General features: G+C 37.5%; 2 long non-coding RNA genes across 2 annotated transcripts in view; one reads left to right on the top strand and one right to left on the bottom strand.

The window, feature by feature from the left end:
* LOC126466641 (uncharacterized) overlaps positions 1 to 896 on the bottom strand; it is a 39039-nt gene extending 38143 nt beyond the window's left edge. Inside the window, exon 1 of the long non-coding RNA XR_007585986.1 lies at positions 861 to 896. This is a non-coding gene — a long non-coding RNA (uncharacterized LOC126466641). The remainder of the gene's footprint in view (positions 1 to 860) is intronic.
* A 29284-nt stretch (positions 897 to 30180) lies between these two features.
* LOC126466630 (uncharacterized) lies at positions 30181 to 124333 on the top strand. The gene is made up of 13 exons (XR_007585985.1): positions 30181 to 32770; positions 41390 to 41613; positions 45962 to 46691; positions 51389 to 51985; positions 54145 to 55775; positions 60104 to 61297; positions 67791 to 82372; positions 86685 to 88143; positions 90301 to 91580; positions 93743 to 94432; positions 105569 to 113334; positions 117656 to 117956; positions 120094 to 124333. It is a non-coding gene; the product is annotated as an uncharacterized LOC126466630 (long non-coding RNA).
* The last annotated feature ends 19846 nt before the right edge of the window (positions 124334 to 144179 follow it).

Here is a 144179-nt window from a genome sequence, read left to right as displayed (position 1 = left end):
AAATATCACTTCATAATTGTGGACAAGGATCAAATGCATCTGGCTCTATCCATATACAACAAAACTTTTTAAATCTCCTTCTCCATTTGAGCTATACATTTGGAGCAAACTACCAAGTAACATGCATCTTATCCAAAAACACTCTTCATTGAAAAGAAGACTAATGCTGCTTATTACTTTCAGCATAGCTTTCCTCTTGGCAGATGCCAGCTGTCTTCCTTCTGTCAAGCAGTGAATCAGAATTTCTGTCCCATTGTCACTGTTATCCGCAGGCCTACTTTCATTATTCTTATCTATTTCTAATTTCTTTCTTACAACAAATTTCCTAACTTTCCCCTGTTATTTCTCATTCTTGGACCTGTCAACTATTTCTTCAAATTTGATTCCTTCTGTACACTGTCACGCATTTCTGTTATGAGCCATTACTTATGTTTAACAGGATGTAATGAGGATGTAATGTAGATAAGACTGGTGTAAGTGAAATATCATACATTAACAAACACATTACTATTATTATTATTATTATTATTAATAACATTTTATTTAATATATAAAGGATCTCTGGTTAAAGGCTGAGATAACATATGTAAACATTTTCATTATATAACTGCAAAAAGTCATTAGCCTGAATTCCAAATAAGCTTGTGATCATACAGTTGAAGCAGCATGCTCGGAGGGGACATGACTTTGCTGTTACTGGCACATGTAAATTGAGGACTTGAAGAACAACCAGCAATGAATATCACTAAAATAAATATTTGAAAGAAAATAGGTAGTAAAAAATACTGAGGAAGAACAAGTGCACATAAATTGTTCAAAAATATACAACGAACTACAACAGTCATGAATAGAAACATTACTGTTAGAGCCAGCTGCCCACTCTGAATGTCCTGGGGATGAGCCTCAAAGAGACATTATACTCTAATAGCTGTGTTACTTCAGAACAGAGATTCCAATTAAGTACAGACTGGTACTCTGTGCTTGCCATTGCTGGATGTATAGAAAAACAAGAATTTCTTATGACAGTGATACTGCAAGATAGTTGAGGGCCATCTATTTGGCATCTGGCCACAGCAACACTCAGCAGCAGCACCAGCTATCTGGCACAAGCATTGAAGACCACAGTTTGGATCCCAATAGGGAGCTCTGGACATGGTACTGTAATCTATCAGCAAGCACCTCAGCTGTGCATGTGCAACTTTCAAACTAGGCTTCCACAGACACTGTCACATTGCAGACACTGGTAACTCCTATTTGCCAGCAATAAAAAAAAAAGCCAGAACTTGTCAGTGTCTAACAGCTGCCTCAAAGAAGTATTGTGTGATATACAAAACATGATTCAGTGGCAGAACCAAGAGACACGTAGACAAGAACCTATATGCCTGTTGCATCATGAGGAATTGCCATAGACATATGTTAACAACTCATCAGGAGAAATGTTGCATATGAAGCTGGTTGTGCAGAGATTATAGTTAATGTCCTTCAGACGTAACCTGTGTTCTCACAGAACTGTGAAGTACATAGTAACCACAGGTGGTAAAACTAACAGATGATAAATACACTAACACTAAATAAAAAACCAATGAATACCCTAAAAATTCTAAAAGTCATACATAATAAATTAAGACCTGAACTAAAACTGATAGTACAATGTAACATTTCATCTTTTATGACCGATACATTTAGCCATACAGTGAAAAATGAGTAAGAAGAAATCTTAATGAAATATTTGTAACTGTCATGCTAGAATGGAAAGATACAAAATGTGATGTTCACGAAAAATATAGAAATTGGTAGTGGTAGTACATGCACTCTCTGGGAGATTTGTGGAACTTGGTGGTTGTGTATACAGTCAGAATATTAAGTTCATATTCACAGATCATAGCATGTTCTACATATTGAATAATGAGTTGTTATTTCTTCCATTCATTTTTATATTTCATGCAGGTTTTTTCGTTGTAGAAGTTCATGCAATACAGTAAGAAACATCCATAACTTGCTAGCAAGGCAGCAAATAAAGTCTGATGGAAAAGCATGGGAAGAGAAGAGTTCAAGCATCCATAATACAAGAAAGAGGAATTATGAAATGAATATTTTAGAAGATAAAAAGGGTGTACCAAAAGAATCATGCAATTTTTAAAAAAATCATACCTACCAGTATTATGTTATTTGAGATATGAGCGTGAACAACATATTGTTGGAAAGAGCAAATTCATGAGTTTTACATGATTCCCACTAGGTAGCAGCAGTGTGTGCCCATTTCAGTTCTAGTAAAAATGGTGTCGGGATAACAGAAAGCATTTTGTGTTCTACGTTTTGCACAGTGTGGGTCAGTAATAACTGTTCAGCGTGACTTTCGTACTAGTTGTGGCTTGGATCCTCTTACAGCACACAGCATTAGATGAGGGCGTGAACAGTTCTGAGAAACAGGTTGTTAGTGTAAAGGCAAATCACTGGGTCATCCCTGAGTGTCAGACACACACATCGCATGCATCTGCCATAGTTTCACAAGGAATCTACAGATATCCATTTGCTGTGGTGCAGATCGACAGCTCAACATGTCTCCGATGCCTATCTGGTATGAGTTGTGTCCGTGTTTACACATGAAACAGTACATAGTTCAGCTACTGCAAACTCTTCATGAAAGTGACAAACAACAACATGCCGAGTTCTGTAAATTTGTTCTTGGCTAGGTGGAGGATAACAGTTTTCTTCCACGCTTAATGTTTAGTGAAGAGGCAACATTACATTTAAATGGAAGGGTGAACTGTCATAATGTGAGAATATGGGGTACAGAACAACTACATGAAGTTGTACAACATGAGAGGAACTCTCCAAAATTTAAGGTGTTTTGTGCAGTTTCACAGAAAAAGGCGTATGGTCCATTTTCTCTGCTGAGAAAACTGTCACAGGAACCACATATTTTGATATGCTTGATAACTTTCTTTACTCACAGTTGGAGACTGATTTGAATGACTTCATTATCAAGCAGGATGGGGCACTGACACACTGGCATCTGGAAGCACTGGAATTTTTAAATCAAAGGATTACTGAACAATGGGCTGGTCAGACTGGACCAAATGATTCAGACTTACATTATTGTCCTCCAAAGTCACCAGGCCAAACTGAACATGACTATTTCTTGCAGGGGTTTGTAAAAGACTCTGTTTATGTGCCTCCATTATCAACAGCAATGAATGAACTGAGACAGCACTTAACAGCACCTGTGAAAGCTGTAACTCAAGGCATACTCACTGCAGTGTAGGAACAATTTGAATGCTACACCGACATATGCCATGCATCTCAAGGGGGGGATACTGAACACTTATGAAAAGGTATGACAAAAACTTTTTAAGTTTCCTGTTCATCAAAACACAAAATTCATTATATATGTTTATTAGCTTCAGAAATATAGATGTGCCAAATCAGATGATTCTTTTTGATACACGCTTTAGTACATCAATAACAGACTTATGGAAAAGAAAGAAAGAATAGAGAAAGTTCAACTCAGCATCAAAAATAACCTATGGGGCATGAGTATATGACAGATGAAGAAGAACATGGAAAGAGGAAAGCAACATGTGATGGAAATGAAATGCACAAACAAAACTCCTATGAGTAAGTCCTGCTTCTTACTCATATGGAGATCTGGAAGAGTAACAATTGCCTCCACTATCATTATGGGGCACTGCTGCCTTCCTTCTGCTATGATAAAAAATTCAGCAGTGATTTAACCACACCAATGTGGCACAGAGACACTGCAGTAGGACTATAAAAGAAGTTGGCTACCTCTTACTGTTCAACTTTCAAATAATGAACATCTTCACATTCAGCAACTAGAAATTTAATGTAATATGCAATGCAATTTTAAATGTAAAGTTGATAACCAAACACCTTATAGAGGCCTCTTCAGGGACCTGAGGATTCTTACAATTACATGCCAATATACATACTACATAATGGGAATATAGAGGGAATTTAGAATGAACTTAGCAGTATCTGAAACAGAAACAATTTCCATTTAGGCTACTCATACCTCCCTAGGATTCAGAATGGAATTTTATATTCTGGTACAAAAACATACACTGGGCTTCTGATGGACACCAGACAGGAAACAGAAAATCCCTAAATACTTAAAAAGAAAGTAAAAGAATACCTCATTAGCTGCTGGTTCTATAATTTATCAGAAAACTTCAAATTAATTCCACATGCCTCTAACATTTGTATTAGACAGAATCTGACTTTGCCAATCTATAGGAAGCGTATAGTGGTCTGTACAAAGTTGCATAAACGCTTTGCTTAAAGTGCCAGATGAAAGCAGCAGCTGAATAGTCTTTTATCTAGTACTTTATGCATATTAAGTTTATTGTAGCAAGAACAGACATGAGTTGAGAAACATAGTGCTTTATGGAGCCAACATAACATACAATGAAGTACAGATTGCGCATACCAATGAACACATCGAGTGCACAACAGTAATACAGGTTACACGATAGGCTGATTGCTCATTTGCAATCACTTAAATAATACTGTTTCCTTGGTTGCCCACCAGAGCACACCAGGGGGCTGACCATGGTGGCCTCTATGAGCTGGCCTGTGAACTGTGTGGACACATGATCTCTGAAATCATGTGCGCCTTGAGTGAAGGTTGCATATTAAGTTTGTTGTAGCAAGAACAGACATGATTTGAGAAACATAGTACTTTATGGAGCCAACATAACATACAATGAAGTACAGATTGCGCATAGCAATGAACACATCGAGTGGACAACAGTAATACAGGTTACACGATAGGCTGATTGCTCATTTGCAACCACTTAAATAATACTGTTTCCTTGGCTGCCCACCAGAGCACACCAGGGGGCTGACCAAGGTGGCCTCTATGAGCTGGCCTGTGAACTGTGTGGACACGTGATCTCTGAAATCATGTGTGCCTTGAGTGAGGGTACATCAAAGTTATCCAGAAGTAATTACCATAATTATCAGTTTGAGCGGTTCCGCACTATTCACTGTTAGTCGTTAGTGTACTTCACAGAAGAAGCCAGAAATGGTTGCTTTGGCCCATTAATGTATAACATGATTACTTTCATATCCCTGGGGGCTCTCTTTGATGATGGTATCAATGGAACATAATTATGAGTGAAAGAATCAATGAGTGAAAAATTGGTGTTGGATGTACATATTTGTTTGATACACCTATGAATATTTTAGACTACTGGTACTTTAACTACATGGTGCATAAAATTGTTAATATGTAAAACTGCTGTAATATCACAATGTTAAAAACAAAACCCATACATAGCATGACAATGTATGTATGTATATTTGTATGTATGTATGTATATACATAGGTCTATGTATGAATCTTCCATTCACAAATCAACACGGATTTAGAAAGCATCACTTGTGCAAAACTCAGCTTGTTCTTTCCCATGCAATATCCTACAAATCATGGATGGACGGCAACAGACAGATTCTGTGTTTGTAGATTTCCATAAATCATTTGATGGATGTCCCAATTCAGACTGTTGTGAAGGTCTGGGCATATGGTTTAGGTTCCCAGATATGTGATTGTCTCAAGCACTTTTTAACTAACAGAACCCAGTACAGGCTCCTTAATGGTGAGTTTTCATCAGAGACAAGAGTTTCACTAGCAGTGTCAGGAGCCGAGAAAGCGTATGTCGTGCTTGAAATGCACTCACATCAGTCAGTCATAACAGTGCAACGACACTTCAGGACGAAGTTCAACAAAGATCCACCAACTGCTAACTCTATTCGGCGATGGTATGTGCAGTTTAAAGCTTCTGGATGCCTCTGTAAGGGGAAATCAACGGGTCGGCCTGCAGTGAGCAAAGAAACAGTTGAACGCGTGCGGGCAAGTTTCACGCTTAGGCCACGGAAGTCGACGAATAAAGCAAGCAGGGAGCTAAACGTACCACAGCCGACGATTTGGAAAATGTTACGGACAAGGCTAAAGCAGAAGCCTTACCGTTTACAGTTGCTACAAGCCCTGACACCCGATGACAAAGTCAAACGCTTTGAATTTTCGGCACGGTTGCAACAGCTGATGGAAGAGGATGCGTTCAGTGCGAAACTTGTTTTCAGTGATGAAGCAACATTTTTTCTTAATGGTGAAGTGAACAGACACAATGTGCGAATCTGGTCAGTGGAGAATCCTCACGCATTCGTGCAGCAAATTCGTGATTCACCAAAAGTTAACGTGTTTTGTGCAATCTCACGGTTTAAAGTTTATGGCCCCTTTTTCTTCTGCGAAAAAAACATTACAGGACACGTGTATCTGGACATGCTGGAAAATTGGCTCATGCCACAACTGGAGACCGACAGCGCCGACTTCATCTTTCAACAGGATGGTGCTCCACCGCACTTCCATTATGATGTTCGGCATTTCTTAAACAGGAGATTGGAAAACCGATGAATCGGTCGTGGTGGAGATCATGATCAGCAATTCATGTCATGGCCTCCACACTCTCCCGACTTAACCCCATGCGATTTCTTTCTTTGGGGTTATGTGAAAGATTCAGTGTTTAAACCTCCTCTACCAAGAAACTTGCCAGAACTGCGAGCTCGCATCAACGATGCTTTCGAACTCATTGATGGGGACATGCTGCACCGAGTGTGGGAGGAACATGGTTATCAGCTTGATGTCTGCCGAATCACTAAAGGGGCGCATATAGAACATTTGTGAATGCCTAAAAAACTTTTTGAGTTTTTGTATGTGTGTGCAAAGCATTGTGAAAATATCTCAAATAATAAAGTTATTGTAGAGCTGTGAAATCGCTTCAATCATTTGTAATAACCCTGTATTTTAATTCCCTATACACATAAATGACCTGACAGTCAGGGTGAGCAGCAATTTGTGGCTGTTTGTTGACGATGCTGTGGTATACAAGAGGGTGTTATGGTTGAATGACTGTAGGGGTATGAATGGTAGCTTGCTCTAAATGTAGAAAAATGCAGATAAGTGAGAAACTCAGTCTTGTAACATTCAAATACAGCATTAGTAGCGTGCAGCTTGACACAGTCACTTCAATTAAATATATAGGCCTAATGTTGCAAATTGAAGCAGAATGAGCACATCAGATTGGTAGCAGGGAAGGCAAATGGTTGACTTCATTTTATGGTGAGGATTTTGGGAAATCGTAGCTCATCCATAAAGTAAGCAGTACATAGAATGCTACTGCAACTCATTCTTGAGTACTGTTTGAGTGCTTCAGATCCTCACCAGGTTGAATTAAAGGGAGACATTGAAGCAGGTCAGAAGCAGACTGCTAGATTTATTACTGGTACGTTCATGCAAGTATTATTGAGATGCTTTATGACCTCAAATGGGAATCCTGGATGGGAGGCAATACTCTTTCTCCAAGGCACTATTGGGGAAATTTAGAGAACGGGAATCTGAGGCTGACTACAGAACAGTTCTACTGCTATCAACGTACATTTCACATAAGGATTATGAAAATAAGATGCAAGAAACCAGGGCTCATATGAAGACTTACAGACAGTCATTTTCCCCCCATTCTATTTGTAAGTGAAACAGGAGAGAGAATGACTAGTAATTGTACAAAGTACCCTCTGCCATGCCCCATCTGGTGTTTTGTGGATTATTTGTGCAGACGTAGATGTAGGTGTACGTTTCACATCTCCTCTTAAGCCACAGGGCTGATTTCAACCAAACTTGGTACACATGTCACTGATTGTCTTGAAAGAATTGCTATAGGGGCACGCTATCAAATGAGTGGGGGTCAAAAAACAATGTAGCACATGAAGCATGCATTTTCATATTTTATTAATCCAATATTAATGAATGAGAATGTTTCATGACTTGCAACAAACATTACATATAATTTCAAATCCTTAAAAAACTTTTTCTCAGTGATAACTTCCTCAAAATAATGAAAATAAAATAAAAAATGTATTGATTACTACATTTACACTCTTCATGCAGTAAAACTGCCAGATGAGGCATAAATTTCTAATTTATTAGTTGTTTACTACTAACATGGCACATTTTGAAGACAGTATTCTCATATACTATTGAGTGTATTAACAAAATCATATCGTTATATGACACATAGGCCAGAAAAAATGACGTCAAATACTGAGATGAATGAAAAACTGCCACATCATGTATAGGTTTTAATTTATTACCTCATTACTACTAACTCTATTCACAACACATTTTGTGGGCAGCAGACACATATACCACAGGATGTACCTGCAAAATTATATCATTCTGTGACACAGAGTTCAGCTGATATGAAGGCATAAACATTGAGTCACATGAAAATGTAACTGCAGAGGGGAATTCACTAGAGATACGGGTGAAATATTTGTACAAATATGTGTGAAATATTTTAGGTATTTGTAAAATATATTTGAAGTGGCATATGTGGGCAAAGCCACATGTAAAAATCTCATCCTAAACCCCAGGCACAATTTCAGTCACATTTGGTACACATATTAATTACAGTCTGCAAAAAAATCTGTAGGGATAAGAACCACCAGCGTCTTACTGGGGTGGAGATGATAATGTGGAGAGAGAAAGGGGGAGAAGGAGATGGACAGAAAGAGTGGGGGAAGGAGGAGGTTGATACAGGGAAGGGGAGACGAAGAGATGAACAAAGAGAGGAGAGGGGCGAATGGACAGAGAGAAGGGATATGAGGAGAAGGACAGAGAAAGGAAAGAGGAGGAGATGAACAGAGACAGAGGGGATGAAGGGATGGGCAGAGAGAGGTGAAGAAGGAGATGGAGAAAGAGAGACGGAGGAGGGGATGTTATTTGGAGGGGGAGGTGGTAGTGGACACAGGCAGAGTGAGGAGAAGGGCAGAGAGAAGGTTAGGAGGAAATGAAAAGAGAGTGGGTCGGAGGTGGACAGACAGGGCGAAAGGAGGAGATGGACAGAGAAGGGTGGGGGAAAGGAAGGAGATGGATTAATAGAAAACTGGAATAAATACAGACCCACTGGATCAATAGAAAACTGGAATAAATTCTAACCCACTCAATGCCAGGTACACATATTAGTTAGTCTCATAAAAAACAATCACAGCAGGAAATGAAGCTTCAGTATAGTTAGTGAGAGTTGACCCACGACATCTGGCAATGCTGTTGCCAGCTCTGACCTGTGATGTGCAAATGGCTGCTGCGGAAAACAATGATAAAAATAAAGTTCCAACATTAATGAGATGCTCAGGCCTGTTGAAGGAGCGGTTGCCAATGGGGCTGCAGCCCTCCACCCAAACTACAACTGCTTCTTCCTGCGCTAAAGAAAGGTCCTTTCAGCATGGCTTTCAGACTTCAAAGTGTCGAAAATTTTCTCTCTTTTGTAGTAAAAAGCTGCTCCTATTTGAATACAACATTGTCTCAAAATTTAGTTTGTCTAAAATCTTAAATCTCCTAAAGTTTACACACACACACACACACACACACACACACACACACACACACACACACACACACACACACATGCACACACCATATGGTGCTCCAGTAGATATATAAAAACATACATCTGTTTGAATGCAACGTTCCATCAAAATATTAAAGCAGTTATTGAAGAACTTTCAGAGATTAATGATATTGTTAAGATGAACATTTACAGTTTTATTTGCACATACTGATGGAAGGATGGAAGGAAGAAAATCACCTGTGTGCTTTTGAAAGGAAACATTCTGGAATCTGCCTTAAGTAGTTTTGAGAAGCTATAGAAAAATTAAATGTGGATGGTCCGACGTGGCATTGAACTCCTCCTGAAAGAAAGTGCACTCTTACCTTTGCAGAACATCTTTTGATGACCATATTGTCGTAATATTAGTTTGAATATACAAATGTATGGTCATCTGCTTTGTTCAAGAAGCATTTTATAAGTCAGATTTCAATTATGAATATGAAAGTAGATTTAATCTGTCAATTACATTGCCTCTTTGCGTTTTAAACCAGATGTGCAGTGGGACTGATTAGTGCTATGCAGTTCTGAGATACAATCAAAGAGTTTAACAATTCAAATGTGAAAAGGAGAGCCTAGATTGCACTGAACCCAACGTCGGCTTTGAGAGAGGCTTTTCTGCGCTTAGTGCATCACGTCATTGTTGCCGCTGTGATGTCGATCATGTTCACACAAAAATGTGCAGATATGCTGGTAGCTGAAGGTTTGTTGTTCCAAACTGTAGGAAGCAGTGATTGGCAGACAAAATTTGTCAAGTGACTAACAATCTCGCAGCTGCAATAGAAAAATAACAACGAAATAGTGTAGAAGTGCAGTTGTTAGCAAATATGCACCCACTGCGTATGGCTCATACGTAAGCAATTGTCGAAATTTCAGTATGCTACCGAGCTGATAGTGACGGAGAGACATCTATTAGGCCAAGCGAGCAGGAATAATTTTTCAGATGGCGTATCACATTATACAAGTGAATAACAGCACGTGCGAGGACGGTCAAAGAATCGGCCGCTAAGAAGCAAAATTAACAGCTGCAAATCATCGGCCGAGTGGGTCACGCCTACACCTTTGCACGTTGATACAAAGTTGAAAGGTTATAGAAATTGCCAATTAAAGAGACACTAAACCGATAACTGGAAATCTCTGAAACATTGACGGCACATTGTGCGGAACCGTAACTTCTGGAAAGAAAATACAAACAGGTTATTACTATCTTTTTGTTAAACATAACAATTATATCCAAATAAAAGTAATACATTTACTGACAAATCAGTTACCATATTAAATAACGTTATGTGCACAATATGTTGAAACACAGTTATTTCAGGGTAAGTTGAAAATTATTACTGATCCAAGTTGCCATATCTACCCATGACTGTAATACAATGGAACAGATCCTTGAGGCAAAATTAAATTAAGTCTCAAGAAAATTTTTTTCGAAAATCGAGAGCTACCTGCACAGCACTCTTACTTGTTGCAAAATGTCCAAGGAACAGTTTTCTGAGGGAATGTTATCTTCTATTTCTTCACCATCATGTCGCCTTACAAACTAATGCTTTTATAAAGATTCCACAAAAATAGAGTAGGGGTTTGTGGCGAGAGCGGCAAAAGCACTTTCTACAGTTTCCTGAAAACTGTATAGTCCATAATGGAAAATTTGTTTGAGGTAAGGAGCATAAAATTTCTTTTTGCACAAGCCCTTACCATAATATGTTGCCGGCCGAAGTGGCCGTGCGGTTCTGGGCGCTGCGGTCTGGAACCGCGAGACCGCTACGGTCGCAGGTTTGAATCCTGCCTCGGGCATGGATATACGTGATGTCCTTAGGTTAGTTAGTTTTAACTAGTTCTAAGTTCTAGGGGACTGATGACATCAGAAGTTGAGTCCAATAGTGCTCAGAGCAATTTGAACAATTTTGAACCATAATATGTTCTGATAAACTAAATGCCTCGTCAACAACAAACAACCGTGGCATTGGTGTTACCTATGTGTCATCTGGTAAATAACTTCTATCAGGAATGTTTAAACAGTTTTGTGATGATCGTTCACCAAATATTCATTGATTTTAAATATTTGTGAATCCCTATAATTTCCATACACTCCTGTATCATTCACTGAAAAACAAAAATTATGGTTCACAGTCACCATCTCACTGAACAATATTGCTTGTAATTAAAAGAAAGACCCATCCAGTGCAATGGTATCTTGTACATACTCAGTATCTTGTAATATAGTTGTGAGAAACCAGTGCAACCCACCTAATTTTCCACGAACGTCGATGTCTCGAAAAAAAGGAAAAAATTTCATGTAATAACGAAGGACTGTTGGAAGTGGTAGGAAGGAAAGCCAAGAGTTAGTCGACGACGACACCCATTTTATGTTACCTTTAATCCCCTCTGTCAATAGACTGAAAATTCCAGAATTTACAAGCTTTATGTGATGTTGAGAATGAAGCCCGGCAGGTAGCATCACGAAACGAACACACACTAATTCAGAATCATGAATATATACCCGTTTGTCACAGCCCACACTCCAATGGAATTTCATAGTACTTGAAGCAATGAAAAAAGCAACCTATGTAACAAATTTCCAATAAAGTCTTACTTTTTAAGACTGACATTGTTTTTTTCATGAATCTGCGTACCTTAAGGTATCTCTGATGCCGAACGACATTCTGATATGTAGTATGAGATGAAAAATAGCGTGTTATGTATCAAAGCTGTCGCCCGGCGTTGCAGCGCAAGACTAGCTAAAACTTCAGTATCAATTTTTACGTAAACTGTCGATCGAACTACAAATCGGCAATGAGCATGAACTAGCATCGCCCGAGTTCACTGCACAGAAATCGGGTAATTAATAAAGTGTAGTTGGCCGACCGAAAAAAAATCTTCATACGCACCTAGCCTGACAAGCGAAGAAGAAAAATGGTCGGCGATAGTAAATCGTTCATTCCGACATCGGAGAACTTATTCTTACAACATTAGGTTGCTTTTCATTTTCACCAACTATTTTAAAACCATTACAGTTTTGTCATACTGGCATCAAGTGGTAGTTCTTGTTCATGAAAATCTTCAACCCACAAATGGAACTTCCACCCAATGCTCACAAGACGAAATCGAGATAATTCTTGGTCAGATCAGAAATACCAGCCGCCAGGTCATTATTACACACTTGATAACACTAACTAGCAACATAGAACACATACTGGTATGCATATAAATGACAGGCATTCCATTCAGTTCAAACAGGCAACATATATTCTCCATGAGAATCGAATTAATTTTTTTCAAAGGAGCGATTTTTCATTCAGAAATTTAGATTATTATGTCTAGCAACATGACGGCATTTTACAAACAGGTGACTAAGACCTTTCTTCAACAAGCAAAGTGATGACGTCAGCGTTTGAAATAATGCAAAACCAATAAACAATGTCCTGAAGGTCACGGTCCTTAGCAGTACTATATGTGCTGATGAATTTATTACTATTACCTTCGTTGGATAGCTCAAATACAGCAAAACAAACGCATTCATCTGTAATCCATAATATCTAATTAGTGTAAGAAGCCGGTGAAATTTGCAGACCGTACATCTATTCTTTGTGTGAAAGACCTTTGGTTTAATTTTATGTGGTTAGCAGCAGAATCTTCATGAAGCGAAAATTATTGTGTACAGAATATTTCTCACTAAATAAAGCAAAGAACGTCGTAACTTAATGTATCATTCTGGATAAATCTTTTGCTCCGACAGCAGCTTTCATCTTTCATTGATATCAAGTGCGTTATTTGGGAAATTTGCTGTAGATTTTATTGACATGTTTCGTGTAATAATATTTTGTCATAAAATCTGTAGTTGATTTCGTTTATCTCGTCAGTAGAAACACTTTCCACTTCCATTTACAGGCAAATACTTTGCAAACATATGAAATCTACAAATGATATTGATACGTGAAATGCTTTTGTTCTCAGGGAATAGTTATGAGCTGTATCGTAATGAAATAGGAAAGGCAGAAAAAAAATCTGAAAGTACAGTCTTTCGCTCGGATTGCGTCGATCATTAATTGCATGTATTGTTGCAATTAGCCTACGCTGTGCTATTCGTATTGACTACTTGTAGGGGCTTCCTGCTTACATGCCAGCTCAGCTACGTCAATGCGTCACCAGTGCGGTGGATGGGTGGGGTTGGCGCTTGGAGGGGGGGTAGAAAGTTCTGGTAGCCTGGCTGTATTGAGCGTTGGAAATTTCCACTGACTCCTGCAGTCTATAAATAGGAGGAGCCAGGCGACGTCGTTCTCATTCAGCGGAGGACGTCGGAGCTGTGGCGGCAAGCGGAGAGAGGGCCGGCTCGTCGTTGGATATCGCCGTGTAGAACTTGAGTATACGTAGTGGTTAAGCAACATTCAGTAATATTTCGAACGTCCTTTAAGGAGAATTCAGTCCTGTTTTTCAGTGAGATGTCTGACAGTTTAATTTGTGAGAAAATGTCTTGCGGTTGGAGATTTACTAGTATTTGCCCTAATACATTCATTCCAACCAGTATCTACAATGTGACAGCTATGTGACTAGATTTGTTTCTCGAAATAAGTTTTAACTGTGTTGAAAGGTCATAACTGAGAAATGTATTTGCTTCGTTTTTTAACTATAGTTACGGCAAGACCGAGGTGACACATGGAAATATATCGCCCTGTTAACTTGCTTCCGTTCATAGAAAAATCGATTGGAGCATAAGAGAGATTTTTTACTCCTTTCTTGGGATTCATATCCAGCTGGTACCTTGGTCTTGTGCGTGCGATTGTTCGCGCGTTGTTGCGTGTAATTTCTCTCAAATACTCGCAGGTCACTGTTTACTATAGGTCGTAATTCTTGATATTAGCATTTTGTTCCTTCTGTCTTTTAGTGCCAGTTTGTGGAGATATTGCTTTGGCTCTATCTTTGTGATAGTTCAACTACTTTTCAAACTGGCTTTCAGTAAGGTGGAATGCTGCTTCAAGCTACGATTTACAGTACTTACAGTATTTTTTTTTAGAAGTAAAATTTTAACTATAATCAATAATTTATCAAATTTGTTATTGGAAAAGTGCACAATGAACACGTTTGATTCAAATTCAGGTGATGTGTGGCGAGGTGGATGTCGGTGTTAGTCCTCTGGTGGGTTGATGCTGTCGTAGGCCATCTTCACAGAACAGCAGGAAACAGCACAACAGGAGAACAGCAATCGATTGAAAAGTGTTAAGTAAAAGTTAATTTAGTTTCAGAATTGCCGTTTTTTTTCTAGTATTACCTGGAGCATTTGAGTTTTTAAACTTGAAAAACTGAAGTAAAAAATTATCTATTTTATAGTCTGAAAGATTTGTAGTAAGAGGGATAGATAGTTGCTTCAAGTTTAAATATTGTTTTGAGAAAAGATACGATTCTTTTATTTCCTGTATGAAAGGCTTAGTCGTTTTGAATTCCCACAAATATTATAAGTTTTTCAGTATATTGATTGATAGTGGGCCAAGTGTAAAAGTAAATTATTTAGCTATTTAAATAACAGTTGGTGGCCCTGTGGGAATCATAAAGTCAGAATGATTGATTTTCAATGTGCACAAAGTGAGCTATGGTTTGAGTTGCCGTTTAGTGTGAACACGTCAGTGGTAGTTGTTGAATTCATGGTTAAAGAATAGCAAATTTATTTTCTGAGATTACCGAGAATAGTGACTGCTGCAAAAGTTTTAGCCTATTGGCTGGCTTTAGTGCCAAGGCACAGATATCTATTTTTGTAGATGTGTATGTTGGCTGTTGTAACATATTTCTGGAATAGTAAAGAATGGTTTCATGGAGGGTATAGGCGGTTCACACTAAATATGTATAATTTCCTCCACTGGCTCACTTAAGATGCTTACTTTTTTTTCCAGTATATTCAAAGACAAAAGTTTTTCGACATTTTTTACTTTCAGTAGCATGTTACAGGTGCCTTATCTTTGTCACGACGTAAGACCGTATTTGCTGTTAGCTGTTTCTGCCGGTCAGATGAACAAGCGCCTCCCTGAACTACTCATGCAGTTTTGGGATATGTCTATTTCGTCATGTGAAGAGCAGTGGTTATTCTGTTGATAGACATGTTTATAATCATTTAGTTTCTTTATGGAGTGAGGTGACAAACTCTTTTTTGCATATTTCCGTGCCTGCCGTGTTCCTGCTGTGTTAAATATTGTGCTGAATGTGATGTTCTCTAGTGGCACATTTTATCTGCCTTGTTTGAATTTGATAACTGGTGACATTGTCCGGTAAAAGTAGCTGTTCAGGAAGTGGTACATGTTCTTGAAATTCTGCGTAGTGCTAATCATTATCCATTTCTTATCTTGTTTTATATTTTGAATCTGTTCATATAGAACTCTTACATTGGACATATCGTACTGCCTTGGATGTATTATTTATCATTTTACTATATTCACACAAGTAAAGAAAAAAAAAAAAAATACTTTTGCTGTTACGATAACCGAAATGTTGCGTGAGTTTTGTGACATGGTATTTTATTAGTGTTTCATTTTTGATGCGTGAATTTTTAGATTTCCATTTTGTTGGTTGCTAGAGTGATTTGTATTAGTATTACGGAAGAATAATAAATTGTTTCTGTGGATCTGTTTCGATTTACAGATAAAATCCTATAGGTAGATATTGAGTTTTATTTCTACGTGTGTTATTATTAGTTCCTGGTCTTAGTCATAAGTGATTTGTGAGCTCTTGTTGACTCTCAATTCAAACCAGTCTATCATTAGGAGTATTGATTGTAACGATCTCCTCTGAAACTGAGAATATTTTATGAATAGTGGTATAAGCCTATTACATAATGGTAAACCCACTCTTAAGAAGAGTGAGATGATATTGCTGTAAGTCAGCTACAGGTATGGTACTGACAAAACTCCCGGATTAATTCTCTGGGTTAGCTGAATTAACTGCTGGTTTTGTGTAGTGATTTTTTAAAAATTTATTTATCAAAAAAATGGTAAAAATGCACACTTACTGTTCTCCTGTCTTAAGTTGCTTGAAACACATTTTGAAAGTAGTTTGGCATCTAAAAGGGAGAATTGTCTCAATATATAATTTTTGTGTGAGGAATGTGACTTGTACAATGCTTCCTTGTATTTAATCCACATACCTTGATGTGGTTGATTAATGGAAGTATTATCACATGCATTATTAGTGGTTTATTCTTTGGTATGACACAAGACTTTGACTTAATTGAGAACTGGATTTTGCTTGTAAGTCTGTCAAATGCTTTCTTTTGCAAACTTTGAATGTATGCATACGTTATCTTATAAGTTATTCTTAGGGATGAGGCTTGTGTAAATTAGTTATACCTGTTTTGCCCATTGCTTATTGGCTCGTGCTGTAAACCTATTTCAGGGATTGTGTAGATATTTGCAATGTCTTATGTTTTCCAAAAAGTAATCAAGATTTATGATGTGGTCTCTCAGGATCACAGTACCCATGATTTCACAAGAGTATTTTGAACCAGGATAAAGTATGATTCACCCATCAAAGGCTGCATAATAGCAATTACATCTCAGGATGTGAAATGGTATAATATGTTTAATTCCAGTTTATGAAAGTGGCGTAAGTTGGTAGTCAATGTGGTAGGTAGCCTACTGTTTTGGCATGATTCACATTCTTTTTTATGATGATGAATTTAGGAGAAGCAATGGTAGTTTGTTTCAAACTTGAATGAGGGCTTTGTATTGCACACAAGAATTGTTTACATAATTATTGTAGACTTTACATGGGTGTTATGTAGTTCCTGCACTAATAGTTTAAGAAAAATTGGTTGAGTATTGGTCTAAAAAATTGAAAAGTCTACTTGAACTATGAGCTGGCAGCCTATTGTTTCTCCGTCATTATTTCTCTAACTGTAAGAGTAACTTGAGAACTTTATTAGATGGAAGGGTATAAGATGCTGGTGGGGTTGCTGTAATGTGTTAAACAGCAACACTGCTGCACACACCTAGATGACATGTTGGTCTCTTTTGATGACTGTGATGTTTCACTGATGTGAACAGAGAACTTATACTATCACATTGCATGCCATTAGTATTAGTGGATGCCCATTGGGATAAATGAGCCTAGAGTAGACTTGTAATAACAGATTGCTGTGCATCCCTGCATAATGGCAACTTTTTAAATCTTCCAAGCATATACCATAAGCTTTCCCACTGGAGCAAACTGTAATGCCTCATCTAAAGAACAGAGAGCGTGGATTTAAAAGAGTTAGAAACTTGTGCATATTGGGCTATAGCCTGTGTTTGGATTTGCATGGATTTGTGTGTGCTGAGGTAGTGTATAATTTCCTGATAGTGTTAATCTAGAACTACTTTGGTTAAGAAACATTTCTGTCTTACTGAGTTTGCACCCATTGCTTAAGAATGCCTAATTATGGTTGCTATTTGAAATGTTTTTATTGTAACGTAAATTCGTAAAATGTTAACGGTAAAGACATCTTACTGAATCGTAAGAAGCTCGTAATCCAATCTGTTCTTTTATTTACTTTCCTTGCCAATTATTTTTCCCCTTGGTAAGACATCTTTCTTCATTCTGATAAACAGTGAGTTCATTAGTTATGTTTAGTGTACAAAATTTTTACACCTGTGATGTGTAACAGATATCAGTATTGGAAAACTGTTTATGTAGATGTGTATGAATATCACTTTTTAGCGGTCATTGTCTGATATTTCCCAGAGACTGCAAAACCAATGTGGGAGTGCTAATGAAAAATTCACGAGTTAAAACAAACCCATTTGGGTTAATGGGTAAATTACGTAAATTATGTATAATTACATAGTAATCGTAGGAGCTAGTAAAATAGTGTGTTCATACTTACTAACACAGAATAAGTGACAATGGACCTTTGTGTTGGAAATGAAAAGAGAACATGGCATGTCAAAGTGGTAAAATAACATTGTTGTTGCATGGGTAGTTTTATTTTAATTTTATAAAATCATGGGAAATCTTAGGCTAGTTTTATAAAATCATGGAAAATCTTAGGCCTGTTATTGGCTTTAGAAAATAATTGATCATGGGGTCTTCACTTTATAGGATAGCAGTGAGTATAGCTTTCAGTTTTGATAAAGGTTTGTGAATCTAGTGAATGACCTGTGGCAGGTATTGCAGATGACAATCACATCTGTACAGTTGCCATACCAGCCTGATTGGCTGACATGTAAACAGATGAACCAATGCAGAGTGAAAATGAACAGTAAGAGACTATTAGGTTTGAACCATAAGAGACTATAAGGTTCAAACCAAAAGTTTCACCCCATTTACCTTAGAAACAGTTGGTTTCTTGTTGAAATGCTTGCAATAAATGATACACAGGAAGTCATTTCATACATAAATAAGGTGAATGAGGTGTTAATGCTATATTAGATGTCTCAGTTTATACTAGCTCTGAACTTGGGACATGAAAATAAATTGCTGCTTATATACATACATAGCAAGGAATAAAAAGAGCCTCAATATTCAAGGACTAACATCTTAATAGACCATATAGCATAGCTGAAGCATTTGTTGTGGGAGCACCAAATGGCTCTGAGCACTATGGGACTCAACATCTGAGGTCATCAGTCCCCTAGAACCTAGAACTACTTAAACCTAACTAACCTAAGGACATCGCACATGCCCAAGCTCGAGGCAGGATTCAAAGCTGTGACCATAGCGGTCACGCAGTTCCAAACGAAGTGCCTCGAACCGCTTGGCCACACCGGCTGGCTTGTGGGAGCACCCATAAATACATTGCAGTGTTTGGTCTCCAGTTTGAATGTACTGAGTGACTGGTGTTTCTATTCTTTAATTACATTGAACTTCGTATGATCCAATAATGTGGTGCTTAACACAACTTAGCAATGAAGTACATTAAAATGTTGGACCCACAAACATATTGTCAATGCATGATGAAGGAATACTTTCATATTAAAATTTTCTCTGTTGTTATTTTTCTGGTACTGTCATTTGTGCTCCAGAGCAAACATAATAGAGTTGTAAGTTTTAAGGTGCACCATTTTGAGTCAACAAGATGATGCGATGGTGCAAAGTGTGTGCTAAACACTTAATGGTGCTCTATTTAGATCTTTGTTTTTTCTTAGATGGGAGATGGTACATAACATGTTGTCAGTGGAGTAGCTGATGTATGAGAAGTATGTATCCTGAAAACTATTAGTTACTGAGTTAGAAATTTGACTAGAGTAGTAATTGGTAGGTGCTGTGGAAGGTTCTGTCATTTCTTGCAGTCTTAGAGCGGCTTAACTTGCCAGCATTTTATACTTATATCTGACCATTTTAACATCGAGATTTAAATGATCCGTGGATGTACATTGACGGTTGAGGAGCTTCATTCCATGGCTACAAATAGCAGTAGGCCTATAATTTTGATACAGAAACAGAATTTTTCCCTGTAGAGTGATTGCAAGTGTCGTAGTGTCTGCTATTCACAAAGCTTGCTTCTATTGAGCATAGTGCCAGCTTACATTAAAAGAACAAGATTCTTTAGTATCAATAGATTCTTTGCCATATTTTTTGCATGGTTCAGGTGGACGAACATGCTTGTATTAATACGATATTCACATCCTTTCATGTTTGATTTACTTCAGTGATTATTATTGGTGTGGGAGGATGGGGGGAGGGGAGGGGGTAGTCCCTGTGGCAAACCTTCCTGTTGACCACACTTACACATCTTGCATCTCACTTTAACTTCATATGAGCTGCTAATTTACATTGCAAGGCTAACCACTAGGCATAACTCTGGTTACCATGAGCTAATTTAGATTACGACAAAGATCAGAAAGAAAATTGTTCTAAGGATTGTTGATTAAATAAGTTGAATGAGAAGCTATTCTGGTCATAAGCAAAACACCACGTGATCAGTATTGGTCTGTTGGTGGTTTACTTTGCCCTTAATGTTAGTGCCCTTGTAGTTAACACAAGTATATAATTCCACTGTCTGTTTATTTTTCTTAGTTTTGAATGACAACAGATGTGTGTTTTATAAATGTTGATTGTATTGTGTTGCATTAATGCACCAGAGTTCTGTAGAGTAAGCATTTGAAATAACTGCTGCATTGGTCAGATAACGTAAGTTGTTGAATTCTATTTAATTGATATTTCTTAATATTTAATACAGTGTTGTGGATACTTGGCATTGGTGAAAACTGCCTGCCCTTAGGATGTTTACTAATAGCTGGAGTGCACCGGAGATTCTGTGGAGCTTATTACTCTCTCTCTCTCTCTCTCTCTCTCTCTCTCTCTCTCTCTCTCTCGTTTGCTTAGGGGTGTGTGAATATTACTTCTCAGCAGTCATTGTCCTGATATTTCTCATAGACTGCAAAAACAGTGTGGAAATGCTAATGAATAATATGTGAATTAGTGCATACCCATTTGGGTCAGTGAGAGTGTTAAGCAAGTTATTTATTAATAAGTTGTATATGAAGGAGCTAATAAGTAGTGAGTGCATATTTAGTAATTCGGAAAGAGGGACAATGTACCACGTGTGTTTGAAATGAAAAGCGAATGTGGCATGTTTGATGTTAATTTTGTAAATTTACAGAAAACCTTAGGCCTATTATGGACTTTAGGAAGTAACTGATCATGGGATGTTGTATTAAGGTGACGAGACTTGACTTCGGATGCCAGTAATTCCAATGCTGAGTAAAGTTTTCAGTTTTGATAAACTTTGTGAGTCCAGCAAATGAACTGTGGCAGGTATAATATAGCCACATCTGTTAACAGATCCTTTGCCATTCTAATTGGCTGACAACAGTGCAGTCATGATTGACTTTAGAATCAGTCTTTGCACAGTAAGAGAATACAAGGTTCAGACCCCAAACATTTCAGTGCCTCCAAAGCCTTTCTTAATTTTTAGTGACATTTTTCCCTTGACCATTAAAAGGCAGGTGTTCCACTTTTTTGTCTCTGTATGACCTTGGAATTGTAAAATTCATGCAAATGGAAAATTAAAAAGAAGTTTTACCCTGCTTTTCTTAGAGACAATTTGTTTCTTGATGAAATACTTGCAATAGACGACAAAGTCATTTCGTAATTAAATACATTGAATAAGGTATTAATGTTATGTCATCAATTTAATTTATATTGGCTCTAAACTTGTGATATGAAAATTACTGCTAAGTGTGCATAAACAGAAAGGAATAAAAAACCTCATTATTAAAGTAATAAACTCTTACAAGACCATATAGCATAGCTGAAACATTTGTAGTGGGAGACCCTATAAATATATTACAATGTTGGGTCTCTTTCATGAATGATTGAGTGATGGGTGTTTTTTATTTAGTTTCATTGAACTTCGGTAGATCCAATAATGTGGTGCTTAACACAGGTTAGCAACAATTTGCACTAAAATGCTGGACCCATCAACATATTGTCAGTGTATGCTAAAGGAACACTTTAACATTGAAATTTTCCCAACTGTGTGTTTATGGAATGGAATTATTTGATATTTTCTGGCACTGTCATTTGTGCTTCAGAGCAAACATAATTGAGTTATGAAAAAAGTAAGGTGCACCATTTTGAGCCAACAAGATGATCTGAGGATGCTGTGTGTGCACTAAACACTCAGTGGTACTTTACTTACATCTTTGTTTTTTCTTACATGGAAGATGGTACACTAAGTATTGTCAGTGGAGTAACTTCCTCAGATGGGAGGAGGATATATTGGAGTAGCTGATGTATGAGAAATATGTATCCTGAAAATTATTAGTTACTGAATTAGAAATTTAGCTGGAGTAGAAATTGGCAGGTGCTGTGGCACTCATTTTTTTTGTCTGCATTAATTTAGAATAGATGATGAGGTTCTTTGATGTAGGTCTAGTAAAGGTTGGATGAGGAAATACTTGAAAGGTAGCAGTGGAAGCTTCTGTCATTTCTTGTGACCTTAAAACCCAAACTCCTCCCGAACAGGCCATGAAGGCCCAATAGCACTGACCGGCCCCCGTGTCATCCTCAGCCCACAAGTGTCACTGGATGCGGATATGGAGTGGCATGTGGTAAGCACAGTGCTCTCCAGGCTGTATGTCAGATTCTGAGACCGCTGTGATCTTAAAAACCAGCTTATTTTACTTGAATCTGAGGGTTTTAACATTGAGATTTAAATCATCTGTGGAAGTACAGTGACAGTTGAGGAGCTTCATTGCATGGCTACAGCAGCAGTAGGTCTATTTAACTTTGATGCAGAAACAGAATTTTTGCATTTAGTGTGATTGCAAATGTCATAGTGTCACATATTCACAAAGCCTGTTTTTATTGAGAACATTGCCAGCTTACGTTAAAAGAACAAGGTTCGTCGGTATCAGTAGATTCTGTACATGAACTAAACATTCAACAATTATACCGAACTTCTGTAGCTTTTCATATTTTTTGCATGGATTCAGGTGGATGAACATGCTTTTCATATTTTTTGCATGGATTCAGGTGGATGAACATGTTTGTATTAATACAATGGTATTCGTAACCTTTCATATGCGATTCCCTAAACGGTTTCAATTCTCAGTGGATTGTTGGGTGTTGGAGAGGGAGGCCTGGGGGAGGGCAAAGCTGTGGCCCCCAGCCTTGTGGGAAACCTTTGTGATTGCCCCCACTTTGGCAGCTTTCTTGTCAGTTTCACATCCTGTGAGTTCCTACTTTTCCAGCACAGGGCTAACCACTAGACTGAATTCTGGTTACCATGGGGTTTTTTTGATTGTGAGAAATTCAGAATTCCATTTTACAGATGAAAAAAAATTGCACTAATGCTTAAGTTTGTAAAATAATTCGAATGAGAAGCTAGTCGTAAGTTGTATGAGGCAGTATTCACAAGTAATGCTTGGAGCACAAGATTATAGAAAAACACCATGTGCTCAGTACCGGGCTGGTAATGATTCACTTTGCTCTAAGCTCCCTTGCAGTACAAAAGTACATTATGATCTACCATCGGATTATTTTCTTCATTTCGGATGACACCAGATGTGTGTTTTATAAATGTTAGTTGCACTGGAGTCAAGTCAGAACCTTTCAGCCCCAAAAATATGACAAACAATAATGCAAATATCCCCCTTCTTTCAATGATAAACGACTAACAAAACTCTGTGAAGAGCGGCATAACAGTTTTGATGGAGTTTTATTTCTCCAAATACAGCTGTGTGTGTATTTTTTCTGCACCTATAGGCAGTTTTAAGATTGTCTCATAATGCATTAATAATCTGTGGAAGCTGTAGACTGGGTCCAAAAATTTATTAATAAACTGTTAGTGCTCATCTTTGTAGTGAAAAGACATCATTATAGCCTGCTCAACCATGAGTCTAAATAGCAGTCACTCTCAAATTTGCCACCCTATAGCTGAAAATCTGAAGAGGAAATAATTCTTCAATTTGTATTAGTAATAACATTAAACATACCCATCGCGTCTTCTTAAATCTATATAAATTGGGAATTTATATTTTGTTTTCGTAATGTTGCACAAAGCAAATTCACTTTATTGGGTGATCAGAAGCCCTTTGGAGCCTACTAATTGAATTTTAATGTTGCGGATTGTAAATGTCGGCAGTTTTAAAGCTGATTGGAACAAAAGCAGCAAAAACGCTCTGTATACTGATGCACTTATTTGCATCATCCTATACCATATAAACTAGTGTAGTGTAGTGTAGTGTAGTTGCGATGGATCGTTTTCATTTTTAATTTGGTCCCATATGACTATGCAGTGAACAGCCTGTGTACTTGTAGCATAGAAGAAGTTAACTTATTTAGTCTGTTATAATTTAAAACAATCTATTAGCAAATACGATAGTACTGTGTACATTTATTTCTGGATGTATATTGAGATCTTAAAATTACCTAAATAACTCGGGTGACTTCAGCACAGACATACAAATCATATGGTGCTGCTAGTAGTGAGTATAGGAGAGTTAAGTCATCAAATTGATGAAAGAGTATATATGACTCAGTCTGATTCCCTATGCTGTCTGCATTGCATTATTAGGTGAAATTATGAACTCTGCAGTAGTGAGAAATTTTGCAGTTGGTTTCCATTTGGTAATTTATACTAAAATGATTTTAACTTGTTTTTACATGGAAATTGTAGAAACAGCTTTTGGACACCATATGTCAGCTATTACTGTTTTTACATGGAAATTGTAGAAACGGCTTTTGGACACCATATGTCAGCTATTACTAAGTAGTTTGTACATAAGGCACTTTCTCTGAAATTAGGTGATCTGTATTAGGAAAAATGAATTGTGGACTTTGTTTCCCCATTGCTATCTAATTTATAAGAATACAGTTGAAGTGCTTCACCAAGTGAAATGTGGTGCCAGATGAGGCAATATAAGGTGATTATGTGTTGTCGTTTGGGAATGAAGGTATGGTGCCAGATGAGGCAAGGCAATATAAGTTGATATTGTGAAAAACAATGCACCCTTTCTTTGGTATGTAAAGTGGATGAAGAAACAGTATTGTACATCGACCCCCTAACAATTAGAATTTTCCAAGAAGTGGTGTGGAGAATGAGACTTGACCCAATTTAATTATGTTGCTTTAAAGTATGTGTCCAAATGACGGAGATACCTTGTGTGTGGTCAGTTTTAAATTGGAGGTGGAGTTATCTGAGTGTATAAATAACTTGCTCAGATCATGGAATTAATGAAGTAAGTTATTAGTGGTATGTATTGTTATGAGATAGGAAAAGTACTGATGGATTAGTAGATTGCATGAATCCTGAGGAAAGTCCAGTAATGTGCTAAGTAGATCTCATGGAGGTAATAAAGCACAAATTTCAGAATGTGGTAAAAAATTGAGCATGAGATAATTTCAAGTGAAGTTAGAGAGGTGGCTGAGTAAAACTGATTAATTTGAATAGGTGACTTAGTTTGGATGTGAAGAATGGTGCAAAGGTCTATGATAACCCAGAGAAAATGTAGAAAAATAGGTAATGGGATGTGGTAATGAACAACAGTGATGAAGTGAGAGAGACATATTTGCCAATTGATTTTTCAGGTGAGTACACTGTGAAATAATTTCCCCTGTATGTGTTGTACCTTTAGCGCAGGTAAATATGTAAGCCTGATTTAGTAGTGAATGAATGAAATGGAAGGATGATTGTTGATAGAGATGACAGAGTAATGTGTCTGAATGAAAACTACCCATTTAAGCCTATATACAGATTAATGAATAGAAGCCCATTAAAATATTGTGCTGAGAAAAGAGAATGAGGCAATTTGGAAGGTCTATTGAGAAAGAGAAGTCTACAAGAATCAATTTGGGAAATGCTGGAGTGTATGAAGTCCATATATGTAACAAACAGTGGAAAGTGAGACATGATATTATGGCCCTTATAGAGAATGGTTCTAGTTTTGTAATAGAAAAATTGACTATAGGTAGTTAATAAAGTGTGGTGTAGAATTGCATATAATGAGATCTTTGCATGGTCATTGGTATAGTAATAGATGTTACCATTCCAATACATGTCTTATATGGGTCTGATGATCTGTTTTGGTATGGCTTTGTGAAAGACAGTTTGCTCTTAGAGGTGTGAAATGGATGTAGGAAGGTGTTGTAGGTACAGTCCCCTATCATTAGTTACATAAGAAGTGACCCATTGGAGAATGGTGATTCGTGTGAGGTTATGGTCAAGTTAGTTCATATGTGCATGATATGGAGGTGGAGGTTGAGATGGTGTATGGATTCAAGTAAAACTAGAGAAGTGAGTGAGGTAAAGTGCATGATTGGCCATAGAGGTGAATATGTATTATCCCTGAGAGAAAAGTAGCCTTTGCAGTTGCTAGAGAGAATTATGAATAGAAGCCCTGTTTTGTTTTTTCCCTTTTGTTGAGGAAAACAGGGTAACGGAATTTAAAGTGCATATAGGGAGGAAATTGAGAAAAATTCGATGTTGGTTTAAGACCATATTATATGTGCTGTGTGTAGAATGATTTCCAAACAGCAATGGCTGATATGGGTGTATAGGTTTGTTCTTAATATGTTTGAAATGTAGCTGATATGTATAAATTGAAATACCGAAAGGAGAGTATTTTCCGAGAATGGAGGTTAAAGTGGATGATGTGGGGATTCGAGTTAATATAGTCTATACATGTAAGAAAAACCAACTAGTGAGTTGTAAATGTTAGAGCCCGGTTGTAAAATTTGATTTTGAGAGTTAGATTATTGAATTTTAGGAGCATTGTACGAATCAAATGATGAGAGTAAGATTTACATGGTGTTCAAAGATCAGCTCGCAGATACAGTGAGAAAAGGAAAGTACTTTGTTGTAGTATATGTAAGGCGTACAGAAAGTGTAATTGGTGGCCCTTTCCATTGAGGTACTGATGCTCATTGTTGTATGGAATGAGATGCCCCCACGTAAATCAAACATTATAGAATTTATGTTAATTTACGATGTGTGTCGAAATGATGTAAATACCTGATGTGAGGTGAAATTTAAGATGGAGAGTGCGTGCGTGAGGATGTAAACCCTTGCCCGAGCCTTAGAACCACTTATTTCAGTTTAGTATAGTGAAGAATATTGATTCTAAGGAACTATATATATATATATATATATATATATATATATATATATATATATATATATATATATGTGACTGGATAGGTAATTTTATTGCTATCCCTGTTAGGAAAATGAGTTCTACTGGTGTTGGAAATGGGTGATATTGAGACTGTAGGTGATGAAGATGTGAAGCTTGATGTTGGTAATGAGAGTAGCTTTCTGGAATGGGATTGTGTTAGTATTAAAATTTGTATACATTATAAACGGTCCATTTGTACAGAGGTTATTACCTATTGTGAAGTGACGACTTGTAAATAAAGAAACACTTGCGTGAAACTTGGTTATTGAAAACATTGTAAGGAAGGTTTATATTGTGTCTGCTTATTTTGTTTGTTATGGCTTAGTGTACGGCAATTTACCCTTTGAGATGTGTAATGGAGGCAGAATAGTGTAGGATGTACAATCCCTTAATACTTAGAGTATGTGAAAAAAGGTATAGTGGTGACATGTAATATGTGTGAGAGAGTGTGGACGAACTCGTTGGTATGTGCATGTGTGTGTGTGTGTGTGTGTGTGTGTGTGTGTGTGTGTGTGTGAGACTTGACAAAATGATTGGCCATAGAGGTGAATATCTATTGTCCCAGAGAGTAAAATATCCTTTGCAATCGGTAATTATTCACTTTGGTTCAGGTAGCGAGGATGAGAGAATTTAGAGGGAGTATAGAAAGGAAAAAAGAGAAAAATTGGATGTTAGTTTGATTGTTATGCAAATATTATTTGTTCCCCGTGTAGATAGATCCCCTAAGAATTATGATGGTTGATAAGGGTTTATAGGTTTATTCTCAAAGTGTTTGAAATGTAGCTGATGTGCATGAGTTGAAAATCCCGTAAAAAGAGTATTTGGCAGGAAATGGAGTTTAAAGTGTGTAAGGTGGAGATTCCCGTTGCCCAAGCAATTCTGAATCCATAGATGTCCCTTTGTGTGAGCTGGTAGCATGCTGGAGATAAGAATGTAAATGATGGAGTAGGTATTTGTGCAGTTGACACACTATGTATGGCAAAGTAGGAGGAGACATTAGTTGAGCTGAAACGGTGGGAGATTTATAATATTTGATTGCGAGTTAATCGTTAGTGCCCTGTGAAAAGACGGAGGTCTAACTGAAGGTAGTATATCTAAGAGTAGAGTGAGTGATTATGTGTTGATAAGGCAGTGTGAGTACAATGTTTAAAAGAGAGATTGGTTAGAAGGCATAGGTTTAAGTAAAGTGAGAATGAGTCCCAAGAGTTCTTAGAGGTGAATGAACATATGTGTAGTTGGAGTGTATAGATGTAAAAAAATATGACTAGCAAGTTGGTAATGTTTGAGACCTGTTATAAAATTTGATCGTGAGAGTTGCATTATTGAGTTTTAGGAATTTTGTATGAGCAAGGTGATGAGAGTAATACTTGTGACTATTTAAATTAGGAAGAGAGTAGAAGGTGTTCGAAGACCACATTGCGGATGCAGAGAGAAAAGGAAAGTCTGTTGTTGTAGTGAAAGTTGCAGTATATGTAAGGTGTACAGAAAGTGTAATTGATGGCCCTTCCCATTGAGGTATACATGCTGATTGTTGTTTGGAACGAGAAGCTCCCACGTAAAGCCAACATTATAGAAAGTATGTTAATTTACGATGTGTGTCGCATTGATGTAGATACCTGATGTGAGGTGAAATTTAGGATGGAGGTGTGTATGTGTGAGGACGTGGCCCTTTCCCAAGCCATAGAATTAATTATTTCAGTTATGTGTGGTGGAGAATAATGATAGTGAGGAAGTATTTATGTGTGATGGGATAAGAAGTTTTATTGGTACCCTTATTTGGCAAATGAGTTGTACTGATGTTGAGAACAGGAAATGTTAAAAATGTAGATGATGAAGGTGAAACTTGATGTTGGTAATGGAGAGTCGCTTTGTGGAGTGTGATTGTGTTACTATTAAAATTTGTAGTAGTTCTACAGAGTCCACTTGTGGAGAGGTTATTAGCTATTGTGAAGTGAAATACAGTGAAGACTAGTAAATAAAGAGACACTTGAGCGACCCTTGGTTATTGATAACATTGTAAAGAAGGTTTATATTGTGTCTGGTTATTTTGTTTGTTGTGGCTTAGTGTAAAAGAATTTACCCTTTGACATGTGTTATGGAGGTAGAAAGGTGTAGGAAGTACAGTCCCATAATATTTCGAATACGAGAGGAAATGATATAGTGGAGACATGTAACGTGTGAGAGAGTGTGTATGAAGTAGTTGGTATGTGGGTGATGTGGAGGTTTATGAAATTGGAGTAATGTGGTAATTAGAAATGATGAAGGTACTGAAGTAGTGATGTTCTAGTTTTCGAAAGAATGGAGTAACCGATGGTGTATGGTTTGAAGTAGAGTTAAAAACGTGAGTAAGGTGAAGTTGATGTTAAATTTTGTATAGGTGTTGCAATACAAGGTTGGAGAATGGTGCAGAGAAGGTAAAAAAAGGTTGTGTCTGTGTAGAGGTTAATGTTTAGATGAGGAAATGAAACATTACCCCAGAGAAAATGTAAAAAAGTTAGGAATGAGGTGTGGTAGTGAAGAGGTGTGATGAAGTGAAGTCGAATTGCTGAGTTTGATGGTGAATGGTTTGTGAACTAATGTTGCCCCTGTCCGTCCTGCCTACAAGATTAGAGTTTGGACAGTTAGTGATACGGTGATCTAGTAGTGTGTGTGACTGGACGAAATGATAATCCATTGAGGTGAATATGTATTGTCCCAGAGAGTATAATATCCTTTGAAGTTGGTAGAGAGATGTACGAATAGAAGACCAATCAAATAATAATTCACTTTGGATAAGGTAGAGAGGATGAGGGAATTGAAGGCTAGTGTAGAAAGTAGAAAAGAGACAAAATGCATGTTGGTTTGATTGTTATGAAAGAAATTTTGTTCCCCCTGTAGAATGATCCCCTAAAAATTAGGATAGTTGATAAGGGTTTATAGGTTTATTCTCAAAATATTTAGAATGTAGGTGATGTGTATGAGCTGAAAACACTGAAAAGAGAGTATTTTGTGAGAATGGAGTTTATATGGTATGAGGTGGAGATTCCCTTGCCGAGGCAATTGTTAATCCTTGGATGTCCCTTGTGTGAGCTGGTAGCAAGTTGAAGATATGAATGTAAATGAAAAAGTAGGTATTGGTGCAGTTGTCACGCTATGTATGGCAGAGTAGGAGGAGACCTGAGTTGAGCAGAAATGTGGATGATTTATAATAATTGTTTGCGAGTTAATCGTAGGTGCCCTGTGAAAAGAGGGAAGCCTGACTGAAGGTAGTATATCCAAGAGTAGAGTGAGTGATGATGTGTTGATAAAGGCAATGTGGGTACAATGTTTAAAAGAGAGATTGGAAGAAGGCATAGGTTTAAGTAAAGTGAGAAAGAGTCCCAAGAGTTCTTAGAGGTGAATGAACAAAGGTGTGGTTGGAGTGTATAGATGTAAGAGACAATGACTAGCAAGTTGATGATGTTTGAGACCTGTTATGAAATTTGATCATGAGAGTTGCACTATTGAGTTTTTGGAGATTTGTATGAGCCGGATGATGAGAGTAAGACCCGTGACTGTTTAAATTAGGAAGAGAGTAGAAGGTGTTTGAAGACCCTATTGCAGATGCAGAGCGAGAAGTAAAGTGTTGTTATAGTGACAGTTGCTGTATATGTAAGGAGTACAGAAAGTGTAATTGATGGCCCTTCCCATTGAGGCATACATGTTGATTGTTGTTTGGAACGAGAAGCTCCCACGTAAATCCAACATTATAGAAATTATGTTAATTTACGATGTGTGTCGAAATGATGTAGATACCTGATGTGAGGTGAAATTTAGAATGGAGGCGTGTGTGTGTGGGGACGTAGCTCTTTCCCAATCCATAGACCTAATTATTTCAGTAATGTGTGGTGGAGAACAATGATAGTGAGGATGTATTTGTGTGTGACGGGATAAAAAGTTTTATTGGTACCCCTATTTGGCAAATGAGTTGTACTGATGTTGAGAACAGGAAATGTTAAAAATGTTTGATGATGAAGGTGAAACTTGATGAAGGTAATGGAGAGTCGCTTTGTGGAGTGTGATTGTGTTACTATTAAAATTTGTAGAAGTTCTAAAGAGTCCACTTGTGGAGAGGTTATTAGCTATTGTGAAGTGAAATACAGTGAAGACTAGTAAATAAAGAGACACTTGAGCGACCCTTGGTTATTGATGAGATTGTAAAGAAGGTTTATATTGTGTCCGGTTATTTTGTTTGTTGTGGCTTAGTGTAAAAGAATTTACCCTTTGACATGTGTTATGGAGGTAGAAAGGTGTAGGAAGTACAGTCCCTTAATATTTCGAATACGAGAGGAAATGAAATGATATAGTGGAGACATGTAACGTGTGATAGAGTGTGTATGAAGTAGTTGGTATGTGCGTGATGTGGAGGTTTATGAAATTGGAGTAATGTGGTAATTAGAAATGATGAAGGTACTGAAGTAGTGATGTTCTAGTTTTCGAAAGAATGGAGTAACCGATGGTGTATGGTTTGAAGTAGAGTTAAAAATGTGAGTAAGGTGAAGTTGATGTTAAATTTTGTATAGGTGTTGCAATACAAGGTTGGAGAATGGTGCAGAGAAGGTAAAAAAAGGTTGTGTCTGTGTAGAGGTTAATGTTTAGCAGAGGAAATGAAACATTACCCCAGAGAAAATGTAAAAAAGTTAGGAATGAGGTGTGGTAGTGAAGAGGTGTGATGAAGTGAAGTCGAATTGCTGAGTTTGGTGGTGAATGGTTTGTGAACTAATGTTGCCCCTGTCCGTCCTGCCTACAAGATTAGAGTTTGGACAGTTAGTGATACGGTGATCTAGTAGTGTGTGTGACTCGACGAAATGATAATCCATTGAGGTGAATATGTATTGTCCCAGAGAGTATAATATCCTTTGAAGTTGGTAGAGAGATGTACGAATAGAAGACCAATCAAATAATAATTCACTTTGGATAAGGTAGCGAGGATGAGGGAATTGAAGGCTAGTGTAGAAAGTAGAAAAGAGACAAAATGCATGTTGGTTTGATTGTTATGAAAGAAATTTTGTTCCCCCTGTAGAATGATCCCCTAAAAATTAGGATAGTTGATAAGGGTTTATAGGTTTATTCTCAAAATATTTAGAATGTAGGTGATGTGTATGAGCTGAATACACTGAAAAGAGAGTATTTTGTGAGAATGGAGTTTATATGGTATGAGGTGGAGATTCCCTTGCCGAGGCAATTGTTAATCCTTGGATGTCCCTTGTGGGAGCTGGTAGCAAGTTGAAGATATGAATATAAATGAAAAAGTAGGTATTGGTGCAGTTGTCACGCTATGTATGGCAGAGTAGGAGGAGACCTGAGTTGAGCAGAAATGTGGATGATTTATAGTAATTGTTTGCGAGTTAATCGTAGGTGCCCTGTGAAAAGAGGGAAGCCTGACTGAAGGTAGTATATCCAAGAGTAGAGTGAGTGATGGTGTGTTGATAAAGGCAATGTGGGTACAATGTTTAAAAGAGAGATTGGAAGAAGGCATAGGTTTAAGTAAAGTGAGAAAGAGTCCCAAGAGTTCTTAGAGGTGAATGAACAAAGGTGTGGTTGGAGTGTATAGATGTAAGAGACAATGACTAGCAAGTTGATGATGTTTGAGACCTGTTATGAAATTTGATCATGAGAGTTGCACTATTGAGTTTTTGGAGATTTGTATGAGCCGGATGATGAGAGTAAGACCCGTGACTGTTTAAATTAGGAAGAGAGTAGAAGGTGTTTGAAGACCCTATTGCAGATGCAGAGCGAAAAGTAAAGTGTTGTTATAGTGACAGTTGCTGTATATGTAAGGAGTACAGAAAGTGTAATTGATGGCCCTTCCCATTGAGGTATACATGCTGATTGTTGTTTGGAACGAGAAGTTCCCACGTAAATCCAACATTATAGAAATTATGTTAATTTACGATGTGTGTCGAAATGATGTAGATACCTGATGTGAGGTGAAATTTAGGATGGAGGCGTGTGTGTGTGGGAACGTAGCTCTTTCCCAATCCATAGACCTAATTATTTCAGTAATGTGTGGTGGAGAACAATGATAGTGAGGATGTATTTGTGTGTGACGGGATAAAAAGTTTTATTGGTACCCCTATTTGGCAAATGAGTTGTACTGATGTTGAGAACAGGAAATGTTAAAAATGTTTGATGATGAAGGTGAAACTTGATGAAGGTAATGGAGAGTCGCTTTGTGGAGTGTGATTGTGTTACTATTAAAATTTGTAGAAGTTCTAAAGAGTCCACTTGTGGAGAGGTTATTAGCTATTGTGAAGTGAAATACAGTGAAGACTAGTAAATAAAGAGACACTTGAGCGACCCTTGGTTATTGATGAGATTGTAAAGAAGGTTTATATTGTGTCCGGTTATTTTGTTTGTTGTGGCTTAGTGTAAAAGAATTTACCCTTTGACATGTGTTATGGAGGTAGAAAGGTGTAGGAAGTACAGTCCCTTAATATTTCGAATACGAGAGGAAATGAAATGATATAGTGGAGACATGTAACGTGTGATAGAGTGTGTATGAAGTAGTTGGTATGTGCGTGATGTGGAGGTTTATGAAATTGGAGTAATGTGGTAATTAGAAATGATGAAGGTACTGAAGTAGTGATGTTCTAGTTTTCGAAAGAATGGAGTAACCGATGGTGTATGGTTTGAAGTAGAGTTAAAAATGTGAGTAAGGTGAAGTTGATGTTAAATTTTGTATAGGTGTTGCAATACAAGGTTGGAGAATGGTGCAGAGAAGGTAAAAAAAGGTTGTGTCTGTGTAGAGGTTAATGTTTAGCAGAGGAAATGAAACATTACCCCAGAGAAAATGTAAAAAAGTTAGGAATGAGGTGTGGTAGTGAAGAGGTGTGATGAAGTGAAGTCGAATTGCTGAGTTTGGTGGTGAATGCTTTGTGAACTAATGTTGCCCCTGTCCGTCCTGCCTACAAGATTAGAGTTTGGACAGTTAGTGATACGGTGATCTAGTAGTGTGTGTGACTCGACGAAATGATAATCCATTGAGGTGAATATGTATTGTCCCAGAGAGTATAATATCCTTTGAAGTTGGTAGAGAGATGTACGAATAGAAGACCAATCAAATAATAATTCACTTTGGATAAGGTAGCGAGGATGAGGGAATTGAAGGCTAGTGTAGAAAGTAGAAAAGAGACAAAATGCATGTTGGTTTGATTGTTATGAAAGAAATTTTGTTCCCCCTGTAGAATGATCCCCTAAAAATTAGGATAGTTGATAAGGGTTTATAGGTTTATTCTCAAAATATTTAGAATGTAGGTGATGTGTATGAGCTGAATACACTGAAAAGAGAGTATTTTGTGAGAATGGAGTTTATATGGTATGAGGTGGAGATTCCCTTGCCGAGGCAATTGTTAATCCTTGGATGTCCCTTGTGGGAGCTGGTAGCAAGTTGAAGATATGAATGTAAATGAAAAAGTAGGTATTGGTGCAGTTGTCACGCTATGTATGGCAGAGTAGGAGGAGACCTGAGTTGAGCAGAAATGTGGATGATTTATAGTAATTGTTTGCGAGTTAATCGTAGGTGCCCTGTGAAAAGAGGGAAGCCTGACTGAAGGTAGTATATCCAAGAGTAGAGTGAGTGATGGTGTGTTGATAAAGGCAATGTGGGTACAATGTTTAAAAGAGAGATTGGAAGAAGGCATAGGTTTAAGTAAAGTGAGAAAGAGTCCCAAGAGTTCTTAGAGGTGAATGAACAAAGGTGTGGTTGGAGTGTATAGATGTAAGAGACAATGACTAGCAAGTTGATGATGTTTGAGACCTGTTATGAAATTTGATCATGAGAGTTGCACTATTGAGTTTTTGGAGATTTGTATGAGCCGGATGATGAGAGTAAGACCCGTGACTGTTTAAATTAGGAAGAGAGTAGAAGGTGTTTGAAGACCCTATTGCAGATGCAGAGCGAAAAGTAAAGTGTTGTTATAGTGACAGTTGCTGTATATGTAAGGAGTACAGAAAGTGTAATTGATGGCCCTTCCCATTGAGGTATACATGCTGATTGTTGTTTGGAACGAGAAGTTCCCACGTAAATCCAACATTATAGAAATTATGTTAATTTACGATGTGTGTCGAAATGATGTAGATACCTGATGTGAGGTGAAATTTAGGATGGAGGCGTGTGTGTGTGGGGACGTAGCTCTTTCCCAATCCATAGACCTAATTATTTCAGTAATGTGTGGTGGAGAACAATGATAGTGAGGATGTATTTGTGTGTGACGGGATAAAAAGTTTTATTGGTACCCCTATTTGGCAAATGAGTTGTACTGATGTTGAGAACAGGAAATGTTAAAAATGTTTGATGATGAAGGTGAAACTTGATGAAGGTAATGGAGAGTCGCTTTGTGGAGTGTGATTGTGTTACTATTAAAATTTGTAGAAGTTCTAAAGAGTCCACTTGTGGAGAGGTTATTAGCTATTGTGAAGTGAAATACAGTGAAGACTAGTAAATAAAGAGACACTTGAGCGACCCTTGGTTATTGATGAGATTGTAAAGAAGGTTTATATTGTGTCCGGTTATTTTGTTTGTTGTGGCTTAGTGTAAAAGAATTTACCCTTTGACATGTGTTATGGAGGTAGAAAGGTGTAGGAAGTACTGTCCCTTAATATTTCGAATACGAGAGGAAATGATATAGTGGAGACATGTAACGTGTGAGAGAGTGTGTATGAAGTAGTTGGTATGTGCGTGACGTGGAGCTTTATGAAATTGGAGTAATGTGGTAATTAGAAATGATGAAGGTACTGAAGTAGTGATGTTCTAGTTTTTGAAAGAATGGAGTAACCGATGGTGTATGGTTTGAAGTAGAGTTAAAAACGTGAGTAAGGTGAAGTTGATGTTAAATTTTGTATAGGTGTTGCAATACAAGGTTGGAGAATGGTGCAGAGAAGGTAAAAAAAGGTTGTGTCTGTGTAGAGGTTAATTTTTAGATGAGGAAATGAAACATTACCCCAGAGAAAATGTAAAAAAGTTAGGAATGAGGTGTGGTAGTGAAGAGGTGTGATGAAGTGAAGTCGAATTGCTGAGTTTGGTGGTGAATGGTTTGTGAACTAATGTTGCCCCTGTCCGTCCTGCCTACAAGATTAGAGTTTGGACAGTTAGTGATACGGTGATCTAGTAGTGTGTGTGACTCGACGAAATGATAATCCATTGAGGTGAATACGTATTGTCCCAGAGAGTATAATATCCTTTGAAGTTGGTAGAGAGATGTACGAATAGAAGACCAATCAAATAATAATTCACTTTGGATAAGGTAGCGAGGATGAGGGAATTGAAGGCTAGTGTAGAAAGTAGAAAAGAGACAAAATGCATGTTGGTTTGATTGTTATGAAAGAAATTTTGTTCCCCCTGTAGAATGATCCCCTAAAAATTAGGATAGTTGATAAGGGTTTATAGGTTTATTCTCAAAATATTTAGAATGTAGGTAATGTGTATGAGCTGAAAACACTGAAAAGAGAGTATTTTGTGAGAATGGAGTTTATGTGGTATGAGGTGGAGATTCCCTTGCCGAGGCAATTGTTAATCCTTGGATGTCCCTTGTGTGAGCTGGTAGCAAGTTGAAGATATGAATGTAAATGAAAAAGTAGGTATTGGTGCAGTTGTCACGCTATGTATGGCAGAGTAGGAGGAGACCTGAGTTGAGCAGAAATGTGGATGATTTATAATAATTGTTTGCGAGTTAATCGTAGGTGCCCTGTGAAAAGAGGGAAGCCAGACTGAAGATAGTATATCCAAGAGTAGAGTGAGTGATGATGTGTTGATAAAGGCAATGTGGGTACAATGTTTAAAAGAGAGATTGGAAGAAGGCATAGATTTAAGTAAAGTGAGAAAGAGTCCCAAGAAATCTTAGAGGTGAATGAACAAAGGTGTGGTTGGAGTGTATAGATGTAAGAAACAATGACTAGCAAGTTGATGATGTTTGAGACCTGTTATGAAATTTGATCATGAGAGTTGCATTATTGAGTTTTTGGAGATTTGTATGAGCCGGATGATGAGGGTAAGACCCGTGACTGTTTAAATTAGGAAGAGAGTAGAAGGTGTTTGAAGACCCTATTGCAGATACAGAGTGAAAAGTAAAGTGTTGTTATAGTGACAGTTGCAGTATATGTAGGGTGTACAGAAAGTCTAATTGATGGCCCTTCCCATTGAGGTATACATTCTGATTGTTGTTTGGAACGAGAAGCTCCCACGTAAATCCAACATTATAGAAATTATGTTAATTTACGATGTGTGTCGAAATGATGTAGATACCTGATGTGAGGTGAAATTTAGGATGGAGGCGTGTGTGTGTGAGGACGTGGCCCTTTCCCAAGCCATAGAATTCATTATTTCAGTTATGTGTGGTGGAGAATAATGATAGTGAGGAAGTATTTATGTGTGACGGGATAGGAAGTATTATTGGTAACCCTATTTGGCAAATGAGTTGTACTGATGTTGAGAACAGGAAATGTTAAAAATGTATATGATGAAGGTGAAACTTGATGTTGGTAATGGAGAGTCGCTTTGTGGAAAATTTGTAGAAGTTCTAAAGAGTCCACTTGTGGAGAGGTTATTAGCTATTGTGAAGTGAAATACAGTGAAGACTAGTAAACAAAATGACACTTGAGCGACCCTTGGTTATTGATAAGGTTGTAAAGAAGGTTTATATTGTGTCTGGTTATTTGTTTGTTGTGGCTTAGTGTAAAAGAATTTACCCTTTGACATGTGTTATGGAGGTAGAAAGGTGTAGGAAGTACAGTCCCTTAATATTTCGAATACGAGAGGAAATGATATAGTGGAGACATGTAACGTGTGAGAGAGTGTGTATGAAGTAGTTGGTATGTGCGTGATGTGGAGGTTTATGAAATTGGAGTAATGTGGTAATTAGAAATGATGAAGGTAATGAAGTAGTGATGTTCTAGTTTTCGAAAGAATGGAGTAACTGATGGTGTATGGTTTGAAGTAGAGTTAAAAACCTGAGTAAGGTGAAGTTGATGTTAAATTTTGTATAGGTGTTATAATACAAGGTTGGAGAATGGTGCAGAGAAGGTAAAAAAAGGTTGTGTCTGTGTAGAGGTTAATGTTTAGATGAGGAAGTAAAACATTACCCCAGAGAAAATGTAAAAAAGTTAGGAATGAGGTGTGGTAGTGAAGAGGTGTGAGGAAGTGAAGTCGAAGTGCTGAGTTTGGTGATGAATGCTTTGTGAACTAATGTTGCTCCTGTCCGTTCTGCCTACAAGATTAGAGTTTGGACAGTTAGTGATACGGTGATGTAGTAGTGTGTGTGACTTGACGAAATGATAATCCATAGAGGTGAATATGTATTGTCCCAAAGAGTATAATATCCTTTGAAGTTGGTAGAGAGATGTACGAATAGAAGACCAATAAAATAATAATTCACTTTGGATAAGGTAGCGAGGATGAGGGAATTGAAAGCGAGTGTAGAAAGTAAAAAAGAGACAAAATGCATGTTGGTTTGATTGTTATGAAAGAAATTTTGTTCCCCCTGTAGATTGATCCCCTAAAAATTAGGATAGTTGATAAGGGTTTATAGGTTTATTCTCAAAATATTTAGAATGTAGGTGATGTGTATGAGCTGAAAACACTGAAAAGAGAGTATTTTGTGAGAATGGAGTTTATATGGTATGAGGTGGAGATTCCCTTGCCGAGGCAATTGTTAATCCTTGGATGTCCCTTGTGTGAGCTGGTAGCAAGTTGAAGATATGAATGTAAATGAAAAAGTAGGTATTGGTGCAGTTGTCACGCTATGTATGGCAGAGTAGGAGGAGACCTGAGTTGAGCAGAAATGTGGATGATTTATAATAATTGTTTGCGAGTTAATCGTAGGTGCCCTGTGAAAAGAGGGAAGCCAGACTGAAGATAGTATATCCAAGAGTAGAGTGAGTGATGATGTGTTGATAAAGGCAATGTGGGTACAATGTTTAAAAGAGGGATTGGAAGAAGGCATAGATTTAAGTAAAGGGAGAAAGAGTCCCAAGAAATCTTAGAGGTGAATGAACAAAGGTGTGGTTGGAGTGTATAGATGTAAGAAACAGTGACTAGCAAGTTGATGATGTTTGAGACCTGTTATGAAATTTGATCATGAGAGTTGCATTATTGAGTTTTTGGAGTTTTGTATGAGTGAGATGTTGAGAGTAAGACCTGTGACTGTTTAAATTAGGAAGAGAGTAGAAGGTGTTTGAAGACCCTATTGCAGACGCAGAGCGAAAAGTAAAGTGTTGTTATAGTGAAAGTTGCAGTATATGTAAGGTGTACAGAAAGTGTAATTGATGACCCTTCCCATTGAGGTATACATGCTGATTGTTGTTTGGAACGAGAAGTTCCCACGTAAATCCAACATTATAGAAATTATGTTAATTTACGATGTGTGTCGAAATGATGTAGATACCTGATGTGAGGTGAAATTTAGGATGGAGGCGTGTGTGTGTGGGGACGTAGCTCTTTCCCAATCCATAGACCTAATTATTTCAGTAATGTGTGGTGGAGAACAATGATAGTGAGGATGTATTTGTGTGTGACGGGTTAAAAAGTTTTATTGGTACCCCTATTTGGCAAATGAGTTGTACTGATGTTGAGAACAGGAAATGTTAAAAATGTTTGATGATGAAGGTGAAACTTGATGAAGGTAATGGAGAGTCGCTTTGTGGAGTGTGATTGTGTTACTATTAAAATTTGTAGAAGTTCTAAAGAGTCCACTTGTGGAGAGGTTATTAGCTATTGTGAAGTGAAATACAGTGAAGACTAGTAAATAAAGAGACACTTGAGCGACCCTTGGTTATTGATAACATTGTAAAAAAGGTTTATATTGTGTCTGGTTATTTTGTTTGTTGTGGCTTAGTGTAAAAGAATTTACCCTTTGACATGTGTTATGGAGGTAGAAAGGTGTAGGAAGTACTGTCCCTTAATATTTCGAATACGAGAGGAAATGATATAGTGGAGACATGTAACGTGTGAGAGAGTGTGTATGAAGTAGTTGGTATGTGCGTGATGTGGAGCTTTATGAAATTGGAGTAATGTGATAATTAGAAATGATGAAGGTACTGAAGTAGTGATGTTCTAGTTTTTGAAAGAATGGAGTAACCGATGGTGTATGGTTTGAAGTAGAGTTAAAAACGTGAGTAAGGTGAAGTTGATGTTAAATTTTGTATAGGTGTTGCAATACAAGGTTGGAGAATGGTGCAGAGAAGGTAAAAAAAGGTTGTGTCTGTGTAGAGGTTAATTTTTAGATGAGGAAATGAAACATTACCCCAGAGAAAATGTAAAAAAGTTAGGAATGAGGTGTGGTAGTGAAGAGGTGTGATGAAGTGAAGTCGAATTGCTGAGTTTGGTGGTGAATGGTTTGTGAACTAATGTTGCCCCTGTCCGTCCTGCCTACAAGATTAGAGTTTGGACAGTTAGTGATACGGTGATCTAGTAGTGTGTGTGACTCGACGAAATGATAATCCATTGAGGTGAATACGTACTGTCCCATAGAGTATAATATCCTTTGAAGTTGGTAGAGAGATGTACGAATAGAAGACCAATCAAATAATAATTCACTTTGGATAAGGTAGCGAGGATGAGGGAATTGAAGGCTAGTGTAGAAAGTAGAAAAGAGACAAAATGCATGTTGGTTTGATTGTTATGAAAGAAATTTTGTTCCCCCTGTAGAATGATCCCCTAAAAATTAGGATAGTTGATAAGGGTTTATAGGTTTATTCTCAAAATATTTAGAATGTAGGTAATGTGTATGAGCTGAAAACACTGAAAAGAGAGTATTTTGTGAGAATGGAGTTTATGTGGTATGAGGTGGAGATTCCCTTGCCGAGGCAATTGTTAATCCTTGGATGTCCCTTGTGTGAGCTGGTAGCAAGTTGAAGATATGAATGTAAATGAAAAAGTAGGTATTGGTGCAGTTGTCACGCTATGTATGGCAGAGTAGGAGGAGACCTGAGTTGAGCAGAAATGTGGATGATTTATAATAATTGTTTGCGAGTTAATCGTAGGTGCCCTGTGAAAAGAGGGAAGCCAGACTGAAGATAGTATATCCAAGAGTAGAGTGAGTGATGATGTGTTGATAAAGGCAATGTGGGTACAATGTTTAAAAGAGAGATTGGAAGAAGGCATAGATTTAAGTAAAGTGAGAAAGAGTCCCAAGAAATCTTAGAGGTGAATGAACAAAGGTGTGGTTGGAGTGTATAGATGTAAGAAACAATGACTAGCAAGTTGATGATGTTTGAGACCTGTTATGAAATTTGATCATGAGAGTTGCATTATTGAGTTTTTGGAGATTTGTATGAGCCGGATGATGAGGGTAAGACCCGTGACTGTTTAAATTAGGAAGAGAGTAGAAGGTGTTTGAAGACCCTATTGCAGATACAGAGTGAAAAGTAAAGTGTTGTTATAGTGACAGTTGCAGTATATGTAGGGTGTACAGAAAGTGTAATTGATGGCCCTTCCCATTGAGGTATACATTCTGATTGTTGTTTGGAACGAGAAGCTCCCACGTAAATCCAACATTATAGAAATTATGTTAATTTACGATGTGTGTCGAAATGATGTAGATACCTGATGTGAGGTGAAATTTAGGATGGAGGCGTGTGTGTGTGAGGACGTGGCCCTTTCCCAATCCATAGAATTCATTATTTCAGTTATGTGTGGTGGAGAATAATGATAGTGAGGAAGTATTTATGTGTGACGGGATAGGAAGTATTATTGGTAACCCTATTTGGCAAATGAGTTGTACTGATGTTGAGAACAGGAAATGTTAAAAATGTATATGATGAAGGTGAAACTTGATGTTGGTAATGGAGAGTCGCTTTGTGGAAAATTTGTAGAAGTTCTAAAGAGTCCACTTGTGGAGAGGTTATTAGCTATTGTGAAGTGAAATACAGTGAAGACTAGTAAACAAAATGACACTTGAGCGACCCTTGGTTATTGATAAGGTTGTAAAGAAGGTTTATATTGTGTCTGGTTATTTGTTTGTTGTGGCTTAGTGTAAAAGAATTTACCCTTTGACATGTGTTATGGAGGTAGAAAGGTGTAGGAAGTACAGTCCCTTAATATTTCGAATACGAGAGGAAATGATATAGTGGAGACATGTAACGTGTGAGAGAGTGTGTATGAAGTAGTTGGTATGTGCGTGATGTGGAGGTTTATGAAATTGGAGTAATGTGGTAATTAGAAATGATGAAGGTAATGAAGTAGTGATGTTCTAGTTTTCGAAAGAATGGAGTAACTGATGGTGTATGGTTTGAAGTAGAGTTAAAAACCTGAGTAAGGTGAAGTTGATGTTAAATTTTGTATAGGTGTTATAATACAAGGTTGGAGAATGGTGCAGAGAAGGTAAATAAAGGTTGTGTCTGTGTAGAGGTTAATGTTTAGATGAGGAAGTAAAACATTACCCCAGAGAAAAGGTAAAAAAGTTAGGAATGAGGTGTGGTAGTGAAGAGGTGTGAGGAAGTGAAGTCGAAGTGCTGAGTTTGGTGATGAATGCTTTGTGAACTAATGTTGCTCCTGTCCGTTCTGCCTACAAGATTAGAGTTTGGACAGTTAGTGATACGGTGATGTAGTAGTGTGTGTGACTTGACGAAATGATAATCCATAGAGGTGAATATGTATTGTCCCAAAGAGTATAATATCCTTTGAAGTTGGTAGAGAGATGTACGAATAGAAGACCAATAAAATAATAATTCACTTTGGATAAGGTAGCGAGGATGAGGGAATTGAAAGCGAGTGTAGAAAGTAAAAAAGAGACAAAATGCATGTTGGTTTGATTGTTATGAAAGAAATTTTGTTCCCCCTGTAGATTGAACCCCTAAATATTAGGATAGTTGATAAGGGTTTATAGGTTTATTCTCAAAATATTTAGAATGTAGGTGATGTGTATGAGCTGAAAACACTGAAAAGAGAGTATTTTGTGAGAATGGAGTTTATATGGTATGAGGTGGAGATTCCCTTGCCGAGGCAATTGTTAATCCTTGGATGTCCCTTGTGTGAGCTGGTAGCAAGTTGAAGATATGAATGTAAATGAAAAAGTAGGTATTGGTGCAGTTGTCACGCTATGTATGGCAGAGTAGGAGGAGACCTGAGTTGAGCAGAAATGTGGATGATTTATAATAATTGTTTGCGAGTTAATCGTAGGTGCCCTGTGAAAAGAGGGAAGCCAGACTGAAGATAGTATATCCAAGAGTAGAGTGAGTGATGATGTGTTGATAAAGGCAATGTGGGTACAATGTTTAAAAGAGGGATTGGAAGAAGGCATAGATTTAAGTAAAGTGAGAAAGAGTCCCAAGAAATCTTAGAGGTGAATGAACAAAGGTGTGGTTGGAGTGTATAGATGTAAGAAACAGTGACTAGCAAGTTGATGATGTTTGAGACCTGTTATGAAATTTGATCATGAGAGTTGCATTATTGAGTTTTTGGAGTTTTGTATGAGTGAGATGATGAGAGTAAGACCTGTGACTGTTTAAATTAGGAAGAGAGTAGAAGGTGTTTGAAGACCCTATTGCAGACGCAGAGCGAAAAGTAAAGTGTTGTTATAGTGAAAGTTGCAGTATATGTAAGGTGTACAGAAAGTGTAATTGATGACCCTTCCCATTGAGGTATACATGCTGATTGTTGTTTGGAACGAGAAGTTCCCACGTAAATCCAACATTATAGAAATTATGTTAATTTACGATGTGTGTCGAAATGATGTAGATACCTGATGTGAGGTGAAATTTAGGATGGAGGCGTGTGTGTGTGGGGACGTAGCTCTTTCCCAATCCATAGACCTAATTATTTCAGTAATGTGTGGTGGAGAACAATGATAGTGAGGATGTATTTGTGTGTGACGGGATAAAAAGTTTTATTGGTACCCCTATTTGGCAAATGAGTTGTACTGATGTTGAGAACAGGAAATGTTAAAAATGTTTGATGATGAAGGGGAAACTTGATGTAGGTAATGGAGAGTCGCATGTTTGATGATGAAGGTGAAACTTGATGAAGGTAATGGAGAGTCGCTTTGTGGAGTGTGATTGTGTTACTATTAAAATTTGTAGAAGTTCTAAAGAGTCCACTTGTGGAGAGGTTATTAGCTATTGTGAAGTGAAATACAGTGAAGACTAGTAAATAAAGAGACACTTGAGCGACCCTTGGTTATTGATGAGATTGTAAAGAAGGTTTATGTTGTGTCTGGTTATTTTGTTTGTTGTGGCTTAGTGTAAAAGAATTTACCCTTTGACATGTGTTATGGAGGTAGAAAGGTGTAGGAAGTACAGTCCCTTAATATTTCGAATACGAGAGGAAATGAAATGATATAGTGGAGACATGTAACGTGTGAGAGAGTGTGTATGAAGTAGTTGGTATGTGCGTGACGTGGAGGTTTATGAAATTGGAGTAATGTGGTAATTAGAAATGATGAAGGTACTGAAGTAGTGATGTTCTAGTTTTCGAAAGAATGGAGTAACCGATGGTGTATGGTTTGAAGTAGAGTTAAAAACGTGAGTAAGTTGAAGTTGATGTTAAATTTTGTATAGGTGTTGCAATACAAGGTTGGAGAATGGTGCAGAGAAGGTAAAAAAAGGTTGTGTCTGTGTAGAGGTTAATGTTTAGATGAGGAAATGAAACATTACCCCAGAGAAAATGTAAAAAAGTTAGGAATGAGGTGTGGTAGTGAAGAGGTGTGATGAAGTGAAGTTGAATTGCTGAGTTTGGTGGTGAATGGTTTGTGAACTAATGTTGCCCCTGTCCGTCCTGCCTACAAGATTAGAGTTTGGACAGTTAGTGATACGGTGATCTAGTAGTGTGTGTGACTCGACGAAATGATAATCCATTGAGGTGAATATGTATTGTCCCAGAGAGTATAATATCCTTTGAAGTTGGTAGAGAGATGTACGAATAGAAGACCAATCAAATAATAATTCACTTTGGATAAGGTAGCGAGGATGAGGGAATTGAAGGCTAGTGTAGAAAGTAGAAAAGAGACAAAATGCATGTTGGTTTGATTGTTATGAAAGAAATTTTGTTCCCCCTGTAGAATGATCCCCTAAAAATTAGGATAGTTGATAAGGGTTTATAGGTTTATTCTCAAAATATTTAGAATGTAGCTGATGTGTATGAGCTGAAAACACTGAAAAGAGAGTATTTTGTGAGAATGGAGTTTATATGGTATGAGGTGGAGATTCCCTTGCCGAGGCAATTGTTAATCCTTGGATGTCCCTTGTGTGAGCTGGTAGCAAGTTGAAGATATGAATGTAAATGAAAAAGTAGGTATTGGTGCAGTTGTCACGCTATGTATGGCAGAGTAGGAGGAGACCTGAGTTGAGCAGAAATGTGGATGATTTATAATAATTGTTTGCGAGTTAATCGTAGGTGCCCTGTGAAAAGAGGGAAGCCAGACTGAAGATAGTATATCCAAGAGTAGAGTGAGTGATGATGTGTTGATAAAGGCAATGTGGGTACAATGTTTAAAAGAGGGATTGGAAGAAGGCATAGATTTAAGTAAAGTGAGAAAGAGTTCCAAGAAATCTTAGAGGTGAATGAACAAAGGTGTGGTTGGAGTGTATAGATGTAAGAAACAGTGACTAGCAAGTTGATGATGTTTGAGACCTGTTATGAAATTTGATCATGAGCGTTGCATTATTGAGTTTTTGGAGATTTGTATGAGCCGGATGATGAGAGTAAGACCCGTGACTGTTTAAATTAGGAAGAGAGTAGAAGGTGTTTGAAGACCCTATTGCAGATACAGAGTGAAAAGTAAAGTGTTGTTATAGTGACAGTTGCAGTATATGTAAGGTGTAATGAAAGTGTAATTGATGGCCCTTCCCATTGAGGTATACATGCTGATTGTTGTTTGGAACGAGAAGCTCCCACGTAAATCCAAAATTATAGAAATTATGTTAATTTACGATGTGTGTCGAAATGATGTAGATACCTGATGTGAGGTGAAATTTAGGATGGAGGCGTGTGTGTGTGGGGACGTAGCTCTTTCCCAATCCATAGACCTAATTATTTCAGTAATGTGTGGTGGAGAACAATGATAGTGAGGATGTATTTGTGTGTGACGGGATAAAAAGTTTTATTGGTACCCCTATTTGGCAAATGAGTTGTACTGATGTTGAGAACAGGAAATGTTAAAAATGTTTGATGATGAAGGTGAAACTTGATGAAGGTAATGGAGAGTCGCTTTGTGGAGTGTGATTGTGTTACTATTAAAATTTGTAGAAGTTCTAAAGAGTCCACTTGTGGAGAGGTTATTAGCTATTGTGAAGTGAAATACAGTGAAGACTAGTAAATAAAGAGACACTTGAGCGACCCTTGGTTATTGATGAGATTGTAAAGAAGGTTTATATTGTGTCTGGTTATTTTGTTTGTTGTGGCTTAGTGTAAAAGAATTTACCCTTTGACATGTGTTATGGAGGTAGAAAGGTGTAGGAAGTACAGTCCCTTAATATTTCGAATACGAGAGGAAATGATATGATATAGTGGAGACATGTAACGTGTGAGAGAGTGTGTATGAAGTAGTTGGTATGTGCGTGACGTGGAGGTTTATGAAATTGGAGTAATGTGGTAATTAGAAATGGTGAAGGTACTGAAGTAGTGATGTTCTAGTTTTTGAAAGAATGGAGTAACCGATGGTGTATGGTTTGAAGTAGAGTTAAAAACGTGAGTAAGGTGAAGTTGGTGTTAAATTTTGTATAGGTGTTGCAATACAAGGTTGGAGAATGGTGCAGAGAAGGTAAAAAAAGGTTGTGTCTGTGTAGAGGTTAATGTTTAGATGAGGAAATGAAACATTACCCCAGAGAAAATGTAAAAGAGTTAGGAATGAGGTGTGGTAGTGAAGAGGTGTGATGAAGTGATGTCGAATTGCTGAGTTTGGTGGTGAATGGTTTGTGAACTAATGTTGCCCCTGTCCGTCCTGCCTACAAGATTAGAGTTTGGACAGTTAGTGATACGGTGATGTAGTAGTGTGTGTGACTCGACGAAATGATAATCCATTGAGGTGAATATGTATTGTCCCAGAGAGTATAATATCCTTTGAAGTTGGTAGAGAGATGTACGAATAGAAGACCAATCAAATAATAATTCACTTTGGATAAGGTAGCGAGGATGAGGGAATTGAAGGCTAGTGTAGAAAGTAGAAAAGAGACAAAATGCATGTTGGTTTGATTCTTATGAAAGAAATTTTGTTCCTCTGTAGAATGATCCCCTAAAAATTAGGATAGTTGATAAGGGTTTATAGGTTTATTCTCAAAATATTTAGAATGTAGGTGATGTGTATGAGCTGAAAACACTGAAAAGAGAGTATTTTGTGAGAATGGAGTTTATATGGTATGAGGTGGAGATTCCCTTGCCGAGGCAATTGTTAATCCTTGGATGTCCCTTGTGTGAGCTGGTAGCAAGTTGAAGATATGAATGTAAATGAAAAAGTAGGTATTGGTGCAGTTGTCACGCTATGTATGGCAGAGTAGGAGGAGACCTGAGTTGAGCAGAAATGTGGATGATTTATAATAATTGTTTGCGAGTTAATCGTAGGTGCCCTGTGAAAAGAGGGAAGCCAGACTGAAGATAGTATATCCAAGAGTAGAGTGAGTGATGATGTGTTGATAAAGGCAATGTGGGTACAGTGTTTAAAAGAGAGATTGGAAGAAGGCATAGATTTAAGTAAAGTGAGAAAGAGTCCCAAGAAATCTTAGAGGTGAATGAACAAAGGTGTGGTTGGAGTGTATAGATGTAAGAAACAATGACTAGCAAGTTGATGATGTTTGAGACCTGTTATGAAATTTGATCATGAGAGTTGCATTATTGAGTTTTTGGAGATTTGTATGAGCCGGATGATGAGAGTAAGACCCGTGACTGTTTAAATTAGGAAGAGAGTAGAAGGTGTTTGAAGACCCTATTGCAGATACAGAGTGAAAAGTAAAGTGTTGTTATAGTGACAGTTGCAGTATATGTAGGGTGTACAGAAAGTGTAATTGATGGCCCTTCCCATTGAGGTATACATTCTGATTGTTGTTTGGAACGAGAAGCTCCCACGTAAATCCAACATTATAGAAATTATGTTAATTTACGATGTGTGTCGAAATGATGTAGATACCTGATGTGAGGTGAAATTTAGGATGGAGGCGTGTGTGTGTTTGAGGACGTAGTTCTTTCCCAATCCATAGAATTAATTATTTCAGTAATGTGTGGTGGAGAATAATGATAGTGAGGATGTATTTGTGTGTGACAGGATAAGAAGTTTTATTGGTACCCCTATTTGGCAAATGCATTGTACTGATGTTGAGAACAGGAAATGTTAAAAATGTAGATGATGAAGGTGAAACTTGATGTTGGTAATGGAGGGTCGCTTTGTGGAGTGTGATTGTGTTACCATTAAAATTTGTAGAAGTTGTAAAGAGTCCACTTGTGGAGAGGTTATTAGCTATTGCGAAGTGAAATACAGTGAAGACTAGTAAACAAAGAGACACTTGAACAACCCTTGGTTATTGATAGGATTGTAAAGAAGGTTTATATTGTGTCTGGTTATTTTGTTTGTTGTGGCTTAGTGTAAAAGAATGTACCCTTTGACATGTGTTATGGAGGTAGAAAGGTGTAGGAAGTACAGTCCCTTAACATTTCGAATAAAAAGAGACACTTGAACAACCCTTGGTTATTGATAAGATTGTAAAGAAGGTTTATATTGTGTCTGGTTATTTTGTTTGTTGTGGCTTAGTGTAAAAGAATGTACCCTTTGACATGTGTTATGGAGGTAGAAAGGTGTAGGAAGTACAGTCCCTTAACATTTCGAATACGAGATGAAATGATATAGTGGAGACATGTAACATGTGAGACAGTGTGTATGAAGTAGTTGGTATGTGCGTGATGTGGAGGTTTATGAAATTGGAGTAATGTGGTAATTAGAAATGATGATGGTACTGAAGTAGTGATGTTCTAGTTTTCGAAAGAATGGAGTAATCGATGGTGTATGGTTTGAAGTAGAGTTAAAAACCTGAGTAAGGTGAAATTGATGTTAAATTTTGTATACGTGTTATAATACAAGGTTGTAGAATGGTGCAGAGAAGGTAAAGAAAGGTTGTGTCAGTGTATAGGTTAATGTGTAGATGAGGAAGTAATACAGTACCCCACAGAAAATGTAAAATAGTTAGGAATGAGGTGTGGTAGTGAAGAGGTGTGATGAAGTGAAGTCAAATTGCTGTGTTTGGTAGTGAATGGTTTGTGAACTACCTGAGTAAGGTGAAGTTGATGTTAAATTTTGTAAAGGTGTTATAATACAAGGTTGTAGAATGGTACAGAAAAGGTAAAAAAAGGTTGTGTCAGTGTAGAGGTTAATGTGTAGATGAGGAAATAAAACAGTACCCCAGAGAAAATGTAAAATTGTTAGGAATGAGGTGTGGTAGTGAAGAGGTGTTATGAAGTGAAGTCGAATTGCTGTGTTTGGTGGTGAATGGTTTGTGAACTAATGTTGCCCCTGTACATCCTGCCTACAAGATTTGAGTTTGGACAGTTAGTGATACCGTGATCTAGTAGTGTGTGTGACTTGTTGAAATGATAATCCATAGAGGTGAATATGTATTGTCCGAGAGAGTAAAATATCCTTTGAAGTTGGTAGAGAGATGTACGAATAGAAGACCAATCAAATAATAATTCGCTTTGGATGAGGAAGCGAGGATGAGGGAATTGAAAGCGAGTGTAGAACGTAGAAAAGAGAAAAAATGGATGTTGGTTTGATTGTTATGAAACAAGTTTTGTTCCCCCTGTAGTTTGATCCCGTGATTGGGATAGTTGATAAGGGTTTATAGGTTTATTCTCAAAATATTTGGAATGTAGGTGATGTGTATGAGCTGAAAACACTGAAAAGAGAGTATTTTGCGTGAACGGAGTTTATAGGGTATGAGGTGGAGATTCCCATTGCCCAGGCAATTGTTAATCCTTGGATGTCCCTTGTGTGAGCTGGTAGCATGTTGGAGATATGAATGTAAATGAAAAAGTAGGTATTGGTGCAGTTGACACGCTATATATGGCAGAGTAGGAGGAGACCTGAGTTGTGCAGAAATGTGGATGATTTATAATAATTGTTTGCGAGTTAATCGTAGGTGCCCTGTGAAAAGAGGGAAGCCAGACTGAAGATAGTATATCCAAGAGTAGAGTGAGTGATGATGTGTTGATAAAGGCAATGTGGGTACATTTTTTAAAAGAGAGATTGGAAGAGGGCATAGGTTTAAGTAAAGTGAAAATGAGTCCCAAGAGTTCTTAGCGGTGAATGAACAAAGGTGTGGTTGGAGTGTATAGATGTAAGAAACAATGACTAGCAAGTTGATGATGTTTGAGACCTGTTATGAAATTTGATCATGAGAGTTGCATTATTGAGTTTTTGGAGTTTTGTATGAGTGAGATGATGAGAGTAAGACCCGTGACTGTTTAAATTAGGAAGAGAGTAGAAGGTGTTTGAAGACCCTATTGCAGACGCAGAGCGAAAAGTAAAGTGTTGTTATAGTGAAGGTTGCAGTATATGTAAGGTGTACAGAAAGTGTAATTGATGACCCTTCCCATTGAGGTATACATGCTGATTGTTGTTTGGAACGAGAAGTCCCACGTAAATCCAACATTATAGAAATTATGTTAATTTACGATGTGTGTCAAAATGATGTAGATACCTGATGTGAGGTGAAATTTAGGATGGAGGAGTGTGTGTGTGAGGACGTGGCCCTTTCCCAAGCCATAGAATTCATTATTTCAGTTATGTGTGGTGGAGAATAATGATAGTGAGGAAGTATTTATGTGTGACGGGATAGGAAGTATTATTGGTAACCCTATTTGGCAAATGAGTTATACTGATGTTGAGAACAGGAAATGTTAAAAATGTAGATGATGAAGGTGAAACGTGATGTTGGTAATGGAGAGTCGCTTTGTGGAAAATTTGTAGAAGTTCTAAAGAGTCCACTTGTGTAGCGGTTATTAGCTATTGTGAAGTGAAATACAGTGAAGACTAGTAAATAAAGAGACACTTGAGCGACCCTTGGTTATTGATAAGATTGTAAAGAAGGTTTATATTGTGTCTGGTTATTTTGTTTGTTGTGGCTTAGTGTTAAAGAATTTACCCCTTTGACATGTGTTATGGAGGTAGAAAGGTGTAGGAAGTACAGTCCCTTAATATTTCGATACGAGAGGAAATGATATAGTGGAGACATGTAACGTGTGAGAGAGTGTGTATGAAGTAGTTGGTATGTGCGTGATGTTGAGGTTTATGAAATTGGAGTAATGTGGTAATTAGAAATGATGAAGATACTGAAGTAGTGATGTTCTAGTTTTCGAAAGAATGGAGTAACCGATGGTGTATGGTTTGAAGTAGAGTTAAAAACGTGAGTAAGGTGAAGTTGATGTTAAATTTTGTATAGGTGTTGCAATACAAGGTTGGAGAATGGTGCAGAGAAGGTAAAAAAAGGTTGTGTCTGTGTAGAGGTTAATGTTTAGATGAGGAAATGAAACATTACCCCAGAGAAAATGTAAAAAAGTTAGGAATGAGGTGTGGTAGTGAAGAGGTGTGATGAAGTGAAGTCGAATTGCTGAGTTTGGTGGTGAATGGTTTGTGAACTAATGTTGCCCCTGTCCGTCCTGCCTACAAGATTAGAGTTTGGACAGTTAGTGATACGGTGATGTAGTAGTGTGTGTGACTCGACGAAATGATAATCCATTGAGGTGAATATGTATTGTCCCAGAGAGTATAATATCCTTTGAAGTTGGTAGAGAGATGTACGAATAGAAGACCAATCAAATAATAATTCACTTTGGATAAGGTAGCGAGGATGAGGGAATTGAAGGCTAGTGTAGAAAGTAGAAAAGAGACAAAATGCATGTTGGTTTGATTGTTATGAAAGAAATTTTGTTCCCCCTGTAGAATGATCCCCTAAAAATTAGGATAGTTGATAAGGGTTTATAGGTTTATTCTCAAAATATTTAGAATGTAGGTGATGTGTATGAGCTGAAAACACTGAAAAGAGAGTATTTTGTGAGAATGGAGTTTATATGGTATGAGGTGGAGATTCCCTTGCCGAGGCAATTGTTAATCCTTGGATGTCCCTTGTGTGAGCTGATAACAAGTTGAAGATATGAATGTAAATGAAAAAGTAGGTATTGGTGCAGTTGTCACGCTATGTATGGCAGAGTAGGAGGAGACCTGAGTTGAGCAGAAATGTGGATGATTTATAATAATTGTTTGCGAGTTAATCGTATGTGCCATGTGAAAAGAGGGAAGCCTGACTGAAGGTAGTATATCCAAGAGTAGAGTGAGTGATGATGTGTTGATAAAGGCAATGTGGGTACAATGTTTAAAAGAGAGATTGGAAGAAGGCATAGGTTTAAGTAAAGTGAGAAAGAGTCCCAAGAGTTCTTAGAGGTGAATGAACAAAGGTGTGGTTGGAGTGTATAGATGTAAGAGACAATGACTAGCAAGTTGATGATGTTTGAGACCTGTTATGAAATTTGATCATGAGAGTTGCACTATTGAGTTTTTGGAGATTTGTATGAGCCGGATGATGAGAGTAAGACCCGTGACTGTTTAAATTAGGAAGAGAGTAGAAGGTGTTTGAAGACCCTATTGCAGATGCAGAGCGAAAAGTAAAGTGTTGTTATAGTGACAGTTGCTGTATATGTAAGGAGTACAGAAAGTGTAATTGATGGCCCTTCCCATTGAGGTATACATGCTGATTGTTGTTTGGAACGAGAAGTTCCCACGTAAATCCAACATTATAGAAATTATGTTAATTTACGATGTGTGTCGAAATGATGTAGATACCTGATGTGAGGTGAAATTTAGGATGGAGGCGTGTGTGTGTGGGGACGTAGCTCTTTCCCAATCCATAGACCCAATTATTTCAGTAATGTGTGGTGGAGAACAATGATAGTCAGGATGTATTTGTGTGTGACGGGATAAAAAGTTTTATTGGTACCCCTATTTGGCAAATGAGTTGTACTGATGTTGAGAACAGGAAATGTTAAAAATGTTTGATGATGAAGGTGAAACTTGATGAAGGTAATGGAGAGTCGCTTTGTGGAGTGTGATTGTGTTACTATTAAAATTTGTAGAAGTTCTAAAGAGTCCACTTGTGGAGAGGTTATTAGCTATTGTGAAGTGAAATACAGTGAAGACTAGTAAATAAAGAGACACTTGAGCGACCCTTGGTTATTGATAACATTGTAAAGAAGGTTTATATTGTGTCTGGTTATTTTGTTTGTTGTGGCTTAGTGTAAAAGAATTTACCCTTTGACATGTGTTATGGAGGTAGAAAGGTGTAGGAAGTACTGTCCCTTAATATTTCGAATACGAGAGGAAATGATATAGTGGAGACATGTAACGTGTGAGAGAGTGTGTATGAAGTAGTTGGTATGTGCGTGACGTGGAGCTTTATGAAATTGGAGTAATGTGGTAATTAGAAATGATGAAGGTACTGAAGTAGTGATGTTCTAGTTTTTGAAAGAATGGAGTAACCGATGGTGTATGGTTTGAAGTAGAGTTAAAAACGTGAGTAAGGTGAAGTTGATGTTAAATTTTGTATAGGTGTTGCAATACAAGGTTGGAGAATGGTGCAGAGAAGGTAAAAAAAGGTTGTGTCTGTGTAGAGGTTAATTTTTAGATGAGGAAATGAAACATTACCCCAGAGAAAATGTAAAAAAGTTAGGAATGAGGTGTGGTAGTGAAGAGGTGTGATGAAGTGAAGTCGAATTGCTGAGTTTGGTGGTGAATGGTTTGTGAACTAATGTTGCCCCTGTCCGTCCTGCCTACAAGATTAGAGTTTGGACAGTTAGTGATACGGTGATCTAGTAGTGTGTGTGACTCGACGAAATGATAATCCATTGAGGTGAATACGTATTGTCCCAGAGAGTATAATATCCTTTGAAGTTGGTAGAGAGATGTACGAATAGAAGACCAATCAAATAATAATTCACTTTGGATAAGGTAGCGAGGATGAGGGAATTGAAGGCTAGTGTAGAAAGTAGAAAAGAGACAAAATGCATGTTGGTTTGATTGTTATGAAAGAAATTTTGTTCCCCCTGTAGAATGATCCCCTAAAAATTAGGATAGTTGATAAGGGTTTATAGGTTTACTCTCAAAATATTTAGAATGTAGGTAATGTGTATGAGCTGAAAACACTGAAAAGAGAGTATTTTGTGAGAATGGAGTTTATGTGGTATGAGGTGGAGATTCCCTTGCCGAGGCAATTGTTAATCCTTGGATGTCCCTTGTGTGAGCTGGTAGCAAGTTGAAGATATGAATGTAAATGAAATAGTAGGTATTGGTGCAGTTGTCACGCTATGTATGGCAGAGTAGGAGGAGACCTGAGTTGAGCAGAAATGTGGATGATTTATAATAATTGTTTGCGAGTTAATCGTAGGTGCCCTGTGAAAAGAGGGAAGCCAGACTGAAGATAGTATATCCAAGAGTAGAGTGAGTGATGATGTGTTGATAAAGGCAATGTGGGTACAATGTTTAAAAGAGAGATTGGAAGAAGGCATAGATTTAAGTAAAGTGAGAAAGAGTCCCAAGAAATCTTAGAGGTGAATGAACAAAGGTGTGGTTGGAGTGTATAGATGTAAGAAACAATGACTAGCAAGTTGATGATGTTTGAGACCTGTTATGAAATTTGATCATGAGAGTTGCATTATTGAGTTTTTGGAGATTTGTATGAGCCGGATGATGAGAGTAAGACCCGTGACTGTTTAAATTAGGAAGAGAGTAGAAGGTGTTTGAAGACCCTATTGCAGATACAGAGTGAAAAGTAAAGTGTTGTTATAGTGACAGTTGCAGTATATGTAGGGTGTACAGAAAGTGTAATTGATGGCCCTTCCCATTGAGGTATACATTCTGATTGTTGTTTGGAACGAGAAGCTCCCACGTAAATCCAACATTATAGAAATTATGTTAATTTACGATGTGTGTCGAAATGATGTAGATACCTGATGTGAGGTGAAATTTAGGATGGAGGCGTGTGTGTGTGAGGACGTGGCCCTTTCCCAAGCCATAGAATTCATTATTTCAGTTATGTGTGGTGGAGAATAATGATAGTGAGGAAGTATTTATGTGTGACGGGATAGGAAGTATTATTGGTAACCCTATTTGGCAAATGAGTTGTACTGATGTTGAGAACAGGAAATGTTAAAAATGTATATGATGAAGGTGAAACTTGATGTTGGTAATGGAGAGTCGCTTTGTGGAAAATTTGTAGAAGTTCTAAAGAGTCCACTTGTGGAGAGGTTATTAGCTATTGTGAAGTGAAATACAGTGAAGACTAGTAAACAAAATGACACTTGAGCGACCCTTGGTTATTGATAAGGTTGTAAAGAAGGTTTATATTGTGTCTGGTTATTTGTTTGTTGTGGCTTAGTGTAAAAGAATTTACCCTTTGACATGTGTTATGGAGGTAGAAAGGTGTAGGAAGTACAGTCCCTTAATATTTCGAATACGAGAGGAAATGATATAGTGGAGACATGTAACGTGTGAGAGAGTGTGTATGAAGTAGTTGGTATGTGCGTGATGTGGAGGTTTATGAAATTGGAGTAATGTGGTAATTAGAAATGATGAAGGTAATGAAGTAGTGATGTTCTAGTTTTCGAAAGAATGGAGTAACTGATGGTGTATGGTTTGAAGTAGAGTTAAAAACCTGAGTAAGGTGAAGTTGATGTTAAATTTTGTATAGGTGTTATAATACAAGGTTGGAGAATGGTGCAGAGAAGGTAAAAAAAGGTTGTGTCTGTGTAGAGGTTAATGTTTAGATGAGGAAGTAAAACATTACCCCAGAGAAAAGGTAAAAAAGTTAGGAATGAGGTGTGGTAGTGAAGAGGTGTGAGGAAGTGAAGTCGAAGTGCTGAGTTTGGTGATGAATGCTTTGTGAACTAATGTTGCTCCTGTCCGTTCTGCCTACAAGATTAGAGTTTGGACAGTTAGTGATACGGTGATGTAGTAGTGTGTGTGACTTGACGAAATGATAATCCATAGAGGTGAATATGTATTGTCCCAAAGAGTATAATATCCTTTGAAGTTGGTAGAGAGATGTACGAATAGAAGACCAATAAAATAATATTTCACTTTGGATAAGGCAGCGAGGATGAGGGAATTGAAAGCGAGTGTAGAAAGTAAAAAAGAGACAAAATGCATGTTGGTTTGATTGTTATGAAAGAAATTTTGTTCCCCCTGTAGATTGATCCCCTAAAAATTAGGATAGTTGATAAGGGTTTATAGGTTTATTCTCAAAATATTTAGAATGTAGGTGATGTGTATGAGCTGAAAACACTGAAAAGAGAGTATTTTGTGAGAATGGAGTTTATATGGTATGAGGTGGAGATTCCCTTGCCGAGGCAATTGTTAATCCTTGGATGTCCCTTGTGTGAGCTGGTAGCAAGTTGAAGATATGAATGTAAATGAAAAAGTAGGTATTGGTGCAGTTGTCACGCTATGTATGGCAGAGTAGGAGGAGACCTGAGTTGAGCAGAAATGTGGATGATTTATAATAATTGTTTGCGAGTTAATCGTAGGTGCCCTGTGAAAAGAGGGAAGCCAGACTGAAGATAGTATATCCAAGAGTAGAGTGAGTGATGATGTGTTGATAAAGGCAATGTGGGTACAATGTTTAAAAGAGGGATTGGAAGAAGGCATAGATTTAAGTAAAGTGAGAAAGAGTCCCAAGAAATCTTAGAGGTGAATGAACAAAGGTGTGGTTGGAGTGTATAGATGTAAGAAACAGTGACTAGCAAGTTGATGATGTTTGAGACCTGTTATGAAATTTGATCATGAGAGTTGCATTATTGAGTTTTTGGAGTTTTGTATGAGTGAGATGATGAGAGTAAGACCTGTGACTGTTTAAATTAGGAAGAGAGTAGAAGGTGTTTGAAGACCCTATTGCAGACGCAGAGCGAAAAGTAAAGTGTTGTTATAGTGAAAGTTGCAGTATATGTAAGGTGTACAGAAAGTGTAATTGATGACCCTTCCCATTGAGGTATACATGCTGATTGTTGTTTGGAACGAGAAGCTCCCACGTAAATCCAACATTATAGAAATTATGTTAATTTACGATGTGTGTCGAAATGATGTAGATACCTGATGTGAGGTGAAATTTAGGATGGAGGCGTGTGTGTGTGGGGACGTAGCTCTTTCCCAATCCATAGACCTAATTATTTCAGTAATGTGTGGTGGAGAACAATGATAGTGAGGATGTATTTGTGTGTGACGGGATAAAAAGTTTTATTGGTACCCCTATTTGGCAAATGAGTTGTACTGATGTTGAGAACAGGAAATGTTAAAAATGTTTGATGATGAAGGTGAAACTTGATGAAGGTAATGGAGAGTCGCTTTGTGGAGTGTGATTGTGTTACTATTAAAATTTGTAGAAGTTCTAAAGAGTCCACCTGTGGAGAGGTTATTAGCTATTGTGAAGTGAAATACAGTGAAGACTAGTAAATAAAGAGACACTTGAGCGACCCTTGGTTATTGATGAGATTGTAAAGAAGGTTTATATTGTGTCTGGTTATTTTGTTTGTTGTGGCTTAGTGTAAAAGAATTTACCCTTTGACATGTGTTATGGAGGTAGAAAGGTGTAGGAAGTATAGTCCCTTAATATTTCGAATACGAGAGGAAATGAAATGATATAGTGGAGACATGTAACGTGTGAGAGAGTGTGTATGAAGTAGTTGGTATGTGCGTGACGTGGAGGTTTATGAAATTGGAGTAATGTGGTAATTAGAAATGATGAATGTACTGAAGTAGTGATGTTCTAGTTTTCGAAAGAATGGAGTAACCGATGGTGTATGGTTTGAAGTAGAGTTAAAAACGTGAGTAAGGTGAAGTTGATGTTAAATTTTGTATAGGTGTTGCAATACAAGGTTGGAGAATGGTGCAGAGAAGGTAAAAAAAGGTTGTGTCTGTGTAGAGGTTAATGTTTAGATGAGGAAATGAAACATTACCCCAGAGAAAATGTAAAAAAGTTAGGAATGAGGTGTGGTAGTGAAGAGGTGTGATGAAGTGAAGTCGAATTGCTGAGTTTGGTGGTGAATGGTTTGTGAACTAATGTTGCCCCTGTCCGTCCTGCCTACAAGATTAGAGTTTGGACAGTTAGTGATACGGTGATCTAGTAGTGTGTGTGACTCGACGAAATGATAATCCATTGAGGTGAATATGTATTGTCCCAGAGAGTATAATATCCTTTGAAGTTGGTAGAGAGATGTACGAATAGAAGACCAATCAAATAATAATTCACTTTGGATAAGGTAGCGAGGATGAGGGAATTGAAGGCTAGTGTAGAAAGTAGAAAAGAGACAAAATGCATGTTGGTTTGATTGTTATGAAAGAAATTTTGTTCCCCCTGTAGAATGATCCCCTAAAAATTAGGATAGTTGATAAGGGTTTATAGGTTTATTCTCAAAATATTTAGAATGTAGGTGATGTGTATGAGCTGAAAACACTGAAAAGAGAGTATTTTGTGAGAATGGAGTTTATATGGTATGAGGTGGAGATTCCCTTGCCGAGGCAATTGTTAATCCTTGGATGTCCCTTGTGTGAGCTGGTAGCAAGTTGAAGATATGAATGTAAATGAAAAAGTAGGTATTGGTGCAGTTGTCACGCTATGTATGGCAGAGTAGGAGGAGACCTGAGTTGAGCAGAAATGAGGACGATTTATAATAATTGTTTGCGAGTTAATCGTAGGTGCCCTGTGAAAAGAGGGAAGCCAGACTGAAGATAGTATATCCAAGAGTAGAGTGAGTGATGATGTGTTGATAAAGGCAATGTGGGTACAATGTTTAAAAGAGGGATTGGAAGAAGGCATAGATTTAAGTAAAGTGAGAAAGAGTCCCAAGAAATCTTAGAGGTGAATGAACAAAGGTGTGGTTGGAGTGTATAGATGTAAGAAACAGTGACTAGCAAGTTGATGATGTTTGAGACCTGTTATGAAATTTGATCATGAGCGTTGCATTATTGAGTTTTTGGAGATTTGTATGAGCCGGATGATGAGAGTAAGACCCGTGACTGTTTAAATTAGGAAGAGAGTAGAAGGTGTTTGAAGACCCTATTGCAGATACAGAGTGAAAAGTAAAGTGTTGTTATAGTGACAGTTGCAGTATATGTAGGGTGTACAGAAAGTGTAATTGATGGCCCTTCCCATTGAGGTATACATTCTGATTGTTGTTTGGAACGAGAAGCTCCCACGTTAATCCAACATTATAGAAATTATGTTAATTTACGATGTGTGTCGAAATGATGTAGATACCTGATGTGAGGTGAAATTTAGGATGGAGGCGTGTGTGTGTGTGTGTGAGGACGTAGTTCTTCCCCAATCCATAGAATTAATTAATTCAGTTATGTGTGGTGGAGAATAATGATAGTGAGGATGTATTTGTGTGTGACGGGATAAGAAGTTTTATTGGTACCCCTATTTGGCAAATGCGTTGTACTGATGTTGAGAACAGGAAATGTTAAAAATGTAGATGATGAAGGTGAAACTTGATGTTGGTAATGGAGGGTCGCTTTGTGGAGTGTGATTGTGTTACCATTAAAATTTGTAGAAGTTCTAAAGAGTCCACTTGTGGAGAGGTTATTAGCTATTGTGAAGTGAAATACAGTGAAGACTAGTAAATAAAGAGACACTTGAGCGACCCTTGGTTATTGATAAGATTGTAAAGAAGGTTTATATTGTGTCTGGTTATTTTGTTTGTTGTGGCTTAGTGTAAAATAAAGTACCCTTTGACATGTGTTATGGAGGTAGAAAGGTGTAGGAAGTACAGTCCCTTAACATTTCGAATACGAGAGGAAATGATATAGTGGAGACATGTAACTTGTGAGAGAGTGTGTATGAAGTAGTTGGTATGTGCGTGATGTGGAGGTTTATGAAATTGGAGTAATGTGGTAATTAGAAATGATGATGGTACTGAAGTAGTGATGTTCTAGTTTTCGAAAGAATGGAGTAACCGATGGTGTATGGTTTGAAGTAGAGTTAAAAACGTGAGTAAGGTGATGTTGAGGTTAAATTTTGTATAGGTGTTACAATACAAGGTTGGAGAATGGTGCAGAGAAGGTAAAAAAAGGTTGTGTCTGTGTAGAGGTTAATGTTTAGATGAGGAAATAAAACATTACCCCAGAGAAAATGTAAAAAAGTTAGGAATGAGGTGTGGTAGTGAAGAGGTGTGATGAAGTGAAGTCGAATTGCTGAGTTTGATGGTGAATGGTTTGTGAACTAATGTTGCCCCTGTCCGTCCTGCCTACAAGATTAGAGTTTGGACAGTTAGTGATACGGTGATCTAGTAGTGTGTGTGACTAGACGAAATGATAATCCATTGAGGTGAATATGTATTGTCCCAGAGAGTATAATATCCTTTGAAGTTGGTAGAGAGATGTACGAATAGAAGACCAATCAAATAATAATTCACTTTTGATAAGGTAGCGAGGATGAGGGAATTGAAAGCGAGTGTAGAAAGTAGAAAAGAGACAAAATGCATGTTGGTTTGATTGTTATGAAAGAAATTTTGTTCACCCTGAAGATTGATCCCCTGAAAATTAGGATAGTTGATAAGGTTTTATAGGTTTATTCTCAAAATATTTAGAATGTAGGTAATGTGTATGAGCTGAAAACACTGAAAAGAGAGTATTTTGTGAGAATGGAGTTTATATGGTATGAGGTGGAGATTCCCTTGCCGAGGCAATTGTTAATCTTTGGATGTTCCTTGTGTGAGCTAGTAGCATGTTGGAGATATGAATGTAAATGAAAAAGTAGGTATTGGTGCAGTTGTCACGCTATGTATGGCAGAGTAGGAGGAGACCTAGGTTGAGCAGAAATGTGGATGATTTATAATAATTGTTTGCGAGTTAATCGTAGGTGCCCTGTGAAAAGAGGGAAGCCTGACTGAAGATAGTATATCCAAGAGTAGAGTGAGTGATGATGTGTTGATAAAGGCAATGTGGGTACAATGTTTAAAAGAGAGATTGGAAGAAGGCATAGATTTAAGTAAAGTGAGAAAGAGTCCCAAGAAATCTTAGAGGTGACTGAACAAAGGTGTGGTTGGAGTGTATAGATGTAAGAAACAATGACTAGCAAGTTGATGATGTTTGAGACCTGTTATGAAATTTGATCATGAGAGTTGCATTATTGAGTTTTTGGAGATTTGTATGAGCCGGATGATGAGAGTAAGACCCGTGACTGTTTAAATTAGGAAGAGAGTAGAAGGTGTTTGAAGACCCTATTGCAGATACAGAGTGAAAAGTAAAGTGTTGTTATAGTGACAGTTGCAGTATATGTAAGGTGTAATGAAAGTGTAATTGATGGCCCTTCCCATTGAGGTATACATGCTGATTGTTGTTTGGAACGAGAAGCTCCCACGTAAATCCAACATTATAGAAATTATGTTAATTTACGATGTGTGTCGAAATGATGTAGATACCTGATGTGAGGTGAAATTTAGGATGGAGGCGTGTGTGTGTGGGGACGTAGCTCTTTCCCAATCCATAGACCTAATTATTTCAGTAATGTGTGGTGGAGAACAATGATAGTGAGGATGTATTTGTGTGTGACGGGATAAAAAGTTTTATTGGTACCCCTATTTGGCAAATGAGTTGTACTGATGTTGAGAACAGGAAATGTTAAAAATGTTTGATGATGAAGGTGAAACTTGATGAAGGTAATGGAGAGTCGCTTTGTGGAGTGTGATTGTGTTACTATTAAAATTTGTAGAAGTTCTAAAGAGTCCACCTGTGGAGAGGTTATTAGCTATTGTGAAGTGAAATACAGTGAAGACTAGTAAATAAAGAGACACTTGAGCGACCCTTGGTTATTGATGAGATTGTAAAGAAGGTTTATATTGTGTCTGGTTATTTTGTTTGTTGTGGCTTAGTGTAAAAGAATTTACCCTTTGACATGTGTTATGGAGGTAGAAAGGTGTAGGAAGTATAGTCCCTTAATATTTCGAATACGAGAGGAAATGAAATGATATAGTGGAGACATGTAACGTGTGAGAGAGTGTGTATGAAGTAGTTGGTATGTGCGTGACGTGGAGGTTTATGAAATTGGAGTAATGTGGTAATTAGAAATGATGAAGGTACTGAAGTAGTGATGTTCTAGTTTTCGAAAGAATGGAGTAACCGATGGTGTATGGTTTGAAGTAGAGTTAAAAACGTGAGTAAGGTGAAGTTGATGTTAAATTTTGTATAGGTGTTGCAATACAAGGTTGGAGAATGGTGCAGAGAAGGTAAAAAAAGGTTGTGTCTGTGTAGAGGTTAATGTTTAGATGAGGAAATGAAACATTACCCCAGAGAAAATGTAAAAAAGTTAGGAATGAGGTGTGGTAGTGAAGAGGTGTGATGAAGTGAAGTCGAATTGCTGAGTTTGGTGGTGAATGGTTTGTGAACTAATGTTGCCCCTGTCCGTCCTGCCTACAAGATTAGAGTTTGGACAGTTAGTGATACGGTGATCTAGTAGTGTGTGTGACTCGACGAAATGATAATCCATTGAGGTGAATATGTATTGTCCCAGAGAGTATAATATCCTTTGAAGTTGGTAGAGAGATGTACGAATAGAAGACCAATCAAATAATAATTCACTTTGGATAAGGTAGCGAGGATGAGGGAATTGAAGGCTAGTGTAGAAAGTAGAAAAGAGACAAAATGCATGTTGGTTTGATTGTTATGAAAGAAATTTTGTTCCCCCTGTAGAATGATCCCCTAAAAATTAGGATAGTTGATAAGGGTTTATAGGTTTATTCTCAAAATATTTAGAATGTAGGTGATGTGTATGAGCTGAAAACACTGAAAAGAGAGTATTTTGTGAGAATGGAGTTTATATGGTATGAGGTGGAGATTCCCTTGCCGAGGCAATTGTTAATCCTTGGATGTCCCTTGTGTGAGCTGGTAGCAAGTTGAAGATATGAATGTAAATGAAAAAGTAGGTATTGGTGCAGTTGTCACGCTATGTATGGCAGAGTAGGAGGAGACCTGAGTTGAGCAGAAATGTGGACGATTTATAATAATTGTTTGCGAGTTAATCGTAGGTGCCCTGTGAAAAGAGGGAAGCCAGACTGAAGATAGTATATCCAAGAGTAGAGTGAGTGATGATGTGTTGATAAAGGCAATGTGGGTACAATGTTTAAAAGAGGGATTGGAAGAAGGCATAGATTTAAGTAAAGTGAGAAAGAGTCCCAAGAAATCTTAGAGGTGAATGAACAAAGGTGTGGTTGGAGTGTATAGATGTAAGAAACAGTGACTAGCAAGTTGATGATGTTTGAGACCTGTTATGAAATTTGATCATGAGCGTTGCATTATTGAGTTTTTGGAGATTTGTATGAGCCGGATGATGAGAGTAAGACCCGTGACTGTTTAAATTAGGAAGAGAGTAGAAGGTGTTTGAAGACCCTATTGCAGATACAGAGTGAAAAGTAAAGTGTTGTTATAGTGACAGTTGCAGTATATGTAGGGTGTACAGAAAGTGTAATTGATGGCCCTTCCCATTGAGGTATACATTCTGATTGTTGTTTGGAACGAGAAGCTCCCACGTTAATCCAACATTATAGAAATTATGTTAATTTACGATGTGTGTCGAAATGATGTAGATACCTGATGTGAGGTGAAATTTAGGATGGAGGCGTGTGTGTGTGTGTGTGTGAGGATGTAGTTCTTCCCCAATCCATAGAATTAATTAATTCAGTTATGTGTGGTGGAGAATAATGATAGTGAGGATGTATTTGTGTGTGACGGGATAAGAAGTTTTATTGGTACCCCTATTTGGCAAATGCGTTGTACTGATGTTGAGAACAGGAAATGTTAAAAATGTAGATGATGAAGGTGAAACTTGATGTTGGTAATGGAGGGTCGCTTTGTGGAGTGTGATTGTGTTACCATTAAAATTTGTAGAAGTTCTAAAGAGTCCACTTGTGGAGAGGTTATTAGCTATTGTGAAGTGAAATACAGTGAAGACTAGTAAATAAAGAGACACTTGAGCGACCCTTGGTTATTGATAAGATTGTAAAGAAGGTTTATATTGTGTCTGGTTATTTTGTTTGTTGTGGCTTAGTGTAAAAGAATGTACCCTTTGACATGTGTTATGGAGGTAGAAAGGTGTAGGAAGTACAGTCCCTTAACATTTCGAATACGAGAGGAAATGATATAGTGGAGACATGTAACTTGTGAGAGAGTGTGTATGAAGTAGTTGGTATGTGCGTGATGTGGAGGTTTATGAAATTGGAGTAATGTGGTAATTAGAAATGATGATGGTACTGAAGTAGTGATGTTCTAGTTTTCGAAAGAATGGAGTAACCGATGGTGTATGGTTTGAAGTAGAGTTAAAAACGTGAGTAAGGTGATGTTGAGGTTAAATTTTGTATAGGTGTTACAATACAAGGTTGGAGAATGGTGCAGAGAAGGTAAAAAAAGGTTGTGTCTGTGTAGAGGTTAATGTTTAGATGAGGAAATAAAACATTACCCCAGAGAAAATGTAAAAAAGTTAGGAATGAGGTGTGGTAGTGAAGAGGTGTGATGAAGTGAAGTCGAATTGCTGAGTTTGATGGTGAATGGTTTGTGAACTAATGTTGCCCCTGTCCGTCCTGCCTACAAGATTAGAGTTTGGACAGTTAGTGATACGGTGATCTAGTAGTGTGTGTGACTCGACGAAATGATAATCCATTGAGGTGAATATGTATTGTCCCAGAGAGTATAATATCCTTTGAAGTTGGTAGAGAGATGTACGAATAGAAGACCAATCAAATAATAATTCACTTTTGATAAGGTAGCGAGGATGAGGGAATTGAAAGCGAGTGTAGAAAGTAGAAAAGAGACAAAATGCATGTTGGTTTGATTGTTATGAAAGAAATTTTGTTCACCCTGAAGATTGATCCCCTGAAAATTAGGATAGTTGATAAGGTTTTATAGGTTTATTCTCAAAATATTTAGAATGTAGGTAATGTGTATGAGCTGAAAACACTGAAAAGAGAGTATTTTGTGAGAATGGAGTTTATATGGTATGAGGTGGAGATTCCCTTGCCGAGGCAATTGTTAATCTTTGGATGTTCCTTGTGTGAGCTAGTAGCATGTTGGAGATATGAATGTAAATGAAAAAGTAGGTATTGGTGCAGTTGTCACGCTATGTATGGCAGAGTAGGAGGAGACCTAGGTTGAGCAGAAATGTGGATGATTTATAATAATTGTTTGCGAGTTAATCGTAGGTGCCCTGTGAAAAGAGGGAAGCCTGACTGAAGATAGTATATCCAAGAGTAGAGTGAGTGATGATGTGTTGATAAAGGCAATGTGGGTACAATGTTTAAAAGAGAGATTGGAAGAAGGCATAGATTTAAGTAAAGTGAGAAAGAGTCCCAAGAAATCTTAGAGGTGACTGAACAAAGGTGTGGTTGGAGTGTATAGATGTAAGAAACAATGACTAGCAAGTTGATGATGTTTGAGACCTGTTATGAAATTTGATCATGAGAGTTGCATTATTGAGTTTTTGGAGATTTGTATGAGACGGATGATGAGAGTAAGACCCGTGACTGTTTAAATTAGGAAGAGAGTAGAAGGTGTTTGAAGACCCTATTGCAGATACAGAGTGAAAAGTAAAGTGTTGTTATAGTGACAGTTGCAGTATATGTAAGGTGTAATGAAAGTGTAATTGATGGCCCTTCCCATTGAGGTATACATGCTGATTGTTGTTTGGAACGAGAAGCTCCCACGTAAATCCAACATTATAGAAATTATGTTAATTTACGATGTGTGTCGAAATGATGTAGCTACCTGATGGGAGGTGAAATTTAGGATGGAGGCGTGTGTTTGTGGGGACGTAGCTCTTTCCCAATCCATAGACCTAATTATTTCAGTAATGTGTGGTGTAGAACAATGATAGTGAGGATGTATTTGTGTGTGACGGGATAAAAAGTTTTATTGGTACCCCTATTTGGCAAATGAGTTGTACTGATGTTGAGAACAGGAAATGTTAAAAATGTTTGATGATGAAGGTGAAACTTGATGAAGGTAATGGAGAGTCGCTTTGTGGAGTGTGATTGTGTTACTATTAAAATTTGTAGAAGTTCTAAAGAGTCCACTTGTGGAGAGGTTATTAGCTATTGTGAAGTGAAATACAGTGAAGACTAGTAAATAAAGAGACACTTGAGCGACCCTTGGTTATTGATGAGATTGTAAAGAAGGTTTAAATTGTGTCTGGTTATTTTGTTTGTTGTGGCTTAGTGTAAAAGAATTTACCCTTTGACATGTGTTATGGAGGTAGAAAGGTGTAGGAAGTACAGTCCCTTAATATTTCGAATACGAGAGGAAATGAAATGATATAGTGGAGACATGTAACGTGTGAGAGAGTGTGTATGAAGTAGTTGGTATGTGCGTGATGTGGAGGTTTATGAAATTGGAGTAATGTGGTAATTAGAAATGATGATGGTACTGACGTAGTGATGTTCTAGTTTTCAAAAGAATGGAGTAACCGATGGTGTATGGTTTGAAGTAGAGTTAAAAACGTGAGTAAGGTGATGTTGACGTTAAATTTTGTATAGGTGTTGCAATACAAGGTTGGAGAATGGTGCAGAGAAGGTAAAAAAAGGTTGTGTCTGTGTAGAGGTTAATGTTTAGATGAGGAAATAAAACATTACCCCAGAGAAAATGTAAAAAATTTAGGAATGAGGTGTGGTAGTGAAGAGGTGTGATGAAGTGAAGTCGAATTGCTGAGTTTGATGGTGAATGGTTTGTGAACTAATGTTGCCCCTGTCCGTCCTGCCTACAAGATTAGAGTTTGGACAGTTAGTGATACGGTGATCTAGTAGTGTGTGTGACTCGACGAAATGATAATCCATTGAGGTGAATATGTATTGTCCCAGAGAGTATAATATCCTTTGAAGTTGGTAGAGAGATGTACGAATAGAAGACCAATCAAATAATAATTCACTTTGGATAAGGTAGCGAGGATGTGGGAATTGAAGGCTAGTGTAGAAAGTAGAAAAGAGACAAAAGCATGTTGGTTTGATTGTTATGAAAGAAATTTTGTTCCCCCTGTAGAATGATCCCCTAAAAATTAGGATATTTGATAAGGGTTTATAGGTTTATTCTCAAAATATTTAGAATGTAGGTGATGTGTATGAGCTGAAAACACTGAAAAGAGAGTATTTTGTGAGAATGGAGTTTATATGGTATGAGGTGGAGATTCCCTTGCCGAGGCAATTGTTAATCCTTGGATGTTCCTTGTGTGAGCTAGTAGCATGTTGGAGATATGAATGTAAATGAAAAAGTAGGTATTGGTGCAGTTGTCACGCTATGTATGGCAGAGTAGGAGGAGACGTAGGTTGAGCAGAAATGTGGATGATTTATAATAATTGTTTGCGAGTTAATCGTAGGTGCCCTGTGAAAAGAGGGAAGCCTGACTGAAGATAGTATATCCAAGAGTAGAGTGAGTGATGATGTGTTGATAAAGGCAATGTGGGTACAATGTTTAAAAGAGAGATTGGAAGAAGGCATAGATTTAAGTAAAGTGAGAAAGAGTCCCAAGAAATCTTAGAGGTGACTGAACAAAGGTGTGGTTGGAGTGTATAGATGTAAGAAACAATGACTAGCAAGTTGATGATGTTTGAGACCTGTTATGAAATTTGATCATGAGAGTTGCATTATTGAGTTTTTGGAGATTTGTATGAGACGGATGATGAGAGTAAGACCCGTGACTGTTTAAATTAGGAAGAGAGTAGAAGGTGTTTGAAGACCCTATTGCAGATACAGAGTGAAAGGTAAAGTGTTGTTATAGTGATAGTTGCAGTATATGTAAGGTGTACAGAAAGTGTAATTGATGGCCCTTCCCATTGAGGTATACATGCTGATTGTTGTTTGGAACGAGAAGCTCCCACGTAAATCCAACATTATAGAAATTATGTTAATTTACGATGTGTGTCGAAATGATGTAGATACCTGATGTGAGGTGAAATTTAGTATGGAGGCGTGTGTGTGTGAGGACGTAGTTCTTTCCCAATCCATAGAATTAATTATTTCAGTTATGTGTGGTGGAGAATAATGATAGTGAGGATGTATTTGTGTGTGACGGGATAAGAAGTTTTATTGGTACCCCTATTTGGCAAATGCATTGTACTGATGTTGAGAACAGGAAATGTTAAAAATGTAGATGATGAAGGTGAAACTTGATGTTGGTAATGGAGGGTCGCTTTGTGGAGTGTGATTGTGTTACCATTAAAATTTGTAGAAGTTCTAAAGAGTCCACTTGTGGAGAGGTTATTAGCTATTGCGAAGTGAAATACAGTGAAGACTAGTAAACAAAGAGACACTTGAACAACCCTTGGTTATTGATAAGATTGTAAAGAAGGTTTATATTGTGTCTGGTTATTTTGTTTGTTGTGGCTTAGTGTAAAAGAATGTACCCTTTGACATGTGCTATGGAGGTAGAAAGGTGTAGGAAGTACAGTCCCTTAACATTTCGAATACAAAGAGACACTTGAACAACCCTTCGTTATTGATAAGATTGTAAAGAAGATTTATATTGTGTCTGGTTATTTTGTTTGTTGTGGCTTAGTGTAAAAGAATGTACCCTTTGACATGTGTTATGGAGGTAGAAAGGTGTAGGAAGTACAGTCCCTTAACATTTCGAATACGAGATGAAATGATATAGTGGAGACATGTAACATGTGAGAGAGTGTGTATGAAGTAGTTGGTATGTGCGTGATGTGGAGGTTTATGAAATTGGAGTAATGTGGTAATTAGAAATGATGATGGTACTGAAGTAGTGATGTTCTAGTTTTCGAAAGAATGGAGTAACCGATGGTGTATGGTTTGAAGTAGAGTTAAAAACCTGAGTAAGGTGAAATTGATGTTAAATTTTGTATACGTGTTATAATACTAGGTTGTAGAATGGTGCAGAGAAGGTAAAGAAAGGTTGTGTCAGTGTAGAGGTTAATGTGTAGATGAGGAAGTAATACAGTACCCCAGAGAAAATGTAAAATAGTTAGGAATGAGGTGTGGTAGTGAAGAGGTGTGATGCAGTGAAGTCAAATTGCTGTGTTTGGTGGTGAATGGTTTGTGAACTACCTGAGTAAGGTGAAGTTGATGTTAAATTTTGTATAGGTGTTATAATACAAGGTTGTAGAATGGTACAGAAAAGGTAAAAAAAGGTTGTGTCAGTGTAGAGGTTAATGTGTAGATGAGGAAATAAAACAGTACCCCAGAGAAAATGTAAAATTGTTAGGAATGAGGTGTGGTAGTGAAGAGGTGTTATGAAGTGAAGTCGAATTGCTGTGTTTGGTGGTGAATGGTTTGTGAACTAATGTTGCCCCTGTACATCCTGCCTACAAGATTTGAGTTTGGACAGTTAGTGATACCGTGATCTAGTAGTGTGTGTGACTTGTTGAAATGATAATCCATAGAGGTGAATATGTATTGTCCGAGAAAGTAAAATATCCTTTGAAGTTGGTAGAGAGATGTACGAATAGAAGACCAATCAAATAATAATTCGCTTTGGATGAGGTAGCGAGGATGAGGGAATTGAAAGCGAGTGTAGAACGTAGAAAAGAGAAAAAATGTATGTTGGTTTGATTGTTATGAAACAAGTTTTGTTCCCCCTGTAGTTTGATCCTGTAATTGGGATAGTTGATAAGGGTTTATAGGTTTATTCTCAAAATATTTGGAATGTAGGTGATGTGTATGAGCTGAAAACACTGAAAAGAGAGTATTTTGCGTGAATGGAGTTTATAGGGTATGAGGTGGAGATTCCCATTGCCCAGGCAATTGTTAATCTTTGGATGTCCCTTGTGTGAGCTGGTAGCATGTTGGAGATATGAATGTAAATGAAAAAGTAGGTATTGGTGCAGTTGACACGCTATATATGGCAGAGTAGGAGGAGACCTGAGTTGAGCAGAAATGTGGATGATTTATAATAATTGTCTGCGAGTTAATCGTAGGTGACCTGTGAAAAGAGGGAAGCCTGACTGAAGGTAGTATATCCAAGAGTAGAGTGAGTGATGATGTGTTGATAAAGGCAATGTGGGTACATTTTTTAAAAGAGAGGTTGGAAGATGGCATAGGTTTAAGTAAAGTGAAAATGAGTGCCAAGAGTTCTTAGAGGTGAATGAACAAAGGTGTGGTTGGAGTGTATAGATGTAAGAAACAATGACTAGCAAGTTGATGATGTTTGAGACCTGTTATGAAATTTGATCATGAGAGTTGCAGTATTGAGTTTTTGGAGTTTTGTATGAGTGAGATGATGAGAGTAAGACCCGTGACTGTTTAAATTAGGAAGAGAGTAGAAGGTGTTTGAAGAACCTATTGCAGACGCAGAGCGAAAAGTAAAGTGTTGTTATAGTGAAAGTTGCAGTATATGTAAGGTGTACAGAAAGTGTAATTGATGACCCTTCCCATTGAGGTATACATGCTGTTTGTTGTTTGGAACGAGAAGTCCCACGTAAATCCAACATTATAGAAATTATGTTAATTTACGATGTGTGTCAAAATGATGTAGATACCTGATGTGAGGTGAAATTTAGGATGGAGGCGTGTGTGTGTGAGGACGTGGCCCTTTCCCAAGCCATAGAATTCATTATTTCAGTTATGTGTGGTGGAGAATAATGATAGTGAGGAAGTATTTATGTGTGACGGGATAGGAAGTATTATTGGTAACCCTATTTGGCAAATGAGTTGTACTGATGTTGAGAACAGGAAATGTTAAAAATGTAGATGATGAAGGTGAAACTTGATGTTGGTAATGGAGTGTCGCTTTTTGGAAAATTTGTAGAAGTTCTAAAGAGTCCACTTGTGGAGCGGTTATTAGCTATTGTGAAGTGAAATACAGTGAAGACTAGTAAATAAAGAGACACTTGAGCGACCCTTGGTTATTGATAAGATTGTAAAGAAGGTTTATATTGTGTCTGGTTATTTTGTTTGTTGTGGCTTAGTGTAAAAGAATTTACCCCTTTGACATGTGTTATGGAGGTAGAAAGGTGTAGGAAGTACAGTCCCTTAATATTTCGATACGAGAGGAAATGATATAGTGGAGACATGTAACGTGTGAGAGAGTGTGTATGAAGTAGTTGGTATGTGCGTGATGTGGAGGTTTATGAAATTGGAGTAATGTGGTAATTAGAAATGATGAAGGTACTGAAGTAGTGATGTTCTAGTTTTCGAAAGAATGGAGTAACCGATGGTGTATGGTTTGAAGTAGAGTTAAAAACGTGAGTAAGGTGAAGTTGATGTTAAGTATTGTAAAGGTGGTATAATACGAGGTTGAGGAATGGTGCAGAGAAGAAAAAAAAAATGTTGTGTCAGTGTAGAGGTTAATGTTTAGATGAGGAAATAAAATAGTACCACAGAGAAAATGTAAAAAAGTTAGGAATGAGGTGTGGTAGTGAAGAGGTATGATGAAGTGAAGTTGAATTGCTGAGTTTGGTGGTGAATGGTTTGTGAACTAATGTTGCCCCTGTATATCCTGCCTACAAGATTTGAGTTTGGACAGTTAGTGATACGGTGATCTAGTAGTGTGTGTGACTTGACGAAATGATAATCCATAGAGGTGAATATGTATTGTCCCAGTGAGTATAATATCCTTTGAAGTTGGTAGAGAGATGTACGAATAGAAGACCAATCAAATAATAATTCACTTTGGATAAGGTAGCGAGGATGAAGGAATTGAAGGCTAGTGTAGAAAGTAGAAAAGAGACAAAATGCATGTTGGTTTGATTGTTATGAAAGAAATTTTGTTCCCCCTGTAGATTGAGCCCCTAAAAATTAGGACAGTTGATAAGGGTTTATAGGTTTATTCACAAAATATTTAGCATGTAGGTGATGTGTATGAGCTGAAAACACTGAAAAGAGAGTATTTTGTGAGAATGGAGTTTATATGGTATGAGGTGGAGATTCCCTTGCCGAGGCAATTGTTAATCCTTGGATGTCCCTTGTGTGAGCTGGTAGCATGTTGGAGATATGAATGTAAATGAAAAAGTAGGTATTGGTGCAGTTGTCACGCTATGTATGGCAGAGTAGGAGGAGACCTGAGTTGAGCAGAAATGTGGATGATTTATAATAATTGTTTGCGAGTTAATCGTAGGTGCCCTGTGAAAAGAGGGAAGCCTGACTGAAGGTAGTATATCCAAGAGTAGAGTGAGTGATGATGTGTTGATAAAGGCAATGTTGGTACAATGTTTAAAAGAGAGATTGGAAGAAGGCATAGGTTTAAGTAAAGTGAGAAAGAGTCCCAAGAGTTCTTAGAGGTGAATGAACAAAGGTGTGGTTGGAGTGTATAGGTGTAAGAGACAATGACTAGCAAGTTGATGATGTTTGAGACCTGTTATGAAATTAGATCATGAGAGTTGCACTATTGAGTTTTTGGAGATTTGTATGAGCCGGATGATGAGAGTAAGACCCGTGACTGTTTAAATTAGGAAGAGAGTAGAAGGTGTTTGAAGAACCTATTGCAGACGCAGAGCGAAAAGTAAAGTGTTGTTATAGTGAAAGTTGCAGTATATGTAAGGTGTACAGAAAGTGTAATTGATGACCCTTCCCATTGAGGTATACATGCTGTTTGTTGTTTGGAACGAGAAGTCCCACGTAAATCCAACATTATAGAAATTATGTTAATTTACGATGTGTGTCAAAATGATGTAGATACCTGATGTGAGGTGAAATTTAGGATGGAGGCGTGTGTGTGTGAGGACGTGGCCCTTTCCCAAGCCATAGAATTCATTATTTCAGTTATGTGTGGTGGAGAATAATGATAGTGAGGAAGTATTTATGTGTGACGGGATAGGAAGTATTATTGGTAACCCTATTTGGCAAATGAGTTGTACTGATGTTGAGAACAGGAAATGTTAAAAATGTAGATGATGAAGGTGAAACTTGATGTTGGTAATGGAGAGTCGCTTTGTGGAAAATTTGTAGAAGTTCTAAAGAGTCCAGTTGTGGAGCGGTTATTAGCTATTGTGAAGTGAAATACAGTGAAGACTAGGAAATAAAATGACACTTGAGCGACCCTTGGTTATTGATAAGATTGTAAAGAAGGTTTATATTGTGTCTGGTTATTTTGTTTGTTGTGGCTTAGTGTAAAAGAATTTACCCCTTTGACATGTGTTATGGAGGTAGGAAGGTGTAGGAAGTACAGTCCCTTAATATTTCGATACGAGAGGAAATGATATAGTGGAGACATGTAACGTGTGATAGAGTGTGTATGAAGTAGTTGGTATGTGCGTGATGTGGAGGTTTATGAAATTGGAGTAATGTGATAATTAGAAATGATGAAGGTACTGAAGTAGTGATGTTCTAGTTTTCGAAAGAATGGAGTAACTGATGGTGTATGGTTTGAAGTAGAGTTAAAAACCTGAGTAAGGTGAAGTTGATGTTAAATTTTGTATAGGTGTGATAATACAAGGTTGGAGAATGGTGCAGAGAAGGTAAAAAAACGTTGTGTCTGTGTAGAGGTTAATGTTTAGATGAGCAAGTAAAACATTACCCCAGAGAAAATGTAAAAAAGTCAGGAATGAGGTGTGGTAGTGAAGAGGTGTGATGAAGTGAAGTCGAAATGCTGAGTTTGGTGATGAATGCTTTGTGAACTAATGTTGCTCCTGTCCGTTCTGCCTACAAGATTAGAGTTTGGACAGTTAGTGATTCGGTGATCTAGTAGTGTCTGTGACTTGACGAAATGATAATCCATAGAGGTGAATATGTATTGTCCCAAAGAGTATAATATCCTTTGAAGTTGGTAGAGAGATGTACGAATAGAAGACCAATAAAATAATAATTCACTTTGGATAAGGTAGCGAGGATGAGGGAATTGAAAGCGAGTGTAGAAAGTAGAAAAGAGACAAAATGCATGTTGGTTTGATTGTTATGAAAGAAATTTTGTTCCTCTGTAGAATGATACCCTAAAAATTAGGATAGTTGATAAGGGTTTATAGGTTTCTTCTCAAAATATTTAGAATGTAGGTGATGTGCATGAGCTGAAAACACTGAAAAGAGGGTATTTTGTGAGAATGGAGTTTATTTGGTATGAGGTGGAGATTCCCTTGCCGAGACAATTGTTAATCCTTGGATGTCCCTTGTGTGAGCTGGTAGCATGTTGGAGATATGAATGTAAATGAAAAAGTAGGTATTGGTGCAGTTGTCACGCTATGTATGGCAGAGTAGGAGGAGACCTGAGTTGAGCAGAAATGTGGATGATTTATAATAATTGTTTGCGAGTTAATCGTAGGTGCCCTGTGAAAAGAGGGAAGCCTGACTGAAGATAGTATATCCAAGAGTAGAGTGAGTGATGATGTGTTGATAAAGGCAATGTGGGTACAATGTTTAAAAGAGAGATTGGAAGAAGGCATAGATTTAAGTAAAGTGAGAAAGAGTCCCAAGAAATCTTAGAGGTGAATGAACAAAGGTGTGGTTGGAGTGTATAGACGTAAGAAACAATGACTAGCAAGTTGATGATGTTTGAGACCTGTTATGAAATTTGATCATGATAGTTGCATTATTGAGTTTTTGGAGATTTGTATGAGCCGGATGATGAGAGTAAGACCCGTGACTGTTTAAATTAGGAAGAGAGTAGAAGGAGTGTGAAGACCCTATTGCAGATACAGAGCGAAAAGTAAAGTGTTGTTATAGTGACAGTTGCAGTATATGTAAGGTGTACAGAAAGTGTAATTGATGGCCCTTCCCATTGATGTATACATGCTGATTGTTGTTTGGAACGAGAAGCTCCCACGTAAATCCAACATTATAGAAATTATGTTAATTTACGATGTGTGTCAAAATGATGTAGGTACCTGATGTGAGGAGAAATTTAGGATGGAGGCATGTGTGTGTGAGGACGTGGCCCTTTCCCAAGCCATAGAATTAATTATTTCAGTTATGTGTGGTGGAGAAAATGATAGTGAGGAAGTATTTAAGTGAGGAAGTATTTATGTGTGACGGGATAAGAAGTATTATTGGTACTCCTATTTGGCAAATGAGTTGTACTGATGTTGAGAACAGGAAAGGTTAAAAATGTAGATGATGAAGGTGAAACTTGATGTTGGTAATGGAGAGTCGCTTTGTGGAGTGTGATTGTGTTACAGTTAAAATTTGTAGACGTTCTAAAGAGTCCACTTGTGGAGCGGTTATTAGCTATTGTGAAGTGAAATACAGTGAAGAGTAGCAAATAAAGAGACACTTGTGGGACCCATGGTTATTGATAAGATTGTAAAGAAGGTTTATATTGTGTCTGGTTATTTTGTTTGTTGTGGCTTAGTGTAAAAGAATTTACCCCTTTGACATGTGTTATGGAGGTAGAAAGGTGTAGGAAGTACAGTCCCTTAATATTTCGAATACGAGAGGAAATGATATAGTGGAGACATGTAACGTGTGAGAGAGTGTGTATGAAGTAGTTGGTATGTGCGTAATGTGGAGGTTTATGAAATTGGAGTAATGTGGTAATTAGAAATGATGAAGGTACTGAAGTAGTGATGTTCTAGTTTTCGAAAGAATGGAGTAACTGATGGTGTATGGTTTGAAGTAGAGTTAAAAACGTGAGTAAGATGAAGTTGATGTTAAATTTTGTATAGGTGTTATATTACAAGGTTGTAGAATGGTGCAGAGAAGGTAAAAAAAGGTTGTGTCAGTGTAGAGGTTAATGTGTAGATGAGGAAATAAAACAGTACCCCAGAGAAAATGTAAAAAAAGTTAGGAATGAGGTGTGGTAGTGAAGAGGTGTGATGAAGTGAAGTCGAATTGCTGTGTTTGGTGGTGAATGGTTTGTGAACTAATTTTGCCCCTGTACATCCTGGCTACAAGATTTGAGTTTGGACAGTTAGTGATACGGTGATCTAGTAGTGTGTGTGACTTGTGGAAATGATAATCCATAGAGGTGAATATGTATTGTCCCAGAGAGTAAAATATCCTTTGAAGTTGGTAGAGAGATGTACGAATAGAAGACCAATCAAATAATATTTCGCCTTGGATGAGGTAACGAGGATGAGGGAATTGAAAGCGAGTGTAGAAAGTAGAAAAGAGACAAAATGCATGTTGGTTTGATTGTTATGAAATAAATTTTGTTCCCCCTGTAGATTGATCCCCTAAAAATTAGGATAGTTGATAAGGGTTTATAGGTTTATTCTCAAAATATTTAGAATGTAGGTGATGTGTATGAGCTGAAAACACTGAAAAGAGAGTATTTTGTGAGAATGGAGTTTATATGGTATAAGGTGGAGATTCCCTTGCCGAGGCAATTGTAAATCCTTGGATGTCCCTTGTGTGAGCTGGTAGCATGTTGGAGATATGAATGTAAATGAAAAAGTAGGTATTGGTGCAGTTGTCACGCTATGTATGGCAGAGTAGGAGGAGACCTGAGTTGAGCAGAAATGTGGATGATTTATAATAATTGTTTGCGAGTTAATCGTAGGTGCCCTGTGAAAAGAGGGAAGCCAGACTGAAGATAGTATATCCAAGAGTAGACTGAGTTATGATGTGTTGATAAAGGCAATGTGGGTACAATGTTTAAAAGAGAGATTGGAAGAAGGCATAGATTTAAGTAAAGTGAGAAAGAGTCCCAAGAAATCTTAGAGGTGACTGAACAAAGGTGTGGTTGGAGTGTATAGATGTAAGACACAATGACTAGCAAGTTGATGATGTTTGAGACCTGTTATGAAATTTGATCATGAGAGTTGCATTATTGAGTTTTTGGAGATTTGTATGAGCCGGATGATGAGAGTAAGACCCGTGACTGTTTAAATTAGGAAGAGAGTAACAGGTGTTTGAAGACCCTATTGCAGATACAGAGTGAAAAGTAAAGTGTTGTTATAGTGACAGTTGCAGTATATGTAGGGTGTACAGAAAGTGTAATTGATGGCCCTCCCCATTGAGGTATACATTCTGATTGTTGTTTGGAACGAGAAGCTCCCACGTTAATCCAACATTATAGAAATTATGTTAATTTACGATGTGTGTCGAAATGATGTAGATACCTGATGTGAGGTGAAATTTAGGATGGAGGCGTGTGTGTGTGTGTGTGAGGACGTAGTTCTTCCCCAATCCATAGAATTAATTATTTCAGTTATGTGTGGTGGGGAATAATGATAGTGAGGATGTATTTGTGTGTGACGGGATAAGAAGTTTTATTGGTACCCGTATTTGGCAAATGCGTTGTACTGATATTGAGAACAGGAAATGTTAAAAATGTAGATGATGAAGGTGAAACTTGATGTTGGTAATGGAGGGTCGCTTTGTGGAGTGTGATTGTGTTACCATTAAAATTTGTAGAAGTTCTAAAGAGTCCACTTGTGGAGAGGTTATTAGCTATTGTGAAGTGAAATACAGTGAAGACTAGTAAATAAAGAGACACTTGAGCGACCCTTGGTTATTGATAAGATTGTAAAGAAGGTTTATATTGTGTCTGATTATTTTGTTTGTTGTGGCTTAGTGTAAAAGAATGTACCCTTTGACATGTGTTATGGAGGTAGAAAGGTGTAGGAAGTACAGTCCCTTAACATTTCGAATACGAGAGGAAATGATATAGTGGAGACATGTAACTTGTGAGAGAGTGTGTATGAAGTAGTTGTTATGTGCGTGATGTGGAGGTTTATGAAATTGGAGTAATGTGGTAATTAGAAATGATGATGGTACTGAAGTAGTGATGTTCTAGTTTTCAAAAGAATGGAGTAACCGATGGTGTATGGTTTGAAGTAGAGTTAAAAACGTGAGTAAGGTGATGTTGACGTTAAATTTTGTATAGGTGTTGCAATACAAGGTTGGAGAATGGTGCAGAGAAGGTAAAAAAAGGTTGTGTCTGTGTAGAGGTTAATGTTTAGATGAGGAAATAAAACATTACCCCAGAGAAAATGTAAAAAATTTAGGAATGAGGTGTGGTAGTGAAGAGGTGTGATGAAGTGAAGTCGAATTGCTGAGTTTGATGGTGAATGGTTTGTGAACTAATGTTGCCCCTGTCCGTCCTGCCTACAAGATTAGAGTTTGGACAGTTAGTGATACGGTGATCTAGTAGTGTGTGTGACTCGACGAAATGATAATCCATTGAGGTGAATATGTATTGTCCCAGAGAGTATAATATCCTTTGAAGTTGGTAGAGAGATGTACGAATAGAAGACCAATCAAATAATAATTCACTTTGGATAAGGTAGCGAGGATGTGGGAATTGAAGGCTAGTGTAGAAAGTAGAAAAGAGACAAAAGCATGTTGGTTTGATTGTTATGAAAGAAATTTTGTTCCCCCTGTAGAATGATCCCCTAAAAATTAGGATAGTTGATAAGGGTTTATAGGTTTATTCTCAAAATATTTAGAATGTAGGTGATGTGTATGAGCTGAAAACACTGAAAAGAGAGTATTTTGTGAGAATGGAGTTTATATGGTATGAGGTGGAGATTCCCTTGCCGAGGCAATTGTTAATCCTTGGATGTTCCTTGTGTGAGCTAGTAGCATGTTGGAGATATGAATGTAAATGAAAAAGTAGGTATTGGTGCAGTTGTCACGCTATGTATGGCAGAGTAGGAGGAGACGTAGGTTGAGCAGAAATGTGGATGATTTATAATAATTGTTTGCGAGTTAATCGTAGGTGCCCTGTGAAAAGAGGGAAGCCTGACTGAAGATAGTATATCCAAGAGTAGAGTGAGTGATGATGTGTTGATAAAGGCAATGTGGGTACAATGTTTAAAAGAGAGATTGGAAGAAGGCATAGATTTAAGTAAAGTGAGAAAGAGTCCCAAGAAATCTTAGAGGTGACTGAACAAAGGTGTGGTTGGAGTGTATAGATGTAAGAAACAATGACTAGCAAGTTGATGATGTTTGAGACCTGTTATGAAATTTGATCATGAGAGTTGCATTATTGAGTTTTTGGAGATTTGTATGAGACGGATGATGAGAGTAAGACCCGTGACTGATTAAATTAGGAAGAGAGTAGAAGGTGTTTGAAGACCCTATTGCAGATACAGAGTGAAAGGTAAAGTGTTGTTATAGTGATAGTTGCAGTATATGTAAGGTGTACAGAAAGTGTAATTGATGGCCCTTCCCATTGAGGTATACATGCTGACTGTTGTTTGGAACGAGAAGCTCCCACGTAAATCCAACATTATAGAAATTATGTTAATTTACGATGTGTGTCGAAATGGTGTAGATACCTGATGTGAGGTGAAATTTAGTATGGAGGCGTGTGTGTGTGAGGACGTAGTTCTTTCCCAATCCATAGAATTAATTATTTCAGTTATGTGTGGTGGAGAATAATGATAGTGAGGATGTATTTGTGTGTGACGGGATAAGAAGTTTTATTGGTACCCCTATTTGGCAAATGCATTGTACTGATGTTGAGAACAGGAAATGTTAAAAATGTAGATGATGAAGGTGAAACTTGATGTTGGTAATGGAGGGTCGCTTTGTGGAGTGTGATTGTGTTACCATTAAAATTTGTAGAAGTTCTAAAGAGTCCACTTGTGGAGAGGTTATTAGCTATTGCGAAGTGAAATACAGTGAAGACTAGTAAACAAAGAGACACTTGAACAACCCTTGGTTATTGATGAGATTGTAAAGAAGGTTTATATTGTGTCTGGTTATTTAGTTTGTTGTGGCTTAGTGTAAAAGAATGTACCCTTTGACATGTGCTATGGAGGTAGAAAGGTGTAGGAAGTACAGTCCCTTAACATTTCGAATACAAAGAGACACTTGAACAACCCTTCGTTATTGATAAGATTGTAAAGAAGATTTATATTGTGTCTGGTTATTTTGTTTGTTGTGGCTTAGTGTAAAAGAATGTACCCTTTGACATGTGTTATGGAGGTAGAAAGGTGTAGGAAGTACAGTCCCTTAACATTTCGAATACGAGATGAAATGATATAGTGGAGACATGTAACATGTGAGAGAGTGTGTATGAAGTAGTTGGTATGTGCGTGATGTGGAGGTTTATGAAATTGGAGTAATGTGGTAATTAGAAATGATGATGGTACTGAAGTAGTGATGTTCTAGTTTTCGAAAGAATGGAGTAACCGATGGTGTATGGTTTGAAGTAGAGTTAAAAACCTGAGTAAGGTGAAATTGATGTTAAATTTTGTATACGTGTTATAATACTAGGTTGTAGAATGGTGCAGAGAAGGTAAAGAAAGGTTGTGTCAGTGTAGAGGTTAATGTGTAGATGAGGAAGTAATACAGTACCCCAGAGAAAATGTAAAATAGTTAGGAATGAGGTGTGGTAGTGAAGAGGTGTGATGCAGTGAAGTCAAATTGCTGTGTTTGGTGGTGAATGGTTTGTGAACTACCTGAGTAAGGTGAAGTTGATGTTAAATTTTGTATAGGTGTTATAATACAAGGTTGTAGAATGGTACAGAAAAGGTAAAAAAAGGTTGTGTCAGTGTAGAGGTTAATGTGTAGATGAGGAAATAAAACAGTACCCCAGAGAAAATGTAAAATTGTTAGGAATGAGGTGTGGTAGTGAAGAGGTGTTATGAAGTGAAGTCGAATTGCTGTGTTTGGTGGTGAATGGTTTGTGAACTAATGTTGCCCCTGTACATCCTCCCTACAAGATTTGAGTTTGGACAGTTAGTGATACCGTGATCTAGTAGTGTGTGTGACTTGTTGAAATGATAATCCATAGAGGTGAATATGTATTGTCCGAGAGAGTAAAATATCCTTTGAAGTTGGTAGAGAGATGTACGAATAGAAGACCAATCAAATAATAATTCGCTTTGGATGAGGTAGCGAGGATGAGGGATTTGAAAGCGAGTGTAGAACGTAGAAAAGAGAAAAAATGTATGTTGGTTTGATTGTTATGAAACAAGTTTTGTTCCCCCTGTAGTTTGATCCTGTAATTGGGATAGTTGATAAGGGTTTATAGGTTTATTCTCAAAATATTTGGAATGTAGGTGATGTGTATGAGCTGAAAACACTGAAAAGAGAGTATTTTGCGTGAATGGAGTTTATAGGGTATGAGGTGGAGATTCTCATTGCCCAGGCAATTGTTAATCCTTGGATGTCCCTTGTGTGAGCTGGTAGCATGTTGTAGATATGAATGTAAATGAAAAAGTAGGTATTGGTGCAGTTGACACGCTATATATGGCAGAGTAGGAGGAGACCTGAGTTGAGCAGAAATGTGGATGATTTATAATAATTGTCTGCGAGTTAATCGTAGGTGCCCTGTGAAAAGAGGGAAGCCTGACTGAAGGTAGTATATCCAAGAGTAGAGTGAGTGATGATGTGTTGATAAAGGCAATGTGGGTACATTTTTTAAAAGAGAGGTTGGAAGATGGCATAGGTTTAAGTAAAGTGAAAATGAGTGCCAAGAGTTCTTAGAGGTGAATGAACAAAGGTGTGGTTGGAGTGTATAGATGTAAGAAACAATGACTAGCAAGTTGATGATGTTTGAGACCTGTTATGAAATTTGATCATGAGAGTTGCAGTATTGAGTTTTTGGAGTTTTGTATGAGTGAGATGATGAGAGTAAGACCCGTGACTGTTTAAATTCGGAAGAGAGTAGAAGGTGTTTGAAGAACCTATTGCAGACGCAGAGCGAAAAGTAAAGTGTTGTTATAGTGAAAGTTGCAGTATATGTAAGGTGTACAGAAAGTGTAATTGATGACCCTTCCCATTGAGGTATACATGCTGTTTGTTGTTTGGAACGAGAAGTCCCACGTAAATCCAACATTATAGAAATTATGTTAATTTACGATGTGTGTCAAAATGATGTAGATACCTGATGTGAGGTGAAATTTAGGATGGAGGCGTGTGTGTGTGAGGACGTGGCCCTTTCCCAAGCCATAGAATTCATTATTTCAGTTATGTGTGGTGGAGAATAATGATAGTGAGGAAGTATTTATGTGTGACGGGATAGGAAGTATTATTGGTAACCCTATTTGGCAAATGAGTTGTACTGATGTTGAGAACAGGAAATGTTAAAAATGTAGATGATGAAGGTGAAACTTGATGTTGGTAATGGAGTGTCGCTTTGTGGAAAATTTGTAGAAGTTCTAAAGAGTCCACTTGTGGAGCGGTTATTAGCTATTGTGAAGTGAAATACAGTGAAGACTAGTAAATAAAGAGACACTTGAGCGACCCTTGGTTATTGATAAGATTGTAAAGAAGGTTTATATTGTGTCTGGTTATTTTGTTTGTTGTGGCTTAGTGTAAAAGAATTTACCCCTTTGACATGTGTTATGGAGGTAGAAAGGTGTAGGAAGTACAGTCCCTTAATATTTCGATACGAGAGGAAATGATATAGTGGAGACATGTAACGTGTGAGAGAGTGTGTATGAAGTAGTTGGTATGTGCGTGATGTGGAGGTTTATGAAATTGGAGTAATGTGGTAATTAGAAATGATGAAGGTACTGAAGTAGTGATGTTCTAGTTTTCGAAAGAATGGAGTAACCGATGGTGTATGGTTTGAAGTAGAGTTAAAAACGTGAGTAAGGTGAAGTTGATGTTAAGTATTGTAAAGGTGGTATAATACGAGGTTGAGGAATGGTGCAGAGAAGAAAAAAAAAAATGTTGTGTCAGTGTAGAGGTTAATGTTTAGATGAGGAAATAAAATAGTACCACAGAGAAAATGTAAAAAAGTTAGGAATGAGGTGTGGTAGTGAAGAGGTATGATGAAGTGAAGTTGAATTGCTGAGTTTGGTGGTGAATGGTTTGTGAACTAATGTTGCCCCTGTATATCCTGCCTACAAGATTTGAGTTTGGACAGTTAGTGATACGGTGATCTAGTAGTGTGTGTGACTTGACGAAATGATAATCCATAGAGGTGAATATGTATTGTCCCAGTGAGTATAATATCCTTTGAAGTTGGTAGAGAGATGTACGAATAGAAGACCAATCAAATAATAATTCACTTTGGATAAGGTAGCGAGGATGAAGGAATTGAAGGCTAGTGTAGAAAGTAGAAAAGAGACAAAATGCATGTTGGTTTGATTGTTATGAAAGAAATTTTGTTCCCCCTGTAGATTGAGCCCCTAAAAATTAGGACAGTTGATAAGGGTTTATAGGTTTATTCACAAAATATTTAGCATGTAGGTGATGTGTATGAGCTGAAAACACTGAAAAGAGAGTATTTTGTGAGAATGGAGTTTATATGGTATGAGGTGGAGATTCCCTTGCCGAGGCAATTGTTAATCCTTGGATGTCCCTTGTGTGAGCTGGTAGCATGTTGGAGATATGAATGTAAATGAAAAAGTAGGTATTGGTGCAGTTGTCACGCTATGTATGGCAGAGTAGGAGGAGACCTGAGTTGAGCAGAAATGTGGATGATTTATAATAATTGTTTGCGAGTTAATCGTAGGTGCCCTGTGAAAAGAGGGAAGCCTGACTGAAGGTAGTATATCCAAGAGTAGAGTGAGTGATGATGTGTTGATAAAGGCAATGTTGGTACAATGTTTAAAAGAGAGATTGGAAGAAGGCATAGGTTTAAGTAAAGTGAGAAAGAGTCCCAAGAGTTCTTAGAGGTGAATGAACAAAGGTGTGGTTGGAGTGTATAGGTGTAAGAGACAATGACTAGCAAGTTGATGATGTTTGAGACCTGTTATGAAATTAGATCATGAGAGTTGCACTATTGAGTTTTTGGAGATTTGTATGAGCCGGATGATGAGAGTAAGACCCGTGACTGTTTAAATTAGGAAGAGAGTAGAAGGTGTTTGAAGAACCTATTGCAGACGCAGAGCGAAAAGTAAAGTGTTGTTATAGTGAAAGTTGCAGTATATGTAAGGTGTACAGAAAGTGTAATTGATGACCCTTCCCATTGAGGTATACATGCTGTTTGTTGTTTGGAACGAGAAGTCCCACGTAAATCCAACATTATAGAAATTATGTTAATTTACGATGTGTGTCAAAATGATGTAGATACCTGATGTGAGGTGAAATTTAGGATGGAGGCGTGTGTGTGTGAGGACGTGGCCCTTTCCCAAGCCATAGAATTCATTATTTCAGTTATGTGTGGTGGAGAATAATGATAGTGAGGAAGTATTTATGTGTGACGGGATAGGAAGTATTATTGGTAACCCTATTTGGCAAATGAGTTGTACTGATGTTGAGAACAGGAAATGTTAAAAATGTAGATGATGAAGGTGAAACTTGATGTTGGTAATGGAGAGTCGCTTTGTGGAAAATTTGTAGAAGTTCTAAAGAGTCCAGTTGTGGAGCGGTTATTAGCTATTGTGAAGTGAAATACAGTGAAGACTAGTAAATAAAGAGACACTTGAGCGACCCTTGGTTATTGATAAGATTGTAAAGAAGGTTTATATTGTGTCTGGTTATTTTGTTTGTTGTGGCTTAGTGTTAAAGAATTTACCCCTTTGACATGTGTTATGGAGGTAGAAAGGTGTAGGAAGTACAGTCCCTTAATATTTCGATACGAGAGGAAATGATATAGTGGAGACATGTAACGTGTGAGAGAGTGTGTATGAAGTAGTTGGTATGTGCGTGATGTTGAGGTTTATGAAATTGGAGTAATGTGGTAATTAGAAATGATGAAGATACTGAAGTAGTGATGTTCTAGTTTTCGAAAGAATGGAGTAACCGATGGTGTATGGTTTGAAGTAGAGTTAAAAACGTGAGTAAGGTGAAGTTGATGTTAAATTTTGTATAGGTGTTGCAATACAAGGTTGGAGAATGGTGCAGAGAAGGTAAAAAAAGGTTGTGTCTGTGTAGAGGTTAATGTTTAGATGAGGAAATGAAACATTACCCCAGAGAAAATGTAAAAAAGTTAGGAATGAGGTGTGGTAGTGAAGAGGTATGATGAAGTGAAGTTGAATTGCTGAGTTTGGTGGTGAATGGTTTGTGAACTAATGTTGCCCCTGTATATCCTGCCTACAAGATTTGAGTTTGGACAGTTAGTGATACGGTGATCTAGTAGTGTGTGTGACTTGACGAAATGATAATCCATAGAGGTGAATATGTATTGTCCCAGAGAGTATAATATCCTTTGAAGTTGGTAGAGAGATGTACGAATAGAAGACCAATCAAATAATAATTCACTTTGGATAAGGTAGCGAGGATGAAGGAATTGAAGGCTAGTGTAGAAAGTAGAAAAGAGACAAAATGCATGTTGGTTTGATTGTTATGAAAGAAATTTTGTTCCCCCTGTAGATTGAGCCCCTAAAAATTAGGACAGTTGATAAGGGTTTATAGGTTTATTCACAAAATATTTAGCATGTAGGTGATGTGTATGAGCTGAAAACACTGAAAAGAGAGTATTTTGTGAGAATGGAGTTTATATGGTATGAGGTGGAGATTCCCTTGCCGAGGCAATTGTTAATCCTTGGATGTCCCTTGTGTGAGCTGGTAGCATGTTGGAGATATGAATGTAAATGAAAAAGTAGGTATTGGTGCAGTTGTCACGCTATGTATGGCAGAGTAGGAGGAGACCTGAGTTGAGCAGAAATGTGGATGATTTATAATAACTGTTTGCGAGTTAATCGTAGGTGCCCTGTGAAAAGAGGGAAGCCTGACTGAAGGTAGTATATCCAAGAGTAGAGTGAGTGATGATGTGTTGATAAAGGCAATGTTGGTACAATGTTTAAATGAGAGATTGGAAGAAGGCATAGGTTTAAGTAAAGTGAGAAAGAGTCCCAAGAGTTCTTAGAGGTGAATGAACAAAGGTGTGGTTGGAGTGTATAGGTGTAAGAGACAATGACTAGCAAGTTGATGATGTTTGAGACCTGTTATGAAATTAGATCATGAGAGTTGCACTATTGAGTTTTTGGAGATTTGTATGAGCCGGATGATGAGAGTAAGACCCGTGACTGTTTAAATTAGGAAGAGAGTAGAAGGTGTTTGAAGAACCTATTGCAGACGCAGAGCGAAAAGTAAAGTGTTGTTATAGTGAAAGTTGCAGTATATGTAAGGTGTACAGAAAGTGTAATTGATGACCCTTCCCATTGAGGTATACATGCTGTTTGTTGTTTGGAACGAGAAGTCCCACGTAAATCCAACATTATAGAAATTATGTTAATTTACGATGTGTGTCAAAATGATGTAGATACCTGATGTGAGGTGAAATTTAGGATGGAGGCGTGTGTGTGTGAGGACGTGGCCCTTTCCCAAGCCATAGAATTAATTATTTCAGTTATGTGTGGTGGAGAAAATGATAGTGAGGAAGTATTTAAGTGAGGAAGTATTTATGTGTGACGGGATAAGAAGTATTATTGGTACTCCTATTTGGCAAATGAGTTGTACTGATGTTGAGAACAGGAAAGGTTAAAAATGTAGATGATGAAGGTGAAACTTGATGTTGGTAATGGAGAGTCGCTTTGTGGAGTGTGATTGTGTTACAGTTAAAATTTGTAGACGTTCTAAAGAGTCCACTTGTGGAGCGGTTATTAGCTATTGTGAAGTGAAATACAGTGAAGAGTAGCAAATAAAGAGACACTTGTGGGACCCATGGTTATTGATAAGATTGTAAAGAAGGTTTATATTGTGTCTGGTTATTTTGTTTGTTGTGGCTTAGTGTAAAAGAATTTACCCCTTTGACATGTGTTATGGAGGTAGAAAGGTGTAGGAAGTACAGTCCCTTAATATTTCGAATACGAGAGGAAATGATATAGTGGAGACATGTAACGTGTGAGAGAGTGTGTATGAAGTAGTTGGTATGTGCGTAATGTGGAGGTTTATGAAATTGGAGTAATGTGGTAATTAGAAATGATGAAGGTACTGAAGTAGTGATGTTCTAGTTTTCGAAAGAATGGAGTAACTGATGGTGTATGGTTTGAAGTAGAGTTAAAAACGTGAGTAAGATGAAGTTGATGTTAAATTTTGTATAGGTGTTATATTACAAGGTTGTAGAATGGTGCAGAGAAGGTAAAAAAAGGTTGTGTCAGTGTAGAGGTTAATGTGTAGATGAGGAAATAAAACAGTACCCCAGAGAAAATGTAAAAAAAGTTAGGAATGAGGTGTGGTAGTGAAGAGGTGTGATGAAGTGAAGTCGAATTGCTGTGTTTGGTGGTGAATGGTTTGTGAACTAATTTTGCCCCTGTACATCCTGGCTACAAGATTTGAGTTTGGACAGTTAGTGATACGGTGATCTAGTAGTGTGTGTGACTTGTGGAAATGATAATCCATAGAGGTGAATATGTATTGTCCCAGAGAGTAAAATATCCTTTGAAGTTGGTAGAGAGATGTACGAATAGAAGACCAATCAAATAATATTTCGCCTTGGATGAGGTAACGAGGATGAGGGAATTGAAAGCGAGTGTAGAAAGTAGAAAAGAGACAAAATGCATGTTGGTTTGATTGTTATGAAATAAATTTTGTTCCCCCTGTAGATTGATCCCCTAAAAATTAGGATAGTTGATAAGGGTTTATAGGTTTATTCTCAAAATATTTAGAATGTAGGTGATGTGTATGAGCTGAAAACACTGAAAAGAGAGTATTTTGTGAGAATGGAGTTTATATGGTATAAGGTGGAGATTCCCTTGCCGAGGCAATTGTAAATCCTTGGATGTCCCTTGTGTGAGCTGGTAGCATGTTGGAGATATGAATGTAAATGAAAAAGTAGGTATTGGTGCAGTTGTCACGCTATGTATGGCAGAGTAGGAGGAGACCTGAGTTGAGCAGAAATGTGGATGATTTATAATAATTGTTTGCGAGTTAATCGTAGGTGCCCTGTGAAAAGAGGGAAGCCAGACTGAAGATAGTATATCCAAGAGTAGACTGAGTTATGATGTGTTGATAAAGGCAATGTGGGTACAATGTTTAAAAGAGAGATTGGAAGAAGGCATAGATTTAAGTAAAGTGAGAAAGAGTCCCAAGAAATCTTAGAGGTGACTGAACAAAGGTGTGGTTGGAGTGTATAGATGTAAGACACAATGACTAGCAAGTTGATGATGTTTGAGACCTGTTATGAAATTTGATCATGAGAGTTGCATTATTGAGTTTTTGGAGATTTGTATGAGCCGGATGATGAGAGTAAGACCCGTGACTGTTTAAATTAGGAAGAGAGTAAAAGGTGTTTGAAGACCCTATTGCAGATACAGAGTGAAAAGTAAAGTGTTGTTATAGTGACAGTTGCAGTATATGTAGGGTGTACAGAAAGTGTAATTGATGGCCCTCCCCATTGAGGTATACATTCTGATTGTTGTTTGGAACGAGAAGCTCCCACGTTAATCCAACATTATAGAAATTATGTTAATTTACGATGTGTGTCGAAATGATGTAGATACCTGATGTGAGGTGAAATTTAGGATGGAGGCGTGTGTGTGTGTGTGTGAGGACGTAGTTCTTCCCCAATCCATAGAATTAATTATTTCAGTTATGTGTGGTGGGGAATAATGATAGTGAGGATGTATTTGTGTCTGACGGGATAAGAAGTTTTATTGGTACCCGTATTTGGCAACTGCGTTGTACTGATATTGAGAACAGGAAATGTTAAAAATGTAGATGATGAAGGTGAAACTTGATGTTGGTAATGGAGGGTCGCTTTGTGGAGTGTGATTGTGTTACCATTAAAATTTGTAGAAGTTCTAAAGAGTCCACTTGTGGAGAGGTTATTAGCTATTGTGAAGTGAAATACAGTGAAGACTAGTAAATAAAGAGACACTTGAGCGACCCTTGGTTATTGATAAGATTGTAAAGAAGGTTTATATTGTGTCTGATTATTTTGTTTGTTGTGGCTTAGTGTAAAAGAATGTACCCTTTGACATGTGTTATGGAGGTAGAAAGGTGTAGGAAGTACAGTCCCTTAACATTTCGAATACGAGAGGAAATGATATAGTGGAGACATGTAACTTGTGAGAGAGTGTGTATGAAGTAGTTGTTATGTGCGTGATGTGGAGGTTTATGAAATTGGAGTAATGTGGTAATTAGAAATGATGATGGTACTGAAGTAGTGATGTTCTAGTTTTCAAAAGAATGGAGTAACCGATGGTGTATGGTTTGAAGTAGAGTTAAAAACGTGAGTAAGGTGATGTTGACGTTAAATTTTGTATAGGTGTTGCAATACAAGGTTGGAGAATGGTGCAGAGAAGGTAAAAAAAGGTTGTGTCTGTGTAGAGGTTAATGTTTAGATGAGGAAATAAAACATTACCCCAGAGAAAATGTAAAAAATTTAGGAATGAGGTGTGGTAGTGAAGAGGTGTGATGAAGTGAAGTCGAATTGCTGAGTTTGATGGTGAATGGTTTGTGAACTAATGTTGCCCCTGTCCGTCCTGCCTACAAGATTAGAGTTTGGACAGTTAGTGATACGGTGATCTAGTAGTGTGTGTGACTCGACGAAATGATAATCCATTGAGGTGAATATGTATTGTCCCAGAGAGTATAATATCCTTTGAAGTTGGTAGAGAGATGTACGAATAGAAGACCAATCAAATAATAATTCACTTTGGATAAGGTAGCGAGGATGTGGGAATTGAAGGCTAGTGTAGAAAGTAGAAAAGAGACAAAAGCATGTTGGTTTGATTGTTATGAAAGAAATTTTGTTCCCCCTGTAGAATGATCCCCTAAAAATTAGGATAGTTGATAAGGGTTTATAGGTTTATTCTCAAAATATTTAGAATGTAGGTGATGTGTATGAGCTGAAAACACTGAAAAGAGAGTATTTTGTGAGAATGGAGTTTATATGGTATGAGGTGGAGATTCCCTTGCCGAGGCAATTGTTAATCCTTGGATGTTCCTTGTGTGAGCTAGTAGCATGTTGGAGATATGAATGTAAATGAAAAAGTAGGTATTGGTGCAGTTGTCACGCTATGTATGGCAGAGTAGGAGGAGACGTAGGTTGAGCAGAAATGTGGATGATTTATAATAATTGTTTGCGAGTTAATCGTAGGTGCCCTGTGAAAAGAGGGAAGCCTGACTGAAGATAGTATATCCAAGAGTAGAGTGAGTGATGATGTGTTGATAAAGGCAATGTGGGTACAATGTTTAAAAGAGAGATTGGAAGAATGCATAGATTTAAGTAAAGTGAGAAAGAGTCCCAAGAAATCTTAGAGGTGACTGAACAAAGGTGTGGTTGGAGTGTATAGATGTAAGAAACAATGACTAGCAAGTTGATGATGTTTGAGACCTGTTATGAAATTTGATCATGAGAGTTGCATTATTGAGTTTTTGGAGATTTGTATGAGACGGATGATGAGAGTAAGACCCGTGACTGATTAAATTAGGAAGAGAGTAGAAGGTGTTTGAAGACCCTATTGCAGATACAGAGTGAAAGGTAAAGTGTTGTTATAGTGATAGTTGCAGTATATGTAAGGTGTACAGAAAGTGTAATTGATGGCCCTTCCCATTGAGGTATACATGCTGACTGTTGTTTGGAACGAGAAGCTCCCACGTAAATCCAACATTATAGAAATTATGTTAATTTACGATGTGTGTCGAAATGGTGTAGATACCTGATGTGAGGTGAAATTTAGTATGGAGGCGTGTGTGTGTGAGGACGTAGTTCTTTCCCAATCCATAGAATTAATTATTTCAGTTATGTGTGGTGGAGAATAATGATAGTGAGGATGTATTTGTGTGTGACGGGATAAGAAGTTTTATTGGTACCCCTATTTGGCAAATGCATTGTACTGATGTTGAGAACAGGAAATGTTAAAAATGTAGATGATGAAGGTGAAACTTGATGTTGGTAATGGAGGGTCGCTTTGTGGAGTGTGATTGTGTTACCATTAAAATTTGTAGAAGTTCTAAAGAGTCCACTTGTGGAGAGGTTATTAGCTATTGCGAAGTGAAATACAGTGAAGACTAGTAAACAAAGAGACACTTGAACAACCCTTGGTTATTGATGAGATTGTAAAGAAGGTTTATATTGTGTCTGGTTATTTAGTTTGTTGTGGCTTAGTGTAAAAGAATGTACCCTTTGACATGTGCTATGGAGGTAGAAAGGTGTAGGAAGTACAGTCCCTTAACATTTCGAATACAAAGAGACACTTGAACAACCCTTCGTTATTGATAAGATTGTAAAGAAGATTTATATTGTGTCTGGTTATTTTGTTTGTTGTGGCTTAGTGTAAAAGAATGTACCCTTTGACATGTGTTATGGAGGTAGAAAGGTGTAGGAAGTACAGTCCCTTAACATTTCGAATACGAGATGAAATGATATAGTGGAGACATGTAACATGTGAGAGAGTGTGTATGAAGTAGTTGGTATGTGCGTGATGTGGAGGTTTATGAAATTGGAGTAATGTGGTAATTAGAAATGATGATGGTACTGAAGTAGTGATGTTCTAGTTTTCGAAAGAATGGAGTAACCGATGGTGTATGGTTTGAAGTAGAGTTAAAAACCTGAGTAAGGTGAAATTGATGTTAAATTTTGTATACGTGTTATAATACTAGGTTGTAGAATGGTGCAGAGAAGGTAAAGAAAGGTTGTGTCAGTGTAGAGGTTAATGTGTAGATGAGGAAGTAATACAGTACCCCAGAGAAAATGTAAAATAGTTAGGAATGAGGTGTGGTAGTGAAGAGGTGTGATGCAGTGAAGTCAAATTGCTGTGTTTGGTGGTGAATGGTTTGTGAACTACCTGAGTAAGGTGAAGTTGATGTTAAATTTTGTATAGGTGTTATAATACAAGGTTGTAGAATGGTACAGAAAAGGTAAAAAAAGGTTGTGTCAGTGTAGAGGTTAATGTGTAGATGAGGAAATAAAACAGTACCCCAGAGAAAATGTAAAATTGTTAGGAATGAGGTGTGGTAGTGAAGAGGTGTTATGAAGTGAAGTCGAATTGCTGTGTTTGGTGGTGAATGGTTTGTGAACTAATGTTGCCCCTGTACATCCTCCCTACAAGATTTGAGTTTGGACAGTTAGTGATACCGTGATCTAGTAGTGTGTGTGACTTGTTGAAATGATAATCCATAGAGGTGAATATGTATTGTCCGAGAGAGTAAAATATCCTTTGAAGTTGGTAGAGAGATGTACGAATAGAAGACCAATCAAATAATAATTCGCTTTGGATGAGGTAGCGAGGATGAGGGATTTGAAAGCGAGTGTAGAACGTAGAAAAGAGAAAAAATGTATGTTGGTTTGATTGTTATGAAACAAGTTTTGTTCCCCCTGTAGTTTGATCCCGTAATTGGGATAGTTGATAAGGGTTTATAGGTTTATTCTCAAAATATTTGGAATGTAGGTGATGTGTATGAGCTGAAAACACTGAAAAGAGAGTATTTTGCGTGAATGGAGTTTATAGGGTATGAGGTGGAGATTCCCATTGCCCAGGCAATTGTTAATCCTTGGATGTCCCTTGTGTGAGCTGCTAGCATGTTGGAGATATGAATGTAAATGAAAAAGTAGGTATTGGTGCAGTTGTCACGCTATGTATGGCAGAGTAGGAGGAGACCTGAGTTGAGCAGAAATGTGGATGATTTATAATAATTGTTTGCGAGTTAATCGTAGGTGCCCTGTGAAAAGAGGGAAGCCAGACTGAAGATAGTATATCCAAGAGTAGACTGAGTTATGATGTGTTGATAAAGGCAATGTGGGTACAATGTTTAAAAGAGAGATTGGAAGAAGGCATAGATTTAAGTAAAGTGAGAAAGAGTCCCAAGAAATCTTAGAGGTGACTGAACAAAGGTGTGGTTGGAGTGTATAGATGTAAGACACAATGACTAGCAAGTTGATGATGTTTGAGACCTGTTATGAAATTTGATCATGAGAGTTGCATTATTGAGTTTTTGGAGATTTGTATGAGCCGGATGATGAGAGTAAGACCCGTGACTGTTTAAATTAGGAAGAGAGTAAAAGGTGTTTGAAGACCCTATTGCAGATACAGAGTGAAAAGTAAAGTGTTGTTATAGTGACAGTTGCAGTATATGTAGGGTGTACAGAAAGTGTAATTGATGGCCCTCCCCATTGAGGTATACATTCTGATTGTTGTTTGGAACGAGAAGCTCCCACGTTAATCCAACATTATAGAAATTATGTTAATTTACGATGTGTGTCGAAATGATGTAGATACCTGATGTGAGGTGAAATTTAGGATGGAGGCGTGTGTGTGTGTGTGTGAGGACGTAGTTCTTCCCCAATCCATAGAATTAATTATTTCAGTTATGTGTGGTGGGGAATAATGATAGTGAGGATGTATTTGTGTCTGACGGGATAAGAAGTTTTATTGGTACCCGTATTTGGCAACTGCGTTGTACTGATATTGAGAACAGGAAATGTTAAAAATGTAGATGATGAAGGTGAAACTTGATGTTGGTAATGGAGGGTCGCTTTGTGGAGTGTGATTGTGTTACCATTAAAATTTGTAGAAGTTCTAAAGAGTCCATTTGTGGAGAGGTTATTAGCTATTGTGAAGTGAAATACAGTGAAGACTAGTAAATAAAGAGACACTTGAGCGACCCTTGGTTATTGATAAGATTGTAAAGAAGGTTTATATTGTGTCTGATTATTTTGTTTGTTGTGGCTTAGTGTAAAAGAATGTACCCTTTGACATGTGTTATGGAGGTAGAAAGGTGTAGGAAGTACAGTCCCTTAACATTTCGAATACGAGAGGAAATGATATAGTGGAGACATGTAACTTGTGAGAGAGTGTGTATGAAGTAGTTGTTATGTGCGTGATGTGGAGGTTTATGAAATTGGAGTAATGTGGTAATTAGAAATGATGATGGTACTGAAGTAGTGATGTTCTAGTTTTCAAAAGAATGGAGTAACCGATGGTGTATGGTTTGAAGTAGAGTTAAAAACGTGAGTAAGGTGATGTTGACGTTAAATTTTGTATAGGTGTTGCAATACAAGGTTGGAGAATGGTGCAGAGAAGGTAAAAAAAGGTTGTGTCTGTGTAGAGGTTAATGTTTAGATGAGGAAATAAAACATTACCCCAGAGAAAATGTAAAAAATTTAGGAATGAGGTGTGGTAGTGAAGAGGTGTGATGAAGTGAAGTCGAATTGCTGAGTTTGATGGTGAATGGTTTGTGAACTAATGTTGCCCCTGTCCGTCCTGCCTACAAGATTAGAGTTTGGACAGTTAGTGATACGGTGATCTAGTAGTGTGTGTGACTCGACGAAATGATAATCCATTGAGGTGAATATGTATTGTCCCAGAGAGTATAATATCCTTTGAAGTTGGTAGAGAGATGTACGAATAGAAGACCAATCAAATAATAATTCACTTTGGATAAGGTAGCGAGGATGTGGGAATTGAAGGCTAGTGTAGAAAGTAGAAAAGAGACAAAAGCATGTTGGTTTGATTGTTATGAAAGAAATTTTGTTCCCCCTGTAGAATGATCCCCTAAAAATTAGGATAGTTGATAAGGGTTTATAGGTTTATTCTCAAAATATTTAGAATGTAGGTGATGTGTATGAGCTGAAAACACTGAAAAGAGAGTATTTTGTGAGAATGGAGTTTATATGGTATGAGGTGGAGATTCCCTTGCCGAGGCAATTGTTAATCCTTGGATGTTCCTTGTGTGAGCTAGTAGCATGTTGGAGATATGAATGTAAATGAAAAAGTAGGTATTGGTGCAGTTGTCACGCTATGTATGGCAGAGTAGGAGGAGACGTAGGTTGAGCAGAAATGTGGATGATTTATAATAATTGTTTGCGAGTTAATCGTAGGTGCCCTGTGAAAAGAGGGAAGCCTGACTGAAGATACTATATCCAAGAGTAGAGTGAGTGATGATGTGTTGATAAAGGCAATGTGGGTACAATGTTTAAAAGAGAGATTGGAAGAAGGCATAGATTTAAGTAAAGTGAGAAAGAGTCCCAAGAAATCTTAGAGGTGACTGAACAAAGGTGTGGTTGGAGTGTATAGATGTAAGAAACAATGACTAGCAAGTTGATGATGTTTGAGACCTGTTATGAAATTTGATCATGAGAGTTGCATTATTGAGTTTTTGGAGATTTGTATGAGACGGATGATGAGAGTAAGACCCGTGACTGATTAAATTAGGAAGAGAGTAGAAGGTGTTTGAAGACCCTATTGCAGATACAGAGTGAAAGGTAAAGTGTTGTTATAGTGATAGTTGCAGTATATGTAAGGTGTACAGAAAGTGTAATTGATGGCCCTTCCCATTGAGGTATACATGCTGACTGTTGTTTGGAACGAGAAGCTCCCACGTAAATCCAACATTATAGAAATTATGTTAATTTACGATGTGTGTCGAAATGGTGTAGATACCTGATGTGAGGTGAAATTTAGTATGGAGGCGTGTGTGTGTGAGGACGTAGTTCTTTCCCAATCCATAGAATTAATTATTTCAGTTATGTGTGGTGGAGAATAATGATAGTGAGGATGTATTTGTGTGTGACGGGATAAGAAGTTTTATTGGTACCCCTATTTGGCAAATGCATTGTACTGATGTTGAGAACAGGAAATGTTAAAAATGTAGATGATGAAGGTGAAACTTGATGTTGGTAATGGAGGGTCGCTTTGTGGAGTGTGATTGTGTTACCATTAAAATTTGTAGAAGTTCTAAAGAGTCCACTTGTGGAGAGGTTATTAGCTATTGCGAAGTGAAATACAGTGAAGACTAGTAAACAAAGAGACACTTGAACAACCCTTGGTTATTGATGAGATTGTAAAGAAGGTTTATATTGTGTCTGGTTATTTAGTTTGTTGTGGCTTAGTGTAAAAGAATGTACCCTTTGACATGTGCTATGGAGGTAGAAAGGTGTAGGAAGTACAGTCCCTTAACATTTCGAATACAAAGAGACACTTGAACAACCCTTCGTTATTGATAAGATTGTAAAGAAGATTTATATTGTGTCTGGTTATTTTGTTTGTTGTGGCTTAGTGTAAAAGAATGTACCCTTTGACATGTGTTATGGAGGTAGAAAGGTGTAGGAAGTACAGTCCCTTAACATTTCGAATACGAGATGAAATGATATAGTGGAGACATGTAACATGTGAGAGAGTGTGTATGAAGTAGTTGGTATGTGCGTGATGTGGAGGTTTATGAAATTGGAGTAATGTGGTAATTAGAAATGATGATGGTACTGAAGTAGTGATGTTCTAGTTTTCGAAAGAATGGAGTAACCGATGGTGTATGGTTTGAAGTAGAGTTAAAAACCTGAGTAAGGTGAAATTGATGTTAAATTTTGTATACGTGTTATAATACTAGGTTGTAGAATGGTGCAGAGAAGGTAAAGAAAGGTTGTGTCAGTGTAGAGGTTAATGTGTAGATGAGGAAGTAATACAGTACCCCAGAGAAAATGTAAAATAGTTAGGAATGAGGTGTGGTAGTGAAGAGGTGTGATGCAGTGAAGTCAAATTGCTGTGTTTGGTGGTGAATGGTTTGTGAACTACCTGAGTAAGGTGAAGTTGATGTTAAATTTTGTATAGGTGTTATAATACAAGGTTGTAGAATGGTACAGAAAAGGTAAAAAAAGGTTGTGTCAGTGTAGAGGTTAATGTGTAGATGAGGAAATAAAACAGTACCCCAGAGAAAATGTAAAATTGTTAGGAATGAGGTGTGGTAGTGAAGAGGTGTTATGAAGTGAAGTCGAATTGCTGTGTTTGGTGGTGAATGGTTTGTGAACTAATGTTGCCCCTGTACATCCTCCCTACAAGATTTGAGTTTGGACAGTTAGTGATACCGTGATCTAGTAGTGTGTGTGACTTGTTGAAATGATAATCCATAGAGGTGAATATGTATTGTCCGAGAGAGTAAAATATCCTTTGAAGTTGGTAGAGAGATGTACGAATAGAAAACCAATCAAATAATAATTCGCTTTGGATGAGGTAGCGAGGATGAGGGATTTGAAAGCGAGTGTAGAACGTAGAAAAGAGAAAAAATGTATGTTGGTTTGATTGTTATGAAACAAGTTTTGTTCCCCCTGTAGTTTGATCCCGTAATTGGGATAGTTGATAAGGGTTTATAGGTTTATTCTCAAAATATTTGGAATGTAGGTGATGTGTATGAGCTGAAAACACTGAAAAGAGAGTATTTTGCGTGAATGGAGTTTATAGGGTATGAGGTGGAGATTCCCATTGCCCAGGCAATTGTTAATCCTTGGATGTCCCTTGTGTGAGCTGGTAGCATGTTGGAGATATGAATGTAAATGAAAAAGTAGGTATTGGTGCAGTTGACACGCTATATATGGCAGAGTAGGAGGAGACCTGAGTTGAGCAGAAATGTGGATGATTTATAATAATTGTCTGCGAGTTAATCGTAGGTGCCCTGTGAAAAGAGGGAAGCCTGACTGAAGGTAGTATATCCAAGAGTAGAGTGAGTGATGATGTGTTGATAAAGGCAATGTGGGTACATTTTTTAAAAGAGAGGTTGGAAGATGGCATAGGTTTAAGTAAAGTGAAAATGAGTGCCAAGAGTTCTTAGAGGTGAATGAACAAAGGTGTGGTTGGAGTGTATAGATGTAAGAAACAATGACTAGCAAGTTGATGATGTTTGAGACCTGTTATGAAATTTGATCATGAGAGTTGCAGTATTGTGTTTTTGGAGTTTTGTATGAGTGAGATGATGAGAGTAAGACCCGTGACTGTTTAAATTAGGAAGAGAGTAGAAGGTGTTTGAAGAACCTATTGCAGACGCAGAGCGAAAAGTAAAGTGTTGTTATAGTGAAAGTTGCAGTATATGTAAGGTGTACAGAAAGTGTAATTGATGACCCTTCCCATTGAGGTATACATGCTGTTTGTTGTTTGGAACGAGAATTCCCACGTAAATCCAACATTATAGAAATTATGTTAATTTACGATGTGTGTCAAAATGATGTAGATACCTGATGTGAGGTGAAATTTAGGATGGAGGCGTGTGTGTGTGAGGACGTGGCCCTTTCCCAAGCCATAGAATTCATAATTTCAGTTATGTGTGGTGGAGAATAATGATAGTGAGGAAGTATTTATGTGTGACGGGATAGGAAGTATTATTGGTAACCCTATTTGGCAAATGAGTTGTACTGATGTTGAGAACAGGAAATGTTAAAAATGTAGATGATGAAGGTGAAACTTGATGTTGGTAATGGAGTGTCGCTTTGTGGAAAATTTGTAGAAGTTCTAAAGAGTCCACTTGTGGAGCGGTTATTAGCTATTGTGAAGTGAAATACAGTGAAGACTAGTAAATAAAGACACTTGAGCGACCCTTGGTTATTGATAAGATTGTAAAGAAGGTTTATATTGTGTCTGGTTATTTTGTTTGTTGTGGCTTAGTGTAAAAGAATTTACCCCTTTGACATGTGTTATGGAGGTAGAAAGGTGTAGGAAGTACAGTCCCTTAATATTTCGATACGAGAGGAAATGATATAGTGGAGACATGTAACGTGTGAGAGAGTGTGTATGAAGTAGTTGGTATGTGCGTGATGTGGAGGTTTATGAAATTGGAGTAATGTGGTAATTAGAAATGATGAAGGTACTGAAGTAGTGATGTTCTAGTTTTCGAAAGAATGGAGTAACCGATGGTGTATGGTTTGAAGTAGAGTTAAAAACGTGAGTAAGGTGAAGTTGATGTTAAGTATTGTAAAGGTGGTATAATACGAGGTTGAGGAATGGTGCAGAGAAGAAAAAAAAAATGTTGTGTCAGTGTAGAGGTTAATGTTTAGATGAGGAAATAAAATAGTACCACAGAGAAAATGTAAAAAAGTTAGGAATGAGGTGTGGTAGTGAAGAGGTATGATGAAGTGAAGTTGAATTGCTGAGTTTGGTGGTGAATGGTTTGTGAACTAATGTTGCCCCTGTATATCCTGCCTACAAGATTTGAGTTTGGACAGTTAGTGATACGGTGATCTAGTAGTGTGTGTGACTTGACGAAATGATAATCCATAGAGGTGAATATGTATTGTCCCAGAGAGTATAATATCCTTTGAAGTTGGTAGAGAGATGTACGAATAGAAGACCAATCAAATAATAATTCACTTTGGATAAGGTAGCGAGGATGAAGGAATTGAAGGCTTGTGTAGAAAGTAGAAAAGAGACAAAATGCATGTTGGTTTGATTGTTATGAAAGAAATTTTGTTCCCCCTGTAGATTGAGCCCCTAAAAATTAGGACAGTTGATAAGGGTTTATAGGTTTATTCACAAAATATTTAGCATGTAGGTGATGTGTATGAGCTGAAAACACTGAAAAGAGAGTATTTTGTGAGAATGGAGTTTATATGGTATGAGGTGGAGATTCCCTTGCCGAGGCAATTGTTAATCCTTGGATGTCCCTTGTGTGAGCTGGTAGCATGTTGGAGATATGAATGTAAATGAAAAAGTAGGTATTGGTGCAGTTGTCACGCTATGTATGGCAGAGTAGGAGGAGACCTGAGTTGAGCAGAAATGTGGATGATTTATAATAATTGTTTGCGAGTTAATCGTATGTGCCCTGTGAAAAGAGGGAAGCCTGACTGAAGGTAGTATATCCAAGAGTAGAGTGAGTGATGATGTGTTGATAAAGGCAATGTTGGTACAATGTTTAAAAGAGAGATTGGAAGAAGGCATAGGTTTAAGTAAAGTGAGAAAGAGTCCCAAGAGTTCTTAGAGGTGAATGAACAAAGGTGTGGTTGGAGTGTATAGGTGTAAGAGACAATGACTAGCAAGTTGATGATGTTTGAGACCTGTTATGAAATTTGATCATGAGAGTTGCACTATTGAGTTTTTGGAGATTTGTATGAGCCGGATGATGAGAGTAAGACCCGTGACTGTTTAAATTAGGAAGAGAGTAGAAGGTGTTTGAAGAACCTATTGCAGACGCAGAGCGAAAAGTAAAGTGTTGTTATAGTGAAAGTTGCAGTATATGTAAGGTGTACAGAAAGTGTAATTGATGACCCTTCCCATTGAGGTATACATGCTGTTTGTTGTTTGGAACGAGAAGTCCCACGTAAATCCAACATTATAGAAATTATGTTAATTTACGATGTGTGTCAAAATGATGTAGATACCTGATGTGAGGTGAAATTTAGGATGGAGGCGTGTGTGTGTGAGGACGTGGCCCTTTCCCAAGCCATAGAATTCATTATTTCAGTTATGTGTGGTGGAGAATAATGATAGTGAGGAAGTATTTATGTGTGACGGGATAGGAAGTATTATTGGTAACCCTATTTGGCAAATGAGTTGTACTGATGTTGAGAACAGGAAATGTTAAAAATGTAGATGATGAAGGTGAAACTTGATGTTGGTAATGGAGAGTCGCTTTGTGGAAAATTTGTAGAAGTTCTAAAGAGTCCACTTGTGGAGCGGTTATTAGCTATTGTGAAGTGAAATACAGTGAAGACTAGTAAATAAAGAGACACTTGAGCGACCCTTGGTTATTGATAAGATTGTAAAGAAGGTTTATATTGTGTCTGGTTATTTTGTTTGTTGTGGCTTAGTGTAAAAGAATTTACCCCTTTGACATGTGTTATGGAGGTAGAAAGGTGTAGGAAGTACAGTCCCTTAATATTTCGATACGAGAGGAAATGATATAGTGGAGACATGTAACGTGTGAGAGAGTGTGTATGAAGTAGTTGGTATGTGCGTGATGTGGAGGTTTATGAAATTGGAGTAATGTGGTAATTAGAAATGATGAAGGTACTGAAGTAGTGATGTTCTAGTTTTCGAAAGAATGGAGTAACCGATGGTGTATGGTTTGAAGTAGAGTTAAAAACGTGAGTAAGGTGAAGTTGATGTTAAGTATTGTAAAGGTGGTATAATACGAGGTTGAGGAATGGTGCAGAGAAGAAAAAAAAAAATGTTGTGTCAGTGTAGAGGTTAATGTTTAGATGAGGAAATAAAATAGTACCACAGAGAAAATGTAAAATTGTTAGGAATGAGGTGTGGTAGTGAAGAGGTATGATGAAGTGAAGTTGAATTGCTGAGTTTGGTGGTGAGTGGTTTGTGAACTAATGTTGCCCCTGTATATCCTGCCTACAAGATTTGAGTTTGGACAGTTAGTGATACGGTGATCTAGTAGTGTGTGTGACTTGACGAAATGATAATCCATAGAGGTGAATATGTATTGTCCCAGAGAGTATAATATCCTTTGAAGTTGGTAGAGAGATGTACGAATAGAAGACCAATCAAATAATAATTCACTTTGGATAAGGTAGCGAGGATGAAGGAATTGAAGGCTAGTGTAGAAAGTAGAATAGAGACAAAATGCATGTTGGTTTGATTGTTATGAAAGAAATTTTGTTCCCCCTGTAGATTGAGCCCCTAAAAATTAGGACAGTTGATAAGGGTTTATAGGTTTATTCACAAAATATTTAGCATGTAGGTGATGTGTATGAGCTGAAAACACTGAAAAGAGAGTATTTTGTGAGAATGGAGTTTATATGGTATGAGGTGGAGATTCCCTTGCCGAGGCAATTGTTAATCCTTGGATGTCCCTTGTGTGAGCTGGTAGCATGTTGGAGATATGAATGTAAATGAAAAAGTAGGTATTGGTGCAGTTGTCACGCTATGTATGGCAGAGTAGGAGGAGACCTGAGATGAGCAGAAATGTGGATGATTTATAATAACTGTTTGCGAGTTAATCGTAGGTGCCCTGTGAAAAGAGGGAAGCCTGACTGAAGGTAGTATATCCAAGAGTAGAGTGAGTGATGATGTGTTGATAAAGGCAATGTTGGTACAATGTTTAAATGAGAGATTGGAAGAAGGCATAGGTTTAAGTAAAGTGAGAAAGAGTCCCAAGAGTTCTTAGAGGTGAATGAACAAAGGTGTGGTTGGAGTGTATAGGTGTAAGAGACAATGACTAGCAAGTTGATGATGTTTGAGACCTGTTATGAAATTTGATCATGAGAGTTGCACTATTGAGTTTTTGGAGATTTGTATGAGCCGGATGATGAGAGTAAGACCCGTGACTGTTTAAATTAGGAAGAGAGTAGAAGGTGTTTGAAGAACCTATTGCAGACGCAGAGCGAAAAGTAAAGTGTTGTTATAGTGAAAGTTGCAGTATATGTAAGGTGTACAGAAAGTGTAATTGATGACCCTTCCCATTGAGGTATACATGCTGTTTGTTGTTTGGAACGAGAAGTCCCACGTAAATCCAACATTATAGAAATTGTGTTAATTTACGATGTGTGTCAAAATGATGTAGATACCTGATGTGAGGTGAAATTTAGGATGGAGGCGTGTGTGTGTGAGGATGTGGCCCTTTCCCAAGCCATAGAATTCATTATTTCAGTTATGTGTGGTGGAGAATAATGATAGTGAGGAAGTATTTATGTGTGACGGGATAGGAAGTATTATTGGTAACCCTATTTGGCAAATGAGTTGTACTGATGTTGAGAACAGGAAATGTTAAAAATGTAGATGATGAAGGTGAAACTTGATGTTGGTAATGGAGAGTCGCTTTGTGGAAAATTTGTAGAAGTTCTAAAGAGTCCACTTGTGGAGCGGTTATTAGCTATTGTGAAGTGAAATACAGTGAAGACTAGGAAATAAAGAGACACTTAGCGACCCTTGGTTATTGATAAGGTTGTAAAGAAGGTTTATATTGTGTCTGGTTATTTGTTTGTTGTGGCTTAGTGTAAAAGAATTTACCCTTTGACATGTGTTATGGAGGTAGAAAGGTGTAGGAAGTACAGTCCCTTAATATTTCGAATACGAGAGGAAATGAAATGATATAGTGGAGACATGTAACGTGTGAGAGAGTGTGTATTAAGTAGTTGGTATGTGCGTGATGTGGAGGTTTATGAAATTGGAGTAATGTGATAATTAGAAATGATGAAGGTAATGAAGTTGTGATGTTCTAGTTTTCGAAAGAATGGAGTAACTGATGGTGTATGGTTTGAAGTAGAGTTAAAAACCTGAGTAAGGTGAAGTTGATGTTAAATTTTGTATAGGTGTGATAATACAAGGTTGGAGAATGGTGCAGAGAAGGTAAAAAAACGTTGTGTCTGTGTAGAGGTTAATGTTTAGATGAGCAAGTAAAACATTACCCCAGAGAAAATGTAAAAAAGTTAGGAATGAGGTGTGGTAGTGAAGAGGTATGATGAAGTGAAGTTGAATTGCTGAGTTTGGTGGTGAATGGTTTGTGAACTAATGTTGCCCCTGTATATCCTGCCTACAAGATTTGAGTTTGGACAGTTAGTGATACGGTGATCTAGTAGTGTGTGTGACTTGACGAAATGATAATCCATAGAGGTGAATATGTATTGTCCCAGAGAGTATAATATCCTTTGAAGTTGGTAGAGAGATGTACGAATAGAAGACCAATCAAATAATAATTCACTTTGGATAAGGTAGCGAGGATGAAGGAATTGAAGGCTAGTGTAGAAAGTAGAAAAGAGACAAAATGCATGTTGGTTTGATTGTTATGAAAGAAATTTTGTTCCCCCTGTAGATTGAGCCCCTAAAAATTAGGACAGTTGATAAGGGTTTATAGGTTTATTCACAAAATATTTAGCATGTAGGTGATGTGTATGAGCTGAAAACACTGAAAAGAGAGTATTTTGTGAGAATGGAGTTTATATGGTATGAGGTGGAGATTCCCTTGCCGAGGCAATTGTTAATCCTTGGATGTCCCTTGTGTGAGCTGGTAGCATGTTGGAGATATGAATGTAAATGAAAAAGTAGGTATTGGTGCAGTTGTCACGCTATGTATGGCAGAGTAGGAGGAGACCTGAGTTGAGCAGAAATGTGGATGATTTATAATAATTGTTTGCGAGTTAATCGTAGGTGCCCTGTGAAAAGAGGGAAGCCTGACTGAAGGTAGTATATCCAAGAGTAGAGTGAGTGATGATGTGTTGATAAAGGCAATGTTGGTACAATGTTTAAAAGAGAGATTGGAAGAAGGCATAGGTTTAAGTGAAGTGAGAAAGAGTCCCAAGAGTTCTTAGAGGTGAATGAACAAAGGTGTGGTTGGAGTGTATAGGTGTAAGAGACAATGACTAGCAAGTTGATGATGTTTGAGACCTGTTATGAAATTTGATCATGAGAGTTGCACTGTTGAGTTTTTGGAGATTTGTATGAGCCGGATGATGAGAGTAAGACCCGTGACTGTTTAAATTAGGAAGAGAGTAGAAGGTGTTTGAAGACCCTATTGCAGATGCAGAGCGAAAAGTAAAGTGTTGTTATAGTGACAGTAGCTGTATATGTAAGGAGTACAGAAAGTGTAATTGATGGCCCTTCCCATTGAGGTATACATGCTGATTGTTGTTTGGAACGAGAAGCTCCCACGTAAATCCAACATTATAGAAATTATGTTAATTTACGATGTGTGTCGAAATGATGTAGATACCTGATGTGAGGTGAAATTTAGGATGGAGGCGTGTGTGTGTGGGGACGTAGCTCTTTCCCAATCCATAGACCTAATTATTTCAGTAATGTGTGGTGGAGAACAATGATAGTGAGGATGTATTTGTGTGTGACGGGATAAAAAGTTTTCTTGGTACCCCTATTTGGCAAATGAGTTGTACTGATGTAGAGAACAGGAAATGTTAAAAATGTTTGATGATGAAGGTGAAACTTGATGATGGTAATGGAGAGTCGCTTTGTGGAGTGTGATTGTGTTACTATTAAAATTTGTAGAAGTTCTAAAGAGTCCACTTGTGGAGAGGTTATTAGCTATTGTGAAGTGAAATACAGTGAAGACTAGTAAATAAAATGACACTTGAGGGACCCTTGGTTATTGATAAGGTTGTAAAGAATGTTTATATTGTGTCTGGTTATTTGTTTGTTGTGGCTTAGTGTAAAAGAATTTACCCTTTGACATGTGTTATGGGGGTAGAAAGGTGTAGGAAGTACAGTCCCTTAATATTTCGAATACGAGAGGAAATGAAATGATATAGTGGAGACATGTAACGTGTGAGAGAGTGTGTATGAAGTAGTTGGTATGTGCGTGATGTGGAGGTTTATGAAATTGGAGTAATGTGATAATTAGAAATGATGAAGGTAATGAAGTTGTGATGTTCTAGTTTTCGAAAGAATGGAGTAACTGATGGTGTATGGTTTGAAGTAGAGTTAAAAACCTGAGTAAGGTGAAGTTGATGTTAAATTTTGTATAGGTGTGATAATACAAGGTTGGAGAATGGTGCAGAGAAGGTAAAAAAACGTTGTGTCTGTGTAGAGGTTAATGTTTAGATGAGCAAGTAAAACATTACCCCAGAGAAAATGTAAAAAAGTTAGGAATGAGGTGTGGTAGTGAAGAGGTGTGATGAAGTGAAGTCGAAGTGCTGAGTTTGGTGATGAATGCTTTGTGAACTAATGTTGCTCCTGTCCGTTCTGCCTACAAGATTAGAGTTTGGACAGTTAGTGATTCGGTGATCTAGTAGTGTCTGTGACTTGACGAAATGATAATCCGTAGAGGTGAATATGTATTGTCCCAAAGAGTATAATATCCTTTGAAGTTGGTAGAGAGATGTACGAATAGAAGACCAATAAAATAATAATTCACTTTGGATAAGGTAGCGAGGATGAGGGAATTGAAAGCGAGTGTAGAAAGTAGAAAAGAGACAAAATGCATGTTGGTTTGATTGTTATGAAAGAAATTTTGTTCCTCTGTAGAATGATACCCTAAAAATTAGGATAGTTGATAAGGGTTTATAGGTTTCTTCTCAAAATATTTAGAATGTAGGTGATGTGCATGAGCTGAAAACACTGAAAAGAGGGTATTTTGTGAGAATGGAGTTTATTTGGTATGAGGTGGAGATTCCCTTGCCGAGGCAATTGTTAATCCTTGGATGTCCCTTGTGTGAGCTGGTAGCATGTTGGAGATATGAATGTAAATGAAAAAGTAGGTATTGGTGCAGTTGTCACGCTATGTATGGCAGAGTAGGAGGAGACCTGAGTTGAGCAGAAATGTGGATGATTTATAATAATTGTTTGCGAGTTAATCGTAGGTGCCCTGTGAAAAGAGGGAAGCCTGACTGAAGATAGTATATCCAAGAGTAGAGTGAGTGATGATGTGTTGATAAAGGCAATGTGGGTACAATGTTTAAAAGAGAGATTGGAAGAAGGCATAGATTTAAGTAAAGTGAGAAAGAGTCCCAAGAAATCTTAGAGGTGAATGAACAAAGGTGTGGTTGGAGTGTATAGACGTAAGAAACAATGACTAGCAAGTTGATGATGTTTGAGACCTGTTATGAAATTTGATCATGATAGTTGCATTATTGAGTTTTTTGAGATTTGTATGAGCCGGATGATGAGAGTAAGACCCGTGACTGTTTAAATTAGGAAGAGAGTAGAAGGAGTGTGAAGACCCTATTGCAGATACAGAGCGAAAAGTAAAGTGTTGTTATAGTGACAGTTGCAGTATATGTAAGGTGTACAGAAAGTGTAATTGATGGCCCTTCCCATTGAGGTATACATGCTGATTGTTGTTTGGAACGAGAAGCTCCCACGTAAATCCAACATTATAGAAATTATGTTAATTTACGATGTGTGTCAAAATGATGTAGGTACCTGATGTGAGGAGAAATTTAGGATGGAGGCATGTGTGTGTGAGGACGTGGCCCTTTCCCAAGCCATAGAATTAATTATTTCAGTTATGTGTGGTGGAGAAAATGATAGTGAGGAAGTATTTAAGTGAGGAAGTATTTATGTGTGACGGGATAAGAAGTATTATTGGTACTCCTATTTGGCAGATGAGTTGTACTGATGTTGAGAACAGGAAAGGTTAAAAATGTAGATGATGAAGGTGAAACTTGATGTTGGTAATGGAGAGTCGCTTTGTGGAGTGTGATTGTGTTACAGTTAAAATTTGTAGACGTTCTAAAGAGTCCACTTGTGGAGCGGTTATTAGCTATTGTGAAGTGAAATACGGTGAAGAGTAGCAAATAAAGAGACACTTGTGGGACCCATGGTTATTGATAAGATTGTAAAGAAGGTTTATATTGTGTCTGGTTATTTTGTTTGTTGTGGCTTAGTGTAAAAGAATTTACCCCTTTGACATGTGTTATGGAGGTAGAAAGGTGTAGGAAGTACAGTCCCTTAATATTTCGAATACGAGAGGAAATGATATAGTGGAGACATGTAACGTGTGAGAGAGTGTGTATGAAGTAGTTGGTATGTGCGTAATGTGGAGGTTTATGAAATTGGAGTAATGTGGTAATTAGAAATGATGAAGGTACTGAAGTAGTGATGTTCTAGTTTTCGAAAGAATGGAGTAACCGATGGTGTATGGTTTGAAGTAGAGTTAAAAACGTGAGTAAGATGAAGTTGATGTTAAATTTTGTATAGGTGTTATATTACAAGGTTGTAGAATGGTGCAGAGAAGGTAAAAAAAGGTTGTGTCAGTGTAGAGGTTAATGTGTAGATGAGGAAATAAAACAGTACCCCAGAGAAAATGTAAAAAAAGTTAGGAATGAGGTGTGGTAGTGAAGAGGTGTGATGAAGTGAAGTCGAATTGCTGTGTTTGGTGGTGAATGGTTTGTGAACTAATTTTGCCCCTGTACATCCTGGCTACAAGATTTGAGTTTGGACAGTTAGTGATACGGTGATCTAGTAGTGTGTGTGACTTGTGGAAATGATAATCCATAGAGGTGAATATGTATTGTCCCAGAGAGTAAAATATCCTTTGAAGTTGGTAGAGAGATGTACGAATAGAAGACCAATCAAATAATATTTCGCCTTGGATGAGGTAACGAGGATGAGGGAATTGAAAGCGAGTGTAGAAAGTAGAAAAGAGACAAAATGCATGTTGGTTTGATTGTTATGAAATAAATTTTGTTCCCCCTGTAGATTGATCCCCTAAAAATTAGGATAGTTGATAAGGGTTTATAGGTTTATTCTCAAAATATTTAGAATGTAGGTGATGTGTATGAGCTGAAAACACTGAAAAGAGAGTATTTTGTGAGAATGGAGTTTATATGGTATAAGGTGGAGATTCCCTTGCCGAGGCAATTGTAAATCCTTGGATGTCCCTTGTGTGAGCTGGTAGCATGTTGGAGATATGAATGTAAATGAAAAAGTAGGTATTGGTGCAGTTGTCACGCTATGTATGGCAGAGTAGGAGGAGACCTGAGATGAGCAGAAATGTGGATGATTTATAATAACTGTTTGCGAGTTAATCGTAGGTGCCCTGTGAAAAGAGGGAAGCCTGACTGAAGGTAGTATATCCAAGAGTAGAGTGAGTGATGATGTGTTGATAAAGGCAATGTTGGTACAATGTTTAAATGAGAGATTGGAAGAAGGCATAGGTTTAAGTAAAGTGAGAAAGAGTCCCAAGAGTTCTTAGAGGTGAATGAACAAAGGTGTGGTTGGAGTGTATAGGTGTAAGAGACAATGACTAGCAAGTTGATGATGTTTGAGACCTGTTATGAAATTTGATCATGAGAGTTGCACTATTGAGTTTTTGGAGATTTGTATGAGCCGGATGATGAGAGTAAGACCCGTGACTGTTTAAATTAGGAAGAGAGTAGAAGGTGTTTGAAGAACCTATTGCAGACGCAGAGCGAAAAGTAAAGTGTTGTTATAGTGAAAGTTGCAGTATATGTAAGGTGTACAGAAAGTGTAATTGATGACCCTTCCCATTGAGGTATACATGCTGTTTGTTGTTTGGAACGAGAAGTCCCACGTAAATCCAACATTATAGAAATTGTGTTAATTTACGATGTGTGTCAAAATGATGTAGATACCTGATGTGAGGTGAAATTTAGGATGGAGGCGTGTGTGTGTGAGGATGTGGCCCTTTCCCAAGCCATAGAATTCATTATTTCAGTTATGTGTGGTGGAGAATAATGATAGTGAGGAAGTATTTATGTGTGACGGGATAGGAAGTATTATTGGTAACCCTATTTGGCAAATGAGTTGTACTGATGTTGAGAACAGGAAATGTTAAAAATGTAGATGATGAAGGTGAAACTTGATGTTGGTAATGGAGAGTCGCTTTGTGGAAAATTTGTAGAAGTTCTAAAGAGTCCACTTGTGGAGCGGTTATTAGCTATTGTGAAGTGAAATACAGTGAAGACTAGGAAATAAAGAGACACTTAGCGACCCTTGGTTATTGATAAGGTTGTAAAGAAGGTTTATATTGTGTCTGGTTATTTGTTTGTTGTGGCTTAGTGTAAAAGAATTTACCCTTTGACATGTGTTATGGAGGTAGAAAGGTGTAGGAAGTACAGTCCCTTAATATTTCGAATACGAGAGGAAATGAAATGATATAGTGGAGACATGTAACGTGTGAGAGAGTGTGTATTAAGTAGTTGGTATGTGCGTGATGTGGAGGTTTATGAAATTGGAGTAATGTGATAATTAGAAATGATGAAGGTAATGAAGTTGTGATGTTCTAGTTTTCGAAAGAATGGAGTAACTGATGGTGTATGGTTTGAAGTAGAGTTAAAAACCTGAGTAAGGTGAAGTTGATGTTAAATTTTGTATAGGTGTGATAATACAAGGTTGGAGAATGGTGCAGAGAAGGTAAAAAAACGTTGTGTCTGTGTAGAGGTTAATGTTTAGATGAGCAAGTAAAACATTACCCCAGAGAAAATGTAAAAAAGTTAGGAATGAGGTGTGGTAGTGAAGAGGTATGATGAAGTGAAGTTGAATTGCTGAGTTTGGTGGTGAATGGTTTGTGAACTAATGTTGCCCCTGTATATCCTGCCTACAAGATTTGAGTTTGGACAGTTAGTGATACGGTGATCTAGTAGTGTGTGTGACTTGACGAAATGATAATCCATAGAGGTGAATATGTATTGTCCCAGAGAGTATAATATCCTTTGAAGTTGGTAGAGAGATGTACGAATAGAAGACCAATCAAATAATAATTCACTTTGGATAAGGTAGCGAGGATGAAGGAATTGAAGGCTAGTGTAGAAAGTAGAAAAGAGACAAAATGCATGTTGGTTTGATTGTTATGAAAGAAATTTTGTTCCCCCTGTAGATTGAGCCCCTAAAAATTAGGACAGTTGATAAGGGTTTATAGGTTTATTCACAAAATATTTAGCATGTAGGTGATGTGTATGAGCTGAAAACACTGAAAAGAGAGTATTTTGTGAGAATGGAGTTTATATGGTATGAGGTGGAGATTCCCTTGCCGAGGCAATTGTTAATCCTTGGATGTCCCTTGTGTGAGCTGGTAGCATGTTGGAGATATGAATGTAAATGAAAAAGTAGGTATTGGTGCAGTTGTCACGCTATGTATGGCAGAGTAGGAGGAGACCTGAGTTGAGCAGAAATGTGGATGATTTATAATAATTGTTTGCGAGTTAATCGTAGGTGCCCTGTGAAAAGAGGGAAGCCTGACTGAAGGTAGTATATCCAAGAGTAGAGTGAGTGATGATGTGTTGATAAAGGCAATGTTGGTACAATGTTTAAAAGAGAGATTGGAAGAAGGCATAGGTTTAAGTGAAGTGAGAAAGAGTCCCAAGAGTTCTTAGAGGTGAATGAACAAAGGTGTGGTTGGAGTGTATAGGTGTAAGAGACAATGACTAGCAAGTTGATGATGTTTGAGACCTGTTATGAAATTTGATCATGAGAGTTGCACTGTTGAGTTTTTGGAGATTTGTATGAGCCGGATGATGAGAGTAAGACCCGTGACTGTTTAAATTAGGAAGAGAGTAGAAGGTGTTTGAAGACCCTATTGCAGATGCAGAGCGAAAAGTAAAGTGTTGTTATAGTGACAGTAGCTGTATATGTAAGGAGTACAGAAAGTGTAATTGATGGCCCTTCCCATTGAGGTATACATGCTGATTGTTGTTTGGAACGAGAAGCTCCCACGTAAATCCAACATTATAGAAATTATGTTAATTTACGATGTGTGTCGAAATGATGTAGATACCTGATGTGAGGTGAAATTTAGGATGGAGGCGTGTGTGTGTGGGGACGTAGCTCTTTCCCAATCCATAGACCTAATTATTTCAGTAATGTGTGGTGGAGAACAATGATAGTGAGGATGTATTTGTGTGTGACGGGATAAAAAGTTTTCTTGGTACCCCTATTTGGCAAATGAGTTGTACTGATGTAGAGAACAGGAAATGTTAAAAATGTTTGATGATGAAGGTGAAACTTGATGATGGTAATGGAGAGTCGCTTTGTGGAGTGTGATTGTGTTACTATTAAAATTTGTAGAAGTTCTAAAGAGTCCACTTGTGGAGAGGTTATTAGCTATTGTGAAGTGAAATACAGTGAAGACTAGTAAATAAAATGACACTTGAGGGACCCTTGGTTATTGATAAGGTTGTAAAGAATGTTTATATTGTGTCTGGTTATTTGTTTGTTGTGGCTTAGTGTAAAAGAATTTACCCTTTGACATGTGTTATGGGGGTAGAAAGGTGTAGGAAGTACAGTCCCTTAATATTTCGAATACGAGAGGAAATGAAATGATATAGTGGAGACATGTAACGTGTGAGAGAGTGTGTATGAAGTAGTTGGTATGTGCGTGATGTGGAGGTTTATGAAATTGGAGTAATGTGATAATTAGAAATGATGAAGGTAATGAAGTTGTGATGTTCTAGTTTTCGAAAGAATGGAGTAACTGATGGTGTATGGTTTGAAGTAGAGTTAAAAACCTGAGTAAGGTGAAGTTGATGTTAAATTTTGTATAGGTGTGATAATACAAGGTTGGAGAATGGTGCAGAGAAGGTAAAAAAACGTTGTGTCTGTGTAGAGGTTAATGTTTAGATGAGCAAGTAAAACATTACCCCAGAGAAAATGTAAAAAAGTTAGGAATGAGGTGTGGTAGTGAAGAGGTGTGATGAAGTGAAGTCGAAGTGCTGAGTTTGGTGATGAATGCTTTGTGAACTAATGTTGCTCCTGTCCGTTCTGCCTACAAGATTAGAGTTTGGACAGTTAGTGATTCGGTGATCTAGTAGTGTCTGTGACTTGACGAAATGATAATCCGTAGAGGTGAATATGTATTGTCCCAAAGAGTATAATATCCTTTGAAGTTGGTAGAGAGATGTACGAATAGAAGACCAATAAAATAATAATTCACTTTGGATAAGGTAGCGAGGATGAGGGAATTGAAAGCGAGTGTAGAAAGTAGAAAAGAGACAAAATGCATGTTGGTTTGATTGTTATGAAAGAAATTTTGTTCCTCTGTAGAATGATACCCTAAAAATTAGGATAGTTGATAAGGGTTTATAGGTTTCTTCTCAAAATATTTAGAATGTAGGTGATGTGCATGAGCTGAAAACACTGAAAAGAGGGTATTTTGTGAGAATGGAGTTTATTTGGTATGAGGTGGAGATTCCCTTGCCGAGGCAATTGTTAATCCTTGGATGTCCCTTGTGTGAGCTGGTAGCATGTTGGAGATATGAATGTAAATGAAAAAGTAGGTATTGGTGCAGTTGTCACGCTATGTATGGCAGAGTAGGAGGAGACCTGAGTTGAGCAGAAATGTGGATGATTTATAATAATTGTTTGCGAGTTAATCGTAGGTGCCCTGTGAAAAGAGGGAAGCCTGACTGAAGATAGTATATCCAAGAGTAGAGTGAGTGATGATGTGTTGATAAAGGCAATGTGGGTACAATGTTTAAAAGAGAGATTGGAAGAAGGCATAGATTTAAGTAAAGTGAGAAAGAGTCCCAAGAAATCTTAGAGGTGAATGAACAAAGGTGTGGTTGGAGTGTATAGACGTAAGAAACAATGACTAGCAAGTTGATGATGTTTGAGACCTGTTATGAAATTTGATCATGATAGTTGCATTATTGAGTTTTTTGAGATTTGTATGAGCCGGATGATGAGAGTAAGACCCGTGACTGTTTAAATTAGGAAGAGAGTAGAAGGAGTGTGAAGACCCTATTGCAGATACAGAGCGAAAAGTAAAGTGTTGTTATAGTGACAGTTGCAGTATATGTAAGGTGTACAGAAAGTGTAATTGATGGCCCTTCCCATTGAGGTATACATGCTGATTGTTGTTTGGAACGAGAAGCTCCCACGTAAATCCAACATTATAGAAATTATGTTAATTTACGATGTGTGTCAAAATGATGTAGGTACCTGATGTGAGGAGAAATTTAGGATGGAGGCATGTGTGTGTGAGGACGTGGCCCTTTCCCAAGCCATAGAATTAATTATTTCAGTTATGTGTGGTGGAGAAAATGATAGTGAGGAAGTATTTAAGTGAGGAAGTATTTATGTGTGACGGGATAAGAAGTATTATTGGTACTCCTATTTGGCAGATGAGTTGTACTGATGTTGAGAACAGGAAAGGTTAAAAATGTAGATGATGAAGGTGAAACTTGATGTTGGTAATGGAGAGTCGCTTTGTGGAGTGTGATTGTGTTACAGTTAAAATTTGTAGACGTTCTAAAGAGTCCACTTGTGGAGCGGTTATTAGCTATTGTGAAGTGAAATACGGTGAAGAGTAGCAAATAAAGAGACACTTGTGGGACCCATGGTTATTGATAAGATTGTAAAGAAGGTTTATATTGTGTCTGGTTATTTTGTTTGTTGTGGCTTAGTGTAAAAGAATTTACCCCTTTGACATGTGTTATGGAGGTAGAAAGGTGTAGGAAGTACAGTCCCTTAATATTTCGAATACGAGAGGAAATGATATAGTGGAGACATGTAACGTGTGAGAGAGTGTGTATGAAGTAGTTGGTATGTGCGTAATGTGGAGGTTTATGAAATTGGAGTAATGTGGTAATTAGAAATGATGAAGGTACTGAAGTAGTGATGTTCTAGTTTTCGAAAGAATGGAGTAACCGATGGTGTATGGTTTGAAGTAGAGTTAAAAACGTGAGTAAGATGAAGTTGATGTTAAATTTTGTATAGGTGTTATATTACAAGGTTGTAGAATGGTGCAGAGAAGGTAAAAAAAGGTTGTGTCAGTGTAGAGGTTAATGTGTAGATGAGGAAATAAAACAGTACCCCAGAGAAAATGTAAAAAAAGTTAGGAATGAGGTGTGGTAGTGAAGAGGTGTGATGAAGTGAAGTCGAATTGCTGTGTTTGGTGGTGAATGGTTTGTGAACTAATTTTGCCCCTGTACATCCTGGCTACAAGATTTGAGTTTGGACAGTTAGTGATACGGTGATCTAGTAGTGTGTGTGACTTGTGGAAATGATAATCCATAGAGGTGAATATGTATTGTCCCAGAGAGTAAAATATCCTTTGAAGTTGGTAGAGAGATGTACGAATAGAAGACCAATCAAATAATATTTCGCCTTGGATGAGGTAACGAGGATGAGGGAATTGAAAGCGAGTGTAGAAAGTAGAAAAGAGACAAAATGCATGTTGGTTTGATTGTTATGAAATAAATTTTGTTCCCCCTGTAGATTGATCCCCTAAAAATTAGGATAGTTGATAAGGGTTTATAGGTTTATTCTCAAAATATTTAGAATGTAGGTGATGTGTATGAGCTGAAAACACTGAAAAGAGAGTATTTTGTGAGAATGGAGTTTATATGGTATAAGGTGGAGATTCCCTTGCCGAGGCAATTGTAAATCCTTGGATGTCCCTTGTGTGAGCTGGTAGCATGTTGGAGATATGAATGTAAATGAAAAAGTAGGTATTGGTGCAGTTGTCACGCTATGTATGGCAGAGTAGGAGGAGACCTGAGTTGAGCAGAAATGTGGATGATTTATAATAATTGTTTGCGAGTTAATCGTAGGTGCCCTGTGAAAAGAGGGAAGCCTGACTGAAGGTAGTATATCCAAGAGTAGAGTGAGTGATGAAGTGTTGATTAAGGCAATGTGGGTACATTTTTTAAAAGAGAGATTGGAAGAGGGCATAGGTTTAAGTAAAGTGAGAATGAGTCTCAAGAGTTCTTAGATGTGAATGAGCAAAGGTGTGGTTGGAGTGTATAGATGTAAGAAGCAATGACTAGCAAGTTGATGATGTTTGAGACCTGAAATTTGATCATGAGAGTTGCATTATTGAGTTTTTGGAGTTTTGTATGAGTGAGATGATGAGAGGAAGACCCGTGACTGTTTAAATTAGGAAGAGAGTAGAAGGTGTTTGAAGACCCTATTGCAGATACAGAGTGAAAAGTAAAGTGTTGTTATAGTGACAGTTGCAGTATATGGAGGGTGTACAGAAAGTGTAATTGATGGCCCTTCCCATTGAGGTATACATGCTGATTGTTGTTTGGAACGAGAAGCTCCCACGTAAATCCAACATTATAGAAATTATGTTAATTTACGATGTGTGTCGAAATGATGTAGATACCTGATGTGAGGTGAAATTTAGGATGGAGGCGTGTGTGTGTGTGTGTGTGTGAGGACGTAGTTCTTTCCCAATCCATAGAATTAATTATTTCAGTTATGTGTGGTGGAGAATAATGACAGTGAGGATGTATTTGTGTGTGACGGGATAAGAAGTTTTATTGGTACCCCTATTTGGCAAATGCGTTGTACTGATGTTGAGAACAGGAAATGTTAAAAATGTAGATGATGAAGGTGAAACTCGATGTTGGTAATGGAGGGTCGCTTTGTGGAGTGTGATTGTCTTACCATTAAAATTTGTAGAAGTTCTAAAGAGTCCACTTGTGGAGAGGTTATTAGCTATTGTGAAGTGAAATACAGTGAAGACTAGTAAATAAAGAGACACTTGAGCGACCCTTGATTATTGATGAGATTGTAAAGAAAGTTTATATTGTGTCTGGTTATTTTGTTTGTTGTGGCTTAGTGTAAAAGAATTTACCCTTTGACATGTGTTATGGAGGTAGAAAGGTGTAGGAAGTACAGTCCCTTAATATTTCGAATACGTGAGGAAATGATATAGTGGAGACATGTGACGTGTGAGAGAGTGTGTATGAAGTAGTTGGTATGTGCGTGATGTGGAGGTTTATGAAATTGGAGTAATGTGGTAATTAGAAATGATGAAGGTACTGAAGTAGTGATGTTCTAGTTTTCGAAAGAATGGAGTAACCGATGGTGTATGGTTTGAAGTAGAGTTAAAAACATGAGTAAGGTGAAGTTGATGTTAAATTTTGTATAGGTGTTATAACACAAGGTTGGAGAATGGTGCAGAGAAGGTAAAAAAAGGTTGTGTCTGTGTAGAGGTTAATGTTTAGATGAGGAAATAAAACATTACCCCAGAGAAAATGTAAAAAAGTTAGGAATGAGGTGTGGTAGTGAAGAGGTGTGATAAAGTGAAGTCGAATTGCTGAGTTTGATGGTGAATGGTTTGTGAACTAATGTTGCCCCTGTCCATCCTGCCAACAAGATTAGAGTTTGGACAGTTAGTGATACGGTGCTCTAGTAGTGTGTGTGACTCGACGAAATGATAATCCATTGAGGTGAATATGTATTGTCCCAGAGAGTATAATATCCTTTGAAGTTGGTAGAGAGATGTACAAATAGAAGACCAATCAAATAATAATTCACTTTGGTTTAAGGTAGCGAGGATGAGGGAATTGAAAGCGAGTGTAGAAAGTAGAAAAGAGACAAAATGCATGTTGGTTTGATTGTTATGAAAGAAATTTTGTTCACGCTGTAGATTGATCCCCTAAAAATTAGGATAGTTGATAAGGGTTTATAGGTTTATTCTCAAAATATTTAGAATGTAGGTGATGTGTATGAGCTGAAAACACTGAAAAGAGAGTATTTTGTGAGAATGGAGTTTATATGGTATGAGGTGGAGATTCCCTTGCCGTGGCAATTGTTAATCCTTGGATGTCTCTTGTGTGAGCTGGTAGCATGTTGGAGATATGAATGTAAATGAAAAAGTAGGTATTGGTGCAGTTGTCACTCTATGTATGGCAGAGTAGGAGGAGACCTGAGTTGAGCAGAAATGTGGATGATTTATAATAATTGTTTGCGAGTTAATCGTAGGTGCCCTGTGAAAAGAGGGAAGCCTGACTGAAGATAGTATATCCAAGAGTAGAGTGAGTGATGATGTGTTGATAAAGGCAATGTGGGTACGATATTTAAAAGAGAGATTGGAAGAAGGCATAGATTTAAGTAAAGTGAGAAAGAGTCCCAAGAAATCTTAGAGGTGAATGAACAAAGGTGTGGTTGGAGTGTATAGATGTATGAAACAATGACTAGCAAGTTGATGATGTTTGAGACCTTTTATGAAATTTGATCATGAGAGTTGCATTATTGAGTTTTTGGAGATTTGTATGAGCCGGATGATGAGAGTCAGATCCGTGACTGTTTAAATTAGGAAGAGAGTTGAAGGTGTTTGAAGACCCTATTGCAGATACAGAGCGAAAAGTAAAGCGTTGTTATAGTGACAGTTGCAGTATATGTAAGGTGTACAGAAAGTGTATTTGATGGCTCTTCCCATTGAGGTATACATGCTGATTGTTGTTTGGAACGAGAAGCTCCCACGAAATCCAACATTATAGAAATTATGTTAATTTACGATGTGTGTCAAAATGATGTAGATACCTGATGTGAAGTGAAATTTAGGATGGAGGCGTGTGTGTGTGGGGACGTAGCTCTTTCCCAATCCATAGAATTAATTATTTCAGTTATGTGTGGTGGAGAATAGTGACAGTGAGGATGTATTTGTGTATGACGGGATAAGAAGTTTTATTGGTACCCCTATTTGGCAAATGCGTTGTACTGATGTTGAGAACAGGAAATGTTAAAAATGTAGATGATGAAGGTGAAACTTGATGTTGGTAATGGAGGGTCACTTTGTGGATTGTGATTGTGTTACCATTAAAATTTGTAGAAGTTCTAAAGAGTCCACTTGTGGAGAGGTTATTAGCTATTGTGAAGTGAAATACAGTGAAGACTAGTAAATAAAGAGACACTTGAGCGACCCTTGGTTATTGATGAGATTGTAAAGAAGGTTTATATTGTGTCTGGTTATTTTGTTTGTTGTGGCTTAGTGTAAAAGAATGTACCCTTTGACATGTGTTGTGGAGGTAGAAAGGTGTAGGAAGTACAGTCCCTTAATATTTCTAATACGAGAGGAAATGATATAGTGGAGACATGTAACGTGTGAGAGAGTGTGTATGAAGTAGTTGGTATGTGCGTGATGTGGAGGTTTCTGAAATTGGAGTAATGTGGTAATTAGAAATGATGAAGGTACTGAAGTAGTGATGTTCTAGTTTTCGAAAGAATGGAGTAACCGATGGTGTATGGTTTAGGTAGAGTTAAAAACCTGAGTAAGGTGAAGTTGATGTTAAATTTTGTATACGTGTTATAATACAAGGTCGTAGAATGGTGCAGAGAAGGTAAAAAAAGGTTGTGTCAGTGTAGATGTTAATGTGTAGATGAGGAAGTAATACAGTACCCCAGAGAAAATGTAAAATAGTTAGGAATGAGGTGTGGTAGTGAAGAGGTGTGATGAAGTGAAGTCAAATTGCTGTGTTTGGTGGTGAATGGTTTGTGAACTACCTGAGTAAGGTGAAGTTGATGGTAAATTTTGTATAGGTGTTATAATACAAGGTTGTAGAATGGTACAGTAAAGGTAAAAAAAGGTTGTGTCAGTGTAGAGGTTAATGTGTAGATGCGGAAGTAATACAGTACCCCAGAGAAAAAGTAAAATAGTTAGGAATGAGGTGTGGTAGTGAAGAGGTGTGATGAAGTGAAGTCGAATTGCTGAGTTTGATGGTGAATGGTTTGTGAACTAATGTTGCCCCTCTCCGTCCTGCCTACAAGATTAGAGTTTGGACAGTTAGTGATACGGTGATCTAGTAGTGTGTGTGACTCGACGAAATGATAATCCATTGAGGTGAATATGTATTGTCCCAGAGAGTATAATATCCTTTGAAGTTGGTAGAGAGATGTACGAATAGAAGACCAATCAAATAATAATTCACTTTGGATAAGGTAGTGAGGATGAGGGAATTGAAAGCGAGTGTAGAAAGTAGATAAGAGACAAAATGAATGTTGGTTTGATTGTTATGAAAGAAACTTTGTTCCCCCTGTAGATTGATCCCCTAAAAATTAGGATAGTTGATAAGGGTTTATAGGTTTATTCTCAAAATATTTAGAATGTAGGTGATGTGTATGAGCTGAAAACACTGAAAAGAGAGTATTTTGTGAGAAAGGAGTTTATATGGTATGAGGTGGAGATTCCCTTGTCGAGGCAATTGTTAATCCTTGGATGTCCCTTGTGTGAGCTGGTAGCATGTTGGAGATATGAATGTAAATAAAAAAGTAGGTATTGGTGCAGTTGTCACGCTATGTATGGCAGAGTAGGAGGAGACCTCAGTTGAGCAGAAATGTGAATGATTTATAATAATTGTTTGCGAGTTAATCGTAGGTGCCCTGTGAAAAGAGGGAAGCCTGACTGAAGATAGTATATCCAAGAGTAGAGTGAGTGATGATGTGTTGATAAAGGCAATGTGGGTACATTTTTTAAAAGAGAGATTGGAAGAAGGCATAGATTTAAGTAAAGTGAGAAAGAGACCCAAGAAATCTTAGAGGTGAATGAACAAAGGTGTGGTTGGAGTGTGTAGATGTATGAAACAATGACTAGCAAGTTGATGATGTTTCAGACCTTTTATGAAATTTGATCATGAGAGTTGCATTATTGAGTTTTTGGAGATTTGTATGAGCCGGATGATGAGAGTCAGATCCGTGACTGTTTAAATTAGGAAGAGAGTAGAAGGTGTTTGAAGACCCTATTGCAGATACAGAGCGAAAAGTAAAGCGTTGTTATAGTGGCAGTTGCAGTATATGTAAGGTGTACAGAAAGTGTATTTGATGGCCCTCCCCATTGAGGTATACATGCTGATTGTTGTTTGGAACGAGAAGCTCCCACGAAATCCAACATTATAGAAATTATGTTAATTTACGATGTGTGTCAAAATGATGTAGATACCTGATGTGAGATGAAATTTAGGATGGAGGCATGTGTGTGTGGGGACGTAGCTCTTTCCCAATCCATAGACCTAATTATTTCAGTAATGTGTGGTGGAGAATAATGATAGTGAGGATGTATTTGTGTGTACCGGGATAAGAAGTTTTATTGGTACCCCTATTTGGCAAATGAGTTGTACTGATGTTGAGCACAGGAAATGTTAAAAATGTAGATGATGAAGGTGAAACTTGATGTTGGTAATGGAGAGTCGCTTTGTGGAAAATTTGTAGAAGTTCTAAAGAGTCCACTTGTGGAGAGGTTATTAGCTATTGTGAAGTGAAATACAGTGAAGACTAGCAAATAAAGAGACACTTGAGCGACCCTTGGTTATTGATAAGATTGTAAAAAAGGTTTATATTGTGTCTGGTTATTTTGTTTGTTGTGGCTTAGTGTAAAAGAATTTACCCTTTGACATGTGTTATGGAGGTAGAAAGGTGTAGGAAGTACAGTCCCTTAATATTTCGAATACGAGAGGAAACGATATAGTGGAGACATGTAACGTGTGAGAGAGTGTGTATGAAGTAGTTGGTATGTGCGTGATGTGGAGGTTTATGAAATTGGAGTAATGTGGTAATTAGAAATGATGAAGGTACTGAAGTAGTGATGTTCTAGTTTTCGAAAGAATGGAGTAACCGATGGTGTATGGTTTGAAGTAGAGTTAAAAACCTGAGTAAGGTGAAGTTGATGTTAAATTTTGTATAGGTTTTATAATACAAGGTTGTAGAATGGTGCAGAGAAGGTAAAAAAAGGTTGTGTCAATGTAGATGTTAATGTTTAGATGAGGAAATGAAACAGTACGCCTGAGAAAATGTAATAAACTTAGGAATGAGGTGTGGTAGTGAAGAGGTGTGATGAAGTGAAGTCGAATTGCTGAGTTTGGTGGTGAATGGTTTGTGAACTAATGTTGCCCCTGTCTGTCCTGCCTACAAGATTAGAGTTTGGACAGTTAGTGATACGGTGATCTAGTAGTGTGTGAGACTGGACGAAATGATAATCCATTGAGGTGAATATGTATTGTCCCAGAGAGTATAATATCCTTTGAAGTTGGTATAGAGATGTACGAATAGAAGACCAATCAAATAATAATTCACTTTGGATGAGGTAGCGAGGATGAGGGAATTGAAAGCGAGTATAGAAAGTGAAGAAGAGAAAAAATGGATGTTGGTTTGATTGTTATGAAAGAAATTTTGTTCCCCCTGTAGACTGATCCCCTGAAAATTAGGATAGTTGATAAGGGTTTATAGGTTTATTCTCAAAATATTTGGAATGTAGGTGATGTGTATGAGCTGAAAACACTGAAAAGAGAATATTTTGTGAGAATGGAGTTTATAGGGTATGAGGCAGAGATTCCCATTGCCCAGTCAATTCCTAACCCTTGGATGTCCCTTGTGTGAGCTGGTAGCATGTTGGAGATATGAAAGTAAATGAAAAAGTATGTATTGGTGCAGTTGACACGCTATGTATGGCAGAGTAGGAGGAGACCTGAGTTGAGCAGAAATGTGGATGATTTATAATAATTGTTTGCGAATTAATTGTAGGTGCCCTGTGAAAAGAGGGAAGTCTGACTGAATGTAAAGAGTAGAGTGAGTCATGATGCGTTGATAAATGCAATGTGGGTACAATGTTTAAATGAGAGATTGGAGGAAGGCATAAGTTTAAGTAGTGAGAATGAGTCCCAAGAGTTCTTAGTGGTGAATGAACAAAGGTGTGGTCTGAGTGTATAGATGTAAGAAACAATGACTAGCAAGTTGGTAATGTTTGAGACCTGTTATGAAATGTGATCATGAGAGTTGCATTATTGAGTTTATGAAGTTTTGTATGAGCGAGGTGATGAGAGTAAGACCCGTGACTGTTTAAATTAGGAAGAGAGTAGAAGGTGTTTGAAGACCCTATTGCAGATGCAGAGAGAAAAGGAAAGTGTTGTTGTAGTGAAAGTTGCAGTATATGTAAGGTGTACAGAAAGTGTAATTGATGGCACTTCCCATTGAGGTATACATGCTGATTGTTGTTTGGAATGAGAAGCTCCCACATAAATCCAACATTATGGAAATTATGTTAATTTACGATGTGTGTCGAAATGATGTAGATACCTGATGTGAAGTGAAATTTAGGATGGAGGCGTGTGTGTGTGAGGACGTGGCCCTTTCCCAAGCAAGAGAATTAATTATATCAGTTATGTGTGGTGGAGAATAATGATAGTGAGGAATTATTTATGTGTGACGGGATAAGAAGTTTTATTGGTATCCCTATTTGGCAAATGAGTTGTACTGATGTTGAGAACAGGAAATGTTAAAAATGTAGATGATGAAGGTGAAACATGATGTTGGTAATGGAGAGTCGCCTTGTGGAGCGTGATAGTGTTAGTATTAAAATTTATAGAAGTTATAAAGAGTCCACTTGTGGAGCGGTTATTAGCTATTGTGAAGTGAAATACAGTGAAGACTAGTTAATAAAGAGACACTTGAGCAACCCTTGGTTATTGATAAGATTGTAAAGAAGGTTTATATTGTGTCTGGTTATTTTGTTTGTCGTGGCTTAGTGTAAAAGTATTACCCTTTGAGATGTGTTATGGAGGTAGAAAGGTGTAGGAAGTACAGTCCCTTAATATTTCGAATACGAGAGGAAATGATATAGTGGAGAGATGTAACTTGTGAGAGAGTGTGTATGAAGTATATGGTATGTGCAGGATGTGGAGGTTTATGAAATTGGAGTAATGTGGTAATTAGAAATGATGAAGGTACTGAAGTAGTGATGTTCTAGTTTTCGAAAGAATGGAGTAACCGATGGTATATGGTTTGAAGTAGAGTTAAAAACCTGAGTAAGGTGAAGTTGATGTTAAATTTTGTAGAGGTGGTATAATACGAGGTTGAAGAATAGTGCAGAGAAGAAAAAAAAAGTTGCGTCAGTGTAGAGGTTAATGTTTAGATGAGGAAATAAAACAGTACCCCTGAGAAAATGTAAAAAAGTTAGGAATGAGGTGTGGTAGTGAAGAGGTGTGATGAAGTGAAGTCGAATTGCTGAGTTTGGTGGTGAATGGTTTGTGAACTAATGTTGCCCCTGTACGTCCTGCCTACAAGATTTGAGTTTGGACAGTTAGTGATATGGTGATCTAGTAGTGTGTGGGACTTGACGAAATGATAATCCGTAGAAGTGAATATGTATTGTCCCAGAGAGTAAAATATCCTTAGAAACTGGTAGAGATATGTACGAATAGAAAACCAATCAAATATTAATTCACTTTGGATGAGGTAGCGAGGATGAGGGAATTGAAAGCGAGTATAGAAAGTAAAAAAGAGAAAAAATGGATGTTGGTTTGATAGTTATGAAAGAAATTTGATTCCCCCTGTAGATTGATCCCCTAAAAATTAGGACAGTTGATAAGGGTTTATAGGTTTATTCTCAAAGTATTTGGAATGTAGGTGATGTGTATGAGCTGAAGACACTGAAAAGAGAGTATTTTGTGAGAATGGAGTTTATAGGGTATGAAGTGTAGATTCCCATGCCCTGTCAATTCTTAATCCTTGGATGTCCCTTGTGTGAGCTGGTAGCATGTTGGAGATATGAATGTAAATGAAAAAGTAGGTATTGGTGCAGTTGACACGCTATGTATGGCAGAGTAGGAGGAGACCTGAGTTGAGCAGAAATGTGGATGATTTATAATAATTGTGTGCGAGCTAATCATAGGTGACCTGTGAAAAGAGGGAAGTCTGGCTGAAGGTAGTATATCCAAGAGTAGAGTGAGTGATGATGTGTTGATAAAGGCAATGTGGGTACAATGTTTAAAAGAGAGATTGGAAGAAGGCATAGGTTTAAGTAAAGTGAGAATGAGTCCCAAGAGTTCTTAGAGGTGAATGAACAAAGCTGTGGTTGCAGTGTATAGATGTAAGAAACAGTGACTAGCAAGTTGGTAATGTTTGAGACCTGTTATGGAATTTGATCATGAGAGTTGCATTACTGAGTTTTTGGAGTTTTGTATGAGCCAAGTGATGAGATTAAGACCCGTGACTGTTTAAATTAGGAAGAGAGTAGAAGGTGTTTGAAGACCCTATTGCAGATGCAGAGAAAAGGAAAGTGTTGTTGTAGTGAAAGTTGCAGTATATGTAAGGTGTACAAAAAGTGTAATTGATGGCCCTTCCCATTGAGGTATACATGCTGATTGTTGTTTGGAACGAGAAGCTCGCACGTAAATGCAACATTATAGAAATTATGTTAATTTACGATGTGTGTCGAAACGATGTAGATACCTGATGTGAGGTGAAATTTAGGATGGAGGGGTGTGTGTGTGTGAGGACGTGGCCCTTTCCCAACCTATAGAATTATTTATTTGAGTTATGTGTGGTGGAGAATAATGATTGTGAGGAATTATTTATGTGTGACGGGATAAGAAGTTGTATTGGTACCCCTATTTGGCATATGAGTTGTACTCATGTTGAGAACAGGAAATGTTAAAAATGTAGATGATGAAGGTGAAACCTGATGTTGGTAATGGAGAGTCACTTTGTGGAGTGTGATTGTGTTAGTATTAAAATTTATAGAAGTTATAAAGAGTCCACTTGTGGAGCGGTTATTAGCTATTGTGAAGTGAAATACAGTGAAGACTAGTAAATAAAGAGACACTTGAGCGACCCTTGGTTAGTGATAAGATTGTAGAGAAGGTTTATATTGTGTCTTGTTATTTTGTTTGTTGTGGCTTACTGTAAAAGTATTTACCCTTTGAGATGTGTTATGGAGGTAGAAAGGTGTAGGAAGTACAGTCCCTTAATATTACGAATACCAGAGGAAATGGTGTAGTGGAGACATGTAACGTGTGAGAGAGTGTGTATGAATTAGTTGGTATGTGCGTGATGTGGAGGTTTATAAAATTGGAGTAATGTGGTGATTAGAGATGATGAAGGTAATGAAGTAGTGATGTTCTGCTTTTTTAAAGAATGGAGTAACCGATGGTGTATGGTTTAAAGTAGAGTTAAAAACCTGAGTAAGGTGAAGTTGATGTTAAATATTGTAAAGGTGGTATAATACGAGGTTGAGGAATGGTGCAGAGAAGAAAAAAAAAATGTTGTGTCAGTGTAGAGGTTAATGTTTAGATGAGGAAATAAAACAGTACCCCAGAGAAAATGTAAAAAAGTTAGTAATGTGGTGTGGTAGAGAAGAGGTGTTATGAAGTGAAGTCGAATTGCTGAGTTTGGTGGTGAATGGTTTGTGAACTAGCGTTGCCCCTGTACGTCCTGCCTACAAGATTAGAGTTTGGACAGCTAGTGATACGGTGATCTAGTAGTGTGTGTGACTTGACGAAATGATATTCCATAGAGGTGAATATGTATTGTCCCAGAGAGTAAAATATCCCTAGAAATTGGTAGAGAGATGTACGAATAGAAGACAAATCAAATAATAATTCACTTTGGATGAGGTAGCGAGGATGAGGGAATTGAAAGCGAGTATAGAAAGTAAAAAAGAGAAAAAATGGATGTTGGTTTGATTGTTATGAAAGAAGTTTTGTTCCACCTGTAGATTGATCCCCTAAAAATTAGGATAGTTGATAAGGGTTTATAGGTTTATTCTCAAAATATTTGGAATGTAGGTGATGTGTATGAGCTGAAAACACTGAGCAGAGAGTATTTTGTGAGAATGGAGTTTATAGGGTATGAGGTGGAGATTCCGATTGCCCAGGCAATTCTTAATCCTTGGATGTCCGTTGTGTGAGCTGGTAGCATGTTGGAGATATGAATGTAAATGAAAAAGTAAGTATTGGAGCTGTTGGCACGCTATGTATGGCAGAGTAGGGGGAGACCTGAGTTGAGCAGAAATGTGGATGATTTATAATAGTTGTTTGCGAGTTAATAGTAGGTTCCTTGTGATAAGAGGGAAATCTGACTGAAGGTAGTATATCCAAGAGTAGAGTGAGTGATGATGTGTTGATAAAGGCAATGTGGGTACAACGTTTAAAAGAGAGATTGGAAGAAGGCATAGGTTTAAGTAAAGTGAGAATGAGTCCCAAGAGTTCTTAGAGGTGAATGAACAAAGGTGTGGTTGGAGTGTATAGATGTAAGAAACAATGACTAGCAAGTTGGTAATGTTTGAGACCTGTTATGACATTTGATCATGAGAGTTGCATTATTGAGTTTTTCGAGTTTTGTATGAGCCAGGTGATGAGAGTAAGAGCCGTGACTGTTTAAATTAGGAAGAGAGTAGAATGTGCTTGAAGACCCTATTGCAGATGCAGAGAGAAAAGGAAAGTGTTGTTGTAGTGAAAGTTGCAGTATATGTAAGGTGCACAGAAAGTGTAATTGATGGCCCTTCCCATTGAGGTATAAATGCTGATTGTTGTTTGGAACGAGAAGGTCCCATGTAAATCCAATATAATAGAAATTATGTTAATTTACGATGTGTGTCGAAATGATATAGATACCTGATGTGAGGTGAAATTTAGGATAGAGGCGTGTGTGTGTGAGGACGTGGGCTTTCCCAAGCTATAGAATTAACTATTTCAGTTATGTGTGGTCGAGAATAATGATAGTGAGGAATTATTTATGTGTGACGGGATAAGAAGTTTTATTGGTACCCCTATTTGGCAAATGCATTGTACTGATGTTGAGAACAGGAAATGTAAAAAATGTAGATGATGAAGGTGAAACTTGATGTTGGTAATGGAGAGTCGCTTTGTGGAGTGTGATTGTGTTAGTATTAAAATTTATAGAAGTTATAAAGAATCCACTTGTGGAGCGGTTATTAGCTATTGTGAATGAAATACAGTGAAGGCTAGTAAATAAAGAGACACTTGAGCGACCCTTGGTTATTGATAAGATTGTAGAGAAGGTTTATATTGTGTCTTGTTAATTTGTTTGTTGTGGCTTAGTGTAAAAGTATTTACCCTTTGAGATGTGTTATGGAGGTAGAAAGGTGTAGGAAGTACAGTCCCTTAATATTTCGAATACCAGAGGAAATGGTATAGTGGCGACATGTAACATGTGAGAGAGTGTGTATGAAGTAGTTGGTATGTGCGTGATGTGGAGGTTTATGAAATTGGAGTTATGTGGTAATTAGAAATGATGAAGGTAATGAAGTAGTGATGTTCTGGTTTTCGAAAGAATGGAGTAACCGATGGTGTATGGTTTGAAGTAGAGTTAAAAACCTGAGTAAGGTGAAGTTGATGTTAAATATTGTAAAGGTGGTATAATACGAGGTTGAGGAATGGTGCAGAGGAGAAAAAAAAAATGTTGTGTCAGTGTAGAGGTTAATGTTTAGATGAGGAAATAAAACAGTACCCCAGAGAAAATGTAAAAAAGTTAGGAATGAGGTGTGGTAGAGAAGAGGTGTTATGAAGTGAAGTCGAATTGCTGAGTTTGGTGGTGAATGGTTTGTGAACTAATGTTGCCCCTGTACGTCCTGCCTACAAGATTTGAGTTAGGACAGTTAGTGATACGGAGATCTAGTAGTGTGTGTGACTTGACGAAATGATATTCCATAGAGGTGAATATGTATTGTCCCAGAGAGTAAAATATCCTTAGAAATTGGTAGAGAGATGTACGAATAGAAGACCAATCAAATAATAATTCACTTTGGATGAGGTAGCGAGGATGAGGGAATTGAAAGCGAGTATAGAAAGTAAAAAAGAGAAAAAATGGATGTTGGTTTGATTGTTATGAAAGAAATTTTGTTCCCCCTGTAGATTGTTCCCCTAAAAATTAGGATAGTTGATAAGCGTTTATAGGTTTATTCTCAAAATATTTGGAATGTAGGTGATGTGTATGAGCTGAAAACACTGAACAGAGAGTATTTTGTGAGAATGGAGTTTATAGGGTATGAGGTGGAGATTCCCATTGCCCAGGCAATTCTTAATCCTTGGATGTCCCTTGTGTGAGCTGGTAGCATGTTGGAGATATGAATGTAAATGAAAAAGTAAGTATTGGTGCAGTTGACACGCTATGTATGGCAGAGTAGGAGGAGACCTGATTTGAGCAGAAATGTGGATGAATTATAATAATTGTTTGCGAGTTAATCGTAGGTGCCCTGTGAAGAGAGGGAAGTCTGACTGAAGGTAGTATATCCAAGAGTAGAGTGAGTGATGATGTGTTGATAAATTCAATGTGGGTACAATGTTTAAAAGAGAGATTGGAAGAAGGCATAGGTTTAAGTAAAGTGAGAATGAGTCCCAAGAGTTCTTAGAGGTGAATGAACAAAGGTGTGGTTGGAGTGTATAGATGTAAGAAACAGTGACTAGCAAGTTGGTAATGTTTGAGACCTGTTATGACATTTGATCATGAGAGTTGCATTATTGAGTTTTTGGAGTTTTGTATGAGCCAGGTGATGAGAGTAAGACCCGTGACTGTTTAAATTAGGAAGAGAGTAGAAGGTGTTTGAAGACCCTATTGCAGATGCAGAGAGAAAAGGAAAGTGTTGTTGTAGTGAAAGTTGCTGTATATGTAAGGTGTACAGAAAGTGTAATTGATGGCCCTTCCCATTGAGGTATACATGCTGATTGTTGTTTGGAATGAGAAGGTCCCACGTAAATCCAACATTATAGAAATTATTTTAATTTACGATGTGTGTCGAAATGATGTAGATACCTGATGTGAGGAGAAATTTAGGATGGAGGCATGTGTGTGTGAGGACGTGGCCTTTCCCAAGCTATAGAATTAATTATTCCAGTTATGTGTGGTGGAGAATAATGATAGTGAGGAATTATTTATGTGTGATGGGATAACAAGGTTTATTGGTACCCCTATTTGGCAAATGAGTTGTACTGATGTTGAGAACAGGAAATGTTAAAAATGTAGATGATGAAAGTGAAACTTGATGTTGGTAATGGAGAGTCGCTTTGTGGAGTGTGATTGTGTTAGTATTAAAGTTTGTGGAAGTTATAAAGAGTCCACTTGTGGAGCGGTTATTAGCTATTGTGAAGTGAAATACAGTGAAGACTAGTAAATAAAGAGACACTTCAACGACCCTTGGTTATTGATAAGATTGTAAAGAAGGTTTATATTGTGTCTGGTTATTTTGTTTGTTGTGGCATAGTGTAAAAGTGTTTACCCTTTGAGATGTGTAATGGAGGTAGAAAGGTGTAGGAAGTACAGTCACTTAATATTTTGAATACAAGAGGAAATGATATAGTGGAAACATGTAACGTGTGAGAGAGTGTGTATGAAGTAGTTGGTATGTGCGTGATGTGGAGGTTTATGAAATTGGTGTAATGTGGTAATTAGAAATGATGATGGTAATGAAGTAGAGATCTTCTGGTTTTGGAAAGAATGATGTAACCGATGGTGTATGGTTTGAAGTAGAGTTAAAAACCTGAGTAAGGTGAAGTTGATGTTAAATTTTGTAAAGGTGGTATAATACGATGTTGAAGAATGGTGCAGAGAAGAAAGGAAAGGGTTGTGTCAGTGTAGAGGTTAATGTTTAGATGAGGAAATAAAACAGTACCCCAGAGAAAATGTAAAAAAGTTAGTAATGTGGTGTGGTAGTGAAGAGGTGTGAAGAAGTGAAGTCAAATTTCTGAGTTTGGTGATGAATGGTTTGTGAACTAATGTTGCCCCTGTACGCCCTACATACAAGATTTGAGTTTGGACAGTTAGTGATACGGTGATCTAGTAGTGTGTGTGACTTGAAGAAATGATAATTCATAGAGGTGAATATGTATTGTCCCAGGGAGTAAAATATCCTTAGAAATTGGTAGAGAGATGTATGAATAGAAGACCAATCAAATAATAATTCACTTTGGATGAGGTAGCGAGGATGAGGGAATTGAAAGCGAGTATAGAAAATAAAAAATAGAAAAAATGGATATTGGTCTGATAGTTATAAAGAAATTTTGTACCCCCTGTAGATTGATCCCCTAAAAATTAGGATAGTTGATAAGGGTTTATAGGTTTATTCTCAAAATATTTGGAATGTAGGTGATGTGTATGAGCTGAAAACACTGAAAAGAGAGTATTTTGTGACAATGGAGTTTATAGGGTATGAGGTGGCGATTCCCATTTCCCAGGCAATTCTTAATCCTTGGATGTCCCTTGTGTGAGCTGGTAGCATGCTGGAGTTCTGAATGTAAATGAAAAAGTAGGTATTGGTGCAGTTGACACGCTATGTATGGCAGAGTAGGAGGAGACCTGAGTTGAGCAGAAATGTGGATGATTTATAATAATTGCTTGCGGGTTAATCGTATGTGCCCTGTGAAAAGAGGGAAGTCTGACTGAAGGTAGTATATCCAAGAGTAGAGTGAGTGATGATGTGTTGATAAATGCAATGTGGGTACAATGTTTAAATGAGAGATTGTAAGAAGGCATAGGTTTAAGTAAAGTGAGAATGAGTCCCAAGAGTTCTTAGAGGTGAATGAACAAAGGTGTGGTTGGAGTGTATAGATGTAAGAAACAATGACTAGCAACTTGGTAATCATTTGATACCTGTTATGAAATTTGATCATGAGAGTTGCATTATTGAGTTTTTGGAGTTTTGTAGAGCCAGGTGATGAGAGTAAGACCCGTGACTGTTTAAATTAGGAAGAGAGTAGAAGGTGTTTGAAGACCCTATTGCAGATGCAGAGAGAAAAGGAAAGTGTTGTTGTAGTGAAAGTTGCAGTATATGTAAGGTGCACAGAAAGTGTAATTGATGGCCCTTCCCATTGAGGTATACATGCTGATTGCTGTTTGGAACGAGAAGTCCCATGTAAATCCAACATTATAGAAATTATGTTAATTTACGATGTGTGTCGAAATGATGTAGATACCTGATGTGAGGTGAAATTTAGGATGGGGGCGTGTGTGTGTGAGGACGTGGCCCTTTCCCAAGCTATAGTATTAATTATTTCAGTTATGTGAGGTGGAGAATAATGATAGTGAGGAATTATTTATGTGTGATGGGATAACAAGGTTTATTGGTACCCCTATTTGGCAAATGAGTTGTACTGATGTTGAGAACAGGAAATGTTAAAAATGTAGATGATGAAAGTGAAACTTGATGTTGGTAATGGAGAGTCGCTTTGTGGAGTGTGATTGTGTTAGTATTAAAATTTATAGAAGTTATAAAGAGTCCACTTGTGGAGCGGTTATTAGCTATTGTGAAGTGAAATACAGTGAAGACTAGTAAATAAAGAGACACTTGAGCGACCCTTGGTTATTGATAAGATTGTAAAGAATGCTTAAATTGTGTCTGGTTATTTTGTTTGTTGTGGCTTAGTGTAAAAGTATTTACCCTTTGAGATGTGTTATGGATGTAGAAAGATGTAGGAGGTACAGTCCCTTAATATTTCGAAGACAAGCGGAAATGGTATAGTGGAGACATGTAACGTGTGAGAGAGTGTGTATGAAGTAGTTGGTATGTGCGTGATGTGGAGGTTTATGAAATTGGAGTAATGTGGTAATTAGAAATGATGAAGGTAATAAAGTAGTGATGTTCTGGTTTTCGAAAGAATGGAGTAACCGGTGGTATATGGTTTGAAGTAGAGTTAAAAACCTGAGTAAGGTGAAGTTGATGTTAAATATTGTAAAGATGGTATAATACGAGGTTGAGGAATGGTGCAGAGAAGAAAAAAAATGTTGAGTCAGTGTAGAGGTTAATGTTTAGATGAGGAAATAGAACAGTACCCCAGAAAAAATGTAAAAAAGTTAGGAATGAGGTGTGGTAGTGAAGAGGTGTTATGAAGTGAAGTCGAATGCTGAGTTTGGTGGTGAATGGTTTGTGAACTAATGTTGCCCCTGTACATCCTCCCTACAAGATTTGAGTTTGGACAGTTAGTGATATGGTGATCTAGTAGTGTGTGTGACTTGATGAAATGATAATCCATAGAGGTGAATATGTATTGTCCCAGAGAGTAAAATATCCTTAGAAATTGGTAGAGAGATGTATGAATAGAAGACCAATCAAATAATAATTCACTTTGGATGAGGTAGCGAGGATGAGGGAATTGAAAGCGAGTATAGAAAGTGAAAAAGAGAAAAAATGGATGTTGGTTTGATAGTTATGAAAGAAATTTGATTCCACCTGTAGATTGATCCCCTAAAAATTAGGATAGTTGATAAGGGTTTATAGGTTTATTCTCCTAATATTTGGAATGTAGGTTATGTGTATGAGCTGAAAACACTGAGAAGAGAGTATTTTGTGAGAATGGAGTTTATAGTGTATGAGGTGGAGATTCCCATTGCCCAGGCAATTCTTAATCCTTGGATGTCCCTTGTGTGAGCTGGTAGTATGTTGGAGATATGAATGTGAATGAAAAACTAAGTATTGGTGCAGTTGACACACTATGTATGGCAGAGTACAAGGAGACCTGAGTAGAGCAGAAATGTGGATGATTTATAATAATTGTTCGCGCGTTAATAGTAGGTGCCCTGTGAAAAGAGCGAATCCTGAATGAAGGTAGTATATCCAAGAGTAGAGTGAGTGATGATGTGTTGATAAAGTCAGTGTGGGTACAATGTTTAAAAGAGAGATTGGAACAAGGCACAGGTTTAAGTAAAGTGAGAATGAGTCCCAAGAGTTCTTAGAGGTGAATGAACAAAGGTGTGGTTGGAGTGTATAGATGTAAGAAACAATGACTAGCAAGTTGGTAATGTTTGAGACCTGTTATGACATTTGATCATGAGAGTTGCATTATCGAGTTTTTGGAGTTTCGTATGAGCCAGGTGATGAGAGTAAGACCTGTAACTGTTTAAATTAGGGAGAGAGTAGAAGTTGTTTGAAGACCCTATTGCAGATGCAGAGAGAAAAGGAAAGTGTCGTTGTAGTTAAAGTTGCAGTATATGTAAGATGTACAGAAAGTGTAATTGATGGCCCTTCCCATTAAGGTATACATGCTGATTGTTGTTCGGAATGAGAAGCTCCCACGTAAATCCAACATTATAGAAATTATGATAATTTACGATGTGCGTCGAAATGATGTAGATACCTGATGTGAGGTGAAATTTAGGATCGAGGCGTGTGTGTGTGAGGACGTGGCCGTTTACAAGCTATACAATTAATTATTTCAGTTATGTGTGGTGGAGAATAATGATAGTGAGGAATTATTTATGTGTGACGGGATAAGAAGTTTTATTGGTACCCCTATATGGCAAATGAGTTGTACTCATGTTGTGAACAGGAAAAGTTTAAAATGTAGATGATGAAGGTGAAACTTGATGTTGGTAATGCAGAGTTGCTTTGTGGAGTGTGATTGTGTTAGTATTAAAATTTATAGAAGTTATAAAGAGTCCACTTGTGGAGCGTTAATTAGCTATTGTGAATGAAATACAGTGAAGACTAGTAAATAAACAGACACTTGAGCGACCCTTGGTTATTGATAAGATTGTAAAGAAAGTTTATATTGTGTCTTGTTATTTTGTTTGTTGTGGCTTAGTGTAAAAGTATTTACCCTTTGACATGTGTTATGGAGGTAGAAAGGTGTAGGAAGTACAGTCCCTTAATATTACGAATACCAGAGGAAATGGTATAGTGGAGACATGTAACGTGTGAGAGAGTGTGTATGAATTAGTTGGTATGTGCGTGATGTGGAGTTTTATAAAATTGGAGTAATGTGGTAATTAGAAATGATGAAGGTAATGAAGTAGTGATGTTCTGGTTTTCGAAAGAATGGAGTAACTGATGGTGTATGGTTTGAAGTAGAGTTAAAAACCTGAGTAAGGTGAAGTTGATGTTAAATATTGTAAAGGTGGTATAATACGAGGTTGAGGAATGGTGCAGAGAAGAAAAAAAAAATGTTGTGTCAGTGTAGAGGTTAATGTTTAGATGAGGAAATAAAACATTACCCCAGAGAAAATGTAGAAAAGTTAGGAATGAGTTGTGGTAGTGAAGAAGTGTTATGAAGTGAAGTCGAATTGCTGAATTTGGTGGTGAAGAGTTTCTGAACTAGCGTTGCCCCTGTACGTCCTGCCTACAAGATTAGAGTTTGGACAGTTAGTGATACGGTGATCTAGTAGTGTGTGTGACTTGACGAAATGATATTCCATAGAGGTGAATATGTATTGTCCCAGAGAGTAAAATATCCTTGGAAATTGGTAGAGAGATGTACGAATAGAAGACAAATCAAATAATAATTCACTTTGGATGAGGTAGCGAGGATGAGGGAATTGAAAGCGAGTATAGAAAGTAAAAAAGAGAAAAAATGGATGTTGGTTTGATTGTTAAGAAAGAAGTTTTGTTCCACCTGTAGATTGATCCCCTAAAAATTAGGATAGTTGATAAGGGTTTATAGGTTTATTCTCAAAATATTTGGAATGTAGGTGATGTGTATGAGCTGAAAACACTGAGCAGAGAGTATTTTGTGAGAATGGAGTTTATAGGGTATGAGGTGGAGATTCCCATTGCCCAGGCAATTCTTAATCCTTGGATGTCCCTTGTGTGAGCTGGTAGCATGTTGGAGATATGAATGTAAATGAAAAAGTAAGTATTGGTGCAGTTGACACGCTATGTATGGCAGAGTAGGAGGAGACCTGATTTGAGCAGAAATGTGGATGATTTATAATAGTTGTTTGCGAGTTAATAGTAGGTTCCCTGTGATAAGAGGGAAATCTGACTGAAGGTAGTATATCCAAGAGTAGAGTGAGTGATGATGTGTTGATAAAGGCAATGTGGGTACAACGTTTAAAAGAGAGATTGGAAGAAGGCATAGGTTTAAGTAAAGTGAGAATGAGTCCCAAGAGTTCTTAGAGGTGAATGAACAAAGGTGTGGTTGGAGTGTATAGATGTAAGAAACAATGACTAGCAAGTTGGTAATGTTTGAGACCTGTTATGACATTTGATCATGAGAGTTGCATTATTGAGTTTTTGGAGTTTTGTATGAGCCAGGTGATGAGAGTAAGAGCCGTGACTGTTTAAATTAGGAAGAGAGTAGAATGTGTTTGAAGACCCTATTGCAGATGCAGAGAGAAAAGGAAAGTGTTGTTGTAGTGAAAGTTGCAGTATATGTAAGGTGCACAGAAAGTGTAATTGATGGCCCTTCCCATTGAGGTATAAATGCTGATTGTTGTTTGGAACGAGAAGGTCCCATGTAAATCCAATATAATAGAAATTATGTTAATTTACGATGTGTGTCGAAATGATGTAGATACCTGATGCGAGGTGAAATTTAGGATGGAGGCGTGTGTGTGTGAGGACGTGGCCTTTCCCAAGCTATAGAATTAACTATTTCAGTTATGTGTGGTCGAGAATAATGATAGTGAGGAATTATTTATGTGTGACGGGATAAGAAGTTTTATTGGTACCCCTATTTGGCAAATGCATTGTACTGATGTTGAGAACAGGAAATGTTAAAAATGTAGATGATGAAGGTGAAACTTGATGTTGGTAATGGAGAGACGCTTTGTGGAGTGTGATTGTGTTAGTATTAAAATTTATAGAAGTTATAAAGAGTCCACTTGTGGAGCAGTTATTAGCTATTGTGAATGAAATACAGTGAAGACTAGTAAATAAAGAGACACTTGAGCGACCCTTGGTTATTGATAAGATTGTAGAGAAGGTTTATATTGTGTCTTGTTATTTTGTTTGTTGTGGCTTAGTGTAAAAGTATTTACCCTTTGAGATGTGTTATGGAGGTAGAAAGGTGTAGGAAGTACAGTCCCTTAATATTACGAATACCAGAGGAAATGGTATAGTGGAGACATGTAACGTGTGAGAGGGTGTGTATGAATTAGTTGGTATGTGCGTGATGTGGAGGTTTATAAAATTGGAGTAATGTGGTGATTAGAAATGATGAAGGTAATGAAGTAGTGATGTTCTGCTTTTTTAAAGAATGGAGTAACCGATGGTGTATGGTTTGAAGTAGAGTTAAAAACCTGAGTAAGGTGAAGTTGATGTTAAATATTGTAAAGGTGGTATAATACGAGGTTGAGGAATGGTGCAGAGAAGAAAAAAAAAATGTTGTGTCAGTGTAGAGGTTAATGTTTAGATGAGGAAATAAAAAAGTACCCCAGAGAAAATGTAAAAAAGTTAGGAATGAGGTATGGTAGAGAAGAGGTGTTATGAAGTGAAGTCGAATTGCTGAGTTTGGTGGTGAATGGTTTGTGAACTAGCGTTGCCCCTGTACGTCCTGCCTACAAGATTTGAGTTTGGACAGTTAGTGATACGGTGATCTAGTAGTGTGTGTGACATGATGAAATGATATTCCATAGAGGTGAATATGTATTGTCCCAGAGAGTAAAATATCCTTAGAAATTGGTAGAGAGATGTAAGAATAGAAGACCAATCAAATAATAATTCACTTTGGATGAGGTAGCGAGGATGAGGGAATTGAAAGCGAGTATAGAAAGTAAAAAAGAGAAAAAATGGATGTTGGTTTGATTGTTATGAAAGAAATTTTGTTCCCCCTTTAGATTGATCCCCTAAAATTAGGATAGTTGATAAGGGTTTATAGGTTTATTCTCAAAATATTTGGAATGTAGGTGATGTGTATGAGCTGAAAACACTGAACAGAGAGTATTTTGTGAGAATGGAGTTTATAGGGTATGAGGTGGAGATACCCATTGCCCAGGCAATTCTTAATCCTTGGATGTCCCTTGTGTGAGCTGGTAGCATGTTGGAGATATGAATGTAAATGAAAAAGTAAGTATTGGTGCAGTTGACACGCTATGTATGGCAGAGTAGGAGGAGACCTGATTTGAGCAGAAATGTGGATGAATTATAATAATTGTTTGCGAGTTAATCGTAGGTGCCCTGTGAAGAGAGGGAAGTCTGACTGAAGGTAGTATATCCAAGAGTAGAGTGAGTGATGATGTGTTGATAAATTCAATGTTGGTACAATGTTTAAAAGAGAGATTGGAAGAAGGCATAGGTTTAAGTAAAGTGAGAATGAGTCCCAAGAGTTCTTAGAGGTGAATGAACAAAGGTGAGGTTGGAGTGTATAGATGTAAGAAACAATGACTAGCAAGTTGGTAATGTTTGAGACCTGTTATGACATTTGATCATGAGAGTTGCATTATTGAGTTTTTGGGGTTTAGTATGAGCCAGGTGATGAGAGTAAGACCCGTGACTGTTTAAATTATGAAGAGAGTAGGTGTTTGAAGACCCTATTGCAGATGCAGAGAGAAAAGGAAAGTGTTGTTGTAGTGAAAGTTGAAGTATATGTAAGGTGTACAGAAAGTGTAATTGATGGCCCTTCCCATTGAGGTATACATGCTGATTGTTGTATGGAACGAGAAGGTCCCATGTAAATCCAACATTATAGAAATTATGTTAATTTACGATGTGTGTCGAAGTGATGTAGATACCTGATGTGAGGTGAAATTTAGAATGGAGGCGTGTGTGTGTGAGGACGTGGCCTTTCCCAAGCTATAGAATTAATTATTCCAGTTATGTGTGGTGGAGAATAATGATAGTGAGGAATTATTTATGTGTGACGGGATAAGAAGGTTTATTGGTACCCCTATTTGGCAAATGAGTTGTACTCATGTTGAGAACGGGAAAAGTTAAAAATGTAGATGATGAAGGTGAAACTTGATGTTGGTAATGGAGAGTCGTTTTGTGGAGTGTGATTGTGTTAGTATTAAAATTTATAGAAGTTATAAAGAGTCCACTTGTGGAGCGGTTATTAGCTATTGTGAATGAAATACAGTGAAGACTAGTAAATAAAGAGACACTTGAGCGACCCTTGGTTATTGATAAGATTGTAAAGAAGGTTTATATTGTGTCTTGTTATTTTGTTTGTTGTGGCTTAGTGTAAAAGTATTTACCCTTTGAGATGTGTTATGGAGGTAGAAAGGTGTAGGAAGTACAGTCCCTTAATATTACGAATACCAGAGGAAATGGAATAGTGGAGACATGTAGCATGTGAGAGTGTGTGTATGAAGTAGTTGGTATGTGCATGATGTGGAGGTTTATGAAATTTGAGTAATGTGGTAATTAGAAGTGATGATGGTACTGAAGTAATGATGTTCTGGTTTTCGAAAGAATGGAGTAACCTATGGTGTATGGTTTGAAGTAGAGTTAATAACTTGAGTAAGGTGAAGTTGATGTTAAATATTGTAAAGGTGGTATAATATGAGGTTGAGGAAAGGTGCAGAGAAGAAAAAAAAATGTTGTGTCAGTGTAGAGGTTAATGTGTAGATGAGGAAATAAAACAGTACCCCAGAGAAAATGTAAAAAAGTTAGGAATGAGGTGTGGTAGTGAAGAGGTGTTATGAAGTGAAGTCGAATTGCTGAGTTTGGTGGTGAATGGTTTGATAACTAGTGTTGCCCCTGTACGTCCTGCCTACAAGATTTGAGTTTGGACAGTTAGTGATACGGTAATCTAGTAGTGTGTGTGACTTGACGAAATGATATTCCATAGAGGTGAATATGTATTGTCCCGGAGAGTAAAATATCCGTAGAAATTGGTAGAGAGATGTACGAATAGAAGACCAATCAAATAATAATTCACTTTGGATGAGGTAGCAAGGATGAGGGAATTGAAAGCGAGTATAGAAAGTAAAAAAGAGAAAAAATGGATGTTGGTTTGATTGTTATGAAAGAAATTTTGTTCCCCCTGTAGATTGACCCCTAAAATTAGGATAGTTGATAAGGGTTTATAGGTTTATTCTCAAAATATTTGGAATGTAGGTGATGTGTATGAGCTGAAAACACTGAACAGAGAGTATTTTGTGAGAATGGAGTTTATAGGGTATGAGGTGGAGATTCCCATTGCCCAGGCAATTCTTAATCCTTGGATGTCCCTTGTGTGAGCTGGTAGCATGTTGGAGATATGAATGTAAATGAAAAAGTAAGTATTGGTGCAGTTGACACGCTATGTATGGCAGAGTAGGAGGAGACCTGATTTGAGCAGAAATGTGGATGAATTATAATAATTGTTTGCGAGTTAATCGTAGGTGCCCTGTGAAGAGAGGGAAGTCTGACTGAAGGTAGTATATCCAAGAGTAGAGTGAGTGATGATGTGTTGATAAATTCAATGTTGGTACAATGTTTAAAAGAGAGATTGGAAGAAGGCATATGTTTAAGTAAAGTGAGAATGAGTCCCAAGAGTTCTTAGAGGTGAATGAACAAAGGTGAGGTTGGAGTGTATAGATGTAAGAAACAATGACTAGCAAGTTGGTAATGTTTGAGACCTGTTATGACATTTGATCATGAGAGTTGCATTATTGAGTTTTTGGGGTTTAGTATGAGCCAGGTGATGAGAGTAAGACCCGTGACTGTTTAAATTAGGAAGAGAGTAGGTGTTTGAAGACCCTATTGCAGATGCAGAGAGAAAAGGAAAGTGTTGTTGTAGTGAAAGTTGCAGTATATGTAAGGTGTACAGAAAGTGTAATTGATGGCCCTTCCCATTGAGGTATACATGCTGATTGTTGTTTGGAACGAGAAGGTCCCATGTAAATCCAACATTATAGAAATTATGTTAATTTACGATGTGTGTCGAAATGATGTAGATACCTGATGTGAGGTGAAATTTAGAATGGCGGCATGTGTGTGTGAGGACGTTGCCTTTCCCAAGCTATAGAATTAATTATTCCAGTTATGTGTGGTGGAGAATAATGGTAGTGAGGAATTATTTATGTGTGACGGGATAAGAAGGTTTATTCTTACCCCTATTTTGCAAATGAGTTGTACTCATGTTGAGAACGGGAAAAGTTAAAGATGTAGATGATGAAGGTGAAACTTGATGTTGGTAATGGAGAGTTGCTTTGTGGAGTGTGATTGTGTTAGTATTAAAATTTATAGAAGTTATAAAGAGTCCACTTGTGGAGCGGTTATTAGCTATTGTGAATGAAATACAGTGAAGACTAGTAAATAAAGAGACACTTGAGCGACCCTTGGTTATTGATAAGATTGGAAAGAAGGTTTATATTGTGTCTTGTTATTTTGTTTGTTGTGGCTTAGTGTAAAAGTATTTACCCTTTGAGATGTGTTATGGAGGTAGAAAGGTGTAGGAAGTACAGTCCCTTAATATTTCGAATACCAGAGGAAATGGTATAGTGGCGACATGTAACGTGTGAGAGAGTGTGTATGAAGTAGTTGGTATGTGCGTGATGTGGAGGTATATGACATTGGAGTAATGTGGTAATTAGAAATGATGAAGGTAATGAAGTAGTGATGTTCTGGTTTTCGAAAGAATGGAGTAACCGATGGTGTATGGTTTGAAGTAGAGTTAAAAACCTGAGTAAGGTGAAGTTGATGTTAAATATTGTAAAGGTGGTATAATACGAGGTTGAGGAATGGTGCAGAGGAGAAAAAAAAAATGTTGTGTCAGTGTAGAGGTTAATGTTTAGATGAGGAAATAAAACAGTACCCCAGAGAAAATGTAAAAAAGTTAGGAATGAGGTGTGGTAGTAAAGAGGTGTTATGAAGTGAAGTCGAATTGCTGAGTTTGGTGGTGAATGGTTTGATAACTAGTGTTGCCCCTGTACGTCCTGCCTACAAGATTTGAGTTTGGACAGTTAGTGATACGGTAATCTAGTAGTGTGTGTGACTTGACGAAATGATATTCCATAGAGGTGAATATGTATTGTCCCGGAGAGTAAAATATCCTTAGAAATTGGTAGAGAGATGTATGAATAGAAGACCAATCAAATAATAATTCACTTTGGATGAGGTAGCGAGGATGAGGGAATTGAAAGCGAGTATAGAAAGTAAAAAAGAGAAAAAATGGATGTTGGTTTGATTGTTATGAAAGAAATTTTGTTCCCCCTGTAGATTGATCCCCTAAAAATTAGGATAGTTGATAAGCGTTTATAGGTTTATTCTCAAAATATTTGGAATGTAGGTGATGTGTATGAGCTGAAAACACTGAACAGAGAATGGAGTTTATAGGGTATTAGGTGGAGATTCCCATTGCCCAGGCAATTCTTAATCCTTGGATGTCCCTTGTGTGAGCTGGTAGCATGTTGGGTATGAGGTGGAGATTCCCATTGCCCAGGCAATTCTTAATCCTTGGATGTCCCTTGTGTGAGCTGGTAGCATGTTGGAGATATGAATGTAAATGAAAATGTAAGTATTGGTGCAGTTGACACGCTATGTATGGCAGAGTAGGAGGAGACATGATTTGAGCAGAAATGTGGATGAATTATAATAATTGTTTGCGAGTAAATCGTAGGTGCCCTGTGAAGAGAGGGAATTCAGACTGAGGGTAGTATATCCAAGAGTAGAGTGAGTGATGATGTGTTGATAATTTCAATGTGGGTACAATGTTTAAAAGAGAGATTGGAAGAAGGCATAGGTTTAAGTAAAGTGAGAATGAGTCCCAAGAGTTCTTAGAGGTGAATGAACAAAGATATGGTTGGAGTGTATAGATGTAAGAAACAGTGACTAGCAAGTTGGTAATGTTTGAGACCTGTTATGACATTTGATCATGAGAGTTGCATTATTGAGTTTTTGGAGTTTTGTATGAGCCAGGTGATGAGTCTAAGACCCGTGACTGTTTAAATTAGGAAGAGAGTAGAAGGTGTTTGAAGACCCTATTGCAGATGCAGAGAGAAAAGGAAAGTGTTGTTGTAGTGAAAGTTGCAGTATATGTAAGGTATACAGAAAGTGTAATTGATGGCCCTTCCCATTGAGGTATACCTGCTGATTGTTGTTTGGAACAAGAAGGTCCCACGTAAATCCAACATTATAGAAATTATGTTAATTTACGATGTGTGTCGAAATGATGTAGATACCTGATGTGAGGTGAAATTTAGGATGGAGGCGTGTGTGTGTGAGGACGTGGCCTTTCCCAAGCTATAGAATTAATTATTCCAGTTATGTGTGGTGGAGAATAATGATAGTGAGGAATTATTTATGTGTGACGGGATAAGAAGTTTTATTGGTACCCCTATTTGGCAAATGAGTTGTCCTCATGTTGAGAACAGGAAAAGTTAAAAATGTGGACGATGAAGGTGAAACTTGATGATGGTAATGGAGAGTCGCTTTGTGGAGTGTGATTGTGTTAGTATTAAAATTTATAGAAGTTATAAAGAGTCCACTTGTGGAGCGGTTATTAGCTATTGTGAATGAAATACAGTGAAGACTAGTAAATAAAGAGACACTTGAGCGACCCTTGGTTATTGATAAGATTGTAGAGAAGGTTTATATTGTGTCTTGTTATTTTGTTTGTTGTGGCTTAGTGTAAAAGTATTTACCCTTTGAGATGTGTTATGGAGGTAGAAAGGTGTAGGAAGTACAGTCCCTTAATATTACGAATACCAGAGGAAATGGTATAGTGGAGACATGTAACGTGTGAGAGGGTGTGTATGAATTAGTTGGTATGTGCGTGATGTGGAGGTTTATAAAATTGGAGTAATGTGGTGATTAGAAATGATGAAGGTAATGAAGTAGTGATGTTCTGCTTTTTTAAAGAATGGAGTAACCGATGGTGTATGGTTTGAAGTAGAGTTAAAAACCTGAGTAAGGTGAAGTTGATGTTAAATATTGTAAAGGTGGTATAATACGAGGTTGAGGAATGGTGCAGAGAAGAAAAAAAAAATGTTGTGTCAGTGTAGAGGTTAATGTTTAGATGAGGAAATAAAAAAGTACCCCAGAGAAAATGTAAAAAAGTTAGGAATGAGGTATGGTAGAGAAGAGGTGTTATGAAGTGAAGTCGAATTGCTGAGTTTGGTGGTGAATGGTTTGTGAACTAGCGTTGCCCCTGTACGTCCTGCCTACAAGATTTGAGTTTGGACAGTTAGTGATACGGTGATCTAGTAGTGTGTGTGACATGATGAAATGATATTCCATAGAGGTGAATATGTATTGTCCCAGAGAGTAAAATATCCTTAGAAATTGGTAGAGAGATGTAAGAATAGAAGACCAATCAAATAATAATTCACTTTGGATGAGGTAGCGAGGATGAGGGAATTGAAAGCGAGTATAGAAAGTAAAAAAGAGAAAAAATGGATGTTGGTTTGATTGTTATGAAAGAAATTTTGTTCCCCCTTTAGATTGATCCCCTAAAATTAGGATAGTTGATAAGGGTTTATAGGTTTATTCTCAAAATATTTGGAATGTAGGTGATGTGTATGAGCTGAAAACACTGAACAGAGAGTATTTTGTGAGAATGGAGTTTATAGGGTATGAGGTGGAGATACCCATTGCCCAGGCAATTCTTAATCCTTGGATGTCCCTTGTGTGAGCTGGTAGCATGTTGGAGATATGAATGTAAATGAAAAAGTAAGTATTGGTGCAGTTGACACGCTATGTATGGCAGAGTAGGAGGAGACCTGATTTGAGCAGAAATGTGGATGAATTATAATAATTGTTTGCGAGTTAATCGTAGGTGCCCTGTGAAGAGAGGGAAGTCTGACTGAAGGTAGTATATCCAAGAGTAGAGTGAGTGATGATGTGTTGATAAATTCAATGTTGGTACAATGTTTAAAAGAGAGATTGGAAGAAGGCATAGGTTTAAGTAAAGTGAGAATGAGTCCCAAGAGTTCTTAGAGGTGAATGAACAAAGGTGAGGTTGGAGTGTATAGATGTAAGAAACAATGACTAGCAAGTTGGTAATGTTTGAGACCTGTTATGACATTTGATCATGAGAGTTGCATTATTGAGTTTTTGGGGTTTAGTATGAGCCAGGTGATGAGAGTAAGACCCGTGACTGTTTAAATTATGAAGAGAGTAGGTGTTTGAAGACCCTATTGCAGATGCAGAGAGAAAAGGAAAGTGTTGTTGTAGTGAAAGTTGAAGTATATGTAAGGTGTACAGAAAGTGTAATTGATGGCCCTTCCCATTGAGGTATACATGCTGATTGTTGTATGGAACGAGAAGGTCCCATGTAAATCCAACATTATAGAAATTATGTTAATTTACGATGTGTGTCGAAGTGATGTAGATACCTGATGTGAGGTGAAATTTAGAATGGAGGCGTGTGTGTGTGAGGACGTGGCCTTTCCCAAGCTATAGAATTAATTATTCCAGTTATGTGTGGTGGAGAATAATGATAGTGAGGAATTATTTATGTGTGACGGGATAAGAAGGTTTATTGGTACCCCTATTTGGCAAATGAGTTGTACTCATGTTGAGAACGGGAAAAGTTAAAAATGTAGATGATGAAGGTGAAACTTGATGTTGGTAATGGAGAGTCGTTTTGTGGAGTGTGATTGTGTTAGTATTAAAATTTATAGAAGTTATAAAGAGTCCACTTGTGGAGCGGTTATTAGCTATTGTGAATGAAATACAGTGAAGACTAGTAAATAAAGAGACACTTGAGCGACCCTTGGTTATTGATAAGATTGTAAAGAAGGTTTATATTGTGTCTTGTTATTTTGTTTGTTGTGGCTTAGTGTAAAAGTATTTACCCTTTGAGATGTGTTATGGAGGTAGAAAGGTGTAGGAAGTACAGTCCCTTAATATTTCGAATACCAGAGTAAATGGTATAGTGGCGACATGTAACGTGTGAGAGAGTGTGTATGAAGTAGTTGGTATGTGCGTGATGTGGAGGTTTATGAAATTGGAGTAATGTGGTAATTAGAAATGATGAAGGTAATGATGTAGTGATGTTCTGGTTTTCGAAAGAATGGAGTAACCGATGGTGTATGGTTTGAAGTAGAGTTAAAAACCTGAGTAAGGTGAAGTTGATGTTAAATATTGTAAAGGTGGTATAATACGAGGTTGAGGAATGGTGCAGAGGAGAAAAAAAAATGTTGTGTCAGTGTAGAGGTTAATGTTTATATGAGGAAATAAAACAGTACCCCAGAGAAAATGTAAAAAAGTTAGGAAATAGGTGTGGTAGAGAAGAGGTGTTATGAAGTGAAGTCGAATTGCTGAGTTTGGTGGTGAATGGTTTGTGAACTAGTGTTGCCCCTGTACGTCCTGCCTACAAGATTTGAGTTAGGACAGTTAGTGATACGGAGATCTAGTAGTGTGTGTGACTTGACGAAATGATATTCCATAGAGGTGAATATGTATTGTCCCAGAGAGTA

The sequence above is a fragment of the Schistocerca serialis genome, chromosome 1 (assembly GCF_023864345.2).
Source record: "Schistocerca serialis cubense isolate TAMUIC-IGC-003099 chromosome 1, iqSchSeri2.2, whole genome shotgun sequence".
Lineage (NCBI taxonomy): Eukaryota > Metazoa > Arthropoda > Insecta > Orthoptera > Acrididae > Schistocerca > Schistocerca serialis.
The sequence above is the reverse complement of the archived record's forward strand: the minus strand, read 5'-3'. Positions and strand labels throughout refer to the sequence as shown.